The sequence below is a fragment of the Eleutherodactylus coqui genome, chromosome 4 (genome assembly GCF_035609145.1).
Source record: "Eleutherodactylus coqui strain aEleCoq1 chromosome 4, aEleCoq1.hap1, whole genome shotgun sequence".
NCBI lineage: Eukaryota > Metazoa > Chordata > Amphibia > Anura > Eleutherodactylidae > Eleutherodactylus > Eleutherodactylus coqui.
The window spans coordinates 278,855,255-278,981,485 of NC_089840.1; the positions used below are offsets into that span (position 1 = coordinate 278,855,255).

Here is a 126,231-nt window from a genome sequence, read left to right on the forward strand (position 1 = left end):
CATTCATAAAGATGAACAAATGCTGGATTTCCCCAGACTTCTCTTCTCCACGGCAAAAAGCAGCGGAACCTAATGGTTCTTTTTGCTGCAACAGGAGATAAAAGCTTCCTTTATCACCACAATAAAAGGGGGAATTAGCTTTATCAATCACCCTCGGATATTATTATTCCTCCTACTCCTCCTAAAACAGCATATCATCACGCTGAGCTGCCAATTTTTCAGCGGCCCAAAAGGCTCTGTTTAAAAGTTTTTTACAATTTTTGAAAGTTTTTCAAAGTTTCAAAAGCATTGATACTTTAATAGAAACCAATTTTTTTTCACAGGGCTGCCTCCAGGCTCTGTTACAAATTAAGCAACAGCGAGCTGTATCTTTCAAAAATGTTTATGGGTTTCACCTGCCCTCGCGGTTGAGCAATTTTTCAGGGGTGCACTTTTACTCTTTGTACACCAATTTTTCTGGCCCTCGCCTATACGGTTATCTAATTTTTCCAGCCTTCGCCTACACTCTTGGTATACCAATGTTTCAGGGGTTCGCCTACACTCTTGCTACAAAAATGTTACTGGGCTCTGCCTACACCTTTTCTACTGAATGGTTTGAGGAGTCTACCTATACTCTTGGTGCACCAATGTTTCAAGGGTTCGTCTATACTCTTGCTACAGAAATGTTACAGGGGTCTGCCTATACTTTTACTACAGAAATGTTACTTGGGTCCGCCTATACTTTTGCTACAAGATCAAAAAACACAAGCCACGGCACTCGCAGAAAACCCCCCACAGTAAAAATTACTTATAGGGGGCGGAGACAGAAAAGGACCACAACAGGTCCGCAAAAATGCAAAGCCAACTTCGGGGCTATGGACATATGCCCCTTTAAATATATGGAGAAACAATAAGAAAGAAGTGACAGCATAGGATGATGCAAGTGAAAAAACTTCTTTAGTTAAAGGAACATTTTTATTGTTTCATAGTTGTTTGCTACAGAAATGTTACTGGGGTCTGCCTATACTTTTGCTGCTGAAATATTACTGGGGTCCACCTATGCTCTTGGTACACCAATGTTTCAGGGGTCTACCTATACTTTTGCTACAGAAATGTTACAGGGGTCTGCCTATAGTTTTGCTACAGAAATGTTACTGGGGTCTGTTTATACGTTTGCTACAGAAATGTTACTGGGGTCCGCCTATACTCTTGATACACCAATGTTTCAGGGGTTGGCCATAATTTTGCTACTGAAATGTTACTGGGGTCCGCCTATGCAGTTTCTACTGAATAGTTTACGGGGTTCACCTATACTTTTGCTACAGAAATGTTACAGGGGCCCGCCTATACCTTTACTACTGAAATGTTACCGGGGTCCGCCTATACTTCTGCTACAGTAATGTTACTGGGGTCTGCCTACACTTTTGCTACAGAAATGTTACAGGGGTCCGTCTATACATTTGCTACAGAAATGTTAATAGGGTCCGCCTATACTATTGGTACAACAATGTTTCAGGGGTTTTCCTACACTCTTGCTACAGAAATGTTATAGGGGTCTGCCTATACTTTTGCTACAGAAATTTTACTGGGGTCTGCCTATACTTTTGCTGCAGAAATGTTACTGGGGGTCTGCCTATACTTTTGCTACAGAAATGTTACTGGAGTCCGCCTATACTCTTGGTACACCAATGTTTCAGGGGTCTGCCTATACTGTGGGTGCACAAAGACTTCCCATCGCGGTGCTTTACCTATCTGGCAAAAATATACTGACTGACTAGGGCAGAAATGTGGGCCAAGGCCGAGGTCCTTAGCGGGTTGAAACTCTGCCATGTTTGGGCACTCTGATTTCTTCCTGTGTAATACCATCTTTGTGCACTGACAGCATAGGCAAGCCCAAGGAACTCAAAGACTTCCTCTTGCGGTATTGAGCTATCTGACACCTACACACAATGAATAGTGTGTGGACACATGGATTTCCTATTACTATGTAACTCACAGCACCTTGGGTTACACAAGGTGGAGGCTGGGACCGAGCCTGCCCAGGGCCTGCTCACGTGCTTCCCACACAGAGTATTGCTGCATTGTGGAGATGTGTAGAAGTGCTGGCACCTGAGTCCCCTTTATGCCCACGTTTGCGGCTACGGACAATTTTGTGACGGCGGTGGCATGGGATTGGAATGATGATCGTACGTCAATTTATCATCAATTCTTAACAGCATTGTGGACTATCGCCCACATTTTCAAAGAGGGCCGCTGCCTATCGCTTCTAACCCTCTGCAGTGTGTGCCTCCGGTTCTTCCTCATCCTGTACACACCTATATATAGACATGGCTATAAAGCGAGCGTGTGGCATGAGGGCAGCTGAACGCTGCGCAGGGAAACTTTTGTGTGCGCTGTGGATGCAGGGTTGTGCAGGGGGGTTGGACAGCAATGCCAGCATGTAACCCAGGAGAAGAGGCAGTGGTGTCACCCACAGGCAGTGATTGTCCTTGGTTGCAGGTAGTGTGGTGCTTAGCTAAGATGTGCCAGTGCGTGTGCCTTCCTAATGATGGTTTGTCCGAAGTAAATTGTTAGGGGGGTGCCGCCAGACTCTTGCCCCCATTTTGGCTTAATAGTGGGACCTGGGAGCCTCAGATGCAGCCATGCATGCTGCCCCTGCTCTTCCCTATCCTTTTCTGTGTTTTCATGACTTTCTGATGTTTTCCGGTGTTTGACAAGTCATGACCTATGCGGAGCATTGGTCCCATACAAAAATGCTCGAGTCGCCTATTGACTTCAATGGGGTTCATTACTCAAAACGAGTTCTCGAGCATTACGTGTGACTCGAGCAATGAGCGGGCGAGCATTTTGGTGCTCGCTCCTATCTAATTCCAATCATCATGTGTATCATTCCACCAAGTTTCCGTGATGCCTATGAAATCATATTTTTCCTTGTTTTTTCCCATGCTCTGTACATTTGTATAAAAACATTTTAGTTTGTGATCGGTGTCTCTTGCTCCTCCACTTGCCTTCTGAATTTTTTGTCTTTGTTCTTTCTTTCTAAAGATGAGCGAGCATGCGTTTAGAGCAATTACTCGAATGAGCATCGCTTTTTTTGTGTAACTGCCTTCTCGTCCGAAAAGATTTGGGGGGGGAACGAGGGGGAACAGGGGGAAGATTTCTCTCCCCCCCCCCCCCCCCCGGCCCGCCACACCCCAAATCTTTTCGCACGAGTAGTCAGTTACTCGAAAAAAGCGAGTAACTTCTTTATTTCTTTCCACTTCTAATAGGGTCTCAAATGTATTAATTAGATGTATATTTTTACCTGGCTTTTCACTTCAATTCCCATATTGTTCTAGTTTAAAGCTCTCCTAATGAGTGAAGCAAGGCGCCCACCAAAAATGTGCTTACCTGTTTTTGTAAGGTGCAACACGTCTTTAGCAAGCAGTCCATCATATAGGTAATTCAAATCTTTGCTGACGGCACCATCGACGTAGCCAGTTGTTCACCTCTAGAATCCTGTTCCATTTTCTTATTCCATGGCCATCTACTAGGAGGATGGATGAGAAGACCAACTTGCCCAGATGCAGGACTTTGCATTTCTCCTTGTTAAATACCATTCTGTTAGTTGCTGCCCACTCTGCAAGCCTTTCTATATCTTTTTGAATACTCTCCCTCTCTTATGTATGTCTGGGTGTTGCGGATAAATGGAGGGAGCTCATTCCTTCCCTCATGGATGAGGACTGGACCCCAGCTATATCCTCATATATGCTGGTCTCACCAGCAGCCACTAAGATTATCCAGCTATATATCCTACATCAGTGTCATCTTACCCGAGTAGACTTTTCAAAATGAAAAGAGTTCCCACTCTACAATGTGATCAATGTCTCCAAATACTATGGAGTTGCCTTGTGATTCAGTCTTTTTGAGTGGAGGTCACTGACCTCCTTGGTCTTATAATTGGTATGGCACTTCCACACACCCTAGAGGTCTCTTTGTTGGCATTGCTAGATGAATCAGTGGAAACATCATACTCTCATCATTTTTTTAAACTTGTTTTATTGAAAAAGTTTAACATCAAACAAAATTATAGAACTATAGAATATATTGCATGACAAATTGGTGTACAGAAGGAGCAATAAGAAAGTGAAGCCCCCTAAATATGAAAGACCAAAACATCATCATTTTAATTAGAACAGGGATTGTTTAAGAGGTCACAGGTCCCACCCCCGAGAATACACCCATCAATGGGGACGTCTTTGGAGTACGGATATGGACAAGGAGAGACAAGTGTGGAGGATAGGAAGAAAGGGAGTTGGGGGGGGGATTACACCACAGATGTCATACCTTGTTAAACCTATAGCGGCATTTACATTCCTTTTAAATTGTGTAGTTATATGCACAACTGAATAAAATAATTTTCTCCACATAGATAGCGATGTTTTTTTTTAATCCATCCAACATAATGGTATTCCTTTTCTGGCTAAAAATAATGCTTTCCTCAGGAATATTCTGGTGTGAAGTTGCCACATATGAAAGAACTAGCTGATATACCCGACCACACCTGAGTTAATTTCATACAGGTCTTTACGACCTTCACCTTGTGGAATTAATAATGTGACATTAATAATCTTCTAAGGATGGAGGAAAACCAACTTTTAACTATAGTTACTTTTTATTTTTTGATGTCAAAATTAGAAAAAGGTTTTCTTTTAACTTTTTGTAATAGTTGATTCTTTTTTACTTATTATTACTTCATTAACTCACCATAGAAAACTTGAACTTACGATCATTTAGCTTATACAAACGGCGCAGTGTCATGCTTTAAAAAGCAAACCTGTATGACAGACCTGGAGGTCTTTGAAGGGCCCCAGGCTTCCATGACACCCGGACAGCACTTTGCCATCTCATTGTGGGAGAATGCTTGGGACATCTCATTCCCTATCAGGGTAGCGATATTTAAATGGTTAATAGCTAGAGATGAGCGAACGTACTCGGTAAGGGCGATTTCGCAATCGAGCACCGCGATTTTCGAGTACTTCACTACTCGGGTGAAAAGTACTCGGGTGCACCGGGGGGGCGGGGAGAGGCGTGGTGGCGCGGGGGGTAGCAGCGGGGAACAGGGGGGAGCCCTCTCTCTCTCCCTCTCCCCCCCCCCACTCCCCGCTGCAACCCCCCGCGCCGCCGCGGCGACCCCCGAATTTTTTCGCCCGAGTACGGAAGTACTTGAAAATCGCAGTATTCGGGCGAAAAAGGGGCGTGGCCGAGCACGTTCGCTCATCTCTATTAATAGCTGTGATTATCTCGTATTGCTGGCTAGTTTCAAATGATAAGGACAGTAAATACATGTCATGTATGAAGAGGTGCATACATTAGGAAGGGGTTAATACTAGAGATGAGCGATCACCAAAATGCTCGGTTGCTCGTTACTCGAATCGAGCTTTCCACGATGCTCGAGAGTTCGTTTCGAGTAAGGAACCCCATTGAAGTCAATGGGCGACTCGAGCATTTTTGTATATGACCCACGCTCCGCTAAGGTTTTCATTTGTGGAAATCTGGAAAACCTAGGAAAGTGATGGAAACGACACAGGAACGGATAGGGCAGGCGAGGGGCAACATGCTGCTGCTGCCAGCGGCTCTATTAAACGCACCGGTCTGCTGGCACACCTGAATTGTTTTTCAGGGAAGAGCTTTACATATGTAATGAATGACAGGTGAGAGCTGCCTGTGATTGGCTGAGCACGTCAGCCAATCACAATCAGCTCTTTCAGCAGGCGGGGATTTTAAATCCCCGGCTGCTGATAGATCAGCGTCACAGTGCAGGGGACAGCAGTAGAAGACGCGGCTGTGCCCCGGCAGCTGAAGGGAGGGGAGTATCTTTTTTTGTTTTGTTTTTTAAAACCACTTTTACTTGATTTTCAGGGAAGGGCTTATGTTCAAAGTCCTTCCCTGAAATCAATTGCCGGCAGCAGAATCCTCTACTGCAGCTGACATGTGTGACATCTGTGGTAGAGAATAAAGAATTCCTCTGCGGAGGGGGGGGGGGGGGCACAGCAGCGGCAGACAGGTAAGATATTTTTTTTACACTACTTTTAATTGACTTTTCAGGGAAGGGCTTATGAAGCCCATCCTTGAAAAGCCATTGACAGCTGCTGGAGGCCTCAGCGTTGACTTCTGCCGCTGTTTCCGGCTCTGTAGCGCCGCTGAACTATCAGCAGCCGGGGATTTAAAATCCACGCCTGCTGGTAGCTCTGATTGTGATTGGCTGAAGCACTTCAGCTAATCACAATTAGAGCTATAAGCAGCCGGGGATTTTAAATCCCCGGCTGCTGATAGCTGAGAGCTACAGAGGTGGGGACAGCGGCAGAAGTCAACGCTGAGCCTCGGCAGGTGAATATTTTTTTTTTTACTATTTTAAAAGGCTTTTCAGGGAAGGACTTACGAAGCCCTTGCCTGCAAAGCCACTGACAGCTGCCGGGGCTCAGCGGGGACTTCTGCCACTGTCGCCGGCTCTGTAGCGCTGCTGAGCAATCAGCAGCTGGGGATTTAAAATCACCGCCTGCTGGTAGCTCTAATTGTGATTGGCTGAAGCAATTCAGCCAACAACAATCAGAGCTACCAGCGGGCGGGGATTTTAAATCCCCAGCTGCTGATAGCTCAGAACTACAGAGTCGGGGACAGCGCTAGAATTCGGGGCTGAGCCCCGGCAGCTGAAGAGAGGTGAGTATTGTTTTTTTTATTTTTTGCACTATTTTAAATGGCTTTTCAGGGAAGGGCTTACGAAGCCCTTCCCTGAAAAGCCATTGACGGGATGCCGGCAGCAGGATTCTCTACCGCAGCTGTGGCAGATGTGGCAGATGTAGCAGCAAGGAATTCTTTTAACTAGCAGGGGTGAAGGAAACACGTGCAGATGTGTTCTTCATGCCCGCGGGGGTCACAGCAGTGGCTGAGAGGTAAGTTTTTTTGTTGTTGTTGTTTTGCACTAAAATGTTTCTTTTTCAGGGAAGGGCTTATGTGTAAAGCCATTCCCTGAAAAAGAATGCAGGGGGCCGGCAGAGCATTCTTTTCAATGGAGCCGCCGGCAGAAGCCGCGGCTCCATTGACAACGAGCACGCAGCTGTGTTCACGCGTGTTTTTGCTCGTACCTAGGTGCGGACGCACCTAAGTATGCACAAAAACTCGCTTGTGTGAACGTACCCTAAATAAGCAGCAGCCCTCTCCCTGATCTCTCCCAGTGTGTGTCTGTGGCGATCCATGGGCGGCCCCACTTTAAATACTCAGGGGTCACTTGATCTCGCCAGCCACACACTGCAGGGGGGTGGGATAGGGCTAGAACGTCACAGGAGGAAGTTGTAATGCCTTCCCTGCATGTCTATTGGCCAGAAAATGGCGCAAAACATGCAGGGAAGGAAATGGAATTGACTCGAGCACCGCGGGGTGCTCTGCTCGAGGAACGAGCATCTCGAGCACCCTAATACTTGAACGAGCATCAAGCTCGGATGAGTATGCTCGCTCATCTCTAGTTAATACGCCATATAATGTAATGGAAAACTTAGTAAAACAGTAAAACATTTCCAATGTTGTGAAAATGGCTTCTTCCTTTGTGTGAATTCTCTGATGTTTAACGAGATTTGATCTGTGGTAAAAAGATTTCTCACATTCTGAACATGAAAATGGCCTCTCCCCAGTGTGAATTGTCTGATGCGTAACAAGCTGTGATTTACTCTTAAAACCTTCCCACATTCGAAACATAATCATCGTTCCTCCCCTATGTGACGTACCTGATGTCTAATGAGATCTGATTTATCACTATAAACTTTCCCACATTCTGAACATAAAAATGGCTTCTCTCCTGTGTGAGTTCTGTGATGTCTAACAAGATGTGATTTATGATTAAAATATTTTCCACATTCTGAACATGAAAATGGCTTCTCCCCTGTGTGAATTCTCTGATGTATAGCAAGATATGATTTACACTTAAAATACTTTCCACATTCTGAACATGAAAATGGCTTCTCTTCTGTGTGATTTCGATGATGTGCAACAAGATGTGATTTATACTTAAAACATTTCCCACATTCTGAACATGAATAGGGCTTCTCCCCTCTACAATTTCTCTGATGTGTAACAAGGTGTGATTTATGCTTAAAACTTTTCCCACATTCTGAACATAAACCTGGTTCCTCCTGTGTATGAATTCTCTGATGTCCATTGAGAACTGCTTTATGACCAAAAGCTTTCCCATATTCCGAACCTGAAAATGGTTTTTCCCTTGTGTGAATTCTCTGATGTGCAACAAGCTGTGATTTATGCTTAAAACCTTTCCCACATTCTGAACATAAGAATGGTTTCTCTCCTGTGTGAATTCTATGATGTCTAATGAGATCTGATTTATCACTAAAAGCTTTCCCACATTCTGTACATGAAAATGGCTTCTCCCCCGTGTGAATTCTGTGATGTCTAACAAGATGTGATTTAGTGTCAAAATATTTTCCACATTCTGAACATAAAAATGGCTTCTTCCCAATGTGAATTCTGTGATGTCTAACAAGATGTGACTTATGGTCAAAATATTTTCCACATTCTGAACATAAAAATGACTTCTTCCCCGTGTGAATTCTGTGATGTCTAACAAGAATATCTTCTGTATAAATTTTACTCTGTTTAACATTCTGTAATGAATCAGTAGATGGAATCTGTTTAGAAGAATCTGCTGATAGATTTTTTTGAGGACGGGCTGAGGGTATATCTGGGATAAGGGCTGGCTCTTCATATGTATCTGGTATGATACCATCATCTTCCACTTTACAACCTGTTGATATCAGATGTCCCTCTGATCTCCCGGTGTCGTCATCTGCCAATAATTAAACAGATTTTGTTATTTTTGATTAGAACATTATAATTATACTGATATTTTATTACATCTCTATATATAAAATCTGCATATATTTTCAGGTTGCAGCAGAATTAAATTAATAAAATGGGTTTTCGCATTAATATTAGACACAATAATTTATGCACAAACTCGAAAATTCCGGAACCCGAGCTTGTGAAAAAATTCTTCCTGCTTTATTAGTGTACAGAAGGGGTTAATACATCCGGATGACAGAAACTGGAGAACGAGTTCCGATTAGATGGAACCTTGGTCACCTCTTCTCAGCCTCACATCCTGTTTCCTTATAAACATTTACTCATTAAAACACCTGATTTTTAACCCCTTCTTGTTCGGGATTTCAACGGCATATTAACCCTTTTGTTCCCAGTTACTGAGTTTTACTGCCGTTGGTTTCCCTAAAATATTATTGGGTTCTATATATGACCTCATGCCATTAGTGCTTCAGGGTTTCATAATATTTCATCCTCTTGCTTTGCTTCTTTTCTTATTACTCTTTAACCCTTTTTACTTATTTCACCGTCGCATGTATCTTTCACAGCTATTGGGAGGCCCAATGGGCTCCCGATTTTCTCCTACAATAGCGAACCTAACGATGAGCTGGTGGGAGTCCGAGTATATCTACTGTGATGAGAATCCCCTGCACAGCTGCATGGTGTGGTACGGACGCTTTATTGACAACGTGATTGCCATATGCGAAAAAGAAAAAGAAGCAACAAGTATAACAGAAGTGTTAGATCAGTATTCCAGTTACATTAACCCCTTCATGACGTGGTCCCTTTTTTTCTCCATTTTTGTCCCCCCCCTCCCGTTAAAAAAAATCCTAACTCCTTTATTTATGCATCGACGTCGCTGCATGAGGGCTTGTTTTTTGCGAGACGAGTTGTAGTTTTCAATGGTGCTATTTAATGTACTATGCATATAATGTGCTGAAAAACTTTGGAAAAATTCTTAGTGGAGTAAAATGAAAAAAAAACGAAAAAAAAAAAACACATTCCGCCATCTTTTAGTGCGTTTTGTTTCTACAGCGCACAAACTGCAACAAAAACGACATGATAACTTTGTTCTATGGGTCAGTACGATTACTACAATACCAAACTTGTATAGTTATTTTTTTTTTTTACTGTACTACTCTTTTTTTTTCAAAGGCATTTAATTTTTTTCAATTATTTTCTGCCATCATCTTCTGCGCGCAATAACTTTTAAATTTTTCCATCGACGTAGTTGATCGAGGGCTCATTTTTTGCAGGATGTCCTGAAGTTTCTGTTAGTATTAAAATGGAATGCATACGACTTTTTGATCCCTTTTTATTGCGTTTTTTCTAGGAGACAGGGTGACTGAAAAAGTTAATTTCTGTTCTTTTTTTTTTTTTCAGCCGACGTTCACCGTGCGGAGTAAATAATGGGCTACTTTGATAGATCGGACTTTTACGAACGCGGTGATACCAGATATGTATTTTCATCTTATAATTTAGATTTTTTTAATTATAGATATGGCAAAAAGGGGGGGTGTTTTAAACTTTTATTACTTTTTTTTTTTACAACTAAAAAACTTTATTGATCTTTTTTTTTTAACTTTACTTTAAAGTCCCCCTGGGGGACTGCAATATGTGATGCTTTCATCGCTCCTGACGTCATACTGCAATTTCACAGGCAGCCTATCAAGCCACCCCACGGGGATGGCTTCAAGGGCAGTCTCTCAAGGCAGCCTTGGGGCCTTTCAAAAGGCCCCTGGCTGCCATGACACCTGCCTGGCTCCCCCGATCTCACTGCTGGGGGGCTGTGCGGGTCCTCTGAATATCGTTCAGGGGATTTAAATAGCCGCGGTCAGCCGAATGGCCGATCGCGGCTATTGCCCTCGGGTCTCAGCTGTAATAAACAGCTGATGCCCGTGCTGTATAAAGAGAGATCGCCCCACGACTTCTCTTCATACATACCCCGACGCTCCAAGGCGTAAATGTACGTTCTGGAGTGGGAGGGTTAATGAAACTAATATGAACTTAAAAAATATCACCTTAATTACTAACCCTCGATACTAGAAGCCCCAAGGGCATGAACATAAAGACAGATCTTCTCTACATATGATGAGAAGGAGAGAGAGGTTTCTTCTTCGTTTTTTTTTATTGCTAATCTATATATATAAAGCTGAAAGCCCTCACTGACTCACTGACTCACTGACTCACTGACTCACTCACTGACTGACTCACTGACTGACTCACTGACTGACTCGCCAAAAGTTCTCCAACTTCCCGATATCGTAGAAACATGAATTTTGGCACAAGCATAGATTATCTCCAAAATAGGAAAAGTAATTGGGTCCCAACTCGATTATTCAATTCTAGCGCAAAAGAATTGGCGTCGAAATTTTACGTACATAATCTAAATCTGTCACTTCCCAATGTCATAGAAACTTAAAATTTGGCACGAGCATTGAATATGTCATAAATAGGAAAAACTAATGGGTCCCAACTCGATTATTCAATTCTAGCGCAAAAGAATTGGCGTCGAAATTTTACGTGTGGAATGTAATTTTTTCACTTTCCGGTGTCATAAAAACGTGAAATTTGGCACGAGCATTGATTATGTCATAAATAGGAAAAGCTAATGGGTCCCAACTCCATTATTCAATTTTATGCGCAAAAGAATTAGCGTCCAAATTTTACGTGCGGAATGTAATTTTTTCACTTTCCGGTGTCATAGAAACGGGAAATTTGGCAGGAGCATTGATTATGTTATAAATAGGAAAAGCGAATGGGTCCCAACTCGATGATTCAATTCTATGCGCAAAAGAATTAGCGTCCAAATTTTACGTATGTAATCTAATTCTCTCACTTCCTGATGTCATTTTATATAAAGGAAGCGTCGCATGGTTACCTCCACGTGGTGTTTCCTGGGTAACGCAGAGAACTATGCAAAATGGTGAACATATGTTTTTCCTCAGTATCTCTAAAGTAACCACGACTTCATAAGATTTTCCGTGTGAACACCAAATAAACACCAGTACCAAATTAACTCGGGCGAAGCCGGGTATATCAGCTAATAAACTATAAAGCTAATAAACATTGATAATTAATACTGTAATTAGTTAGCAAAGCAAGCACTAGTAGAAGAAAACCAGTGCATAAACTGTAACGACTGTCAGAAAAAAAGAGTTAAAGCGTAATAAGGAAAGAAGCAAAGCAAGATGATGAAATATTATGAAACACTGAAACACCAATGGCATGAGGTTATATATAGAACCCAATCAGAGGCGTAACTTGAAGCTTCAGGGCCCCATGGCAAAATCTGTAACAGGGCCCCCAACTATAATGCTTTATTCATAGTACTAGGCTTCCTATATGGAGAAAAGAGACCTTAGGGGCCCCCTAAGGCTCCTGGGCCCGGGTGCAACCGCATCCCCTGCACCCTCTATAGTTATGCCCATGAACCCAATAATATTTAAGGGAAACCAACGGCAGTAAAACTCAGTAACTGGGAACAAAAGGGTTAATATGCCATTGAAATTTCGAACAACAAGAAGGGGTTAAAAATCAGGTGTTTTAACGAGTAAATGTTTATAAGGAAACAGGATGTGAGGAGAGATGAGGGGAACAAGGTCCCATGTAATCGGAATGTGTTCTCCAGTTTCTGTCATCCGGATGTATTAACCCCTTCTGTACACTAATAAAGCAGGAAGAATTTTTTTCCCAAGCCCGGGTTCCCGAATTTTCGTGTTTGTGCATTAAGCAGCCACCAGGACTGAGTGGCAAACGGCGTGAAGACTTCTCTGCATGGGAGCTAAGTTGAAGAGCGTGCTGATGGGCAGTAAGGGGAGGTCTCCTTATCCTTTTTGTCTTACACAATAATTTACAGACCACCTAATCTGCTGACAATCCAACTAATGGGCCGATTATTTCGCCAAGAAACTTACTTTTTTATATTTTCATCTCTCCATTAACCTTCCACATTATAGGACGTGTTCTGCGCTGATTTCCTCCCGTGCGGGGACGGTAATTTCCTACCTCCAGCGGGCGCTCTCAGCTGATGCTCTTGTCTGCGGCCCATATAGCTTGTAAGGTTACAGCACAGGAGCCGTACGAGCCGTGGATAAGAGCTGCTGACGCCCCCTGCTGTAAACTTCTTCCTTCTATGATGCTACATTGGATCCATGGATTCTGGTTCCAGGTGACTATGCATTTGTTGCTTCATCTAAAGTGCTTTGGAATGTGCTGCTGCTATCGTATCCGTTTCTTCTCTACATATAGTCTCACCTGGGGGGTCATCTGTAGGAATCCCCTCCTTACACGGCTGATCCCCCCTCACATGTGTCTCTGTAGCATCAATAGGGATCGGATCTTCCTCCAGTTTCACCAGCTGTGAAATAAATATTGTAAAAGTCATCACACAGTTGGAGAAGTCGTGTGGAAGGTTTTATATGGCCAGAAAAGGTCATTAATTAGTATGAGGAGCCGGAATGACATGACAGCAGTAGTGATCTGGGCCAAATAGCTGCAGGTCTCCTGTATAACTCCAACCTGTTGCTTCTTTATTCCAACCAGAAGTCTCCAGACCCAGAAAATAGTGATAAGATGCGGAGATCTAATGTCTGCGGTCGGCTGTAATCCTGCCATCTCCAGCTTTCTCATTACACAAGTATCAATCATATAATAAGACTAAACACAAGACCTTCCCAGCCGTCCTACAGACCAGAGGGGAGATTTCATGAGACCTTCTCTCCATCTACCTGATCATCCTGTGGAAGAAGAGGCCGGGGACATCTCTCTGCTGCTGTTCTCTTACTGGATCTACCTGCAGAAAACAGACAGCCACTGAATTCATTCTCTTCATACAAATAATAAAGGCCGTGTGGATTTAGTCCTGTCTATTACCTGGTGATGGGGGGCGCTGGTGGTCCTCCATCATGACGCCCTTGTACAGATCCTTGTGTCCTTCTAAATACTCCCACTCCTCCATGGAGAAATAGACAGTGAAGTCCTGACACCTTATAGGAACCTGACAACACAATGATACCGTCATCACCCAGACACGTTATACCGCCATAGCGTTACTGTATAATGTCCCAGCATTCCCAGCAGCGTCACCTCTCCAGTCAGCAGCTCAATCATCTTGTTGGTGAGTTCTAGGATCTTCTGCTCATTGATCTCCTCCAGTATCAGGGGGTGAGGTGGAGGCCCTGTGATTGGGCTCAGGGGTCTTCCCCATCCATCAGACACCGGGGCCTGACAGCCATCGCTAGAAGTCTTCTTCACTACCGTGTAATCCTGTTTATGGGGAGATACATCCATAAATATCACTGCAGACATTCCCAGAGTCCTTCATGTCTCCAGTTATATCCATCTGTTGTTACGGTTCTGTTCACAATTGTGTTCATCAATTCTGTTATTTTACTCCATCTTAAAGGCAGGACAGCAAAATTATCAGAGTTCTGAATCCCGTTCTATGACAGATAGCAATGAAACCCAAAAAAACACCAATTGCCTTATAATAGGTCTGTTGGGTTACTATAATTTTTCACAACCGGCTGCCATACTTTTCCCGGCATTCATAATGAATCAGCAGTAAATCCTCTGCCGTAGATGTGACCAGAGACTGACATAGATAAGAATGATGGAATGTGGCGTCATCCCCAGAATCTCTCACCTCTCCTGTAAGCTGGAAGAGTATCTCTAGGGTGAGGGTGAATATACTCTCCGCCATCTTGTCCCGGTTCCTCTCCATCCTTGTTGGGTTAATCAGGGTAATTATCTGATATAGAAGATATCAGCCGAGGATCCTGAATGGAGAGAAGACGAGACAATGTAACATCATACACAATCCCATTTAAAAAACAAAAAAGGCTAAAATAATAAAGAATAAATGTTGTTCATTTTATTACTCTGCTCTAGGGATGAGCGAGTATACTCGGTAAGGCACTACTCGCTCGAGTAATGTGCCTTAGCCGAGTATCTCCCTGCTCGTCCTTAAAGATTCGGAGGCCGCCGCAGCTGACAGGTGAGTTGCGGCGGGGAGCAGGGGAGAGCGGGCGGGAAAGAGAGATCTCCCCTCCGTTCCTACCCGCAGCTCCCCGCCCCGCGCCGACCCCCAATCTTTAGGGACGAGCGGGGAGATAATTTTTGGATTTTTGGCTGCAATTTTTCCATTAAGTCCACTTCTGCACAGCCATTTCTGATTAGTAGATGGGTGCACCTGGGCCCCCTGGTTTATGCCAGTTTTGAGCTTATGCGCCTGCTGATGCAATATAACTAGCTTGCGTCTTGTTGCATGTCACGGAATTTCCGTGCAGAAAGTCCTCATGGCAATTCCGCCCACGGCTCCTAATTCTGGGATTAGCCAGCATAGTGGACTGATTTTGCAAAAATCTCGTCCACACGCTGCTGCCAATCCGTTTTGGTCGGGTCGCACGGAAACTGACGTGGCGCGGAATTCAATTCCACAGCACATCAATTCCTTTCTGGTCCCCGCAGTGGCCTCTCTCCTCTTTATGGGGAGAGAAAGACACAGCGGAATGCCGATGGTGATACTTCCGCAAAACCCACGGTGAAATGCTGCAGGTTTTGAAGCAGCATTTCCCTGGCAGAATTCTCGTGGGATTTCCGTGCAGTCATGCGGTGAGAATTCCACTGACATTCCGTCCCTTGTGAATCCAGCCTTATTGTACGTGCTTAATAACCCCATTTTCTCCCTCTTTGTTTCGGTGGTCATGGTAGATAAAAAGATCTCTGGTGCAGACAGAAGAGGTGAGGAGCCTCAGGGGGCAGGAGGACATTGTGTCATTGAAGGTTAGAAAGAAGATACAAGGGTCCGCAGCACAGGAGGGAGAAAAAAGGTGAGGAGGAGGCATTGGGGAGGCACAGTGGTATGAAAATGGGTGAGAAGGTAACAGAAGGGAGCACAGAAGGTATAAAAGTCACCGGGGTGTGTAAGGAGTCAGCCTCCTGTCCTTGTTAAAGGCGAGTTCGGTGGGTAAATCATTACTGTGTAAACTGAACTGATCCCCCAGCAGAAGGACCTCCGATCACTGATCCTGGAGCCATGGGGAGCTGATTCAGCCCTTGGTTATGCAGGGGAAGGACCTGAGGGCGCTGTGATCGGCTGCTATAAGAGGGCAGTGTTTGGCGCCAGGAGGTAAGTCAGCAGCGTGAGGAGCTCAGTGAGGAGCGGGGCTGTTCTCCTCCATGATACAGTCATCTGCTTCAGCTGTGGTAGATAAAGCAGCGTTGGTGCGATGTGCGGGACAACGTACATTACTCGCCTGTTAGACTGCATGTAACTCGCACATGCTGGGATTTCTCCATCTCACAGCACCGCTACAAATGAAAAGTCGCCCATGTAAATACACCCATTGCAAAAATGGGTTCTACTTTCATGCGAGTTTTATTATCGCCCATGTAATATGGCCTCAGTCTAGGCCAGAGGTGTCAAACTCATTTTCACCGAGGGCCACATCGGCCTTATGGTTGCCTTCAAAGGGCCGATTCTAATTGTTAATTGTAAGACAGTAAAAGTGAACCCTGCAGTGGCCCGACTGGTAATAAGGTCCCCCATAGCGGCCAGTGGAGCACACTAATATACACACACATATATATATATATACACACACAGTCATACATACACATACATACACACACACAGACGCACACTATTATACACCTACATGCACACAGACGCACACTATTATACACCTACATGCACACAGACGAACACTATTATACACCTACATGCACACAGACGCACACTATTATACACCTACATGCACACAGACGCACACTATTATACACCTACATGCACACAGACGCACACTATTATACACTTACATGCACACAGACGCACACTATTATACACATATGCGAACAGACACACACTATTATACACATATACGCACAGACGCACACTATTATACACATACGCGCACAGACGCACACTATTATACACAGATGCGCACAGACGCACACTATTATACACACATGCGCACACTATTATACACACATGCGCACACTATTATACACACATGCGCACAGACGCACACTATTATACACACATACGCGCACAGACGCACACTATTATACACACATACGCGCACAGACGCACACTATTATACACATATACGCACAGACGCACACTATTATACACATATACGCACAGACGCACACTATTATACACATATACGCACAGACGCACAGTATTATACACATATACACAGACACACACTATTATACACATACATGCACAGACGCACACTATTATACACATACATGCAGACGCACACTATTATACACATATGCGCACAGACGCACACTATTATACACATACATGCGCACAGACGCACACTATTATACACATACATGCGCACAGACGCACACTATTATAGACATACATGCGCACAGACGCACACTATTATACACATATGCGAACAGACGCACACTATTATACACATATACGCACAGTCGCACACTATTATACACATATGCGCGCAGACGCACACTATTATACACACATGCGCACAGACGCACACTATTATACACACATGCGCACAGACGCACACTATTATACACATATGCGCACAGACTCTCACTATTATACACATACATGCACAGACGTTATACTGACAACCAGCTGTAGCTATTGCTGTTACATGACCCTATAATATAATGCAGGCTGGCCGTACATGACACCTGAACCTCTGGTGCAGTCTGTTTCTTACAGCTGACCCCCCGTCTGCAACAGCTCCGATAAGCCACACCGCTCATCTGAGCTTTTAACCCTTTAAGTGCTGCTGTAAGAATTGACAACGGCATTTAAAAGGTTAACAGCTCCCATGAGCGCCATGGCTTATCAAAAGCTGTTGCGGGCAGGTGTCAGCTGTAAGAAACAGTCTGCACCTGACGTTCTGGTGTTATCTACAGCTTCCCACGATAAGATTGCGGGGTGCCGTGCGGTTGACATGACAGCCAGGGGCCTTCTGAAAGGCCCCAGGGCTGCCTATTCAGAATGCCTATCAACCTGTGCCATAGAATGCCTGTCCAATCGCTGTATATTATGATGTAATACTACGGCATTACATAATACTTACAGACAGGCTTGTTTGTATCTCGAACGTTCGCAAGTAGGGGAATTACTGTATTTGTGTTTTATATCAAGTCTAATAACTTATACATTGTAGCTATATGTGTTTTACTTCTAATCAAGCTGTGATAAGCTGCATTTGTTGAGCTTGCTGTGTCCTTTCAAACAGAGGAGCAAAAGTATGGCGGCATTCCACTTTCACGGGATTGCTTCCAGGTGAGACCCCGATCAGCCGCAAAATGTTGCCAGCCCTACCAGCAGATTGAGCTTCCATTGGTGGATTCTTAACTACAAGCCGCTAGCTGTTCTGTGGGAATTCACCCAATTACAGCTAAGAGCTATTTAAAGGGGTTGTCCCGCGCTGAAACGGGTTTTTTTTTTTCAATAGCCCCCCCGTTCGGCGCGAGACAAACCCGATGCAGGGGTTAAAGAAAAAAAACCGGATAGTACTTACCCGAATCCCCGCGCTCCGGTGACTTCTTACTTACCTTGTGAAGATGGCCGCCGGGATCTTCACCCTCGGTGGACCGCAGGTCTTCTGTGCGGTCCATTGCCGATTCCAGCCTCCTGATTGGCTGGAATCGGCACACGTGACGGGGCGGAGCTATGAGGAGCCGCTCTGCAGCACGAGCGGCCCCATTCAGAAGGGAGAAGACCGGACTGCGCAAGCGCGTCTAATCGGGCGAATAGACGCTGAAGATTAGACGGCACCATGGAGACGAGGACGCCAGCAACGGTACAGGTAAGTGAATAACTTCTGTATGGCTCATAATAAATGCACAATGTACATTACAAAGTGCATTAATATGGCCATACAGAAGTGTATACCCCCACTTGCTTTCGCGGGACAATCCCTTTAAAGCAAACATAAAGCGAATGTGAGATCTCAGTGTAAGAGACTTTACATTCAGGGACTTTAAGAAGGAGTCACATATATTTATTTTCGGCTTATCTCTTAATTTTCACTTGCATATATTAGCTAATTTAGGCCTCCTGCACACGGGCAGATTTGCATTGCGAAATCTGAAGCGGGACTCGCAGCAAATCCTGCCTATAGCAAGCTATGGCAAAACGCGATTTCCTGCCCATGAGCGAAAAATTGACTGCGATTTTCCGCTCACGGGAAAGAAATCGCAGCATGCTGCGATTTGCTGCGAACTACGCACGGCCAGCTTTCGTTGCAGTGAATGGAAGCAGTCTGCGCCGTGGCCATTCCGCAATCATCACTGCGGAATAACCGCAGGAGCAGTGTCATTGCTATGGCGACGGCGCGGCATCCTCTCAACTGCGCACGTGCCAGCCGACGCATTGGCAGCAGAGGGGCTGCATCATCGCAATAGCAATGGTGCAGCATCCTCTGTACTGCGCATGTGCCACCAGGCACATTGGCAGCACAGGAGAAGATCTGCAGGCCTATAGTAACATAGTATGTAAGGCCCAATGAAGACAATGTCCATCTAGTCCAGCCTGTTTATCCTCCTATCTTGTTGATCCAGAGGAAGGCAAAAAAAAACCAAGAGCAGAAGCCAATTAGCCCATTTGGGGGAAGGTTCCTTCCCGACTCCCTAAAAGCAATTAGATTATTCCCTGGATCAACCCCTAATAGTTCCTACCTGTCTATATACCCGGATTAACAATTAACCTAAGATTTATATCCTGCAATATCCTTCCTCTCCAGAAAGAGATCAAGTCCCCTTTTAAACTCCTCTATGGATTTTGCAATCACCACATCCTCAGGCAGAGAGTTCCACAGTCTCACTGCTCTTACAGTAAAAAACCCTGTTCTGTGTTGGCGATGAAACCTGCTTTCTTCTAGATGTAGTGGATGCCCTCTCGTTACCGTCACAGTCCTGGGTATAAACAGATCATAGGAGAGATCCTTGTATTGTCCCCTCATGTACTTATACATAGTTATTTGATCGCCGTCTTTTCTCCAGGGTAAACAATCCCAATTTGGATAGCCTCTCTGGGTATTCCAGTCCTCCCATTCTGTTTATTAGTTTAGTTGCCCTTCTTTGAACCCCCTCCAGCACTGTGACATCTTTCCTGAGCACCGGTGACCAGAACTGTACACAGTATTCCATGTGAGGCCTGACAAGTGCCTTATATAATGGAAGGATAATGTTCTCGTCCCTCGCCCCTATACCTCTTTTAAGGCATCCCAAGACTTTATTTGCATTTGCAGCAGCTGACTGGCATTGGTTACTCCAGTTTAGTCTACAATCCACTAGTACCCCCAGGTCTCTTTCCATCTCCCTTTTCCATAGCAGTACCCCATTTAGTGTATATTGGTGAAATCCGTTTCTCCTGCCCATGTGCAGAACCTTACATTTATCAACATTGAACTTCATTTGCCATTTTTCTGCCCAAGGCCCCGGCTTATCTAGGTCCGCTTGTAGCCGCACATTGTCTTCCATTGCATTAATTATATTGTATAATTTTGTGTAATCTGCAAATATTGATATTTTGCTGTGCAGCCCCTCTATCAGGTCGTTAATATATTGAACAGAATGGTGCCCAATACTGAATCATGTGGCACCCCGCTAGCGACCGTGGCCCAATCAGAGTATGAACCATTTATTACCACCCTCTGCTTTCTATCTCTGGGCCAATTCTTAACCCAATTACACACATTTTCATCCAGTCTGAGCTGCCTCATTTTATATATTAGCCTATTATGTGGCACGGTGTCAAATGCTTTAGAGAAGTCCAGATATACGAGATCAATAGATTCTCCCAGGTCCAGCCTAGAACTTACTTCATCGTAGAAACTGATCAGACTGGTCTTACATGATCGACCCTTCATGAACCCGTGCTGGTGAGAAGTTATTCCGTTGTTCTCCTTGAGGTATTCTAGGATGGCGTCTCTCAGAAACCTCTCGAATATTTTTCCAGTTACTGAAGTGAGACTTACCGGCCTGTAGCTACCAGGCTCACTTCAGGACCCCTTTTTGTAAATTGAAACCACGTTGGCAATGTGCCAATCCAGTGGTACAACCCAGGTCTTCATAGTATCTACAAATATTAGATATAGCGGCCTAGCTATCTCATCACTTAGTTCCCTTAGTACCCTTGGGTGTATTCCATCTGGGCCTGGCGATTTATTAATTTTAGTCTTCTTTAACCGTTTCCGCCCCTCCTCCTGCGTTAGGTATGACATATTTTGTGAGGGGTTCATTTTATTCCCCTGCATCTCCTGTGGCATTTCCTTTTCGTTTGTGAATACGCTTGAAAATAAACTGTTTAATAGATTTGCCTTCCCTCCATCATCTTCAATGATTTCTCCTGCATTATTTGTTAAAGGGCCAGTGCTTGCGGTGCAAATCCTTTTGCTGTTAATATAGTTAAAAAATAGTTTCGGGTTGTCTTTGCTCTCTTTGGCGATCCGTCTTTCAGCCTCCTCCTTAGCAATTTTGATCCTATCTTTGCATATTTTTTTTTAACCTGTATGATTTTAGCGCTTCTTCGCTGCCTTCTTGCTTCAGTAGTTTGAACGCTTTCTTTTTATCGTTAATTGCCCCTCTTACCGTCTTGTCGAACCACAATGGTTTCCTTTTACTTGAAGCACTTTTATTTTTATTTCCAGGTCCGACTCATCTCTGCACGTTCCCCATCCTGCTGCTACCCCGGCCCCTCTCAGTGCCGTCTGCACAGCAATAGTGGCCATATAAAGTAATAGTGCCCTCATTGTGCCCCAATAAGGTAATTAGTGCTACCCTTAGTGCCCCTATAATTTGATAGTACTTCTAATGTAAGGCAATAGTGCCCACTTTATGCCCCAATAATGTTATAGTACCCTTTTATGTCTTATACTGTAAAAGTGTCCTCTTAAGACCCCCTTTGTAGGGTAACAGGACAGCATGCCCTAATCGCGCTAGTACAGTGTTCAACGCACGGAGGAGGATATTGACTATGTAATATAGCTGAATGCTGTAGAAGGGGGGCGACGGCCCCTGTAGTCTTGTCTTTCAGACTTGGGGCTCATTTACATGAGGTGCGCGTAATATACTGTGAATAAACCCATAAGCGCAATTTTCACGTAACGTGCGATCACGTGAAAAAATACGAGACCAGTCCTATCTGTGCGTATTACTCACTGTAAAAGCCCAATGAACTCCATGGGCGTGCGCACGTACTGCGGATTTACACACAAAACCCACGGGATTTTCAGTGGGTTTCTTTAAGCGTATAAATAAGTTGCATATTCATGCGGATAGGACCTGCCGATAGGCTGGGAAATACAGGATGAAGGCGGAGCCCGCCGCGCTTTATAAATTGGCACATATTTTATATCCCCATTAAATAGACTCATATATTACCATTAGTTCCCATCGGGGTCGCCTCCATCAGATCACCATGTGCGGCACACAGAGTCTATAGCTACTGCGTCCTGTGATTATATCCCCGTCGCCTTCAGCAACCAATCACAGCGCAGCTTCTAACACTAACTGCTCCTCATGAGAGCTGCACTGTGATTGGTTGCAATGGGCTTCCATAAATCTGCCCCCCAGTGCTGGTGACCCCCACATACCTCCACCTGCAGCCGGACAGGAGCCGTGGGGTTGTTCTGTGCTTACAGGACCTGTGATGATGTCACCGTCATGTGATCAGTGTGTGGGAGGAGACAAGGGGTCACATGACCAGGTCTCTGCTCAGAGGATGACGGTCTCTGCTGCGTGAGGATGTATTCAGAGAGTGGATGGAGCAGAGCCGAGCACGTGTGTGAGACGGAGAAGCGGAGCCGAATGTGTGTGTGAGACGGAGGAGCCGAGCGTGTGTGAGACGGAGGAGCGGAGCCGAGCGTGTGTGAGACGGAGGAGCGGAGCCGAGCGTGTGTGAGACGGAGGAGCGGAGCCGAGCGTGTGTGAGACGGAGGAGCGGAGCCGAGCGTGTGTGAGACGGAGGAGCGGAGCCGAGTGTGTGTGAGATGGAGGAGCGGAGCAGAGTGCATATGTGAGATGGAGGAGCGGAGCCGAGCGCGTGTGAGACGGAGGAGCGGAGCCGAGCGCGTGTGAGACGGAGGAGCGGAGTCGAGCGCGTGTGAGACGGAGGAGCAACGCCGAGCGCGTGTGAGACGGAGGAGCAACGCCGAGCGTGTGTGAGACGGAGGAGCAACGCCGAGCATGTGTGAGACAGGGGAGCAGAGCCGAGCGCGTGTGTGAGACGGAGGAACAGAGCCGAGCGCGTGTGAGACGGAGGAACAGAGCCGAGCGCGTGTGAGACGGAGGAGCAGAGCCGAGCGCGTGTGAGACGGAGGAGCAGAGCCGAGCGCGTGTGAGACGGAGGAGCAGAGCCGAGCGCGTGTGAGACGGAGGAGCAGAGCCGAGCGCGTGTGAGACGGAGGAGCAGAGCCGAGCGCGTGTGAGACGGAGGAGCAGAGCCGAGCGCGTGTGAGACGGAGGAGCAGAGCCGAGCGCGTGTGAGACGGAGGAGCAGAGCCGAGCGCGTGTGTGAGACGGAGGAGCAACGCCGAGCGCGTGTGTGAGACGGAGGAGCAACGCCGAGCGCGTGTGAGACGGAGGAGCAACGCCGAGCGCGTGTGAGACGGAGGAGCCGAGCGCGTGTGTGAGATGGAGGAGCAGAGCCGAGCGTGTGTGAGACGGAGGAGCAGAGCCGAGCGTGTGTGAGACGGAGGAGCAGAGCCGAGCGTGTGTGAGACGGAGGAGCAGAGCCGAGCGTGTGTGAGACGGAGGAGCAGAGCCGAGCGTGTGTGAGACGGAGGAGCAGAGCCGAGCGTGTGTGAGACGGAGGAGCAGAGCCGAGCGTGTGTGAGGCGGAGGAGCAGAGCCGAGCGTGTGTGAGGCGGAGGAGCAGAGCCGAGCGTGTGTGAGACGGAGGAGCAGAGCCGAGAGTGTGAGACGGAGGAGCAGAGCCGAGAGTGTGAGACGGAGGAGCAGAGCCGAGAGTGTGAGACGGAGGAGCAGAGCCGAGCGTGTGAGAGACGGAGGAGCAGAGCCGAGCGTACGTGAGACGGAGGAGCAGAGCCGAGCGTACGTGAGACGGAGGAGCAGAGCCGAGCGTACGTGAGACGGAGGAGCAGAGCCGAGCGTACGTGAGACGGAGGAGCAGACCCGAGCGTACGTGAGACGGAGGGGCTGAGCGTGTGCGAGACGGAGGAGCGGAGACGAGCGTGTGCGAGACGGAAGAGCGACGCCGAGCGTCTGTGCGACGGAGCCGAGCGCGTGTGCGACGGAGCAGCGGAGCCGAGCGTGTGTGCGACGGAGCCGAGCGTGTGTGCGACGGAGCCAAGCGTGTGTGCGACGGAGCAGCGGAGCCGAGTGTGTGGGGGATGGAGGAGTGGAGCTGAACGTGTGGGGGACGGAGCCGAGCGTGTGTAAGACGGAGGAGCGGAGCAGAGTGTGTGAGAGACAGAGGAGCGGAGCAGAGTGTGTGAGAGACGGAGGAGCGGAGCCGAGCGTGTGAGACGGAGGAGCAGAGCCGAACATGTGAGACGGAGGAGCAGAGCCGAGCGTACGTGAGACGGAGGGGCAGAGCCGAGCATGTGTGAGACGGAGAAGCGGAGCTGAGCATGTGCGAGACGGAGGAGCGAAGCTGAGCGTATGTGCGGTGGAGCAACGGAGCCGAGCGTGTGTGCGACGGAGCGACGGAGCCAAGCGTGTGTGCGACGGAGCAGCGGAGCCGAGCGTGTGGGGGACGGAGGAGCGGAGCCGAGCGTGTGTGAGACGGAGGAGCGGAGCAGAGTGTGTTATGTACATGTAGAGAGCTGTATGTGTGTGTAATGTACATGTAGGGGGCCGTATGTGTGTGTAATGTACATGTAGCGGGCCGTATGTATGTGTGTGTAATGTACATGTAGGGGGCTACATGTATCTGCGTAAGTTTGCTTTTACATCTACATTGGTACATTGGAACCTCTATTTAGATTTTCCGGCACGAAAACTGGAAGAAAAGGTCCTGCATCCAGAATTTTTTTGTCCAGTAAATTGCCGTAAGCTGAGTGTCTTGCACTTTGGACTAAAAAGGCCTTCCACAGCATTTTTATACACCATGGATTACCCTCTGGTGTACGTCTAGTTGGTCAGGTGTTCATATTACAGCAAAACCATGAGCCAAAACAAACTTAATCCTTTTATCAAAACTAAAGAAAATAAGTAGACTTCAAAAAATGGAAAGGCCTGCAGTCTCCAGACTTAAACCCCATTGAGCTTGTTTGGGATAAACTGGCCAGAAGGGTGAAAGCGAAGCAACCTACAAGTGCAGCACATTTATGGGAACTTCTGCAACAATGTTGGGAAGAAATGTCTGAACAATATCTGAATGCAACTGTAGAAAGAATGCCTCGATTGTTTAAAGCTACATCAGCTAGAGGGGGCGACTGTGAAGAGTAAAACATCTAAATTTAATTTGGTGAAACAGAGTTAATCCATTATTTTAATTCATCTTAACTAGTTTATTTGTTGTTTACTTTCATTTCAAAGTATATTTGAGACATTAAACTGTGTATGGGGCCGTATATGTGTGTAATGTACATGTAACTAACTACAGACTTAGGCCTTAGGCCCACGACCGGGTCAGATTCCGCCTGCGAAATCTCTCAGTGGAATCAGACCCGGCGCCCTCCAGAGACTCTATACTCACCTTTCCGGATCTGTGTCGAGAGTTTCTTCCGGTTGCATGCGCAGTGCAGTGCTGGGCGGTGACGCAATTTCCCACAATACATCCGCTGTGCTCACAGCATGGAGTATCGCAGGATGGACAGCTTCCATTGACTGCAATGGAAGCCATCCGTGTGATTTTCCACAATGACTTAAACATGCTGCAGTTCTCCCCCGCGAGCGGAAAATCGTGACCATGGAAGTAACTGTTAACATAGCATGTCTATGAACAGCTATTGCTGTGGGATTTGCGATGGGTATCTGACCGCAATTCCTCAGTGATTATCCGTCTGTGGCCATTCGGCCTAAATCATTTTTATTGAACATCGTATGACCCAAAGAATACTGACAATTGGCTGAATTATCATTTTTAGTTGTGTTTACTCTCTCCTTTTGAGTGCCATCACTTTTTTGTTTCCATTGACATAGCTGTGTAAGAGCTTGTTTTTTCCAGGACGAGTTGTAGTTTGCTTTTTTAATAGTAGCATTTAATCTCTTCCAGCTGCAGCACTTTTTTTTTTTTGTTTTCACTTTTCTACTTTTAAAATAATCACTATTAGAGATGAGCGAACGTACTCGTTTCGAGTAATTACTTCGTTAAGCACCGCTATTTTTGAGTACCTGGCTACTTGGGTGAAAAGATTCGGGGGTCGCCGGGGGGTGACGTGGTGGAGTGGGGGTAGCAGTGGGGAGCTCTCTCTCCCCCTCCCCCCCCACTCCCCTCTACAACCCCCCACTCACCCACAGCACCCCCCGAATCTTTTCACCCGAGTAGTGAAGTACTCAAAAATCGCGGTGCTCGATTGCAAAACCGGCCTTACCGAGTTCGTTCACTCATCTCTAATCACTATCTTGCGATAAAGCTCAATGTGTCAAGATTCAAACCTGCAACCTCCTGCACCCTGAGAAGCAGCCCTTCATGCTAAGCTATTCAGCATGCTGAATAGCTCCCTCTGATTCTTAGTTTTATGTTCCTGGTTCTGTTTCTTCCCTGTGTAGTCCACTCTCTGTTTTGTTCCTTCCCGAATTTGCCCTTTATATAGACCTGGCCCTGCCACTCCCTCCTTGCATAATTATTCTGCTTCACAGCACTATCTGGTCAAGCTTCACATTACGCGCTCCTCCACTATTTATGCTTCCATTTGACTATGCTTTCTGCCTCATCCATTGTACTGCAACTGTGACTACCGAATAATGACTCCTGGCTTCCATCTGACTACGCTTTTCACCTCATTCATTGTACTGCAACTTTGACTATCTGCTGATGACCTCCAGCTTCCTAATGACTACTCTCCAGCCCACACAGCTACTACACCCATAGCGCCTATCAAGCATCGGTAAGTAGTTACAAAATAATCATGCCACAAAATGGAGTCCATAGTGGCCACACTCAGGAAACAGGTGACAGAGTTTCAAGAGTTTTGTGCCTCCAACCAGGAAAGGGTTACTGCTATACAACAAGAGATCGAGGGGTTTTGGAGGCGAGCCTTGGAGATGCGCAATTCAGTGCCAGATGTCCGCATGCTACTGACACGGAAATTTGCAGGATTTATTTTTAGATGCAGCCCACTTTGTTTACCAGTCACAGGAAGAAGGCGTTTTTCATCATTACCTCCTCACTGATGAGGCGCTTGCATGGGTCTTGCTGTACATAGAACCAATAGTAATCTGCTGTTAGCCTCAATGCCTTCACAACTGCTATGGGTCAAATCTTTGATGATCTGAATCTACGACAAGGGTGACAGTCTATTTCAAAGTACCTTGTCGCTAGGCGAATGATACTACGTGGAATCCAGCTGCACAACAGAGACAATTCCAACAGAGATTATGTAAGTGGGTAAAGGATGAACTTGCCAGAATGCAGACTCCTGATAACCTAAAAGACTTCATTCAGCTGTGCATCTGAATTGACTAGAGACTTTCTGTTACGGCACTCTGACCCCCCCCCCCCCCCCCCCGAGCGCCAGGTGGGGTGCCCTGAACATACCGCAACCCACTGTCCCTGCCTACTTGCCTCGACCTGGCTAACCCCAGGTGGACAACTGGACGGCGGTCCCTACCCTGGCTAGGGACCTGGCGACTGCACTAGATGTACCTAACTAACGGAGGACAAAGTACCGACAAGGAAGGCAGATGGAGTGACCAAACAGAAAATACTGAGCACGAGGCAAAGCTGGAAAAGGAAGCTGACGAGCAAACTAGCGTACTGACTGAGAAGAACTGCAGACAGGACTAACTAGGAGATGACAGAACCAATAACTTGCGGTGAGCTCACGTCACCGCCAGTCTTATGACTACAGGGCTCCGCCCAGGGGCGGAGGGGGGAAGAGCCAACTCCCCCACTACTGCACAATAGAGGTGGAGGCGTGCGGCCGACACCCTACGGGCGGACACGCCCACACCGCCGCCCACCGTCCACCTCCCGTCGCCGGGGAGGCCCTGACATCCGAGCTCCAGGACGCTGAGCCAAAGCCGAGGCGGTGCGCACTGACCGGGGGACCCCGCGCCGCCCTGCACGGTAACACCTGACGTCAGAGCTCCAGGACACTGGAGCCGAAGCCAGGGCAGCGCACGCTGAGCGGGGGACCCCGCGCCGCCCTGCACGGTAACACTTTCCTAGTGGCGAAAAAAAGAGAGACTGCAGGGTTTTAACACCAGCACCCCTTATTCCACATTGAGTCCTCCGCCAAGGACTGAAGCCGCACCAGAACCGTTGCAGGTCGATGTCATCCGCAAACACCTTTTCACTGCTGAAAAAGAAGGATGCTGTGCTGATAATCTGTGCCTTTATTTTGAAAACCAGGGACATTATGCTTTAAATTGTCCAAACAAGTTCAAAAGGACACTCGCCCTAGCCAACATCAAGGCCACAACCAATCTAACCGTCACAAAAGGGGAATGCCACTAAACACACTTTTGCACCAGTAATGCAAGATGGTGTGAAAACCCATCTCCCGCTGTACCATTTTGCCCTCCCAATAGAGATATTAACGGGTAATCGGAAAACGCACTGTTCAGCAATGTTGGATTCAGGAGCAGTAGGAAACTTTATGGATTAAAAATCTGCTTGTGACAAAAACATTGCCACCAGACTTCAGCCAATACTGATTAATATGGAAACCATAGATGAGTCATCCTTGTCCTTGGGACCTGTCACCTGACCATCAAGAAACAATCAGCTTCCAGCTCATCTAATCCCCTAAACTTCCGGTGATTTTCGGGATCTCCTGGTTCTCTACCCACAATCCCTCTATGAATTGGGAATCAAGGACCATTGCTTTCACTTCAGAATTCTGTAAAGAGAATTGTCAGATAGCACCATCCGCCCCTAAACCAGCGCAATTAGAAAATAGTCTTTGCGCTTCATGATTGCATTCTCAGACTGCAGTGCCGTACAACCAGCTCTCACTGTGAAATTGCTCTCTAATATTTCCTAGCCTACTGCGAACGACTTCATTTATACTGTTCTGTGTCTGCAGTGCATTAGACAGAGGTCTCACCGCTAAACAGTACTGTAATATTACCTGGGCCACTGCAAAGTATTTCAGCTCTGCCGCTGTGCAGAACATCTCCTAATACCCTTTCCTTGGTGGGGTTGAGATAGCCGCAGTTACCAGCATTATCCACTGGCTTTAGTCTTCTCCCACTCCACACAGCCTCTACTATCTACAAGTCTCTGTGAGCGGTAAATTACCCCTAGATATCAGCGCAAGACAGCAGGTTAATTTTTATAAAGTCACAGCATAGAGCCTCCGCTATCTACAAGTCTCTGTGTGTGGTAAATTAAGCCACAGTTGTCAGTGCTGTACAGTGGGGTAATTTATTTGGGCCCTGCTCTATTCTTAATCTGCCATGATGAGGAGTAGGGGTAAGGGTTGGGAAGCGGACGTCCAAGTGAGGGTGTGGGCACAGGCCAAGTTCCTGGTCATGGTGAATCACAGCCTGCTGCTGCGGGATTAGGAGAGAGGCAAGTTTCTGGGGTCCCCAGCTTCATATCACAATTTACGGGTCCGCGTGGTAGACTTTTATTACAGAGTAGTGTGAGCAGGTGCTGTTGTGGATGGCAGAAAATGCATCCAGCAATGTATCAACAACCCAGTCTTCTACGCAGTCCACTACTCCCGGCCTAGGGACTACAACTCTGAATCCTTTGGTGGCCGCTCCTCCTTCCTTCCTGCCTCCTCATTCCATGAAAATGACATATTCTGATGAGCAGGCAGACTCCCAGGAACTTTTCTCAGGTCTTTGCCATGAGTGGGAAAAAATGGTTCCTCTCTCACCTGAGGAGTTTGTCGTGACCAATGCCTAACCTGTGGAAAGTTCCCGGAGTCCGGGTGTTGAGGCTGGGGACTTCCGGCAACTGTCTTAAGAGCTTTTCGTGGATGAGGATGATGAGACACAGTTGTCTGTCAGTGAGGTAGTAGTAAGGGCAGTAAGTCCGAGGGAGGAGCGCACAGAGGATTCAGAGGAAGAGCAGCTGGATGATGAAGTGACTGACCCCACCTGGTTTGCTAAGCCTACTGAGGACAGGGCTTCAGAGGGGGAGACAAGTGCAGCAGCAGGACAGGTTGGAAGAGGCAGTGGAGTGGCCAGGGGTAGAGGCAGGATCAGAGCAAAGAATCTCCCAACTGTTTCCCAAAGCACCCCCTCATGGCAAGGCTCTGTGCAGAGGGCTAGGTGTTCAAGGGTGTGGATATTTTTTAGTGAGAGCGTGGACGACTGACGAACAGTGGTGTGCAACCTGTGTCGCACCAAGATCAACCGGGGGCGACATCACTACCAGCCTCACCACCACCAGCATGCGCAGGCATATGATGGCCAAGCACCCCACAAGGTGGAACGAAGGCCATTCTCCACCTCCAGGTCACACCACTGCCTCTTCCCCTGTGCCCCAGCCTGCCACACAGATCCAATCCCCCTCCCAGGAGATAGGCACGAGCGCCTCCCGACCTGGCACGTATACCTCTCAATGAAGAAGTGTGAGCACGTCGCCAGCAGTCGGTAGCGTGCAGCGCGGCAGCACAGCGGTGGGCAAGTGTCAGCAAGCTGTACTGAAACTAATCAGCTTAGGTGACAAGAGGCACATGGCCCCCGAGCTGTTGCAGGGTTTGACAGAGCAGACTGACCTCTGGCTTTAGCCGCTAAGCCTCCAACCGGGCATGGTCGTGTGTGACAACTGGCATAACCTGGTGGCAGCTCTGTAGATCGGCAGCCTCACACACGTGCCATGCCTGGCCCACATCTTCAATCTGGTGGTTTCTGAAAAACTACCCCCACTTGTCTGACCTGCTCGGCAAGGTGCGCCATGGCTGCGCACATTTCCCCATGTCCACTACGGATGCTGCCATCCTGAGGAGCATGCAACATCGGTTTCAGCTGCCAGAACACCGACTGCTGTGCGACGTGCCCACACGCTGGAATTCTATGCTGCACATGTTGGCCAGACTGTATAAGCAGCGTAGAGCAATAGTGGAATACCAGCTGCAACATGGGCGGTGGAGTGGTAGTCAGCCTCCACAATTCTTTACTGAGGAGTGGGCATAGATGGCAGATATCTGCCAGGTACTCAGAAACTTTGAGGAGTCTACCCAGATGGTGAGCAGCGATGCGGCAATCATTACCGTTACCATCCCGCTGCTTTGCCTGCTGAGAAGTGGACTGCAAAGCATAAAGACCAACGCTTTGCGGTTGGAACAGGAGACGGGGGGATGACAGTATGTCGCTTGATAGCCGAACCACCCTCATGTCTACATCTCAGCGCATTTTGGAGGAGGAGAGGGAGGGGGAGAAGGAGAAGGGGGAAGAGACAGCTGGGCACACTGCAGAGGGTACCCATGCTGCTTGCCTCTCATCTGCTCAGCGTGTATGGGCTGTACAGGAGGAGGATCCTGGAAGTCATCTTCCTAGTGAGGACAGCAATGTGTTGCATACTGGGACCCTGGCACACATGGCTGACTTCATCTTAGGCTGCCTTTCACGTGACCCTCGCGTTAGACACATTCTGGCCAACACGAAATTATTGGGTGTACACCCTTCTCGACCCATGGTATAAGGAGAACCTTTCCACTCTCATTCCTGAAGAGGAAAGTGGTACGAGAGTGATGCAATACCACAGGGCCCTGGTGGGAAAAGTGATGCTAAAGTTCCCTTCTGACAGTGCTAGTGGCAGAAGACACAGTTCCGAGGGCCCAGTAGCAGGGGAGGAGCGGGGATCAGGCAGCATGTCCAGCGCAGGCAGGGGAACACTCTCCAAGGCCTTTTCCAGCTTTATGGCTCCCCAGCAAGACTGTGTCACCACTCCTCAGTCAAGGCTGAGTCGGAGAGAGCACTGTAAAAAGATGGTGAGGGAGTACGTAGCCGATCAGACCATTGTCCTCCGTGATGCCTCTGCTCCATACAACTATTGGGTGTCAAAGCCGGACACATGACACGAACTTGCGCTGTACGCCCTAGAGGCGCGTATCTTCAGAGGGGGTGTTTAGTGCAGCTGGGGGAATCATCACGGATAAGCGTACCCGCCGCTGTCAACTGCCAGTGCTGACATGCTTACATTCATAAAAATGAACAAATGCTGGATTTCCCCAGACTTCTCTTCTCCACGGCAAAAAAAGCATCCTCTATCACCACAACAAAAGGGGTAATTAGCTTTATCAATCACCCTCGGATATTATTACTCCTCCTACTCCTCCTAAAACAGCATGTCATCACGCTGAACTGCCAATTTTTCTGCGGCCCAAAAGGCTCTGTTTAAAAGTTTTTTAGAATTTTTCAGTTTCAAAAGCATTGATACTTTAACAGAAACCAATTTTTTTTCACAGGGCTGCCTCCAGGCTCTGTTACAAATTAAGCAACACCGAGCTGTATCTTTAAAAAATGTTTATGGGTTTCACCTGCCCTCGCGGTTGAACAATTTTTCAGGGGTGCACTTTTACTCTTTGTACACCAATTTTTCTGGCCCTCGCCTATACTGTTATCTAATTTTTCCAGCCTTCGCCTACACTCTTGGTACACCAATGTTTCAGGGGTTCGCCTACACTCTTGCTACAGAAATGTTACTGGGCTCTACCTACACCTTTTCTACTGAATGGTTTGAGGAGCCCGCCTATACTCTTGGTACACCAATATTTCAGGGGTTCGTCTATACTCTTGCTACAGAAATGTTACAGGGGTCTGCCTATACTTTTACTACAGAAATGTTACTTGGGTCCGTCTATACTTTTGCTACAAGATCAAAAAACACAAGCCACGGCACTCACAGAAAACCCCCCGCAGTAAAAATTACTTATAGGGGGCAGAGACAGAAAAGGACCACTACAGGTCCGCAAAAATGCAAAGCCAACTACGGGGCTATGGACATATGCCCCTTTAAATATATGGAGAAAAGATAACAAAGAAGTGGCAGCATAGGATGATGCAAGTGAAAAAAACTTAGTTAAAAGGAACATTTTTATTGTTTCATAGTTGCTTACTACAGAAATGTTACTGGGGTCTGTCTATACTTTTGCTGCTGAAATATTACTGGGGTCCACCTATGCTCTTGGTACACCAATGTTTCAGGGGTCTGCCTATACTTTTGCTACTGAAATATTACTGGGGTCTGCCTATGCTCTTGGTACACTAATGTTTCAGGGGTTTGCCTATACTCTTGCTACAGAAATGTTACAAGGGTCTACCTATACTGCCACAGAAATGTTACTGGGGTCTGTTTATACGTTTTCTACAGAAATGTTACTGGGCTCCGCCTATACTCTTAATACACCAATGTTTCAGAGGTTGGCCATAATTTTGCTAATGAAATGTTACTGGGGTCCTCCTATGCAGTTTCTACTGAATAGTTTAAGGGGTTCACCTATACTTTTGCTACAGAAATGTTACTGGGGTCCGCCTACACTTTTGCTACAGAAATGTTACAGGGGTCCGTCTATACATTTGCTACAGAAATGTTAATAGGGTCCGCCTATACTATTGGTACAACAATGTTTCAGGGGTTTGCCTACACTCTTGCTACAGAAATGTTATAGGGGTCTGCCTATACTTTTGCTACAGAAATGTTACTGGGGTCTGCCTATACTTTTGCTACAGAAATGTTACTGGGGTCTGCCTATACTTTTGCTGCAGAAATGTTACTGGGGGTCTGCCTATACGTTTGCTACAGAAATGTTACTGAGGGCCGCCTATACTCTTGGTACACCAATGTTTGAGGGGTCTGCCTATACTGTTGGTGCACAAAGACTTCCCATCACGGTGTTTTACCTATCTGGCACAAATATACTGACTGACTAGGGCAGAAATGTGGGCCAAGGCCGAGGTCCTTAGCGGGGTGAAACTCTGCCATGTTTGGGCACTCTGATTTCTTCCTGTGTAATACCATCTTTGTGCACTGACAGCATAGGCAAGCCCAAGGAACTCAAAGACTTCTTCTTGCGGTGTGGAGCTATCTGACACCTACACACAATGAATAGTGTGTGGACACATGCATTTCCTATTGCTATGTAACTCACGGCACCTTGGGTCACACAAGGTGGAGGCTGGGTCCAAGCCTGACCCAGGGCCCGCTCACGTGCTTCCCACAGAGAGTATTGCTGCATTGTGGAGATGTGTAGAAGTGCTGGCACCTGAGTCCCCTTTATGCCCACGTTTGCGGCTCCTGACAATTTTGTGACGGAGGTGGCATGGGATTGGAATGATGATCGTACGTCAATTTATCATCAATTCTTAACAGCATTGTGGACTATCGCCCACACTTTCAAAGAGGGCCGCTGCCTAGCGCTGCCAACCCTCTGCAGTGTGTGCCTCCGGTTCCTCCTCATCCTGTACGCACCTATAAATAGACATGGCAATAAAGCGAGCGTGTGGCATGAGGGCAGCTGAATGCTGCGCAGGGAAACTTTTGTGTGTGCTGTGGATGCAGGGTCGTGCAGGGGGCTTGGACAGCAATGCCAGCATGTAACCCAGAAGAGGCAGTGATGTCACCCACAGGCAGTGAATGTCCTTGGTTGCAGGTAGTGTGGTGCTTAGCTAAGATGTGCCAGCGCGTGTGCCTTCCTAATGGTTTGTCTGAAGTAAATTGTTAGAGCAGTGACGCCAGACTCTTTCCCCGATTTTGGCTTAATACTGGGACCTGAGAGCCTCAGATGCAGCCATGCATGCTGCCCCTGCCCTTCCCTATCCTTTTCTGTGGTGTTTTCATGACTTTCTGATGTTTTCTGGTGTTTGACAAGTCATGACCTATGCAGAGCATTGGTCCCATACAAAAATGCTTGAGTTGCCTATTGACTTCAATGGGGTTTGTTACTCGAATCGAGTTCTCGAGCATTACCTGCGACTCGAGCAATGAGCGGGCGAGCATTTTGGTGCTCGCTGCTATCTAATTCTAATCATGTGTATCATTCCACCAAGTTTCCGTGATGCCTATGACATCATATTTTTCCTTGTTTTTTCCTATGCTCTGTACATTTGTATAAAAACATTTTAGTTTGTGATCGGTGTCTCTTGCTCCTCCACTTGCCTTCTGAATTTTTTGTCTTTGTTCTTTCTTTCTAAAGATGAGCGAGCATGCATTTAGAGCAATTACTTGAATGAGCATCGCTTTTTTCGTGTAACTGCCTTCTCGTCCGAAAAGATTTTGGGGGGGGGGTGGAGCGAGGGGGAACAGGGGGAAGATTTCTCTTCCTCCCCCCCCCCCCCCCCGGCCCGCCACACCCCAAATCTTTTCACACGAGTAGTCAGTTACTCGAAAAAAGCGAGTAACTTATTTATTTATTTCCACTTCTAATAGGGTCTCAAATGTATTACTTAGATGTATATTTTTACCTGGCTTTTCACTTCCCTTCGCATATTGTTCTAGTTTAAAGCTCTCCTAATGAGTGAAGCAAGGCACCCACCAAAAATGTGCTTACCTGTTTTTGTAAGGTGCAACACGTCTTTAGCAAGCAGTCCATCATATAGGTAATTCAAATCTTTGCTGACGGCACCATCGACGTAGCCAGTTGTTCACCTCTAGAATCCTGTTCCATTTTCTTATTCCATGGCCATCTACTAGGAGGATGGATGAGAAGACCAACTTGCCCAGATGCAGGACTTTGCATTTCTCCTTGTTAAATACCATTCTGTTAGTTGCTGCCCACTGTGCAAGCTTTTCTATATCTTTTTGAATACTCTCCCTCTCTTATGTATGTCTGGGTGTTGCGGATAAATGGAGCGAGCTCATTCCTTCCCTCATGGATGAGGACTGGACCCCAGCTATATTCTCATATATGCTGGTCTCACCAGCAGCCACTAAGATTATCCAGCTATATATCCTACATCAGTGTCATCTTACCCGAGTAGACTTTTCAAAATGAAGAGTTCCCACTCTACAATGTGATCAATGTCTCCAAATACTATGGAGTTGCCTTGTGATTCAGTCTTTTTGAGTGGAGGTCACTGACCTCCTTGGTCTTATAATTGGTATGCCACTTCCACACACCCTACAGGTCTCTTTGTTGGCATTGCTAGATGAATCAGTGGCAACATCATACTCTCATCATTTTTTTAAACTTGTTTTATTGAAAAAGTTTAACATCAAACAAAATTATAGAACTATAGCATATATTGCATGACAAATTGGTGTACAGAAGGAGCAATAGGAAAGCGAAGCCTCCTAAATATGAAAGACCAAAACATCATAATTTTAATTAGAACAAGGATCGTTTAAGAGGTCACAGGTCCCACCCCCGAGAATACACCCATCAATGGGGACGTCTTTGGAGTATGGATATGGACAAGGAGAGACAAGTGTGGAGGATAGGAAGAAAGAGGGTTGGGGGGGGGGGGATTACACCACAGATGTCATACCTTGTCAAACCTATAGCGGCATTTACATTCCTTTTAAATTGTGTAGTTATATGCACAACTGAATAAAATAATTTTCTCCACATAGATAGCGATGTTTTTTTTAATCCATCCAACATAATGGTATTCCTTTTCTGGCTAAAAATAATGCTTTCCTCAGGAATATTCTGGTGTGAAGTTGCCACATATGAAAGAACTAGCTGATATACCCGACCACACCTGAGTTAATTCTTTACGTGTTGTTTGCACTGAAAATTTTATGAAGTCAAGGTTACTTTAGAATAACCAAAGAATAAAATATGTATTCACATAGAGGAGCGTTAAATTCTCCTCAGGCTACAGGTACCAATGTCTCTCTGCAAAATGTGCCACCCCTCCCACCCTCCTCATTTAGGACCTAAAGAATGCTCGCGCCAAATTTCACGCTTGTACAACACCAGGAAGTTACATTACATAGTGGTGCACTTACTTTTGCACTTAGCATTGAATAATCAAGTTGTGACCCCTTTACTTTTCCTATTTAGGACCAAAAGAATGGTTGTGCCAAATTTTATGTTTGTATGACACTGGGAAGTTACATTACACAGGGGTGCCAATACTTTTGTAATTAGCATTGAATTTTCAAGTTGTGACCCTTTACTTTTCCTCTTTTAGACCTAAGGAATGATCTTCCCAAATTTCATGTTTGTACGACACCAGGAAGTTAGAGAATTAGATTAGGTACATTACATAGGGGTGCCAATACTTTTGCAATTAGCATTGAATAATCAAGTTGTGACCCCTTCACTTTTCCTATTTGGGACCTAAAGAATGCTCCTGCCAAAATTCATGTATGTACGACATTGGGAAGTTAAAGAATTAGTGGCGAGCCAGTCGGTGAGGGCTTACACACACACACACAGTGTATAAGAATAGGAAGTGTCCTAATAAGGTGTTTACAGACTAGTAAAAGTGATGTGTTATCTTTATTCTCTGAAGCACTTTGATTACGGCAGTGCCAAATTTCTGTGTAATTTTTTTGTGCGGTGCTACAAAAAAGTAAGATTGCCTTTTGTCGCCAACTTTTAACCCCTTTTTTAACCTTTCATTGATGCAGCTGTGTGAGGGCTAGGTGTTTTACAGGATTAGGGCTTTTTCACACGAGCGCAATATTGGCCGCTGTTTTCATGGCTGTCCGGCATACACTACGATCTATGGCATTGGATTCCTGCGGTGTGAAACGCCTAGCCGGACCATTTATAAGGTACATACAACTTTTTTTTTTTTTTTTTTTTAACAGTGAGTTTTTATTGGAATTTCCGATACATACAGCTTATACAGCAAAATTTTCAAGTATGCAGTGTTGGTTTTAAACAATGTATGTTACAATTTTTCATAACTGGAGGAGGATAGGGAGGTTGAAGGAAAGAAGGGAGGGGGGTAAATGGGGAAGTCTGAAGGGTACATACAACTTTTTAACTGCTTTACATTCAGTTTTTTTTCTTGGAGACAGGGAAACCAAAAAAGTAAATTTGCATATTTCTGTCAGATAACCTTCACCTTGTGGCATTAATAATGTGACATTAATAAACTTCTAAGGATGGAGGGAAACCAACTTTTAACTATAGTTCCTTTTTATTTTTTGATGTGAAAATTGGAAAAAGGTTTTCTTTTAACTTTTTGTAATAGTTGATTCTTTTTTACTTATTATTACTTCATTAAGTCACCATAGAAAACTTGAACTTACGATCATTTAGCTTACACAAACGGCGCAGTGTCATGCTTTAAAAAGCAAACCTGTATGACAGACCTGGAGGTCTTTAGAGGGCCCCAGGCTTCCATGACACCCGGACGGCACTTTGCCATCTCATTGTGGGAGAATGCTTGGGATATCTCATTCCCTATCAGGGTAGTGATATTTAAATGGTTAATAGCTGTGATTATCTCGTATTGCTGGCTAGTTTCAAATGATAAGGACAGTAAATACATGTCATGTATGAAGAGGTGCATACATTAGGAAGGGGTTAATACTAGAGATGAGCGATCACCAAAATGCTCGAATGCTCGGTTACTCGAGTCGAGCTTTCCACGATGCTCGAGAGTTCGTTTCGAGTAACGAACCCCATTGAAGTCAATGGGCGACTCGAGCATTTTTGTATATGACTGGTGCTTCGCTAAGGTTTTCATTTGTGGAAATCTGGAAAACCTAGGAAAGTGATGGAAACGACACAGGAACGGATAGGGCAGGCGAGGGGCAACATGCTGCTGCTGCTGCCAGCAGCTCTATTAAACGCACCGGTCTGCTGGCACACCTGAATTGTTTTTCAGGGAAGAGCTTTACATATGTAATGAATGACAGGTGAGAGCTGCCTGTGATTGGCTGAGCACCTCAGCCAATCACATTCAGCTCTTTCAGCAGGCGGGGATTTTAAATCCCCGGCTGCTGATAGGTCAGCATCACAGTGCAGGGGACAGCAGTAGAAGACGCGGCTGTGCCCCGGCAGCTAAAGGGAGGGGATTTTTTTTTTTTTTTTTAAAACCACTTTTACTTGATTTTCAGGGAAGGGCTTATGTTCAAAGTCCTTCCCTGAAATCAATTGCCGGCAGCAGAATCCTCTACTGCAGCTGACATGTGTGATATCTGTGGTAGAGAATAAAGCAGCGGCAGACAGGTAAGATATTTTTTTTACACTACTTTTAATTGGCTTTTCAGGGAAGGGCTTATGAAGCCCATCCTTGAAAAGCTATTGACAGCTGCTGGGGGCCTCAGCGTTGACTTCTGCCGCTGTTCCTGGCTCTGTAGCGCCGCGGAACTATCAGCAGCCGGGGATTTAAAATCCACGCCTGCTGGTAGCTCTGATTGTGATTGGCTGAAGCACTTCAGCTAATCACAATTAGAGCTATCAGCAGCCGGGGAAGCTGAGAGCTACAGAGGTGGGGACAGCAGCAGAAGTCAACGCTGAGCCTCGGCAGGTGAATATTTTTTTTTTTACTATTTTAAAAGGCTTTTCAGGAAAGGACTTGCGAAGCCCTTCCCTGCAAAGCCACTGACAGCTGCCGGGGCTCAGCGGGGACTTCTGCCACTGTCGCCGGCTCTGTAGCGCTGCTGAGCTATCAGCAGCTGGGGATTTAAAATCACCGCCTGCTGGTAGCTCTGATTGTGATTGGCTGAAGCAATTCAGCCAACAACAATCAGAGCTACCAGCAGGCGGGGATTTTAAATCCCCGCTGCCGATAGCTCAGAACTACAGAGCCGGGGACAGCGCTAGAAGTCGGGGCTGAGCCCCGGCAGCTGAAGAGAGGTGAGTATTGTTTCTTTTATTTTTTGCACTATTTTAAATGGCTTTTCAGGGATGGGCTTACGAAGCCCTTCCCTGAAAAGCCATTGACGGGATGTCGGCAGCAGGATTCTCTACCGCAGCTGTCATGTGTGACAGCTGTGGTTAAGAATTGAAGAATTCCTTTTGTTGCATCTGCCACAGATGTGGCAGATGTAGCAGCAGGGAATTCTTTTAACTAGCGGGAGTGAAGGAAACATCTGCAGATGTGTTCTTCATGCCCGCGAGGGTCACAGCAGTGGCTGAAGTGTAAGTTTTTTTTTTGTTGTTGTTTTTTTTGCACTAAAAGGTTTCTTTTTCAGGGAAAAGTAATGTATGTAAAGCCATTCCCTGAAAAAGAATGCAGGGGGCCGGCAGAGCATTCTTTTCAATGGAGCCACTGGCAGCAGCCGCGGCTCCATTGACAACGAGCACGCAGCTGTGTTCACGCGTGTTTTTGCTCGTACATAGGTGCGGACGCACCTAAGTATGCACAAAAACACGCTTGTGTGAACGTACCCTAAATAAGCAGCAGCCCTCTCCCTGATCTCTCCCAGTGTGTGTCTGTGGCGAGCCGCGGGCGGCCCCACTTTAAATACTCAGGGGTCACTTGATCTCGCCAGCCACACACTGCAGGGGGGTGGGATAGGGCTAGAACGTCACAGGAGGAATTTGTAATGCCTTCCTTGCATGTCCATTGGCCAGAAAATGGCGCAAAACATGCAGGGAAGGAAATGGAATTGCCTCGAGTACCGCGTGGTGCTTGGCTCGAGCAACGAGTATCTCGAGCACCCTAATACTTGAACGAGCATCAAGCTCGGATGAGTACGTTCGCTCATCTCTAGTTAATACGCCATATAATGTAATGGAAAACTTAGTAAAACAGTAAAACATTTCCAATGTTGTGAAAATGGCTTCTTCCTTTGTGTGAATTCTCTGATGTTTAACGAGATTTGATCTGTGGTAAAAAGATTTCTCACATTCTGAACATGAATATGGCTTCTCCCCTGTGTGAATTGTCTGATGTGTAACAAGCTGTGATTTACTCTTAAAACCTTTCCCACATTCAAAACGTAATCATCGTTCCTCCCCTATGTGACGTCCCTGATGTCTAATGAGATCTGATTTATCACTAAAAACTTTCCCACATTCTGAACATAAGAATGGCTTCTCCCCTGTGTGACTTCTGTGATGTCTAATGAGATCTGATTTATCACTAAAAACTTTCCCACATTCTGAACATAAAAACGGCTTCTCCCCTGTGTGAATTCTCTGATGTCTAACAAGATGTGATTTATGCTTAAAATATTTTCCACATTCTGAACATGAAAATGGCTTCTCCCCTGTATGAGTTCTCTGATGTATAGTAAGATATGATTTACACTTAAAATACTTTCCACATTCTGAACATGGAAATGGATTCTCCCCTGTGTGAATTCGATGATGTATAGCAAGATATGATTTACACTTAAAATACTTTCCACATTCTGAACATGAAAATGGCTTCTCCCCTGTGTGATTTCGATGATGTGCAACAAGCTGTGACTTATAGTTAAAATACTTTCCACATATTGAACATGAAAATGGCTTCTCTTCTGTGTGATTTCGATGATGTGCAACAAGACGTGATTTATACTTAAAATATTTTCCACATTCTGAACATGAATAGGGCTTCTCCCCTCTACAATTTCTCTGATGTGTAACAAGGTGTGATTTATGCTTAAAACTTTTTCCACATTCTGAACATAAACCTGGTTCCTCCTGTGTATGAATTCGCTGATGTCCATTGAGAACTGCTTTATGACCAAAAGCTTTCCCATATTCCGAACATGAAAATGGTTTTTCCCCTGTGTGAATTCTCTGATGTGCAACAAGCTGTGATTTATGCTTAAAACCTTTCCCACATTCTGTACATAAGAATGGTTTCTCTCCTGTGTGAATTCTATGATGTCTAATGAGATCTGATTTATCACTAAAACCTTTCCCACATTCTGAACATAAGAATGGTTTCTCTCCTGTGTGAATTCTATGATGTCTAATGAGATCTGATTTATCACTAAAAGCTTTCCCACATTCTGAACATGAAAATGGCTTCTCCCCCGTGTGAATTCTGTGATGTCTAATAAGATGTGATTTATTGTCAAAATATTTTCCACATTCTGAACATAAAAATGGCTTCTCCCCTGTGTGAATTCTATGATGTCTAACAAGAATATCTTCTGAATAAATTTTACTCTGTTTAACATTCTGTAATGAATCAGTAGTTGGAATCTGTTTAGAAGAATCTGCTGATAGATTTTTGCTGTGAAGGGCTGAGGGTATATCTGGAATAAGGGCTGGCTCTTCATATGTATCTGGTATGATACCATGATCTTCCACTTTACAACCTGTTGATATCAGATGTCCCTCTGAGCTCCCGATGTCGTCATCTGCCAAGAATAAAACAAATTTTGTTATTTTTGATTAGAACATTATAATTATACTGATATTTTATTACATCTCTATATATAAAATCTGCATATATTTTCAGGTTGCAGCAGAATTCAATTAATAAAATGGGTTTTCGCATTAATATTAGACACAATAATTTATGCACAAACACGAAAATTCCGGAACCCGGGCTTGGGAAAAAATTCTTCCTGCTTTATTAGTGTACAGAAGGGGTTAATACATCCGGATGACAGAAACTGGAGAACGCGATCCGATTACATGGAACCTTGTTCACCTCATCTCTCCTCACATCCTGTTTCCTTATAAACATTTACTCGTTTAAACACCTGATTTTTAACCCCTTCTTGTTCGGGATTTCAACGGCATATTAACCCTTTTGTTCCCAGTTACTGAGTTTTACTGCCGTTGGTTTCCCTGAAATATTATTGGGTTCTATATATGACCTCATGCCATTAGTGCTTCATGGTTTCATAATATTTCATCCTCTTGCTTTGCTTCTTTTCTTATTACTCTTTAACCCTTTTTACTTATTTCACCGTCGCATGTATCTTTCACAGCTATTGGGAGGCCCAATGGGCTCCCGATTTTCTCCTACAATAGCGAACCTAACGATGAGCTGGTGGGAGTCCGAGTATATCTACTGTGATGAGAATCCCCTGCATAGCTGCATGGTGTGGTATGGACGCTTTATTGACAACGTGATTGCCATATGCGAAAAAGAAAAAGAAGCAACAAGTATAACAGAAGTGTTAGATCAGCATTCCAGTTACATTAACCCCTTCATGACGTGGTCCCTCTTTTTTCCCATTTTCTCCTCCCCCCCCCTTAAAAAAAATCCTAACTCCTTTATTTATCCATCGACGTCGCTGCATGAGGGCTTGTTTTTTGCGGGACGAGTTGTAGTTTTCAATGGTGCAATTTAATGTCCCATATAATGTACTGAAAAACTTTAGAAAAATTCTTAGTGGAGTAAAATGAAAAAAAACAACACATTCCGCCATCTTTTAGTGCGTTTTGTTTCTACAACGCACAAACTGCAACAAAAACGACATGATAACTTTGTTCTATGGGTCAGTACAATTACTACAATACCAAACTTGTATAGTTATTTTTTTTTTTTTTACTGTACTACTCATTTTTTTTCAAAGACATTAAATTTTTTTCAATTATTTTCTGCCATCATCTTCTGCGCGCAATAACTTTTTAATTTTTCCATCGACGTAGTTGAGCGAGGGCTCATTTTTTGCGGGATGTCCTGAAGTTTCTGCTAGTATTAAAATGGAATGCATACGACTTTTTGATCCCTTTTTATTGCGTTTTTTCTAGGAGACAGGGTGACTGAAAAAGTGAATTTCTGTTTTTTTTTTTTCAGCCGACGTTCACCGTGCGGGGTAAATAATGGGCTACTTTGATAGATCGGACTTTTACGAACGCGGTGATACCAGATATGTATTTTCATCTTATAATTTAGATTTTTTAATTATAGATATGGCAAAAGGGGGGTGATTTAAACTTTTATTACTTTTTTTTTTACAACTAAAAAACTTTATTGATCTTTTTTTTAACTTTACTTTAAAGTCCCCCTGGGGGACTGCAATATGCGATGCTTTAATCGCTCCTGCAGTATGACGTAATGCTATAGCATTACGTCATACTGCAATTTCACAGGCAGCCTATCAAGCCACCCCACGGGGATGGCTTCAAAGGCAGTCTCTCAAGGCAGCCTTGGGGCCTTTCAAAAGGCCCCCAGCTGCCATGACACCTGCCTGGCTCCCCCGATCTCACTGCTGGGGGGCCGTGCGGGTCCTCTGAATATCGTTCAGAGGATTTAAATGCCGCTGTCAGATTTGACAGCGGCATTTAAAGGGTTAGTAGCCGCAGTCAGCCGAATGGCCGATCGCGGCTATTGCCCTCGGGTCTCAGCTGTAATAAACAGCTGATGCCCGTGCTGTATAAAGAGAGATCGCCCCGCGACTTCTCTTTATACATACCCCGACGCTCCAAGGCGTAAATGTACGTCCTGGAGTGGGAGGGTTAATGAAACTAATATCAATTTAAAAAATATCACCTTAATTACTAACCCTCGATACTAGAAGCCCCAAGGGCATGAACATAAAGACAGATCTTCTCTACATATGATGAGAAGGAGAGAGAGGTTTCTTCTTTGTTTTTTTTATTGCTAATAAACTATAAAGCTAATAAACATTGATAATTAATATTGTAATTAGTAAGCAAAGCAAGCACTAGTAAAAGAAAACCAGTGCATAAACTGTAACAACTGTAAGAAAAAAGAGTTAAAGCGTAATAAGGAAAGAAGCAAAGCAAGATGATGAAATATTATGAAACAATGAAACACCAATGGCATGAGGTTATATATAGAACCCAATCAGAGGCGTAACTTGAAGCTTCAGGGCCCCATGGCAAAATCTGTAACAGGGCCCCCAACTATAATGCTTTATTCATAGTACTAGGCTTCCTATATGGAGAAAAGAGACCTTAGGGGCCCCCTAAGGCTCCTGGGCCCGGGTGCAACCACATCCCCTGCACCCTCTATAGTTACGCCCATGAACCCAATAATATTTAAGGGAAACCAACGGCAGTAAAACTCAGTAACTGGGAACAAAAGGGTTAATATGCCGTTGAAATCCCGAACAAGAAGGGGTTAAAAATCAGGTGTTTAAACGAGTAAATGTTTATAAGGAAACAGGATGTGAGGAGAGATGAGGTGAACAAGGTCCCATGTAATCGGAATGTGTTCTCCAGTTTCTGTCATCCGGATGTATTAACCCCTTCTGTACACTAATAAAGCAGAAAGAATTTTTTTCCCAAGCCCGGGTTCCCGAATTTTCGTGTTTGTGCATTAAGCAGCCACCAGGACTGAGTGGCAAACGGCGTGAAGACTCTCTGCATGGGAGCTAAGTTGAAGAGCGTGCTGATGGTCAGTAAGGGGAGGTCTCCTTATCCTTTTTGTCTTACACAATAATTTACAGACCACCTAATCTGCTGACAACCCACCTAATGGGCTGATTATTTCGCCAAGAAACTTACTTTTTTATATTTTCATCTCTCCATTAACCTTCCACATTGTAGGACGTGTTCTGCGCTGATTTCCTCCTGTGTGGGGACGGTAATTTCCTACCTCCAGCGGGCGCTCTCAGCTGATGCTCTTGTCTGCGGCCCATATAGCTTGTAAGGTTACAGCACAGGAGCCGTACGAGCCGTGGATAAGAGCTGCTGACGCCCCCTGCTGTAAACTTCTTCCTTCTATGATGCTACATTGGATCCATTGATTCTGGTTCCAGGAGACTATGCATTTGTTGCTTTGTGGCTAAAGTGCTTCAGATTGTGCTGCTGACATCATATCGTTTATTCTCTACATGCAGTCTCACCTGGGGGGTCATCTGTAGGGATCTCCTCCTTACACGGCTGATTCCCCCTCACATGTGTCTCTGTAGCATCAATATGGATCGGATCTTCCTCCAGTTTCACCAGCTGTGAAATAAATATTGTAAAAGTCATCACACAGTTGGAGAAGTCGTGTGGGAGGTTTTATATGGCCAGAAAAGGTCATTAATTAGTATGAGGAGCCGGAATGACATGACAGCAGTAGTGATCTGGGCCAAATAGCTGCAGGTCTCCTGTATAACTCCAACCTGTTGCTTCTTTATTCCAACCAGAAGTCTCCAGAACCAGAAAATAGTGATAAGATGTGGAGATCTAATGTCTGCAGTCGGCTGTAATCCTGCCATCTCCAGCTTTCTCATTACACAAGTATCAATCATATAATAAGACTAAACACAAGACCTTCCCAGCCGTCCTACAGACCAGAGGGAAGATTTCATGAGACCTTCTCTCCATCTACCTGATCATCCTGTGGAAGAAGAGGCCGGGGACAACTCTCCGCTGCTGTTCCCTTACTGGATCTACCTGCAGAAAACACAGAGAGCCACTGAATTCATTCTCTACATACAAATAATAAAGGCTGTGTGGATTTAGTCCCGTCTATTACCTGGTGATAGGGGGGGCTGGTGGTCCGCCATCATGACGTCCTTGTACAGATCCTTGTGTCCTTCTAAATACTCCCACTCCTCCCTGGAGAAATAGACAGTGACGTCCTGACACCTTATAGGAACCTGACAACACAATGATACCGTCATCACCCAGACACGTTATACCGCCATATTGTTACTGTATAATGTCCCAGCATTCCCAGCAGCATCACCTTTCCAGTCAGCAGCTCAATCATCTTGTTGGTGAGTTCTAGGATCTTCTGCTCATTGATCTCCTCCAGTATCAGGGGGTGAGGTGGAGGCCCTGTGATTGGGCTCAGGGGTCTTCCCCATCCATCAGACACCGGGGCCTGACAGCCATCACTAGAAGTCTTCTTCACTACCGTGTAATCCTGTTTATGGGGAGACACATCAATAAATATCCCTGCAGACATTCCCAGAGTCCTTCATGTCTCCAGTAATGTCCAACTGTTGTTACGGTTCTGTTCACAATTGTGTTCATCAATTCTGTTATTTTACTCCATCTTAGAGGCAGGACAGCAAAATTATCAGAGTTCTGAATCCCGTTCTATGACAGATAGCAATGAAACCCAAAAAAACACCAATTGCCTTATTATAGGTCTGTTGGGTTACTATAATTTTTCACAACCGGCTGCCATACTTTTCCCGGCATTCATAATGAATCAGCAGTAAATCCTCTGCCGTAGATGTGACCAGAGACTGACATAGATAAGAATGATGGAACGTGACGTCATCCCCAGAATCTCTCACCTCTCCTGTAAGCTGGAAGAGTATCTCTAGGGTGAGGGTGAATATACTCTCCGCCATCTTGTCCCGGTTCCTCTCCATCCTTGTTGGGTCAATCAGGATAATTATCTGATATAGAAGATATTAGCCGAGGATCCTGAATGGAGAGAAGACGAGACAATGTAACATCATACACAATCCCATTTAAAAAACAAAAAAAAGCTAAAATAATAAAGAATAAATGTTGTTCATTTTATTACTCTGCTCTAGGGATGAGCGAGTATACTCGGTAAGGCACTACTCGCTCGAGTAATGTGCCTTAGCCGAGTATCTCCCCGCTCGTCTCTAAAGATTCAGGGGCCGCCGCAGCTGACTGGTGAGTTGCGGCGGAGAGCAGGGGAGAGCGGGCGGAAGAGAGAGATCTCCCCTCCGTTCCTCCCCGCTCTCCCCCGCAGCTCCCCGCCCGCCCCCGAATCTTTAGAGACGAGCGGGGAGATACTCGGCTAAGGCACATTACTCGAGCGAGTAGTGCCTTAGCGAGTATACTCGCTCATCCCTACTCTGCTCCTATAACCAAGTGGACCAGTATGTAAGCGGTAATGACTTGGTCATGCCTCACAACTACTCCAGATTTAGCAGGACAGTCCCGGTTTTAGGGGCTGTGCTGTTGTCCCGAGAGTCAGGGGACAGGTTCTTTACCCCCTTCCCCGTGCACCACCGCTAGGCCCTCACCCAATCCCCTCCACACACCAACTCTGGAACCCTTTTTCTGACCTTAGTTCATTAATACCAAGAGCAGGTAATAGCCATCTTCTGCCATCCTAACTGACAAAACAGCCGCATAGCACCGCACTGTTCATAGCACCCCCACCTGACTGACTCCTCCCCCCAGCTCCAGACACAATGTGCTTAGAGCTGGAGAGTTACTGAAGGGCTGTCACAGTGCAGAGGGATCAGCCCTATTCTCATCTGCACAAGGAAAGACTAGAAGCAATGGGATGAAACTGAAAGGGAGGAGACACAGATTAGATATTAGACAGTGAGGGTGAGCAATGAGTGGAACAGGTTGCCACAGGAGGTGGGGAGTTCTCCTTCAATGGAAGTGTTCAAGCAAAGGCTGGACCAATATCTGTCTGGGATGATTTAGTAAATCCTACAATGAGCAGGGGTTAGACCAGATTAACCTGGAGGTTCCTTCCAACTCTACCATTCTATGATTCTAGTTAAGAAGAGTCAGGTGATGTTGTGAACAGAGTGGGCCTGTGCGGCAGTCCTCTCAATCCAAGCAAACTGTGTTCTGTTACAGCTAAATATTCTACCTTGCGACTCATCAGTTCAGATCACCTGCTGCCATTTTTCTGCACTCCAGTTTCTATGCTTTTGTACGTAGTTGAGGTATTTTGTCTTTTTTCTATGTCGGATTTTTGGCTGCAATTTTTCCATTAAGTCACTTCTGGACAGCCATTTCTTAACAGTAGATGGGTACACCCGGGCCTAACTGGTTTATGCCAGTTCTGAGCTGATGGAAATCCTGATGCAATATAACCAGCTTGCGTCTTGTTGCTGATAAGAGTTAGATTTCTCTTTTGTTTAGTTACTTTGAATCTTGTTAATCTATAGTAATTGAGCTGGAATATGTTTTCCTCCAGCAGGCTTCAGGGTATTCTATAGCTTCCAAATTGTATAGTGTGCACACATCATCGACCAGATCAGACACAAATGTTGGTCTAAGCTGAGTCTGCTCTACAATGAATAGAGCCTCAGGCTTTATTGTAACACATGATACCTGCTCTTTAATGGGCGTGCAACAGATTACATCAGTAACATATAGGATTCTCATTTGTCGGATCATATAGAATCCCCCACCCCTCTCCAAAGTCCAGTGTGTAAGCCAGTCCTTTGTTCTATCAGCATGCGGTCAAAACTGAAAGTATCTCTTTGTTGGGGGCTGGATACTCTTCTTCAGTATTGGAATGTGACTTAACTCTTTAAGAGGCTGCTTGTGGAACTTGGTGCCAAGTCAACATTATACCACACACATCTTTCACCATGCCATTGTCCAGCAATTACTATAATAAAATTATGCAGTCATTAGCCTCTAAGAGTTAAAGTCACTACAGCTGCGTAATACATCTAGTTTAATACAAATCGATAGACGTTTTACACTAACTAATTATCATGTCTATCACAGTAATAAACTATAAACTCTTCTATTTTTGAAACCATTCTTACTTTGCAGCATTTGTTCTACACCTGCCCAAAACATTTAGGCTGAGTTCACACGGGACGGAATTGCCACGGAATTCCCATGCAGAAAGTCCTCATGGCAATTCCGCCCACGGCTCCTAATTCCGGGATTAGCAAGCAAAGTGGACTGGATTTTGCAAAAATCTCGTCCACACGCTGCGGCCAATCCATTTTGGTCGGGCCGCACAGAAACTGACATGCGGCCCGGAATTCAATTCCACAGCACATCAATTCTCTTCTGGTTTCCAGAGCAGCCTCTCTCCTCTCTATGGGGAGAAAGCCACAGTGGAATGCCCATGGCAAAACCGCTCCAAAACCCACGGTGAAATGCCGCATGTTTTAAAGCAGCTTTTCTCTGGCAGAATTCTTGCGGAATTTCCGTACAGTCATTCCGCGAGAATTCCGCTGACATTCAGTCCCTTGTTTACCCTTAATGAGTATGCTCGCTCATCTCTAGTATGGAGGCATGAGGGAGGCACAGGGGTATGACAATGGGTGAGAAGGTAACAGAACTGGGCACAGAAGGTATAAATGTCACTGGGGTGTGTAAGGAGTCAGACTCCTGTTCTTGTTAAAGGCGAGTTCGGGGGGAAATCATCACTGTGTAGACCGAACTCACCCCCAGGAGAAGGACCTCCGATTACTGGTCCTGGAGCCATGGAGAGCTGATTCAGCTCTTGTTATACAGGGCAAGGACCCGAGGGCGCTGTGACCGGCTGCTATAAGAGGGCAGAGTCTCGCAATCGATTAAACGGGTTTTTGTTTGCAATTGCGGAATCAGATTTTTTGGATAACCAGGGTCCTCAAATTTAGTCCACATATCTCTAAGTCGCTCGTCAACCTTGTCTTCATCCACAATGCGTCGCACCTCAGTAATTGACTTCCCGGTAGAGAGTCCCGCATTTGTGGAGGGTGACAAGTCGAGTACAACAACATGCTGTTCCTATCAGTTTCTTTTACATATAGGTCAGTTTTCAGACATCCCTCATCCCTATATACAAGAACATCCAAAAATTGCATCTCCTTAACTGACAAGGAAAGTGTGAATTTCAAGGAAGGCAGAATATTGTTAATCTCCTCGTGAAATAAGCGTAATTCACTTTTTGTACCACTCCATACAATAAAGATATGGTCAATATATCTGGCCCATATGGACCAGTGCTGCGATACATAGAAGTAACGTTCAACGTATGCCATATATAGATTAGCTGACGGTGCCACGTTTGTGCCCAAGGCAGTACCGCAGCACTGTCTGAATAGGGCATGTTTATAGAGGAAGATACTGTTGTACAGCACCATCTCTAGTAGCGTCAGGATAAGGACTATAACAAGGAGGCGCTCTAATGACTATGTATTGATTTATCAGGGGTCAGTACAGAGATCTCTCCCATCATCTATTATATCCAGGACTGTAACAAGGGGACGCTATAATAGATATGTATAGATATATTAGGGGTAAGTATAGAGATATCTCCCATCATCTATTATACCCAGGACTGTAAAAAGGGGGCACTCTAATAACTGTATGTACTGTAGATATATCAAGGGTCAGTACAGAGATCTCTGCCATCATCTATTATACCCAGGACTGTAACAAGGGGGCGCTCTAATAGCTATATATATATATATATATATATATATATATATATATATATATATATATTAGGTGTAAGTATAGAGATATCTCCCATCATCTATTATACCCAAGACTGTAAAAAGGGGCACTCTAACAACGGAATATACTGTAGATACATCAAGGGTCAGCACAGAGATCTCTCCCATCATCTATTATACCAAAGACTGTAACAAGAGGGAAAACCACTTTCCACACCAACATAGAACATATTTTTGCTTATAAAGTAAGTCCCAGCCAATCAGCCGCTGCCAACATTATTCTGGTTCGTGTAATCAAATACTCACGGGCCGGCTGTAAAATTTCAGCTTGCAGTATATATATATATTTTGGCACGAGCATTGATTATGTCATAAATAGGAAAAGCGAATGGGTCCCAACTCCATTATTCAATTCTATGCGCCAAAGAATTAGCGTCCAAATTTTACATACATAATCTAAATCTCTCACTTCCCAATGTCATAGAAACATGAAATTTGCCATAAGCATTAAATATGTCATAAATAGGAAAAGTTAGTGGGTCCCGCCTCGATACGTACGGAATCTAATTCTCCCACTTCTTGGTGTCATAGAAACATGAAATTTGGAACGGGCATTGATTATGTCATAAATAGGAAAAGTTAATGGGTCCCACCTCGATTGTTCAATTCTAAGCACAAAAGAATTAGCGTCCACATTTTATGTATGGAATGTAATTTTCTCACTTCCGATGTCATAGAAACTTGAAATTTGGCAGGAGCATTGATTATGTCATGAATAGGAAAAGCTAATGGGTCCCAACTCGATTATTCAATTCTAAGTGCAAAAGAATTAGTGTCCAAATTGTATGTACGGAATCTAATCTCTCACTTCCTGTCATTTTATATGAAGGAAACGTTGCATGGTTGCCTCCACGTGGTGTTTCCTGGATAACGCAGAGAACTATGCAAAATGGTGAACATATGTTTTTCTTCAGTATCTCTAAAGTAACCACGACTTCATAAGATTTTCCGTGTGAACACCAGATAAACACCAGTACCAAATTAACTCGGGCGAAGCCGGGTATATCAGCTAGTTAACCATAAGAGAACTCTAAGGACACAGTGGAGTTGGCCAGTATGGAGGAAAACGTTACCGCAATCCAGGATATCATCATGGCAGACTGGCGTGTGACAGAACCCTACATTGCTGGGCATCTCTCAGGAACGCGTTGGGCACATGATAAGAGTTGTACTTGCACAAGGTCTCATGTCCATGGGTCCGAAGAAAGTTGACAGCAGAAAACTTGACCCTTTTTGAGGCTGACCCTGTGACATTTCTCAAACGTTTTGTGACAATGATGAAGCATGGGGTCACTATTTTCAACCCAAAACCAAGGTTCAATCAAAACAGTGGAAACACCCCTCCTCACCCACCCCCAAGAAGTTCAAGTCAGTTCCATCGGCTGGCAAGGTGATGCTCTCTGTTTTTCGGGATTTGAGGGGTGTTATTGTGACTGAATACCTCAAACAAGGTGAAGCAGTGAACAGAGCCCGCCGCGCTAGGTAAATCCGCACATAGTTTATACCCCCATTAAATAGACTCATTTATTACATTAGTTCCCATCAACCAATCACAGCGCAGCTTCTAATACTAACTGCTCCTCATGAGAGCTGCACTGTGATTGGTTGCTACGGGCTTCTATAAATCTGCCCCCCAGTGCTGGAGACCCCACATACCTCCACCTGCAGTCGGACAGGAGCCGTGTGGTTGTTCTGCGCTTACAGGACCTGTGATGATGTCACCATCATGTGATCAGTGTGTGGGAGGAGACAAGGGGTCACATGACTAGGTCTCTCCGCTCAGTGGATGCAGGACTCTGCTGTGTGAGGATGTATTCAGAGAGTGTATGGAGCAGAGCAGAGTGTGTGTGAGACGGAGAAGCAGAGCCGAGCATGTGTGAGACGGGGGAGCAGAGCCGAGCGTGTGTGAGACGGGTGAGCGGAGCCGAGCGCGTGTGAGACGGGTGAGCGGAGCAGAGCGCGTGTGAGACGGGAGCAGAGCCGAGCGCGTGTGAGACGGGTGAGCGGAGCCGAGCGCGTGTGAGACGGGTGAGCGGAGCAGAGTGCGTGTGAGACGGGGGAGCGGAGCCGAGTGCGTGTGAGAGACGGAGGAGCGGAGCCGAGCGTGTGTGAGAGGGAGGAGCGGAGCCGAGTGTGAGTGAGAGGGAGGAGCAGAGACGAGTGTGAGTGAGAGGGAGGTGCGGAGCCGAGTGTGTAATGTACATGTAGGGAGCCGTATGTGTGTGTAATGTACATGTAGGGGGCCGTATGTGTGTGTAATGTACATGTAGGGGGCCGTATGTGTGTGTAATGTACATGTAGGGGGCTACATGTATCTGCATAACTTTGCTTTTACATCTACATTGCATCCTCTATTTAGATTTTCCATCACAAAACCTGGAAGAAAAGGTCCTGCATCCAGGATTTTTTCATCCAGTAAGTGGCCGTAAGCTGAGTGGAGCTCAAAGCGACTCTCATTATTATCAATGGGGTCCATTTGGTTCCATCATAAGATGCATCTGTTCCCCCTGAAAATTCCCCTTTTCTGCTCCCACAACGCAGCAGGTGAATGGATCCCCCAGATGTGAGACCTGCCTTATGTACATGTAGAGACCAATAGATGGGTGTAATGTACGTGTAGAGACCAATAGATGGGTGTAATGTACGTGTAGAGACCAATAGATGGGTGTAATGTACATGTAGAGAGATGGTTTTATGTACAGGTAGGCAGCTGTATATTTGTGTACTATACACTACTGGGCAAAAGTTTTAGAACACCTCAATTATTATTTTTTACATTAACACGGTTCAAATTTGATATGCTCCAATAGTCTGAATGTATGACTTTAACCAAAGGGCTTTTTAAGGGAATATATCGAAGACAGCTGCTTTGTAGCACAGAAAACAAATTATTTGAAACTTTTGTCGATTACTTTCAAACCCTTTGATTCTATATGACCAGCATTTCCAAAAAAGGCATGAATGGCAGCAATTTCTTTTTGGACTGTTTATATGACCAGCATTGGGACAGACTACATTACAACTCCCTCTAGGGCAGGGTTTGGACAGTTCTGCTCTTCAGCACAGAGCCCATTGATGTTTTAAGGGCAAGAAAAAGGCAATTAACAAAAGAATACAGACAATAATAGCCCTTACAAGTGTCCTACAGAGAAATTACCAAGAAAACCAAGGTAGCAGTCAGTAGTGACAGCAACTATCAAACATGGAGGAGGAAAGATGGCCTGGGGTTCTTTTGCTGGAGTTGAAAACTTGCACAGAGTGTCTTGCACTTTGGACTAAAAAGGCCTTCCACAGCATTTTGATACATCATGGATTACCCTCTGGTGTACGTCTAGTTGGTCAGGTGGTTATATTACAGCAAAACCGTGATCTAAAACAAACTTAATCCCTTTATCAAAACTAAAGAAAATAAGTAGACTTCAAAAAATGGAAAGGCCTGCAGTCTCCAGACTTAAACCCCATTGAGCTTGTTTGGGATGAACTGGACAGAAGGGTGAAAGCGAAGCAACCTACAAGTGCAGCACATTTATGGGAACTTCTGCAACAACGTTGGGAAGAAATTTCTGAACAATATCTGAATGCAATTGTAGAAAGAATGCCTCGATTGTTTAAAGCTACATCAGCTAGAGGGGGCGACTGTGAAGAGTCAAACATCTAAATTTAATTTGGTGAAACTACCGTGAGAGGAACGATACCAGACCTCCGTGTGTGGTGTTTTTCTTTACCGCCGGCCACGGGGCATTGGGGTGGGCCTGATTGGTGTTGTACGCAGTATTACTCTGATAACCTAACCTCTCTAAAACTGACCTACTCGTCTTTCCGCCTTCCAACCGACTTCCCCTAAACATCTCCATTCCATTGTCTAGCACCATCATAACCCCCAGACAGCATGCCCTCTGCCTTGGGGTCACACTGGACTTTGACCTCTCTTTTACCCCCACATCCAATCTCTGGCCCAAACGTGCCACCTGCACCTCAGAAATATTGCTAAAATATGGTCGTTCCTAACCACGGACACGCTAAAGACACTAGTGGTGGCCCTCATCCATTCCCGACTTGACTACTGCAACTCGCTACTTATTGGCCTCCCGCGCACCAGACTCGCTCCACTCCAATCCATACTAAGTGCGGCAGCTGGTCTCATTTTTGTATCCAGCCTTCACTTAGACGCCTCTGCACTATGCCAGTCACTGCCTTGGCTGCCCATCCACTGCAGAACGAAATTTTAACTTCTGAACCTCACTCACAAAGCTCTGCATGGCGCCACGACACCATACATCACCTCCCTCCTATCACTACACCACCCAGCCCGCTCACTCTGATCGGCTAACACAGTCAGACTTTACACCCCTGTAATATGAACCTCACATGCTCGCCTTCAGGACTTCACCAGAGCAGCACCCATCCTCTGGAACGCTCTACTCCAAGGCATCTGGACAATTCACGATGCAGAAAATTTCAGACATGCCTTAAAAACGCACCTCTTCAGGGAAGCATACCAAATCCCCTGACCTAGTCCCCCGTCCCTCCCCACACCTTCCACCCTGCCTATTGCGTACTACCTCTACTCCTGCACTTCCTTAGCGCCCCACCTCGTTTGCCTTCTAATAACTGATTTCCATATGAAATCCCCTATTGCCTGTCTTCCCCTTGCCTCGCTCCTCCCCACCGCCCTTGCACCTCCTGTACCACTCCCACCCCATTTGTGTCAAACTGAATGTAGCTCACATTGTAATTGTATTGTTTTGCATTTATCCCATGCTTGAAAGTGCTGCGGAATAAGTTGGCGCTATACAAATAAAGATGATTATTATTAATATTACATCCTAGATGATCACCAACAGTCCTTATAGTTCATATATCTTTTACAAGCTATTAAGAGGACATCCATACTCCCATCTGGTTAATGGCACGATTACCTGTAATCTTATGGCTATACTGTATGTGTAGCTTAGACCATATAAGCTACTTCTGTATCACCCGTGTTCTTCCTTAGCCATGAGTTACATTGTTGATATGGCTAATTCAGCTGTATGTTCTGCGGCTGCCTGTGGATGTTTCCATATGTATCGTATTGGGATTGTTACGAGCAGACCATGTAGTTTAAGCGAAATGTTTAGATTGTTTTCTGCAGCTAAGCTAATACAATACTGTTAGAGATGAGTGAACGTACTCGTTTCGAGTAATTACTCAATCGAGCATCGCTATTTTTGAGTACCTGGCTACTCGGGTGAAAAAATTCGGGGGGCGGCGTGGTGGAGCAGGGGGTAGCAGTGAGGAACAGGGGGGAGCTCTCTCTCTCCCCCCCCCCCCCACTCCCCTCTGCAACCCCCCGCTCACCCACGGCGCCCCCCGAATCTTTTCACCCGAGTAGTCAGGTACTCGAAAATAGCGGCGCTCGATTGCGAAATCGGCCTTAACGAGTACATTCACTCATCTCTAATTACTGTACATCTTGCTTCTGTCTTTTACATTGTGATACTGGGAGTTTGCAATGGCACTTATCTAGGGAGCTCACTGCCATCCTGAATCGTTTCTATACTTACATAATGTAATGGATGGCTTGAATAGCCTTTCTGTCTTGGACCGTCAGGGGTATGAGTTCTGCTAGGAAAGTTTCCATGATTTTCTCCCTATTACGTTCATGAAAACCACATGTTATATGTCTACAAGAGACTCGGCTTACCTCTGAAACCACCGAGTATTTGTTAGAACCAAGGGTGCAAGGTACATGTCATGCTTGCCATACATCATATTCTCGTGGGTATCCCTATTGATTCAAGGGTCTTTTTGATGGGATTCAAAACAGACCTGGGTGGACCCAGAAGATAGATGTATTTTTGCTAACGCCAAAATAAATCTTTCACACATGTTCCTCTGCTATTATGATCCACCCCCTGCATCCCTTGCTATTATTGCAGAGGGCATTTCCTTTGCTCCTATTTTTCTTGATGCAACAGTGTTATATATGGGTGACATGAACTTCATTATGGATCCCAGTATGGATAGGTTTGGAGGGTATGTGCGTGTTGTTGGTGGTGACAATACGACTCATCTGGCCTCTATCATTTCTGAGGTGGGCCGGCTGGATTTGCAGCATGTTTTCCATCCGACCTTGAGTGATTTCTCATATCATGCTGCCCATAGCCATACTATAAGTCATATTAACTATATATTTGGTGTCCCATTATTGTTTCCTGCAGTTAAGGCCATTGCATATTTACAAAGAGGTTTGTCTGACCATTCCCTTGCTTGAATGGAACTATCTTCCCCAGATTCTCGTCCCTTGCATAGATGGAGGGTACACCCCTTTTGGCTGACTCTACTCGGGGTCATGGATTGTATTCTGGACCTGCTCCAATTATTTTTAGAAGCGCATGACCCATACCCAGACACCATTGTGCTGAGGGGCACCCTCAAATCCTATTTACGGAGCTGCCTTAAATCATCTTTCTGATTTGTAAAGAAGGCCAGATTAAGTGGAAGAGCTAGACATATGATGTGCTGACCTGGAATGACCTTATGTCTCTGACCCCAACGGATGATAATAAAACCTGCACTGGTAATGACCGTCAGAGAACGCCTGTAAGTGTTGAAGGAGAAGATGCAACACCGCATCTTCTTCTGTAAACAGTAATGCTTTGAGTTAGTAAATTAATGGCACATATGGCATGTCAACATTCATCCCCCTCCATATAGTGAGGATATTATCGTCAGACAAACTTCATACTCACTGAACCCAATTATATACTTAATAGATTTTGACAATTCTATAGCAATTTTAAGGAGTCCCAGGTAACATATACTATGGTGGAGCTGTGAGCTTACCTGGATACAATCAGATTCCCACAACTGGAAAATCTGGCTCTGGTAATATTAGAAGAGTTCAGGCGATTACATGAATTGATTGGTAGTGGCCGAGTGATTGGACATTTTTCACACCACTAAGGTCTTCAACTCTGTTTCAGGTTTGGTGATTTCTTCATTAGATGGGTTTCCATCATGAATGGAATGCCAGTTGCTACAATCTCAGTGAATGGCTTTCTCTACGCCTTTCCTCTTTTTCCTCCTGAGCACAGGTACACAATAGAGCTGCTCTGTTCTACCACATTTGTTTAGGATTGATATATAGCATATTGCTTTATTGTTCAGCAGGACTCTTCTTATTCGGGTATTGGCATTCGAATAAGGCAGCACCGCAGACAACAATACTTTTTTTTTTTTTAAATCTACCCCCAGGAAGTCTCTCCCATACACCATTTCACTAATTGATAGTTTTAGTCATTTCTCTGGCCTTCATTAAACTGTCAGAAATCCACGCTTAGGGATCTTTCACACAGGCATTGGCGTCTTTACGTTTGCCGGCCGGTGACATTAAAACGCAAATCTAACGTTCGCGTGCCCGCTCAGACGCATTCTGTCAGGCAGGGGGGAGACAGGTTAGCTCTGTTAACTTGTTTCCCCCTCTTCACCCACTCGCTGGCTCTCTGCAAGGAAGTGGGGATGGGGGCCAGTGTGCTCAGCTCTCGCCCCCTCTCAGCAGCCAGCAATGGGAGGGGGTAAGGCAGGAGCTTAGCAACTAGCTCCGCCCCTCCCATTGCAAACCGCCGACAAGGGGCAGGGAGGAGGAGAGAAGGGGGAGGGAGTTTAGCAGCCTAGGGCAGCAGCCATATTTCAGAACTATCTTTCCTGGTCAGCGTAAAAGCGCCCGGCCAAAATTGACTATATTGGGTGGCTGGGCACTTTTATGCTGCAAGAATAGGCCTGTGTGATCTGATGCATTGGAATCCAATACATCAGATGGTAATGTATATCGTCCGGCCGTGAAAACAGCGGCTGATATACACTCGTGTGAATCCAGCCTTATGCCGCTACAGGTATGAGAATGGTCCATGGGTGAAGAAATCCGACACACCAAGATAGTGTCTACTTTTAAATACCAATAATCTCCAGGGATCCTATGTATAACCATGACATGAATATTGCCCCATTACTTCCTTATCTCTAAACTAAATTTAAACTCTGGGGTGCCCTTGCTCTATTGGTAGGGGGAGAATTATTTTAGTTAAAATGATACTTCCCAAATTCCTGTATAGTCTAGAACACATAGACACTATGGTACCATAAAAAATCTGCAACACAGTGAACTCCTTACTATCCCCTTTGTGTGAGGGAAATCTTGCGCCAAATTGCGTTTAGAAAACCTGGAGCATCCCAAAGATATAGCTGGTACTGTCCTTCCTGATTTAAAACTTTATTATGTAGCTACCATATAGGTATTCTGCCCACACGGGGGCCTAAGGGTCTGATTTCTACTTTCTATACCCATCTTATTCGATCTAAACTAGCGTATGTATGTCACAGATGAGAACTGGACCCCAGCTATATCCTCATATATGTTTGTCCCACCAGCAGCGTATAGTAAAATTATCCAACTATATATCCTACATCAGTGTTATCTTACCCGAGTAGACTTTTCAAAATGAAAAGAGTTCTCACTCCACAATGTCATCGATGTCTCCATCTACTATGGAGTTGCCCTGCGATTCAGTCTTTTTGAGTGGAGTCGCTGTTCTCCTTGGTCTTATAATTGGTATGCCACTTCCACACACCCCAGAGGGCTCTTTGTTGGGATTGCTAGATGAATCAGTGGCAACATCATACTCGCAATTTTTTTAAAACTAGTTTTATTGAAGGTTTAACATCAAACAAAATTATAGAACTATGGCATATACTGCATGACAAACTGGTGTACAGAAGGAGCAATAGGAAAGTGAAGCCCCCTAAATATGAAAGACCAAAACATAATTTTAATTAGAACAAGGATCATTTAAGAGGTCACAGGTCCCACCGCTGAGAATACACCCATCAATGGGGACCTCTTTGGAGTACGGATATGGACAAGGAGAGGCAAGTGTGGGGCAAAGGAAGTAAGGCGGGAAGTACACCACAGACGCCATACCTTGTCAAACTTATATAGGAATAGGGACTCCAAGGATCTCAGAAGGGAGACCCATGACCTCTCCCCAAGGGTCCTGAATAATTGGACATTCCCAAATCATATGCCAGAAATCAGCATAAACACATGAACATCTGATACAATGTTCTACCCATTTACTGTAAGGTAACATTGGTAGACAATATAAAGTTGTATCATTTTATTATTTGCATCATACTCACATTTTCCCTATTGAGGTTCTCTTTATGGCTCGTAAAGCTATTACAATCAGATGGATGGATAGACGACCTCCTACACTCTCCCAGTGGCAGAACATGATCAATACAATACTTCCATATGAAAGAATGGTGTATAAGAATAGGAAGTGTCCTGATAAGGTGTTTACAGGGTTGTAAAAGTGATATGTTATCTTTATTCTGTGGAGCAGTTGGGTTACGACGATGCCAAATTTATGTGTGGTTTTTTTATGTTGTGCTACATAAAAGAAAAGAGAGAAAGAGAGACCCTATGCCGAGCATGGAGCACCTTGAAAAATGCTTGAGTCTCCCATTGACTTCAATGGGGTTCGTTACTCGAACCGAGCTCTCAAGCATTACAAAATGCTCGGCTCGAGTAACGAGCTCCCGATCATTTTGGTGCTCGCTCATCTCTAATCCCTAATGATACATAAATCTTTGTCAAAAGGGGCTTTTTTAAAAACTTTTTTGTAGTAGTGAAATCTTTTTTATTTATTACTTCATAATGTCACCATAGGAGACTTGAACTTGCAGTCATTTGATAGTTTATACAATCGTCCCACAATCATGCCTTAAAAAGGAAACTTGTATGACAGACCTGGAGGTCTTTAGAGGGCTCCAGGCTTCCATGACACCCAGACAGCACTTTGCCATCTCATTGTGGGAGAATGCTTGGGACATCTCATTCCCTATCAGGGTAGTGATATTTAAATGGTTGACAGCTACGATCATCTAATATCACTGGCTAGTGTCAAATGATAAGGACAGTAAATACCTGTCATGTATGAAGACGTGCGTACATTGGAAAGGGATTAATACACCATATAATGTAATGGAAAACTTGTAAAAACAGTAAAACATTTCCCATGTTATGAAAATGGCTTCTTCCTTATGGGAATTCTCTGATGTTTAACCCCTTAGTGACGACCTCATCGGGATTCTACATCCTCAGTAAGTGGGCTTTAAGCCTAGAGGACATGGAAACATGCGTCCTCTTAGGATTAATGCCCACTTGGCTGAGGACGTGAGAGCTCCATGCTGTCGGTGCCCGCAGGTAGCCGACAGCATGGAGTTGTCATCCTGAGCTGCGGGCAGTCCCCCCGGGCATTGCGATAGGCGCTATCCAATGGATAGCGCCGATCGCAATAAAGTAAATAAAACTGTGAAAAAAGTTGAAGATTCAGCTGCTCTGATGGATCGGATCCATCAGGGCAGCTGAAAATACTTACCCGGCTTGTCCGCGATGTCCCGTGGTGAATGCCTCCTCCGGGACCTGGCGCCGCTCTTCTGCGCATGCGCGCCAGATGTATGACGTCACGTGCATGCACAGAAGGCCGGGAGCCCCGGCAAATTCCAAATCTCCTGGCTCCCAGCTCCTGAAGGTAGCCGGGAACCAGTAGATGTTACCGGGGACCGCGATCGCCGCTATCCATCGCAAAAAAGTTTTAAAAAGTTCAAAAAAAGTGCAAGTTTCACCTCCCCTCATGGATCTGACCCATGAGGGGAGGTGAAAATACTCACCTCAGGCCTGCCGATGTCCCCGGTGCTCCGGGACCCGAAGTCCCCGTCTGCGCATGCGCGCCCGATGATTGACACAGAGGGGCTCGAGCCCTGGGAAATTTAAAATCCCTCTGCTCCTGGCTGCCATGTGTAGCCAGGAGCAGAGAGATTTCACCGGTGATATGATCACTGTTATCCAATGGACAACAGTAATCATTTCGAGTTAAAAGAAAAACTGTAAAAAGTAAAAAAAAAAGTTTAAAAAAGCTTACGTTTCATCTCCCCCCCTTGGATCATATCCGTGAGGGGGGATAAAATGACGTACCTAAGGCCCGCGGATTTATCCGCAGACCTTACCCCAGCTTCTGCGCATGCGCCCGTCACCAAAATGGCAGGCGCATGCGCTAAAACCGTGGATTGCCAGGGTAATTTAAAATCTCCCTGCTCCTGGCTACAAAACTTAGCCGAGAGCCTGGAGATTTCACGGGGGGCTAACGGTGGATAACGGTGATCACGTAAAAGTAAAAAAAAGGTGAGGCCTCCGTATTTGCACCCCGACGCGATCTTCCTCCGTGAACTTTCCTGTATTCTGCACATCTGTACACCGGCAAAACACCAGACAGATGCGCAGGAGGCGGGGAGCCTAGGAAATTTAAAACCTCCTTGCTCCCAGCGACCAACGGTCGCCGAGAGCAAGGAGCAGTGGCCTTGTTGAGCGGTCGCCAGTCACGCGATAAAAAGGTAGCGATCTACCTTTGGCTGGTCTAACGTGACCGGATAGGAATTACGGATTCCACATGCATCTGATCCACGGTAATACGCAAATCAATCGCATTGGATTACACAATTCCGCTCACATTAGCGGGTCAGAATTGCGTAATCCACTTGCAGAAAAGAGAACGCAGCAGGCTTTATTTTACCGTGGATATCCGCAACGTAGAGCCCATTGTGCTCCATGGTCGCGGATATACCCGCAGCCAATACGCAACTACATTGTGTACGGGCTGCGGGTACCCGTGTCCTCGCTAAGCGACGGCGCGGGAAATACAAACAAAAAAAAAAGTACTGCGCATGACCGTCTGTGTGAGTAGGAAGTTTTGCGCAGTACATTACGTGGCCGTACGCAGGGTCACAGTTGGGCTCACAGATGAGATCCGCTGTGGGCCTCCGCAAGCGGATTCCACATACGGCCGTGTGAGCCTGGCGTTATTCAGACCGCTACCTGTAATACGTAATTTACAAGAAGCCCCGGGAACGCTCGCCTTTATGCAGTTCCAGGAGCAGCTTGTTGAGCGCCTTCTGTGTGAGACCGCCGCACCTCATCAAGCTTACGGAGACTCACAGAGCGCCACTTTTTACACCCCATACCCGCTACTGAGGTCATGAAATACCCCCCAAAAAGCATGAGAGGAGGGAGGATACATGGTTTTATTGCCCCATGTACCCATCCCAACCAGCCTCCGTAATTACCCGTCTTTGGAAATACTACACAGTTCACATTATTACTTTTATATAAGATTTGGCGAATGCCAAAAAGGGCGCGGAGGGGGGGGGGGGATTGTTTTATGGTGTAAATTTTTATTCCGTACAAGTGGGCAATGGGGCCTGGAATGTATTCAGTTGTGCCCTGCAATCCAACGGGTGTTCCCCCCATTACAGGCCTTGCCATGTGTCCTTTAAGTAGATTAGGGCCACAAGGGGTATGTTTTTGAACACGGGACAAACGGGGGGATCCATTTTGGGGGTGAACGTCTTCATTCCTATGTACACTGTACAAAAAAAACAGTTTTTAAATTGACAATATTGCCAAAAAAATGAAAATCGTAATTTTTTCCTTCTGCTTTGCTTAGATTCATTCAAATACTGTGGGGTAAAAGTACGCAATACACCCCTAGATGAATTCGTTAAGGGGTCTAGTTTTTAAAATGGGGTCATTCGTGGGCGTTCTTTCTCGTTTTGGACACTCAATGGCTCTACAAGTGGGCAATGGGGCCTGGAATTAATTGTGCTGTACCCTGAAATCCAACGGGTGCTCCTTCCGTTATAGGCCTAGCCATGTGTCCTTGAAGTAAATTAGAGCCACAAGGGGTATGGTTCTGAACACGGGACAAACAGGGGATCCATTTTGGGTTGAAAGTCTTCATTCATTTCTGTGCTGTACAAAAAACAGTTTTTAAATTGATACAACTGCCAAAAAAATGAAAATTGTAATTTTTTCCTACTGCTTTGCTTAGATTTATTCAAAAATTGTATGGTAAAATAAACAGTACAAATAAATTCGTTAAGGGGTCTAGTTTTCAAAATGGGGTCATTTGTGGGGGGTTTCTGTTGCTTTAGCCGCTCATGGGCTCTACAAGTGGGCAATGGGGCCTAAATCACCTTCATGCTAAATTTCTGTTCTGAAAGCTAACGACTACTGCTTTCATTTTGGGCCCCGTTGTGCATCCAGACAAAATATTAGGGCCACAATGGGTATGTCTCTGAACAGGGGACAAACAGCGGTATGCATTTTGGGGTGCAGGTCTTTATTCCTATGTGTGCTGTACAAAAAAAGCTGTTTTTAAAATGACAGAATTGCCAAAAAACGAAAATCACATTTTTTTCCTTTTGCTTTGCTTGAATTCATTCAAAAACTGTGGCATCAAAATGGGCAGTCCACCCCTAGATAAATTTATTAAGGGGTCTAGTTTTCAAAATGGGGTCATTTGTGGGGGTTCTCTTTGGTTTTGGCCGCTCAAGAGCTCAACAAAAGTGCTATGGGGCCTAAAACGCCTTCAAGGAAAATTTATGTTCTGAAAACCACCGACTACTCCTTTCATTTTGGGCCCCGTTGTGCATCCAGACATAAGATTAGGGTCACAATGGGTATGTCTCTGAACACGAGAGAAACAGGGGTATCCATTTTGGGGTGCAAGGCTTCATTCATGTGTGTGCTGTACAAAAAAAGCTGTGTTTAAAATGACAGAATTGTCAAAAAAACGAAAATCACAATTTTTTTTGTTTTGCTTTGCTTGAATTCATTCAAAAACTGTGGGGTCAAAATGGGCAGTACACCCCTAGATAAATTCGTTAAGGGGTCTAGTTTTCAAAATGGGGTCATTTGTGGGGGTTCTCTTTGGGTTTGGCCGCTCAAGAGCTCTACAAAAGTGCTATGGGGCCTAAAACGCCTTCAAGCAAAATTTATGTTCTGAAAGACACTGACTACTCCTTTCGTTTTAGGCCCCATTGTGCATCAAGACATAAGATTAGGGCCACAATGGGTATACTTCTGTGCACGGGAGAAACAGAAACATTTTCGGGTGTCAATACTCATTTTCATGGGCACTATAGGAAAAAAATATGTCTTTAAAATGACATATTTGCAAAAATATGACATTTTATTTTTTCTCCTCTAAATTGAATTAATTCCTGAAAAAAACTGTGGGGTCAAAATACTCATGACACCCCTCAGTGGATACATTAACGGGTGTACTTTTTTAAATGGGGTCATTTGGGGGGTATCTATTATTCTGACACTCATGAGCCTTTGCAAACTTGGCTTGGTGCAGGAAAACAAAGTGTTCCTCAAAATGCTGAAAAGTAGTGTTAAATTTGTACGTCATCTAAATGGTTAAAAAAAAAAAAAAAAAGTTTTTCAAATGGGCATTCATAATAAAGTAAACAGATGGGAATATATATCCTATCAAAAATTGTACGGTATGTTTGGACATATTTGAGATATTAGTTGAAAATGTGAAAAAACTGACAATTTTTTCAAACTTTTTCCAATATTGGCGCTTTTAATAAAATATACACAAATTATATCGGTCTATTTTTACAACCAAAATGAAGTACAACATGTGGCGAAAAAACAATGTCAGAATCACTTGGATATGCAAAACCTTTACGGAGTTATGCTATGTTGAATGACGCATGTCAGATTTCCAAAATTTGGCTCCGTCACTAAGGCGCAAACAGGCTTCATCACTAAGGGGTTAACAAGATTTGATCTTTGATTAAATAGCACAGATCTGCTAAAAAGCTGTTTGATTATTTTCAACTCATTTCCATGTATTTTGGTGTGCTGAAAACGAAAAAAAAAAAAATGTAAAAAAATCGTAGACGTCAGGCATTACCACGAAATGCAAAATTCTCTTCAAATTTAGCAAAATTTTTTGTATTTTTTTATCTTAGGATTTTTAACTAAATTTACAGTCAAAATGACTATTTATTAATTCACATCAGTGCATTTCAGATATACAATGCCAAAAAAAAAAACTTTCAAAGAAAAGAACTTCCAGAGTGAGCTAATGGAAACCAGCATCAACATGTTGCAAGCTGACCGCGCAGGCTCTGACATGCACAGACTTGATTTAATTTTTTTTCTTGGTTCTCACCTGTAGTACTATTGTATCTTGACACCACCGGAAGTATGGGTGGAGACAAGATACAGGGTGCTTGACAGGGAGGTGATGCCCCCAGGAGCCGATTGGCTGCCATGAGCAATGTCCTAGCATGCCTCAGCAATCACTCTCCCCAGAGCAGCCACCCCCTTCCTTCCCCCCATGACGAACCGCTAGGCGGCACCTTCGCTGACACTGTGATACTGCAGCTGCTCTAGGAATCCCCCTGCTGTGAGGCTGTGCCCCTCTATCTGCCCTGGCAAAGCCCTTGCACTGTGACTTACGAAGCCGCAGAGCATCTCCCCTGGCTATCTGCTCCCTTACAGCTCCCTCCGCAGACATGTCTGTGCCACTGTGACGCCTCTCAGCTCTGTCCCAGATGTCGGCTCTCTGCTGCTGTGGCCGTTGACAGCTCGCTCCCCTGCTCAGTGTCTGCCACCGCTGCCAGAGATTCAGACAAATGGAAAGAGAAAGTATTCCCCACAATCTCTTCGTGTTAGCTCGTCATTATTAAATCGTGTTTCCCCAAGTTAGCGTTATGGCTCCGCGGAAGTGTATTAATTCGTCTGAGAGTTTCTGTTTCATTCGTGGTGAATGTACAGTGTTGAAGCAACAGCTGAATATTACAGACTTTGTGAAAAAAGTATACTTCGCATACTTTGGACTAAAACTTGGAGATCAAGATAAGGTTTGGGCGCCTCAGAAAGTGTGCAAACGGTGAGTTGAGGACCTCCAAAATTGGTTCAAGGGTAACAAAAAATCTTTTTGTTATGGGTTTCCTATGGTATGGCGAGAGCAAAGAACCATAGTCATGACCGTTACTTTTGTTCATGCGATGTGAAAGGGTATAATTCCAAATGGAAGTATTCCATTTTATACCCCAATCTTCACTCAGCAATTCATCCCATCCCCCATGGCACAGATATACCAATACCCAAGCCCCCTGCTACCTTGGAAGAGATATCTAGCTGTGACTAAGGTGAAGTCATACCTGAACCAGATGACGAATCAAGTGCTGACTTTGAAGATGATACAAGACCAAAATTTTTTCCCCAGGAGGAGATGAATGATTTAGTAAGAGACTTGACTCTTCCCAAAGATGCCACTGAGTTACTCGGTTCAAGGCTCAAAAGCAGGAATTTATCGTTGCCAGGAGTGTCTTTTTCATGGTTCAGACATCGTGAAAAAAGAGTTTATTCCTTACTTTGCCCAGGAAGAAAAGTTGGTTTATTGCATTGATGTAAAAGGTTTGGTGGGGCAATTAAAAATCCAATATGATTCAACGCAATGGCGTCTTTTCATAGACTCTCTAAAAAGAAGTCTCAAAGCAGTTTTGCTCCACAACCGGGTTTTGTATGCTTCCATCCCTGTATGTTATTCTGTACACTTGAAGGAAGCCTACGAGAACTTGAAGTTGGTTCTTCGGAAACTTAAATATGAAGACCATGGTTGGAAAGTGTGGGGATTTCAAGGTCTTGTGTATGCAGCTCGGGCAACTAGCTGGATATACCAAATCCCCTTGTTTTCTGTGTCTATGGGATAGTCGAGACCAACAAAATCACTGGACCAAGAAGGGTTGGCAGCTGAGGGTGCTCACAGTCGGTCAAAAATAGGTCCTCTGAGAAACTTTGGTACCTCCATATAAAGTTCTTCTATCACCTCTTCATATAAAATTGGGATTGATGAAGCAATTCGTGAAATCGTTTCCAAGAGATGGAGAATGATTCAAATATTTGGTCACCAAGTTTCCAGGCCTCTCGGAGGCAAAATTGAAGGAAGGTGTGTTCGTCAGACCAGACATTAGAAGGCTTATAGCTGATTAAGAGTTTGTCAATACCATGACAGTTTCTCAAAAAGAAGGGTGGATTGCATTTAAAGAGGTTGTAGAGAAATTTTTAGGCAACAAGAAAGATCCTGACTACAAAAAGATCGTCGGGCGAATGCTGAAAGCATTTTAAGCTTTAGGTTGCCTGATGAGTTTGAAAGTGCATTTCCAGGGCGGAGCTAGCCTATGGCAGAGGAAGCTGTGCTCTGAGTGAGCCCCCGCGGCAATGGCCCGAAAAAGCACCTTACCGGCACCAAAAGCAGACACTAACAGGCAGGATGGGACGCAGAAGAGCCCAGAGCAACCCGGGGCACCCGCTGGGATGAGACAGAGGAGGGCTGGAGCATTTCCTACGGCCGCAAAGAGACTTGGATTCGGCGCCGGCGGGAGGGGAGAGCGCGCGAAACGGCCGCGCGCCGGCTGCAGAAGGAAGGGCTCAAGCAGGGGCTCAGGAGGAGAGGAACCCCGAGATGGATTGAGGCACAGCCACAGGAGCAGCTGCTCACAGGTCAGAACGTAATCACTCACCCCGCAGCCCACAGTCACCCAGCACAGATCCCAGCGAGGAGGGGGGGGTGGGCAGGAGACAGCAGACCCTGACCCTGGGAGATACCCACCACCAGCAATACCCCATGACAAGAGACTGTCACAAGAACAAACACAAGCAGGGCAGTCCAGGCCCATATACCCCGCAGCCCACAGTTATGCAGAGCAAGAGGGCAGCCGGAGAGGGGACAGGAGTGAGTCCAGCAGCCCTTCAGATTCTCCCTACAAAAATTCACATACATCCAGACAAAGAAACAGTCCCCAGCCCAGCCCTGCAGACAATAGCAACACAGGAGAAGAATGGGACTGGAGGGCCCATTTAAGATCCCTGCCCACTAAAGGCGACTTAGATGGTGCCCTACACAAGTTGGAGGCGTCCCACAAGAGAGACATTGCAGCATTACAAAAAGACATAGTCCACGTGGGCCAACACCTGACTGAGGTGGAAGATCTCCAAGACAAAATCCTAGAAACCACCGAATCTCACAGAAAAGTTATCCAGACGCAGGCAGCGCAGATTGAGGAGTTGTTTGTGCATCTGGATGATTTAGAGAACCGGCACAGGAGGAACAACCTGCGTATCAGAGGCCTAAGCGAAAAGGTGGAAAATGATCAGCTAGAGGCCTGGGCCCAAAAATTTTTCAATGGCATCCTGCAGAGACCGGCGGACAAATTTATTGAAATAGATAGGATCCACCACACGCTGGGCCCGAGAGCTTTAGACCCGGCGAGACCACATGACGTGCTGTGCAGGATCCACTTTTTCCAGGAAAAGGAAATGATAATGCGCAAAGCCAGAGAGGCCGGGGAGTTGATTTTTCAGGGTACCCCCATCCTTCTCCTGCAGGACTTATCACGCCGTACACTGCAGCTGAGAAAAGCGCTGAAACCACTGCTATTAGTCCTGAGAGAGAAAGAAATCCAATATCAGTGGGGGTATCCGTTTCAGCTGATGGCACGAAAAGGAAACAAAAGGGTCTCCTTCAGAGCCCTGGGGGACTTGCCAGGCTTTTTGGGCTCCCTGGAACTCCCGATGATAGCCCTCCCGGACTGGCCACGCCAAGAGGGGACATTAGCTCCCGCCCTTCACTCTTCCTGGCAGAAAGTGGGAGCCAAAGATAAACGCTGACACTAAAAGTCTAAGTTCAACGTGATGTAATGTCTGCCTGTTTGTCGGGTTCTTATTTGCTTTTTGTTCCAGGTTACAGTACGGCAAGAACTCCTCGTTAAACGTCATTGTACCACGCCGGTAATATGCTAATCTCTCATTGCATAATGTATGACATTTGGCCGAAGCCGCTAGGGAAAGTGGCTCTGTTGTTGGTTACCCCCCCCCCATAGGGGTTATAGCCCATGTGCTATATTGAAATGGTATTTCATACTACTCTGTTGTTTAGTTTCAGAGGCCCTAAGCCTCATGCTTTACTGTTTTTTTCTTTCTCTCTCCCCCTCCTCCCCCCCAACACCCCAAAGGGACGTGGATACAGGGACTCTATAAGCACCTAATCGCCACTCCCCCTGATGGCTAATGTATCAATGTGTACTTTCAATGTCAAAGGGCTCAATACCCCAGAGAAAAGAAATCAGATTCTTTATCATCTGCATAGAAAGAGGATCATGTTCGCCATGTTGCAGGAGACCCATTTTAAGGCGGATAGCATCCCACACTTCTCCTCTAGATGCTACCCAAAATGGTTCCATGGCCCCCACCCTACGAAAAAGGCGGGCGGTATCTCAATAGCGCTACATAAATCCCTGCAGCACACTGTGGTAGACCACAAGATAGACCCGAAGGGACGCTACGTATTTGTCAAACTGGAAGTTACGGGGGTAATAACATTTGCCAACATTTACTTCCCCAACCAGGGTCAAGTTCCGTTCGGGATAGCCACCCTGAGAAAGTTGGACGCATTCGCAGCCGGATCCAAGGTGATACTGGGAGGGGACTTTAACCTGGTAATGGACCCGGACCTAGATACATCGGTGGGTAAGTCCCCCATCTCACACACAGCATGAAGGGCACTGAAACGGGAGTTAGAGAGAATGCACTTAACAGACATGTGGAGGATCTTGCACCCGGGTGTCAGGAACTACAGCTTCCACTCGGCAGCCCATAACAGTTATAGCCGCATTGACCACATTCTAATCTCCCATGACCTCCTAGATCAGAGGCCGACGTGTTCAATAGGTCCCTTCCTCTGGTCGGACCACGCCCCAATATATGGGGAAGTGTCAGACCTAGGTAGAAGGCCACGCTCGAACCTATGGAGACTCAATGAGAACCTCCTTAATGACCCACTTTGTGTCGAAGACATCAAAAAAATAATAGCGGACTTTGAGGCTACCCACAGTAATGACACTACAGACCCCCCGGTTAAATGGGAAGCGCTTAAGTGCGTAATAAGGGGAGTATTCATTTCGCATGGGGCCCGTCTTAAGAAAATTAGATCAGCCAAGCTTCAGAGGTTAATGGGAGAGTTGAACACAAAGGAATCCCTTAATAAAGGCCACCCCTCGGACGTAACAAAGGCAGAAATCTCAGTGATTCGCCATCAAATCCTACAAATACTAGATCAGAGGTCCCTAGGAGCCAGAGAAAGACTACGCAGATGCGCCTTTGAATACAGGGATAAAAGCGGAAGGTGGCTATCGAGAACACTACACCTGAGAGCCCCCATAAACCACATCCCCAAAATTCAGAAACCAGGGGGCGTAGCTCACGCGACCTCCGAGATACTGGAGGTGTTCCGCACTTACTATAACAACCTATATAACCTCAAACAAGAAACAGAGGGACCCAATGAGGAGGAGGAGGAGGCCACTCGGGAATATCTAAATAGCTTTGCCCCAAAATTAGCAAACACAGACGAGCTCGGGGACTTGGAGGAGGACTTCTCGACCCCTGAACTAACTGGTTTAATAAAAGAACTTAAAGCGGGTAAGAGCCCGGGCCCGGATGGGTTCTCCTCCAAGTTCTACAAAATATTCAGAAACGAAGTCACTCCATGGTTGCTAGGAGCGTTCAATGCGGTGAATGGGGGTTGCGCCTTTCCGGCTCAAGCTATGCAAGCTCACATAGTGGTTCTGCCGAAACCGGGAAAAGACCCCACAGTCTGTAGCAACTACAGGCCTATATCACTTTTAAATATAGACATTAAGCTCTACGCCAAGTTAATCGCGACCCGCCTGCAACCCTTCATCCCGAAACTGATCCATAGGGATCAGACGGGGTTTGTCCCGGGAAGGGAGGGTAGAGATAATGTCATTAAATCCATATCCTTGATCTCGAGAGCGCGGGAGGCGGGGACCCCACTCTGTCTCATGGCTGTCGATGCCAAAAAGGCATTTGACAGGGTGAGATGGAGCTTTTTAGAGGCATCCCTGCGGAGCATGGGATTGGGACCCCGTATGAGAGAAAGAATCAAGGCCTTGTACACGAAACCCACAGCTAGGGTGAGGGTTAATGGGGTATTGTCGGACTCCTTCCCTATCCATAACGGAACTAGACAGGGATGCCCACTGTCACCCACCCTCTATATTTTAACGATGGAACCGTTAGCCAATGCGATTAGAGGAAATGAATCCATCAGAGGCGTCAGAGCAGGACACGCGGAGCATAAATTATCCTTATTCGCCGACGACCTCCTGATCTACCTATCATGCCCAAGTGTCGGCATCCCAGTCTTGTTACAAGAATTCAACAGATTCAGTAAAATTAGCAATTTTAAAATGAATCTCCAGAAGACAGAGATTCTGAACGTCATGGTCCCTCGGGCGGAAGAACAAAGGCTGAAAGGACAATTCCCATTTAGGTGGCAAAATAGCGCCATAAAATACTTAGGCATCCAGCTCCCCGCCGACCCCTCCCACATATTTAACCTAAATTACAAAACATTTCTAGAGAGACTAGACAGAGACCTAAAAAACTGGAACCCCTTTTCCTGTCTTGGAGTGGCAGAATTAACACGGTTAAGATGGTCTCGCTGCCAAGGTTCCTGTATCTCTGTCAGGCCTTTCCCATACGCCTAAACAGACAATTTTTGATGCATATACGTTCCTTAATCACCAAATTCCTTTGGCGAGGGCGCAGGCCCAGATTAAAGCACAGCACGTTAGTCAGATCTAAAGATAGGGGAGGATTAGGCCTCCTGGACTTCGCCCTGTATTATAAGGCCAATATAACTAGGTGCGTACTTGATCTCCTTAAGCTCAGCAAGTCCAAAATCTGGGTGGAGATAGAGTTAGATCTGGAGCCGAGCCTGACCCAAGGGATGTCCTGGATCCCAGGAGGTCTACTTAGAGACTCGCCCAGAGTATCCCCGTTGCTGAGACTACTGTTTGAGGCATGGTCGGGCTTCGCCAAACGAGACGGGCTGATCTCGATTCCGGGACCCCTCACCCCACTCCTGGCGAACCCACAATTCACAGCTTTCGAACACAACAGAACCTTGTTACTAACCCCCATGATCCAGGTACCCCGAATAAGGGACGTATTAGGTCACTCAGGGATCAAAACCTTAACAGAATTTTAAAAGGAGACTAGGGCCCCACCGGGAGCCTGGATGGTCTACTTACAGCTTAGGGGTTCACTGGACGCCCTGGCACCTGGGTCGGGTCTACACAAGGTCCTCACTCCCTTCGAGGAGTTATGCACGTCTCCCGAGGCCCCGGGACACCTAATCTCCCGGCTATACAAGCTAATGCTGGAACGTGAGACGGGGGATGAACTCCCGAGGTACACGAGAGCATGGGAGGATGAGCTGGGGAAGGACTTCTCTGCCGACCTATGGCAAAAGTCTTTCACTTTAACACACAAGGTCACAGTACACTCAAAACTACATGACCTCAACTACAAGGTCCTATCCCAGTGGTATACAACCCCGGAAAGAATGCATAAAATGTTTCCTCAATCCCCCAACCAGTGCTGGAGATGCGCAAGTAGTAGGGGAAATATGGTACACATTTGGTAGGAATGCCCTCCGGTGGCGACATTATGGAGAGATGTAGAGGCTCTATACAACAGGCTGTGTGGTACAGTCGTTGAGTTCACACCCGAAATGGCACTATCTATCTATATTTCGGGAACCCACGAGCCACGTTAAAAAAGGGCTCCTAAGATACTTCATACTGTCCGTACGGCAGATCATCCCAAGATTCTGGCGAGCCACTTCGGGGCCCACAAGGAACCACTGGGTAGAAACTATTAACACCTTGGCCAGATTTGAGGAAATGAGGGCAGAGGAGGAGGTAACAGTGGAGAGGTTTTATGCAACATGGCGACCGTGGCTGGACTTCAGACTGTCGTCTGGATTGGGGGATTGGATCTCCCGGTAGGCAAATTTGAAGCAGCCTCGTGGCCACCCGATAACGCCGCATATGGAGGCTAGGGAACACAGGTCCTCTGCAGGGGCTGAGGTTGGCGGAACAGCAGGTGTTTAAGCTCGCCCACCCTGGCGAGATACAAGTCTTAGCTCGCTGAACAAATAACCGGACCTACAAAAGGATGCTCATTACTCCTCCCTGAGGTATCCACCTCCTCCCCCCACCCATCCCCCTCCCCATACCCCCCCCCCAGCTCGTCTGAGTTATTCTATTGGTTAACCTCTCTTTCACCCTCTCTTTTTTTTTTTTCTATCTCTCTTATCCACGCCTCCTGGACCCCTACCCGGAGGCGGGGAAAGTCTTTGTCGGTTAAAGAAAAGTTTAAAAATTGTCTGGAATGAAGACAGATATGACGCAGTCTCCACGGATTCATATGAGTGGAGCAGTCAGTGGGTGCAACTTAAATATGCTCATGTTACAAAGGTTTTATTGTCTGATGTACACCTAATGACGGTACAATTTATTGTATGCTTTCATATTCCAATAAAAACTTATTGAACACGAAAGTGCATTTCCTCCAATCCCACCTTGACTACTTTCCTGAAAATTTGGGAGCGATCAGTGAAGAACAAGGTGAACGATTCTACCAAGACATTAAAGAGATGGAAAGAGGATACCAGGGAAAATGGAGCATTACAAGGATGGCAGACTACTGTTGGATACTTCAGAGAGACATTTCAGATGCTACTCACAAGCGTAACTGTACCAAGAAGAGCCTCACAGGGAAGAAGAAACGATTTAGTGTGTTTTAGTGCCTCATTTCAGTTCAAAAATGATTTTAATGTAAAATTCATAATTAAACATTAATTTTATGAGTCTAGTTTCATTTATTTTGAGGTATTGCCTTATTTAACATAGATAACTGAATTGTCAGGAAACGTGATGTCCTAGGATAAAACAGAGGTCCTTTTTGGGATTCAGCATACCGAAAAATATAAAGATTACGTAGAATAACCAAAACAGCTCTTAAAAAGTTGTTTTCTGCAGACCTGTGTAATTTATCACATTGGGAACATAAAAATGACTTCTCCCCTGTGTGAATTGTCTGATGTGTAACAAGCTGTGATTTATTCTCAAAACCTTTCCCACATTCTGAACATAATCATCGTTCTTCCCTTCTGTGAATTTTCTGATGTCTAATGAGATCCGATTTACCACTATAAGCTTTCCCACATTCTGAACATAAAAATGGCTTCTCCCCTGTGTGAGTTCTATGATGTCTAATGAGTTCTGATTTACCACTACAAGCTTTCCCACATTCTGAACATGAAAATGGATTTTCCCATGTGTGAGTTCTCTGATGTCTAATGAGTTCTGATTTACCACAATAAGCTTTCCCACATTCTGAACATGAAAATGGCTTCTCCCCTGTGTGAGTTCTCTGATGTCTAATGAGTTCTGATTTACCAATATAAGCTTTCCCACATTCTGAACATGAAAATGGCTTCTCCCCTGTGTGAGTTCTCTGATGTCTAACAAGATGTGATTTATCATTAAAATATTTCCCACATTTTGAACATGAAAATGGCTTCTCCCCTGTGTGAATTCTCTGATGTCTAATGAGTTCTGATTTACTACTATAAGCTTTCCCACATTCTGAACATGAAAATGCCTTCTCCCCTGTGTGAGTTCTCTGATGTCTAACAAGATGCGATTTATAATTAAAATACTTTCCACAATCTGAACATGAAAATGGCCTCACCCACGTGCAATTTCTCTGGTGCTTAACAAGCTGCGATTTATGCTTAAAACTTTTGCCACATTCTGAACATAAACATGGTTCCTCCCCTGTGTGAATTCTTTGATGGCCATTGAGAACTGCTTTATGACCAAAAGCTTTCTCACATTCTGAACATGAAAATGGTCTTTCCCCTCTGTGAATTCTCTGATGTCTAATGAGGAGATCCGATTTATCACTGTAAGCTTTTCCACATTCTGAACATGAAAATGGCTTCACCCATGTGTAAATTCTCTGAGGTGTAACAACAACATCTCCTGTATGGATTTCATTTTGTTTAACATTCTGTAATGAATCAGAAGATGGAACCTGTTTAGAAGAACTAGAGGATAGATCTTTGCTGTGAAGGACTGAGGGTGTATCAGGGATAAGAGCAGGCTCTTCATATGTATCTTGTATGATACCATCATCTTCCACCTTACAATCTGTTGATATCACATGTCGTTCTGATCTCCCGGTGTCTTCATCTGCCAACAATAAAACAGATTTTGTTATTTTTTAATAGAACATTACAATTATACTGATAGTTTATTACATCTCTATGTATTTGTTGCCTCACTGCCAAAGTGCTTTGGATTGTGCTGCTGACATCGTATCTGTTTCTTCTCTACATATAGTCTCACCTGGGGGGTCATCTGTAAGAATCCCCTCCTTACAAATCTGATCCCCCCTCACATGTGTCTCTGTAGCATCAATATGGATTGGATCTTCCTCCAGTTTCACAAGCTGTGAAATAAATATTGTAAAAGTCATCACACAGTTGGAGAAGTCATGTGGAAAGTTTTATATGACCAGAAAAGGTCATTAATTAGTATGAGCCGGAATGACATGACAGCAGTAGTGATCTGGGCCAAATAGCTGCAGGTCTCCTGTATAACTCCAATCTGTTGCTTCTTTATTCCAACCAGAAGTCTCCAGAACCAGAAAATAGTGATAAGATGCGGAGATCTAATGTCTGCGGTCGGCTGTAATCCCACCATCTCCAGCTTTCTCATTACACAAGTATCACTCATATAATAAGCCTGAACACAAGACCTTCCCAGCCGTCCTACAGACCAGAGGGGAGATTTCATGAGACCTTCTCTCCATCTACCTGATCATCCTGTGGAAGAAGAGGACGGTGACATCTCTCCGCCGCTGTTTTCTTACTGGATCCACCTGCAGAAAACAGACAGCCACTGAGTTCATTCTCTACATACAAATAATAAAGGCCGCGTGGATTTAGTCCTGTCTATTACCTGGTGATGGGGGGGGCTGGTGGTCCTCCATCATGACGTCCTTGTACAGATCCTTGTGTCCTTCTAAATACTCCCACTCCTCCATGGAGAAATAGACAGTGAAGTCCTGACACCTTATAGGAACCTGACAACACAATGATATAGTCATCACCCAGACACGTTATACCGCCATAGCGTTACTGTATAATGTCCCAGCATTCCCAGCAGCGTCACCTCTCCAGTCAGCAGCTCAATCATCTTGTTGGCGAGTTCTAGGATCTTCTGCTCATTGATCTCCTCCAGTATCAGGGGGTGAGGTGGAGGCCCTGTGATTGGGCTCAGGGGTCTTTTCCATCCATCAGACACCCGGGCCTGACAGCCATCACTAGAAGTCTTCTTCACTACCATGTAATCCTGTTTATGGGGAGATACATCCATAAATATCCCTGCAGACATTCCCAGAGTCCTTCATGTCTCCAGTTATGGCCAACAATTATTAAGAGTTTCTTCACATCTGTGTTCATCATCTCCGTTGTTCTACTCAGTCACAGGAGCAGAAAAACAAAATGATCAGAGTTTTGGTTCTGTTAGATGACAGACAATAATGACCCCCAACAACCTCCAATTGCCTTATAGTAGATCTGTTGGGTTTCTGTTTTACTCTTCCAGAACAACCGGCTCTATTATTTTTCCAGCACTTATGATAAATCAGCAGTAAATCCTCTTCCATAGATGTGACCAGAGACTGACATAGTTAAGAATGGTGGAACGTGACGTCATCCCCAGAATCTCTCACCTCTCCTGTAAGCTGGAAGAGTATCTCTAGGGTGAGGTTGAATATACTCTCCGCCATCTTGTCCTGCTACCTCTCCATCCTTGTCGGGTCAATCAGGATAATTATCTGATATAGAAGATATCAGTCAAGGATCCTGAATGGAGAGAAGACGAGACAATGTAACATCATACAGAACCCCATAGAAAAAATAAATCTCTTCAACATAATAATGGATAAATGCAGTTCATTTTATTGCCCCTATAACCCAGTGGACTGGAATGGAAGTGGTAATAATGTGGTCATGCCTCACAACTGTCCTTGACTTTTGGCGTGTCCTGTTGTCCCCGTAGTCAGGAGACATGTACTACCCACCTTTGCAGTGCACCACTGCTGAGCCCCACCCATCCCCCTCCACACCCCACTGTTCGGCCCCCATTGTTGACCCTCAGTTCATTATTGGCCATCTTGTGTCTTCCTGACTGACAGCACTACCGCCCAGTGCCGCGCTGTTTTTAGCGCCATCACCTGATAAACTCATCACCCAGGCTCCAGGCACGCTGTGCTTAGAGCTGGAGAGGGGGCGGAGTCAGGTGATGTTATGAATGGCGCGGCGCTGTTTGGCAGTCCCATCAGTCAGGGAGAAAGAAGATATTTATTGCTACTCAAGAACTGAGGTTTGGAAAGGCATCCAGCAGAGGGTGTCACAGAGGGGCTGTTCTCAGCACCCTCACCTGACTGCTCCCCAGCTCCAGACACACTGGTGGAAATGTACTAAACACGGCATTTCTCTTGTGCTGAATACATGGAGGGGAGTACTTTCTCAGAAATATAAACCAGGTTCCTACCTGTTTCTGGTGTAAATTATACAGAAATCTTTCTGTAGTCCTCTCCTGACAAACTGCACCCACTTTTCCCAAAAAGGGGCGGGGCCAGCGCATAAATGGGAAAAATGGCGCCAATTCTTGTGCAAATACGATGTCTGCATAAAATTTGTGACTTTTTTACTACAATAACCGGCGTAAAACCATTTGTAAATGTGCTGAGAGCTCGAAAAGTTTGAAGAGTCAGATGATGCTGTGAAGAGTGGCGCTGTGCATCAGTCCCGTCAGTCCGAGCAATCTTACTTCTGTTCCAGCCAAATATTTCACATTGCGACTGCAATTTTTTTGCACCCCAGTTTCTATCTTTTCATGCATAGTTGAGTTGCTTGGCCTTATTTATACGTTGGCCAGACTTCTCTGAACAATAGGTCGGTGTACCTTGGTCCCACTGGTTTATGCCAGTTGTGAGCCGATGGACATCTTCCAATTTCAAAGGGAAGTAAACATGATGTGTCTTCCACCTGCTGTACTTTCTCCTTGGCTGACAGCTGCATCTGTGGTCCTCAATGTTGCCTGTATCTTTGTGCTTCTTCAAAAGAGCTTGAACAGCACATCTTAAAACCCTCAGTCTGTTTTGAAATCTTTGCCTGAAATAGACCTTGCTGATGCCATATAATTACCTCGTGTCTTGTTGCTGTGCTCAGTCCTGCTATGGTGTATGACCTGTGACATAAAATTGTCTTCCACAACCTCACCTTTGTAACAGACTTTGCATGTTCCTCACCGTGTTTTAAGTCTCCTACACAGCTGTTTCAGTTAATGACTGTATTTCAACCCACGTATGAAAATGCTGATAATTATTACCTGTGTGGTATAATTGGTTTACCACTTAAGAACCACGGTGTTTTGGTCCTGAAGAACCAGACAATTTTTAGGGATTTTACCCATATGGTGGTTTTACTGCCCTATTTTTTTTCTTCAGCTACAAAAATTATTTTTGCTGCATTTTCTTTTTCTGTGACATAAAGGGCTATTTTTTGAATATCTTTTTTTTCACTGACTCTTCTTCTGGCGTAAAAAGTAAAAATTATGATTTTTTAAAACATTTATAGTTGTTTATTATTGAAATTAGTGTATTTATGTTAAACTAAAGTACGGGAATGAGTCGCTCATTTTGTTTTGGACATTTTGATATATAATTTGTATAGTTTTGTATTACAGTGCACATACGGCGATGGTTTCGGTTGGCGTCGGTTTAAGGTCATTTTCTTTTTTATACATTTCTATTTTATTGTGTATTTTTTTTTACCATCTATGTCCCCCATGACATTATATAAGACCTTTGGGGGTCATTGACACATTTTTTATTTCACATTTTTCCACTGTAAGTGGGGCATCCATAGGAGCCCCAGTTAGTGGGGAAAGCATCCCCCTATAGTGACAGTAGTCACTAACAGAGCTGATCAGGGTCTGCTAGGACCCTGCAGCTCTGCTGTAACAGGGAGTACCCGGCAGACATGTTATCGCCGGGTCAAATAATGGAAGTAATACTTCTACTCTTTATTACACAGCACTCGTTGAGCACTTTGTAGCATGTAAAGGAAAAGGCAGAAGCAGTTAAAAACTGCTTCACCCTTCTCCTCTGGCCCCTCAGCTGTGTCTGACAGCCCAGGACCCGACCTGCTCCTGCTTAATTGCAGGAGCAGATGCTTAAGCCTCCTTTACATGGGCGACACAATCTGAGCGCAAGAAAATGGCAGCAATATTGCATCGGTGGTCCGTTTTTCGCAGCAACACCGTAATTCTGTGGCTCCACAAAGTCGCAAGTGATGCTACAAAGTCACGCAACTTTGTTTCACCACTTGCAAGGATTTTCAGAGGGGGGGGGAGCTTGAAATATAAGCCCTAGCTGCAGAAAAGAAAGGAAAAAGAATACATCACCTAAGAAGTGCTGTCTGGCTCTGCTGCATCTTCTCTTCGGTCCCCGGCACTGGTCTTCAGTATTTCTTCTCGCCGGAGATTGGAAAATCCCCGCCTCCAGGAAGCACTGCCTCTGATTGGCTGAGTACTGTGTCGCTCAGCCAATCAGAGCTAGCACTAGCGCTAGATGAACCAATTACAGCCATTCATTGGCTGTGATTGATGCATTTAGCACTGGCTCTTAGTGGCTGAGCCACGGCCTTCAGCCAATCACCAGCCAGAAGAGATGCTGAAGACCAGTGCCGGGGACTAGGGAGAAGACTCGCCGAAGCTGGACAGGGCTTCTTAAGTGATATGTTTTCTTTGATCATTTTTTTCTGCAGCTATGGCTTAGTTTAGGGCTTTGACAGTAAGATATATAATAGCCCGATGCATGCCTCGCACCTGTATACGGGCCTGATGTATGATAGCTCGATGCATGCCTCGCACCTGTATATTGGCCTGATGTATGATAGTCTGGTGCATGCCTGGTACCTGTATACAGGCCTGATGTATGATAGTCCGATGCATGCCTGACAACTGTATACGGGCCTGATGTATGATAGCCCGATGCATGCCTGGTACCTGTATACGGGCCTGATGTATGATAGCCCGATGCATGCCTCGCACCTGTATACTGGCCTGATGTATGATAGTCTGGTGCATGCCTGGCTCCTGTATACATGAGTGACCGGCCTGAACTAAATAAATCACCTCAGTGAAATTCAAGTTTACATTCAGTCTAATTGGTAGAAGGAAGATAAAAGCAAGCAGAGTTATTTCCCTGAATATTTTACCTCAGAAAAACCTGCAACGTTTCTCGAGTCATTCTTTATCATCTCAGGAGGGAACAGCGCCTCCCTAGAACCCAGATCAGATCACTACTGGCCGCCATCTTGGGATCAGTTATTACACTCCGTGTCAGCGGCCATTGTGCGGTTCTGTGTTTGTACAGTGAAATCTCTCAGGGATTCTTCTCTATGTCTAATCAGTCATTTTAGCAGTATTTCAGCATTTCTATTTAGTCAAGTTTAGTCCATTGTAGCCGCACATAGCACAGCTACTTAACTCCTTCTCCCCTGTATTGCTAAATACTACCAGAACAAGTCTCATTGCCATGTCTTATACTCCTCTGAAATTGCTATGAAGAAAATCCACCTCACGAACCGACACAAGAAGCATAGTAAATTGCCCCGATTCTCCGCGGTCAGCCTATCTATTAGATAGTGCTGACCGGCGGAGATTCGGCGGCGGCTCCTGCTCCCAGGCTGCGGATCTCCGTGGACAGGGGGCCTTACTGTATTTGTGTTTTATATCAAGTCTGATAACTTATACATTGTAGCTATATCTGTTTTACTTCTAATCAAGGTGTGATAAGCTGCATTTGTTGAGCTTGCGGTGTCCTTTCAAACAGAGGAGCAAAAGTATGGCGGCGTTCCACTTTCACGGGATTGCTTCCAGGTGAGACCCCGATCAGCCGCAAAATGTTGCCAGCCCTACCAGCAGATTGAGCTTCCATTGGTGGATTCTTAACTACAAGCCGCTAGCTGTTCTGTGGGAATTCACCCAATTACAGCTAAGAGCTATTTAAAGCAAACATAAAGCGAGTGCGGGAGCGTGCGAGTGTGTGCTGCGTGATTTCAGTGTAAGAGACTTTACATTCAGGGACTTTAAGAAGGAGTCACATATATTTATTTTCGGCTTATCTCTTTCAATTTTCACTTGCATATATTAGCTAATTTAGGCCTCCTGCACACGGGCGGATTTGCATTGCGAAATCCGGAGCAGGATTCCGCCTCCGGATTTCGCAGCAAATCCAGCCTATAGTGATTGCGATTTTCTGCTTGTGGTAAAGAATTTGCAGCATGCTGCGATCTGCTGCGGGCTACGCACGGCCGGCTTCCATGGAAGTCAAAGGAAGCTATCCATACCGTGGCCATTCCACAATCATCATTAAGGAATGGCCACAGGAACCGCGTCATCGCTATAGCAATCCTCTCAACTGCACACGCGCTGGCTGACACATTAGCAACAGAGGAGGCCGCGTCATCACCATAGCGACGGTGTGGCATTCCCTGTACCACCAGGCACATTGCCAGCACAGGAGAAGACGAAGAAGACGCCGAACAGGTAAGCAGGCCTGGCACCGGGTTGAACTCCGCTGCGGGAATCCCACATGCGGGGTCCGACCCACCCGTGTGCAGGAGGCCTTGCCTGTACTATCCCTATTTAGAACATGTTCTATTGATAATGCTGTCCAGTGTACATTTTGGGCTTTGCATGCAGTCCTTGAACAGCTCTATTCTTTTTAATATGTTCAATGAGGAAAATGTGGAGGGATTTACATTAAAATAGCAATATTTTAATTAACATAATGGAAGTCCAAAAACTGTTGCAAATGCATCTGGATAAGTTGGGGGCAGAAAAGTGTCAGATGAGGTTTAACACTGATAAATGTAAGGTTCTGCACCCGGGCAGGAAATACATGTCACCAATATACACAAAAGGGGGAACCACTGGGGAACACTGACATGGAGAAGGACTTGGGGGTTTTAGTTACCTGTAAGTTTAACTGGAGTAACCAGTGTCAGGCAGCTGCTGCCAAGGCAAATAGGATCATGGGATGCATCACAGAAGGGAAAATATAAAAAAATTAAAAACAATCTCAGACAATGGCCGTTACTTACTGAGTGAGGAGTGCATATAGATGCATCCTCTCACCATGTAGGTAGCTAACTACCAAATGGAGGAGCAAATAACACCTGTGCAGGACACTGATGAGACAGCCACTCACACTGCCTCTTGATACAGAGGGGGGTGGCTGCTTGGTGTGTACTCCCACACATAGTGGATACAAAGTGCCAGACCATTCTGATATATGTAGTTCACCATGCAGACCAGCAACCTATTAATGACGCCATAATAATTCGGCGGGTTGCCCTGCACTTCCATCAGTGAACCACATTGGTACTGCCACCCTGGGCTCCCCCTGGAGTCTCAATGCCACACTGCATGTGAATGATAGATAATAAATGCAAGGCATTGGTTGGATTTTGGCCAAGATACGAGCCCACTAACCACTTCACGGTTCCTTGCGTTGTAGTGGGTCCCTACACTAATATAAATACATCACAGAAGGGGAAATATAAAAAAATTAAAAACAATCACAGAAAACGGCCATTACTTACTGACTGAGGAGTGCATATAGATGCATCCTCTCACCATGCAGGTAGGTGACTACCAAAGGAAGCATCTATATGCACTGCTCACTCAGTAACTAATGGCTTTTTTCTGTGATTGTTTTTAGGATCATGGGATGCATCAAAAGAAGTCTAGGGGCGCATGGTGAGAACATTGTTCTTCCTCTTTACAAATCACTGGTCAGACCACACATAAAATATTGTCGACAGTTTTTGGCACCAGTAGTCAAGAAGGACATATCAGAGATTGAGCAGGTACAAAGGTGGGTAAGTAAAGTAATGAAAAGAAAAATTCCCATTTTCCCTCCAACATCATACACTTGGAGGAATACCAAATAACTGTCATGGGCTTTTTTAGGGAGGAATTACTGCTTGTAGCACCTTTCTCCCAAAGGTTGCATCCTGACTAGATTTAATGTCCAGCCTGTAAAGTTTAATAAAGGTATGACTAGAAGTCCACTTGGCTGCATTACAGATCTGTTCGATTGAGGCGTGCGCTCTTTCTGCCCAGGAAGATGCCACTGCTCGCGTAGAGTGGGCCTTCAATCCTTCTGGGGATGGGATGCCCCTGGCCTTGTAAGCCTCCTGGACGGCTCTCCTGAGCTACCGGGCGATCGCATCTCTAGAAGCGGCCCTTCCTTTGGCCTGCCCCTGAAATTGAAGGAAAAGTTTATCAGTCTTTCTGAAACTTTCCGTCGCCTCAAGGTACGCTAGGACCGCTCTTTTAACGTCAAGATTATAGAGCCTCTGCTCCTTTTCGTTTTTAAAATTTTGGCAGAAGGCTGGAATGACTATTGGCTGGCCTATGTGGAAATCTGACAAGACTTTAGGTTGGAAGGAAGGGTCTAAAGAGAATACAATCCTGTCGGGATGAATAGTCAGCTATGGGGGTCTTTGTGAAAGAGCCTGGATTTCACCAACGCGCCTAGCCGACGTGACTGCCACAAGGAGGGCTACCTTATATGTCAGCAAGGTGATGGATAGGTCTGTAATTGGTTCAAACGGGGGATGACAGATGGCCTGAAGGACTATGGTCAGATCCCAGGGGGGGCGCCGTAGGCCTTGTAAATGGATGCAATCTAATCGCCCCTCTAAGAAATCTTTTGATCCACCTATGCTCGGCAAGCGTGAGAGAGTGTTCGTGCCTAAGGCTTGTCTCTCCGAGCCTTGGGAAAAGAAAAGACGGCACTTGGCATTTGTGCTTGACACAAACAGGTCTATTCCGGGTACCCCCCATTTTGTCACGAGAAGGCTGAACACCTCAGGATGGAGTTCCCACTCTCCTGGGTCCACTTTCTTCCTGCTTAGAAAGTCCACGGCTGGGTTCTCGTCTCCTTTTATGTGGAAGGCCGACAGTGACCTCGTTGTGAGTTTCGCCCACTGAAGGATCATTCCCGTCAGGTGCTGAAGAAGAGGATTCCTGGTGGTACCTTGGTGGCGAATGAGTGACACTGCCGTCATGTTATCAGAAAAGATCCTCACATGCTTCATCCCTAAAACAGTTTGCAGGCTACGTAGGGATTTCCACACCGCATTAAGTTTTCTAAAGTTAGATGAACTGGATCTCTCATGAGGCTCCCATGTACTCTGTATATGGCCCCCTTCAAAGTGGGCCCTCACCCTTTGGTTCTGGCGTCCGTTGTTATTATTATTGCGGTGTCCAAGTTCCATTCAGATGCCCGGAAAAAGTTGTCTGAGGACATCAACCAGCGGAGTGAAGATCTGGCCCTAGCAGAAATAGGGATTGTCTGGTCTAGTGAGGACTGTAACTTATCCCAATTTTGAAGGATAAGTGCCTGGAGATCACGGCTGTGGAATTGGGCCCAGGGAACCACACCAATGCATGAAGTCATTAGCCCCAGAATTCGCATAGCCTCTCTTATTGATATTCTAGATTTTTATATAGAGTGGAACATTCCTCTAAAATAAGCTGTTTCCTTATAGGAGGAAGGGACGGACTTTGGTGGCGAGAATTCAAAATGACTCCCAGGAATTTTTCTGGATTTCTGGTTCCATGTTGGATTTCAGGTCATTAATGATCCAACCCAGGTCCTTAAAAAGCTGAAGCATGGAACCCAAGTGTGATCTCAGAATAGTCGAGGAATCCGCCACCAGCAGGAAATCATCCAGATAAAGGATGATAATGATCCTGATAGCGCAAAAAAGCTACCATTTCGATCACCACTTCGAAAAGATCCGAGGGGCTGAGGAGATTCCAAATAGGAGGCAGATAAACTGGAAGTGACGGATTTCCTCTTCCACTCTCAGCGTAAATCTGAGGAACGTTTGCGAGTTGACGTAAATGGGGATGTGAAAATAACCATCCTTTAAGTCAATCGTAGCCAGTACATTATCCCTAGCAATCAGGGGGATTGCAGTTCTGCTAGTCACCATTTTAAATTTTCTATACTCAATAAATTTGTTCAATTCCTTGAGATTAATTATTGTGTGGTGGGAGCCATCTGGTTTGGAACCAGAAAAAGAGGGGAATAAAAGCCTTTCCCCCATTCCCTTTTGGGGACGGGGATAAAACCGCGACAAGATCTATCAGGTTTTGTATGCCCTTCAGTAGAGCCTGCTCCCGGGCTGGAGACTGTACCGAGGTTAACATAAATATATCGGGGGGGGGGGGGGGGGAGATTCTAGTTCAATCTTGTACCCCTCCACCACCATGTTTCGCCAACTAGCAGAAAAATGAGCTAATCTTCTGCCTACCGCGCATGAAGATGCGGGTTGAGGGACAATCGTAAGAATCATACCCCTTCCTACCTTCGGATAAGACCACCTTCCAGTCTTTCCTTTCCCAACGTAGGTTGTAGACGAGGGACGTGGAGTGAAGGGTCTTTTGGGCGGTCTAATGGCTGGCAGTCCCTGGTTTTTGTCTGGTGCCTTCTCTAGCAGGCAATCCAGGTCTGGTCCAAAGATGCATGAGCCACGAAAGGGTAGGGTACACAACTTGTTATAAGAGGTTATGTCTCCCGACCACTCCTTTACCCAAACTGCCCTTCTCGCAGTACTGGATAGGGCTGCCATGCGGGCTCCAAAGCGGACTGTCTCCATAGAGGCATCCATCAAAAAACCCGTTGCCATCTGAAGCAGAGGGATGCCGCCCGCAATCTCCTCTTCTCTGGAAGCTTTCTGGTCGATCAAGGACACAAGGTGATCCAGCCAGACTGCCATGGAGCAAGCCACCGAAGTGGCCGCGATGTTAGACTTTATGATAAGACTGGACGTGGACCAAGCCTTAAGCATGGTCATGTCCACTTTGTTGTCCATAGAGTCCTTTAAGTGGGACGTATCCTCAAATGGTAGTCCAGATTTCTTAGACACCATGGAGATAGCTGTGTCAACCTTTGGCGTCTCCTCAAACATGGCTACTTCATCATCCGCAAATAAAAGACGCTCCTTAACCTCCTTACAGATTAGCGGAGCTTGATCCACACAACTCCACTCATTCAGGATCAATTATTTTAGTGTGGCGTTTACAGGAAATGTAGATTTCTGTTGTGGAAGCAAACCTGCAAACATGTCATCCTGTGCTGTGCGGGGTTGCTGAACTTCTTCCTCCACTTGCATGGTTCTGCGAACTGCTTTTAGTAGTTGATCCATATTAGTGGCGGATAAAAGATATTTTTTCTCCCCCTGCGACACTTCCCCAAGATCTTCAAACTCAAATTCTTCCGCCATGTCAGAATCGAACTCTGACACTGTCGAAGCAGATCTTCTTGTAACCCCCGAGGGTCCTGATTAGAGGTCCGAGAGGGAGGACTGCACTTCCTCCCGGATGACTGACCGAATTTCGGACATAAGGGAAGATTTTTCTTCCTGCAGGATTTTCGCTGAACAGGAAGCGCAAAATGTTTTGGCGTAGGAGTCGTCAAGTTTTGCTAAGCATACTGGACACTTTCTAGTTCTCCTTCTATCCTCCCTAGGTTTTTGAGTATCCTTGTGTCTGTAGGTTGGCCCACAGGACCACTTACAGTTGGAAGATTCTCTGGGTCCTCTTTGGCCAACATCCTGTGCTTGTGGGATCAATTCCTGTCCTTAGGATCAATCTCCAGTGTGTAGAAAGGCACCAGTGTCTTCTGGTGCAGGGAGCTTTCACTTTTTAAATCTGGTGCCAAACCGCACCAGACCACGACCCTCTGTGCACGCCGTCCAAGGCAACGCCCCATGGCGGAGCGTCTGACGTCACTACACAGTCGGGAGACCTAGAGACAGTGGCCGCCGCCTGGAAGACGGCCACAGTGGAACCGGGAAGTCTGTCCTTGGACCCTGGCCCACGCAGTCCCTGGTTAGCACCCAGATGAGGTCCTTCCCACTGGGGTAACCGGGGCTGCCAGAAAAAGATGCCGCCGCCGCACCTGGTAAGTCCCGAAACCTCCAGCAAGGGACAGCATCGCTGGAGCTCTGCCCTGCTGTCCTGAAGGGACAGGAAAAGCACCGATGTTGGTGGAAGAGAGGTGCTTTTTATGCTCTGCCTTTTCCTGTCCCTTCAGGTCAGCAGGGGATCAACCTCCAAGCGTACGCTGTCATGATGTTGGAGGGAAATTGGGGTTATAGTAAAAAGATGGCTGAGCTAATAACTATGTATAGATATATCAGGGGTCAGTACAGAGATGTCTCCCATCATCTATTTATACCCAGGACTGTAAGAGGGGGGGTGCTCTAATAACTATGTATAGATATATCAGGGGTCAGTACAGAGATCTCTCTCATAATCTATTTATACCTGGGACTGTAACAAGGGGGCGCTCTAATAACTATGTATAGATATATCAGGGGTCAGTACAGAGATCTCTCTCATAATCTATTTATACCCAGGACTGTAAGAGGGGGGGTGCTCTAATAACTATGTATAGATATATCAGGGGTCAGTACAGAGATCTCTCCTATCATCTATTTATACCAAGGACTGTAAGAGGGGGGGTGCTCTAATAACTATGTATAGATATATCAGGGGTCAGTACAGAGATCTCTCCCATCATCTATTATACCCAGGACTGTAACAAGGGGGCGCTCTAATAACTATGTATAGATATATCAGGGGACAGTACAGAGATCTCTCCCATCATCTATTTATACCCAGGACTGTAACTAGGTGGCGCTCTAATAACTATGTATAGATATATCAGGGGTCAGTACAGAGATCTCTCCCATCATCTATTATACCCAGGACTGTAACAAGGGGGCGCTCTACTAACTATGTATAGATATATCAGGGGACAGTACAGAGATCTCTCTCATCTAGTTAATCAGAACATTATCTTTACTGGAGGCGGGGAATTCAGGCCCGTTTCCATAAAGAAATGCTCGGCTGGTACGGGGGACATCGCAACAGCCTGCAGAAATGACAGGGACCCGCAAGCGCACCGGAACGCCGGCGGTAGGCAAGTATTGATGTTTGTTTTTTTAGGTGTAGCGTAGTTAGGGGTTATTTTTGTGTAAATTGTTTCCAGAATTTTGGGTGGGAAGTAGGGGGTGCGTCTTATGGTATATGGGGTGGGGGGAACTATTACTACTGAGGGGGTTACTACTATTGCTTAGGGGCAGTTAAAATTGCGGGGGGTTAATATTATTCCTGATGTGGGGGTTACTACTATTGTGGCATTAATATTATAACTGGAGGGGGGGGGTAAATAATAATACTGAGTGGGGGATAACATTATTGTGGGGTTAATATTACTGAGGGGATTGCCATTTCAACTGGGGCCACCGTATAAAGTGATGCAGCAGCCAGCGAGGCCGCCATCACTAGAGGCCACCATCACTAGAGGCCGCCATGCCGTAATAAGCCACACCCCTTTTTAAAACCATGGCCGATATTTTTTCGGGACAAAGGTGACAACCCCTGGTATAAGTACATGTAACACGTCGTGAATAAAACCCACTGATTTCAAAGGATAATTTCCCCTCATTAAATAGACTAGTTTCCATCGGCGTCGCCTCCATCAGCACACCATCTGCGGCTGAAGCACACAGAGCTCTATAGATACAGTGTCCTGTGGTTATATCCCTGTTGCCCTCAGCAACCAATCACAGCGCAGCTTCTAATACTAACTGCTCTTTATGAGAGCTGCGCTGTGATTGGTTGCTATGGGCTTCCATAAATCTGCCCCCCAGTGCTGGTGACCCCACATACCTCCACCTGCAGCCGGACAGGAGCCATGAGGTCGTTCTGTGCTTACAGGACCTGTGATGATGTCACCGTCATGTGATCAGTGTGTGGGAGGAGACAAGGGGTCACATGACCAGGTCTCTTCGCTCAGTGGATGCAGGACTCTGCTGTGTGAGGATGTATTCAGAGTGGATGGAGCAGAGCTGAGTGCGAGAGGGAGGAGCGGACCGAGCGTGTGTGAGACGGAGGAGCGGAGCCGAGCGTGTGCGAGACGGAGGAGCGGAGCCGAGCGTGTGCGAGACGGAGGAGCGGAGCCGAGCGTGTGCGAGACGGAGGGGCGGGGCCGAGCGTGTGCGAGACGGAGGGGCGGGGCCGAGCGTGTGCGAGACGGAGGGGCGGGGCCGAGCGTGTGCGAGACGGAGGGGCGGGGCCGAGCGTGTGCGAGACGGAGGGGCGGGGATGAGCGTGTGTGAGAAGGAGGAGCGGAGACGAGCGCGTGCGAGACGGAGGAGCCGAGTGTGTGAGACGGGGCGGCGGAGCCGAGGGCCGTATGTGTGTAATGTCCATGGAGGCGGCCGTGTATGTAATGTATATGTAACTAATTACAGACTATATAATTGTTCCTACGCCCGGTATGGCGCACAGAGTCCTGACATCGGACGGCCGATCAGCTTCTATGGGGATATTTCTGACCTCCGCCAAGTTTAGGTCATCAGTTGTAAAAGTCTGGAATTCTCCTTTAAGCATCATTTATAGCAGATGTGTGCTTAACAGGTGTTAATAAAGTTTATTGTAAAGCATCCAGCCAGCTGTCTCTGGGTGTCACGTTAATAAAGTTAACCCCTTAACGACCAGCCCATAGTGTTTTTACGTCCTCCCGAAGTGGGCTCTATTCTCTGAGGACGTAAAAACATGCTTCCTGCAGAGAATAGTGCCTCTCGGGCTGTGGACGTGACAGCTCCATGCTGTCGGTGTCCGCAGGTAGCTGACAGCATGGAGCTGTCATCCCGGGCTGTTCGGAGCCCCCCCCGGCATTGCGATCGGCGCTATGCAATGTATAGCGCCGATCGCAAAAAAAGTAAATAAAAGTACATAAAAGTTAAAGATTCAGCTGCTCTGATGGATCGGATCCATCGGAGCAGCTGAAATTACTCACCCAGGTCCTGCACGCTGCTCCCCGCTCTCCTGCCGCTCCGGGGCCCGAAGCCGGTCTTCTGCGCATGCGCGCCAGGCGGCATTACGTCAGCCGCATGCGCAGAAGGCCCGGCGGCGCGGGAGATTTAAAATCTCCTGGCTCCCGGCTCCTGTAGGTAGCCGGGAGGCAGGAGATGTCAGCGGGGACTGCGGTGAGCGGTCCCCGGTACCGCGATCGCCGTTATCCAATGGTTAGCGGCGATCGCGAAAAAGTTAAAAAAAAGTTTTAAAAAAGTCAGTTTCACCTCCCCTCATGGATCGGATCCATGAGGGGAGGTGAAAATACTCACCCCCAGTCCTCAGCGGTGTCCCGATGTCCCGGGACCCGAATCCCCGTCTGCGCATGCGCGCCCGATGATTGACATCGGGCGCGTGCACAGACGGGCTCGAGCCCCGGGGAATTTAAAATCCCTCTGCTTCTGGCTGCCATGTGTAGCTAGGAGCAGAGAGATTATACCGGGGACATGATCACTGTCATCCAATGGATGACAGTGATCATGTAAAGTGAAAAAAAAGTGTAAAAAAGTAAAAAAAAAAAAAGTAAAAAAAAGTTTTTAAACGTTTAAAAAGCGTACGTTTCATCTCCCCTCATGGATCATATCCGTGAGGGAGGATGAAAGTACGTACCTAAGGCCCCCAGATTTATCCGCGGACCTTACCACAGCTTCTGCACACGCGCCCGTCGCCAAAATGGCGGGCGCATGCGCAAAAGCTGTGGATTGCCAGGATAATTTAAATTCTCCCTGCTCCTGGCTACAAAACGTAGCCAAGAGCATGGAGATTTAATGGGGGTCCGCGGTGAGCGGTTCCTGGTCACGTGTTCGCCATTATCCAATAATGGCGATCACGTAAAAGTAAAAAAAAAAATTTGAAGTTTCATCTCCCCTCACTGATGCGATCGGTGAGAGGAGATGAATCTTTTTACCGGAGGCCTGCGTATTTGAATCCCGACGCGATCCTCCTCCGTGGACCTTCCAGGATTCTGCACATGCGATTGCCGGCAAAAAGCCGGACACATGCGCAGGAGTCGGGGAGCCCAGGAAACTTAAAATCTCCTTGCTCCCAGCGACCAACGGTCGCCGAGAGCCTGGAGCAGTGACGGGTGGCCTCGTTGAGCGGTCCCCGGTCACGTGATAAAAAGGTAGCGATCTACCATAGGCCGGTCTCACATGACCGGATAGGAATGACGGATTCCGCATGCTTCTGATCCGCGGTAATACGCAGATCAATCGCATTGGATTACACAATTCCGCTCACATTAGCGGGTCAGAATTGCGTAATCCACTCGCAGAAAAGAGAACGCAGCAGGTTCTATTTTACTGCGGAATCGGCAACATAGAGCCCATTGTGCTCCATGGTCGCGGATATACCCGCTGCCCATACGCAACTACCTTGTATACGGGCTGCGGGTACCCGTGTCATCGCTAAGCGACGGTGCGGGAAATACAAACAAAGGTGTACTGTGCATGACCGCCTGTGTGAGTAGGCAGTTATGCGCAGTACATTACGCAGCCGTACGCAGGGTCACAGCCGGGCTCACAGATGGGATCCGCCGGGCCCTCCGCAAGCGGATTCCGCCTGCACCCGCGTGAGCCCGGCGTTATTCAGACAGCTACCTGTGATACGTATTTTACAAGAAGCCCCGGGAACGCTCGCTTTCCTGCAGTTCCAGGAGCACCTTGTTGAGCGCCTTCTGTGTGAGACCGCCGCACCTCATCAAGCTTACGGAGACTCACGGAACGCCACTTTTTACACCCCATACCCGCCACTGAGGTCATGAAATACCCCCAAAAAGCATGAGAGGGGGGGGGGGATACCCGGTTTTATTGCCCCATGGGCCCATTCCAACCAGCCTCCGTAATTACCCCTGTCTTCGGAAATACTACACAGTTCACATTTTTACTTTTATCTAAGATTTGCGAACGCCAAAAAGGGCGTGGAGGGGGAGGGGGGGAATTTTTAGGGAGTCAATCTTTATTCTGTACAAATAAGCAATGGGGCCTGGAATGTATTCAGTTGTGCCCTAAAATCCAACGGGTGTTCCGTCCTTTATAGGCCTTGCCATGCGTCCTGTAAGTAGATTAGGGCCACAATGGGTATGTTTCTGAACTCGGGACAAACGGGGGTATCCATTTTGGGGTGAACGTCTTCATTCCTATGTACACTGTACAAAAAAACTGTTTTTAAATTGAAAAAATTGCCAAAAAAATTGAAAATCGTAACTTTTTCCTTCTGCTTTGCTTAGATTCATTCAAATACTGTGGGGTCAAAATACGCAGTACACCCCTAGATGAATTCGTTAAGGGGTCTAGTTTTCAAAATGGGGTCATTTGAGGGGGTTCTTTATAGTTTTGGCCGCTCAATGGCTCGATAAGTGGGCAATGGGGCCTGGAATTTATTCAGTGGTACCCTGAAATCCAACGGGTATTCCTTTCATTGTAGGCCTAGCCATGGGTCCTGTAAGTCTATTAGGGCCACAATGGGTATGTTTCTGAACACGGGACAAACAGGGGTATCCATTTTGGGGTGAAAGCCTTCATTTATATGTGTGCTGTACAAAAAAAACTGTTTTTAAATTGACACAATAGCCCAAAAAATGAAAATCCTATTTTTTTCCTTTTGCTTTGCTTGAATTTATTCAAAAACTGTGGGGTCAAAATATGCAGTACATCCCTAGATAAATTCGTTAAGGGGTCTAGTTTTCAAAATGGGGTCATTTGTGGGGGTTCTATATGGTTTTGGGCGCTCAAGAACTCTACAAGTGGGCAATGGGGCCTAAAAGGACTTCAAGCAAAATCTATGTTCTGAAAGCCACCGATTACTCCTTTTATTTTGGGCCCCGTTGTGCATGCGGACATAAGATTAGGGCCACAATGGGTATATTTCTGAAAACGGCACAAACAGGGGTATCCATTTTGGGGTGTAAGTCTTCCTTCATATGTGTGCTGTACAAAAAAAGCTGTTTTTAAAATGACAAAATTGCCAAAAAAACAAAAATCCAAATTTTTTCCTTTTGCTTTGCTTGAATTTATTCAAAAACTGTGGGGTCAAAATGCGCAGTACACCCCTAGATAAATTCGTTAAGGAGTCTAGTTTTCAAAATGGGGTCATTTGTGGGGGTTCTCTATGGTTTTGGGCGCTCAAGAACTCTACAAGTGGGCAATGGGGCCTAAAAGGACTTCAAGCAAAATTTGTGTTCCGAAAGCCACCGGTCGCTCCTTTCATTTTGGGCTCCGTTGTGTATCCAGACATAAGATTAGGGCCACAATGGGTATGTCTCTGAACACGGGACAAACAGGGGTATCCATTTTTTGGTGCAAGTCTTCCTTCATATGTGTGCTGTACAAAAAAAGCTGTTTTTAAAATGATAGAATTGCCGAAAAAACGAAAATCACAATTTTTTCCTTTTGCTTGATTTGAATTCATTCAAAAACTGTGGGGTCAAAATATGCAGTACACCCCTAGATAAATTCCTTAAGGGGTCTAGTTTTCAAAATGGGGTCATTTGTGGGGGTTTTCTATGGTTTTGGGCGCTCAAGAACTCTACATGTGTGCTATGGGGCCTAAAAGGACTTCAAGCAAAATTTCTGTTTTGAAAGACACTGACTACTCCTTTCATTTTGGGCCCCGTTGTGGACTCAGATATAACAATAGGGCCACAATGGGTATATTTCTGAACACGGGAGAAATAGGGGTATCCATTTTGGGGTGTAAATCCTGATTTTCATGTAAACTATAGGAAAAAAATATGTCTTTAAAATGACAGATTTGCAAAAATATGAAATTTTACTTTTTCTCCTCTAAATTGAATTAATTCCTGAAAAAAAACTGTGGGGTCAAAATACTCATGACACCCCTCAGTGAATACATTAAGGGGTGTAGTTTTTAAAATGAGGTCATTTGGGGGGGTATCTATTATTCTGACACTCATGAGCCTTTCCAATCTCGGCTTGGTATAGGAAAACAAAGTGTTCCTCAAAATGCTAAAAAGTAATGTTAAATTTGTACGTCTCCTAAATAGTTAAAAAAAAACGAAAGTTTTTCCAATGTGCGCCCAAAATAAAGTAAACGGGTGGAAATATAAATCTTAGCAAAAATTTCTATATTATGTTTGCACATATTTAAGATATTGCAGTTGGAAATGTGAAAAAATGACGATTTTTTCAAAATTTTCCCAATTTTGGCGCTTTTAATAAATAAACACAATTTCTATCGGTCTATTTTTTCCGCCTAAATGAAGCACAACATGTGGCGAAAAAACAATGTCAGAATCGCTTGGATATGCAAAACCTTTCTGGTGTTTTTCCATGTTAAAGTGACACATGTCAGATTTGCAAAATTTGGCCTGGTCATTAAGGCGCAAACAGGCTTGGTCACTAAGGGGTTAAAGGGGATCAGTTATTGTAGCACTTCTCTGCAATGTAATCTGTGGAGTATAGACGGAGATCAGTTATGATATCACTTAAAGGGGTTGTCCCGCGGCAGCAAGTGGGTCTATACACTTCTGTATGACCATATTAATGCACTTTGTAATGTACATTGTGCATTAATTATGAGCCATACAGAAGTTATTCACTTACCTGCTCCGTTGCTGGCGTCCTCGTCTCCATGGTTGCCGTCTAATTTTCGCCGTCTAATGGCCAAATTAGACGCGCTTGCGCAGTCCGGGTCTTCTGCTGTTCTCTATGGGGCTCCGTGTAGCTCCGCCCCGTCACGTGCCGATTCCAGCCAATCAGGAGGCTGGAATCGGCAATGGACCGCACAGAAGAGCTGCGGTCCACGGAGGGAGCAGACCCCGGCGGCCATCTTCAACCGGTAAGTATAGAAGTCACCGGAGCGCGGGGATTCAGGTAAGCGCTGTGCTGTTTTTTTTTTAAGTCCCTGCATCGGGGTTGTCTCGCGGGACACCCCCTTTAACAGAAAAAAAGCAGCACAGTGAATAATATAAGAGCCGCTCCCCGCAGACACCGACAGTCATGTGACCTGCAGGCTCCTCAATAATTTATTATTTACCTATCAGTGTCAGATGAACAGCAGGGGGTCACATGACCAACATCCATTACTATGGAGACACCATCCCAGCACTATACTCTTCTACTTTGCCAGCAGGGGGCAGTGCACTATTATTAGAGGGTATAGGAGCTACATTTTTATACATGTGTATAAGGCTAACTCCACACTAGTGAACCCCGCCCCCATATCACGCTCCCCAACATGTGAAATCCCCATAGATGCCAGGCGTTTTCACGGCATAGCTGCCTCTCATCCCTTCGGGGGTGCAGGGAACCTCCGGCGCAGCTGTCACAGCCGCGGCAGGGGATCGCAGAGTCTCTCCCATTCCTTTCCATGGGGCCAGGGCTTCTGCCGCCAGCCCTGTTGAAAACCATAGGTGCAACAATGTGAGCCCGCAGCAAGATAGAACACTCTGCCACTTGTTTCCTGAATAGCACCGCATCGTTGTGCCAATGCGGGAAAACATGGCTCCTCTGTATGACCTCATTTGGGGTCACATTGTGCCTCACGCTGCGCACAAATCTCACATGAAGCCGGTCTTAGTAAATTGTCTGATTTCCTATTCTGTAACTAGCAAACAAAAAAAAGTGAAAATAATAGAAAGTGAACATCCCCTTTAACCCCGGGGTGCCGTACATACGAAAATGGTTTAACCCTTTAACTGCCTGACATTTTTGGTGTTTTCATTTGTTTACCGTCTTCTTTCAAGGGCCAGTACTTTTTTGTTTTTATCAAAATAGCCGTATAAAGGCCCATTTAGACACAATGATGATCGCTCGTTAGAGATTGCTTTTTAACCCCTTAATGACATGGCCTATTTTGGGCTTAAGGACGCAATGATTTTTGGCGGATTTTCTTCTCCATTTATCAAAAGTCATAACTTTTTTATTTTTCCGTCGACGCGGCCGTATGAGGGCTTGTTTTTTGCGTGGCGAGCTGTAGTTTTTATCGGTGCCACTTTTGGGTACATAGACTATATTGTAAAATGTAAATTTCTTTTTTTATGATAGCAGGGAGAGAAAACGCATCAATTCTGCCATAGATTTTTTTTTTTTTTTTTTACAGCGTTAATCATGCAGCATAAATGACACAATACATTTTTTCAGTGTGTCGGTACGATTACAACGATATCAAAATTCTTACATTTTTTTTAGGTTTTTCCACTTTTCTGCAAAAAAACCCCTTTTTTGGAAACATTTTTTTTCTAAATCGCTGCATTCAAAGTCCTGTAACTTTTCTATTTTTCTATGTACGGAGCTCTCTGAGGGCTTATTATTTGCGAGACAAGCTGTATTTTTTATTGGTACCATGTTGGGGTATATACAGCTTTTTTGATCACTTTTATTGCATTTTTAAGGAGCCAAAATGCTAAAAATTTGCATTCTGCCTCAGTTTTTTATCGTTTTTTTTTAACGCTTTTTTCGGTGCACAGTCAAAAGCATGTGCAGCTTATTGTACGCGTTGTTACGGACGAGACAATACCAAATATGTGGGGTTTTAGTTTTTTTTTTACCCTTTTTTATGCTAATATGAGAAATGGCATAAAAAAGGGTTTTTTTAATTCATTTTTTAAATCTTTTTTGTCACACAACTTGTGTCCCCCTGGGGGAGTTTCACCACAGTACTGCTGAGATAAGGCATGGCAGGGCTACTGCCGTGCCATGCCTTATCGCTTATACAGCGATCATAGGCGTTGGCACTACAGGACGCCAGTTATCGCGAGAGCTGTCCGAAGACACAGAGGGAGCGCGCTCCATCTGTGAACTCTTTCCCTGCTGCAATCTACTTAGATCGCGGCAGGGAAGGGGTTAACAGCGGGGGGGGGGGGGGCGCATCTCCGATGCCCCCCCGCTGTTGCAGCGGGAGGCCGGTTGTAACTGACAGCGGCTCCTGCTGCGGGATAGCGCGCGATCATATGTGATCTCGCGCTATCCCCAGGACGTAAGTTCACGCCCGATTGCGGGAAGTACCCCGCTGCCAAGACATAAACTTACGCCCTGCAGCGGGAATGGGTTAAAGGACGAGTTGTATTTTTTTAATGGTACCACTTAATCTCTTCCTGCTGCAGCACTTTCCTCTTCACTTTCAAAATAATCATAACTTTATCTTTCCAGTGACATAACTTAATGAGGGCCTGCTTTTGCAGAACGAGGTGGTTTTTTTAATGGCCCCATCTCACATAACGCATCATGTGATGGAAAACTTTACAAAATGTGTCACCACTTTTAGGGGAGTTTAGCTTTTAGTCTATGGAGCGGTGTGATTGCAGCAATCCCAGATTCATGTGCCCTCCTTATGTAATGTGTTACATACAGAAGCTTGCCTTTGTTTACTAATTTTGACCCCCCTATCTTCTCTAGATACAAATTCCTGCCACAATATATATTTTATTTCCTCACACCCCGCCTCAGCCTCTGTGTTTTCTGACACACACTACTTGTGCCCAATTTTACTCCCACTATATTCTTTAAATATATTTTTAGGTGAACCGGATTCCTTTTAGCCCTTCGGAACCCTCCGACTGGTAAGTCTATTACACTTACCTATTTAATAAAACTTATTTCCCCCCTGTCCCTTCCTATTGGTCAGCACTCCATATATAGCATTATTTTAAATGTATCTTTGATGGTATGGATTTGTTATTTCACTTAATGCTATCAACTGTTAGGGATATTCCAGGGACCCCAAATGATATGTTGCCAAATTCCAAATTATTATTGTATATATCGGGAGGGAAGGAATCAATGAGACACAGCCAGTTCTCTGTATACCAAACAATTCTACGTTTATTACTACAGACAAGTGTTTTATCAAGAAAAAGAGAAAAAAGGAAAGGAAGGAGTATACATGGCTTTATGCCAAAGCTTCACTTAAAGGGGTTGTCCCGCGAAAGAAAGTGGGGTTATACACTTCTGTATGACCATATTAATGCACTTTGTAATGTACATTGTGCATTAATTATGAGCCATACAGAAGTTATTCACTTACCTGCTCTGTTGCTAGCGTCCCCGTCTCCATGGTGCCGTCTAATTTCAGCATCTAATCGCCTGCTTAGACGCGCTTGCGCAGTCCAGTCTTCTCCCTGGTGAATGGGGCCACTCGTGCCGCAGAGCTGGTCCTCGTAGCTCCGCCCCGTCACGTGTGCCGATTCCAGCCAATCAGGAGGCTGGAATCGGCAATGGACCGCACAGAGCCCACGGTGCACCATGGGAGAAGACCCGCGGTGCATCGTGGGTGAAGATCCCGGCGGCCATCTTCGCAAGGTAAGTAAGAAGTCACCGGAGCGCGGGGATTCGGGTAAGTACTATCCTTTTTTTTTTTTTTAAACCCCTGCATCGGGTTTGTCTCGCGCCGAACGGGGGGGCTATTGAAAAAACATGTGAAAACAACACACAGTACATATCTACAAGAACTTGTAACATTTCTAGTGTGGAATGCTGATAACTGAAAACGCTATTTCAAGAGAGATTCTAAAAGAGCAAACGAATGGCTGAACACTCAGATAAATCCTCATCTAGGGTGAGAAACAGTATGAAAAGTGAGAGAACGTATGACAATTTTCATCAGCTATGTTTTACACATATTTATGTATCACATACAAGGATACATTGGGTGAAGAGTACCTCAACTTACAAGCTTTTTGACTTGCTAGCAGGCTCTCTCCTGAATTTTTGCTCTGATTTAAGAGCAAAAACTTGGGTTTACGAGCCTTGCTCTCAATGGGGCCGCCACTGCTGCCGGTGGCCCCATTGAAGGCAATGGCCTGCCGGCAACCCCTGTCGTGATTTGAATAGAAGTCCTTCCCTGAAAATCATCCCTAGCTGTAGTAATAAATATATACTCACCTGTCGGCCGCTGCCGGGGCTCAGGCTTGTCTAGCCGCCGCTTGTACTCCCTCCATTTTTAATCCCTGTCTGCTGAAAAGCTTCAGAGCAGTGCAGGGAGAACAAGCGGCAACTAACACTGCAATGTCTGTCTGCCCCCGCTGATCTTCTTTTCTATCCTGATGACACAATCTGCATGCTGCAGATTGTAGAAACGCGTCGATTTGATTTTATTAAGAATAGTGAGCTGGGATAATCTTGTGAGTGAGCCTAGTGCAGCGTTAGCCGGCCGCCCGATACCACACATCCGGTGGCTACACCGGTGCCCTAGTCAGCTAGCTAACTATTATGGCAAGCAGCGCCGGAGCAGACAGTTAGAACCTCCACTTAGCAAATGTGTTATCCATGATACACTTCCATCTTTCATGGGCTAACTATGGGGAAGGGAGTACCCGCTTCCTAGTGTGCCGACGCCTATGATATCATGTTAACCCTCTTTATGCTGGATCTGCAAATTGGCATTGTTCGTAACACAATGCCTTGTTAGTTTTGATACTGAATGCAGAGCCATTATTGGACTAGATCTGTGTCTGCCAAAACGCTTTAGTCTCAAATTAACCCTTTCCTCCGCAGCCCTTGTATTCGGAAAACAAGGGTGGATTTAGGGTTGTTCAGGACAACATCAGATAGCACCCCCCCCCCCTTCCTTTTCCTGGATTATATTGACGGTCCAGCATAATTTGTAGCCCTCTCCTCCCCACTGCTTCAGTGAGTCTTTATCTAAAGTGACTAGAGAATAACGGAATGTATTCTACACATCAGTAATATATTTACACTCCGTGTTTTTCTCTTCCTCATGGTCACGTTGACTATACTGAGACCCCTAGCTCAAATTGCGGATTTGGAGGGGTCAGAGGAAACATCCACTATCCCTATTACTGATTATAAGCGAGGGATAATTAAAGGATGCATGGGCCATTAATACAGTGTATCTGATTTGAGAAAAACAGCATCCAAAGATACAAAAGGAAAAAACGCTGCCTATTGCCTTGTCTCACGATTTAATAAGTATCAGTCTGTATAGCAAACCTAGGTGCTTTCAGACCAAATTAAAAAGGTTTTTTTCCTTCCCTGACTGAGGGATTGTGCTGTTAGATCCTTATCCAAGGGCTAATTTACAGACTGCACTTATACCTAAATTGGTTGTGTGCATGTGCTATACCCCTTGTGTTAGTATAATCACCGGAATTGGGTTTTCGGGGTGTGAGGACTTCTGGTACTCATCCATATACCCAGATCCCCACCTTATTTTAGCATATGTTTTGAGTCTGTTCCATTAGCATGAATTAATAAAGTTAGTAATTTTTACTTTTTTTTTTTTGGTGATTTATTTTGAAAGAGCAAAGAAACCTACCGTCTCTGTGATTTTCAAAACCAAATTTCAAGTGTAAATACTTTTTATTTTTTGATGTGAGAATTGGAAAAAGGGGCTTTTTATATACATTCTTTATTTTCCAATTTTATTAGGATGGGGGAATGGGTTACAACAAAAATAGAAGTAAAACAATGGTAAATCACATTACAAATCAATCAATCCTGTATAAAACAAAAAACAAAGACCGCTCTGTTGAAAACACACTACAAACATCAGAAAGGAAAAAAAGACACAATGTATAGGACATTTATGTATTGCGATCATATAATAAAACACAGAAACAATCCAATGGTTAGGGGGTATCAATGGTTTATGGCAGTGGATCAATGACTCCGTGTAGAAAAGTGAACCAGGGGTTCCAGAGATTTGTGAATTTCTCCAAGCCCCCTTCACGTCTGGCTTTGACCTTCTCAAAGGAGCATATAATGTTTACCTCATTATACCATTCTAGCATGGAGGGCATTGTGCTGTCTCTCCAATACCTGGAGATTAAAATTTTAGGTGCATTTGTGAGAAATGGAACAATAGATTTGTATTTAACTAAGAGGCCTGGGACACCCAAGTTCAAGAGGACAATCTCGGGTGTAAGGGTGTTATTAGTTTTGCAGATAAGGCCAAGTGATCTTTGGATCTCCTTCCAGAATAGTTGTAGGAGCAGGCATGAGAACCAAATATGGGTGAAGGTGCCAACACTATCTGAGCATCTCCAGCATAGGGGTGAGTAATCCGGATCTATTTTGTTGAGTAGGGCTGGGGTTTTATACCATCTCGAGATAATTTTATAGTTTGATTCTTGAAACCTAGTGGAGGAGGACGACGAATGTGGTTGCTCAGAATATCTTTTACTTCATCAGCAGTAAAATTGGTGTTTAGTTCGGTCTCCCATCGGGGTATAAAGGAGGGTTGCTGCTCATTCTGTATCAGTGTCTTATAGAATTTGCAGATTGTGTTTTTAACGGGTACGGGGTTCCAGAATAGTTTGTGAAATAACAGATTGTGATCTGTGTCAACAATATCTGGAGAATAGATCATGATTGTATCCCTAATGATACATAAATCTTTGTCAAAAAGGGCTTTCTTATCTTTTTTGTAGTAGTGAAATCTTTTTTATTTATTACTTCATTAAGTCACCATTGGAGACTTGAATTTGCAATCATTTGATAGTTTATACAATCGGCCCACAGTCATGCCTTAAAAAGCAAACCTGTATGACAGACCTGGAGGTCTTTAGAAGGCCCCAGGCTTCCATGACACCCGGACAGCACTTTGCCATCTCATTGTGGGAGAATGCTTGGGACATCTCATTCCCTATCAGGGTAGCGATATTTAAATGGTTGACAGCTGCGATCATCTAATATCACTGGCTAGTGTCAAATGATAAGGACAGTAAATACCTGTCATGTATGAAGAGGTGCGTATATTGGAAAGGGATTAATACACCATATAATGTAATGGAAAACTTGTAAAACCGGTAAAACATTTCCCATGTTATGAAAAAGGCTTCTTCCTTATGGAAATTCTCCGATGTTTAACAAGATTTGATCCGTGGTTAAAGGATTTACCACATTCGGAACATGAAAATGGCTTCTCCCCTGTGTGAATTGTCTGATGTGTAACAAGTTGTGATTTATTCTTAAAACCTTTCCCACATTCTGAAAATAGTCATCGTTCCTCCCCTATGTGACGTCTCTGATGTCTAATGAGATCTGATTTACCACTATAAGCTTTCCCACATTCTGAACATGAAAATGGCTTCTCCCCTGTGTGAATTCTCTGATGTCTAATGAGATCTGATTTACCACTATAAGCTTTCCCACATTCTGAACATGAAAATGGCTTCTCCCCTGTGTGAGTTCTCTGATGTCTAATAAGATGTGATTTACGGTTAAAATATCTTCCACATTCTGAACATGAAAATGGCTTCTCCCCTGTGTGAATTATTTGATGTGCAACAAGATGCGATTTATAATTAAAATACTTTCCACATTCAGAGCATGAAAAAGGCTTCACCCATGTGTGATTTCTCTGATCTGTAACAAGCTGCGATTTATGTTTAAAACTATTCCCACATTCTGAACATAAACCTGGTTCCTCCCCTGTTTGAATTGCCTGATGGCCATTGGGAACTGCTTTATGACCAAAAGCTTTCCCACATTCTGAACATGAAAACGGTCTTTCCTCTGTGTGAATTCTCTGATGTCTAATGAGATCCGATTTATCACTATAAGCTTTCCCACATTCTGAACATGAAAATGGTCGTTCCCCAGTGTGACTTCTGTGATGTCTAATAAGATGTGATTTATGCTTAAAATATTTTCCACATTCTGAACATGAAAATGGCTTTTCTCCTGTGTGAATTCTCTGATGTCTATCAAGATGTGATTTATGCTTAAAATATTTTCCACATTCTGAACATGAATAGGGCTTCTCCCCTGTGTGATTTCTCTGATGTGTAACAAGGTGCAATTTATGATTAAAACTTTCCCCACATTCTGAACCTAAACATGGTTCCTCCCTTGTGTGAATTATCTGATGTCTAATGAGATCTGATTTACCACTAAAAGCTTTCCCACATTCTGAACATGAAAATGGTCTTTCCCCTGTGTGAATTCTCTGATGTCTAACAAGAAGTGATTTACGATTAAAATATTTTCCACATTCTGAACATGAAAATGGCTTCTCCCCTGTGTGAATTATCTGATGTGCAACAAGATGTGATTTATAATTAAAATACTTTCCACATTCTGAACATGAAAATGGCTTCACCCATGTGTGAATTCTCTGAGGTGTAACAAGAACATCTGTATAAATTTTATTTTGTTTAACATTCTGTAATGAATCAGAAGATGGAACCTGTTTAGAAGGATCAGAGGATAGATCTTTGTTGTAAAGATCTGAGGATGTATCAGGGATAAGGGCAGACTCTTCATATGTATCTTGTATGATACCATGATCTTCCACCTTACAATCTGTTGATATCAGATGTCCCGCTGATCTCCCGGTGTCGTTATCTGCCAACAATAAAACAGATTTTGTTATTTTTGAACATTACAATTATACTGATAGTTTATTACATTTCTATATAAATGTCTGCACATATTTATCACCATAGGTATGCAGCAGAATTCAATTAATAAAAGGGGTTTTCCCATTAATAGTAGACACAATAATTTACAGACCTCCTAATCTACTGACAACCCACCTAATGGGCTGATTATTTAGCCAACAAACTTACTTTTTTATATTTTCCTCTCTCCATTAACCTTCCACATTGTAGGACGTGTTCTGCGCTGATATCCTCCTGTGTGGTGACGGTAATTTCCTACCTCCAGCGGACGCTCTCAGCTGCTGCTCTTATCCCCGGCTCATACAGCTTGTAAGGTTACAGAGAGCAGGAGCTAAAGGAGCCGTGGATAAGAGCTGCTGACGCCCCCTGCTGTAAACTTCTTCCTTCTATGATGCTACATTGGATCCATGGATTCTGGTTCCAGGTGACTATGCATTTGTTGCTTCATCTAAAGTGCTTTGGATTGTGCTGCTGACATCGTATCGTTTCTTCTCTACATGTAGTCTCACCTGGTGGGTCATCTGTAGGAATCTCCTCCTTACACGGCTGATCCCACCTCACATGTGTCTCTGTAGCATCAATAGGGATCGGATCTTCATCCGGATTCACCAGCTGTGAAATAAATATTGTAAAAGTCATCACACAGTTGGAGAAGTCGTGTGGAAGGTTTTATATGGCCAGAAAAGGTCATTAATTAGTATGAGGAGCCGGAATGACATGACAGCAGTAGTGATCTGGGCCAAATAGCTGCAGGTCTCCTGTATAACTCCAACCTGTTGCTTCTTTATTCCAATCAGAAGTCTCCAGAACCAGAAAATAGTGATAAGATGCGGAGATCTAATGTCTGCGGTCGGCTGTAATCCTGCCATCTCCAGCTTTCTCATTACACAAGTATCACTCATATAATAAGACTGAACACAAGACCTTCCCAGCCGTCCTACAGACCAGAGGGGAGATTTCACAAGACCTTCTCTCCATCTACCTGATCATCCTGTGGAAGAAGAGGCCGGGGACATCTCTCCGCTGCTGTTCTCTTACTGGATCTACCTGCAGAAGACACAGACAGCCACTGAATTCATTCTCCACATACAAATAATAAAGGCCATGTGGATTTAGTCCTGTCTATTACCTGGTGATGGGGGGGACTGGTGGTCCTCCATCATGATGTCCTTGTACAGATCCTTGTGTCCTTCTAAATACTCCCACTCCTCCATGGAGAAATAGACAGTGACGTCCTGACACCTTATAGGAACCTGACAACACAATGATACTGTCATCCCCCAGACACGTTATACCGCCATAGCGTTACTGTATAATGTCCCAGCACTCCCAGCAGCGTCACCTCTCCAGTCAGCAGCTCAATCATCTTGTTGGCGAGTTCTAGGATCTTCTGCTCATTGATCTCCTCCAGTATCAGGGGGTGAGGTGGAGGCCCTGTGATTGGGCTCAGGGGTCTTCCCCATCTATCAGACACAGGGGCCTGACAGCCATCACTAGAAGTCTTCTTCACCACCGTGTAATCCTGTTTATGGGGGGATACATCCATAAATTTCCCTACAGACATTCCCAGAGTCCTTCATGTCTCCAGTTATGGCCAACAATTAGTAAGATTCTCTTCACATCTGTGTTCATCATCTCCGTTGTTCTACTCAGTCACAGGAGCAGAAGAACAAAATGATCAGAGTTTTGGTTCTGTCAGATGAGAGACAATAATGACCCCCAACAACCTCCAATTGCCTTATAGTAGATCTGTTGGGTTTCCATCATTCTACCAGAACAACCGGCTCTATTATTTTCCCGGCATTTATGATGAATTGGCAGGTAATCCTCTGCAGTAGATGTGACCAGAGACTGACAGAGATAAGAATGATGGAACCCGACGTCATCCCCAGAATCTCTCACCTCTCCGGTAAGCCGGAAGAGTATCTCTAGGGTGAGGGTGAATATACTCTCCGCCATCTTGTCCCGGTTCCTCTCCATCCTTGTCGGGTCAATCAGGAATATTATCTGATCTAGAAGATATCAGTCGAGGATCCTGAATTGGAGGAAGACAAACAATCTAACATCATACAAAACCCCATTAAAAAATAAAGCTCTCTAACATGATAATGGATAAATGCAGTTCATTTTATTGCCACTATAACCCAGTAAACCAAAATGGAAGTGGTAATAATGTGGTCATGCCTCACAACTGTCCCTAATTTTTGGCCTGTCCTGTTGTCCCAGGAGTCAGGAGATATGTACTATCCACCTTCCCAGTGCATAACCACTAAGCCCCCACCCAACCCCCTCCACACCCCACTGCTCAGCCCCCACTGCTGACCCTCAGTTAATTACTACCATTAATAGCCATTTTGTTTTTTCCTGACTGACAGGACTACTGCCCATCACCGCGCTGTTCATAGCACCATCACTTGACTGACTCCCCCCCCCCCCCTGGCTCCAGACACGCTGTGCTTAGAGCTGGAGAGGAGGCGGAGTCAGGTGATGCTGTGAATGGCGCTGCGCTGTTTGGCAGTCCCATCAGTCAGGGAGAAATAAGATATTTGTTGCTACTCAATAACTGAGGTTTGGAAAGGCATCCAGCAGGGGGTGTCACAGAGGGGCTGTTCTCAGCATCCTCACCTGACTGCTCCCCAGCTCCAGACACAGTGGTGGAAATGTACTAAGCACGGCATTTCTCTTGTGCTGAATATATGGAGGGGAGTACTTTCTCAGAAATATACATCAGGTCCAACCTGTTTCTGGTGTAAATTATACAGAAATCTTTCGGTAGTCTTCTCCTGACAAACTCCACCCACTTTTCCCAAAAGGGGGCGGGGCCAGCCCATAAATGGGAAAAGTCACAAATTCTTGCACAAATATAACGTCTGTATAAAATTTGGGACTTTTTTTACTATAAAAACTGGCGTAAAACTATTTGTAAATGTGCTGAGAGCTCAAAAAGTTTGAAGAGTCAGATGATGCTGTGAAGAGTGGCGCTGTGCATCAGTCCCGTCAGTCCGAGCAATCTTACTTCTGTTCCAGCCAAATACTTCACATTGCGACTGCCATTTTTTTGCGCCCCAGTTTCTATGTTTTCATGTATAGTTGAGTCGCTTGGCCTTATTTATACGTTGGCCAGACTTTTCTGAACAGTAGGTGGTTGTATCTTGGTCCCACTGGTTTATGCCAGTAGTGAGCTGATGGGCATCTTCCAATTTCAAAGGGAAGTAAACATGATGTGTCTTCCATCTGCTGCACTATTTCCCTGGCTGACAGCTGCATCTGCGGTCCTCAATGTTGCCCATTTCTTTGTGCTTCTTCAAAAAATCTTGAACAGCACATCTTAAAACCCTCAGTCTGTTTTGAGATTTTTGCCAGGAATGGACCTTGCTGATGCCATATAATTACCTCGTGTCTTGTTGCTGTGCTCATTCCTGCTATGGTGTATGACCTGGGACATGAATTTGTCTTCCATAACCTCACCTTTGTAGCAGACTTTGCATGTTCCTCACCATGTTTTAAGTGTCCTACACAGCTGTTTCAGTTAATGACTGTATTTCAACCCACGTATGAAAATGCTGATAATTATTACCTGTGTGGTAGAATTGGTTTACTATTTAAGAACCAGGGTGTTTTGGTCCTGAAGGACCAGACACTTTTTAGGGATTTTACCCATGTGGTGGTTTTACTGCCCTATATTTTTCTTCAGCTACAAAAATTATTTTTGCTGCATTTTCTTTTTCTGTGTCATAAAGGGCTATTTTTTATATCTTTTTTTTCACTGACTCTTCTTCTAGCATAAAAAGCAAAAATTATGAGGGAAGGGGGGGAGGGCTTAAAATATAAGCCCTAGCTGCAGAAAAAAGATGAAAAAGACTACATCAACTAAGAAGTGCTATCCAGCTCTGCTGCATTTTCTCCTTAGTCCCTGGCACTGGTCTTCAGTATCTCTTCTGGCCGCAGATTGGAAAATCCCCGCCTCCAGGAAGCACTGCCTCTGATTGGCTGCGAGCTGTGATGCTCAGCCAATCACAGCCAGTGCTCAATTAACCAATTACAGCCATTCATTGGCTGCTATTGATGCATTTAGCGCTGGCTGTTATTGGCTGAGCCACGGCCTTCAGCCAATCAGCGATAGTGCTTCCTGGAGGGGGGGGGGGGATTTTCCAATCCCCAGCCAGAAGAGATGCTGAAGACCAGTGTCAGGGACTAGGGAGAATACAGGCCGAAGCCGAACAGTGCTTCTTAAGTGATGTGTTTACTTTTTTAATTTTTTTTTCTGCAGCTAGGGCTTATTTTAGGGCTTTGACAGTAGGATTTCTTACTGTCAAAGTCACATCGCACCACAGGAAAACCACGTTTTTGCGTGATGCAACAGAGAGCAAGGCTCCATAGCGAAACATGGGCTCACAAGTCGCGTGCATATCACAAAACCCGCGAGGTTTTGGACTCGTAATGTTGCATGCTACAAAACATCGCAAATGTAAAGGAACCCATAGGAAAGCATGGGCTTCACATATATGTGATTGGTCGCAAGGCGAGAAAATCGCACGAAGAGCCTCGGGGGGCAGGAGGACATTGTGTCATTGAAGGCACAAAGCAGACACAGAGGTCCGCAAGGCCTCATGTCCACGAACACGCACATGCCCGTAGCCATGAGGCCAAAAAAAATGGATTATACCTACCCGATAATCGGGTTTCCAGTAGTCTCCACAACAGCACCATTAAGGTACGGGTGCTGTCGTGGAGACGACTGGGGAAATTACATTTACTCACCTGTCCGGATGGGGCATAGGTCTCCTCTGTCGCGGATGAATCGTCTTTCTTCTGCATGGCGGATGCGCCTTGCAGAAGATGCATAGAGGTTTCTGTGTGGTTGAGCAGGCTAGAGGTAGGAGCTAGCGGGTGGTCTGGTGACACAGGCAGTTAGATTAGCCGTGGACCAGAAGTGCGCAGGGGGTTAGTGAGAAGAAGCAGTCCTGACTGGATGCCGGTGGTTGTGCTCTGGTGCGGGTACGATCAGAAGCGACAGGGTGCCTCATAGAGTGAAGCGGGCCTGATGTATGATAGTCTGGTAGATGTCTGGCACCTGTATACTGGCCTGATGTATGATAGTCCGATGCCTGCCTGGCACCTGTATACGGGCCTGATGTATGACAGTCCGGTGCATGCCTGGCACCTGTATACGGGCCTGATGTGTGATAGTCTGGTGCATGCCTGGCTCCTGTATATAGGCCTGATGTATGATAGTCTGGTGCATGCCTGGCACCTGTATATGGGCCTGATGTATGATAGTCCGGTGCATGCCTGACACCTGTATACTGGCCTGATGTATGATAGTCCGGTGCATGCCTACCACCTGTATACTGGCCTGATGTATGATAGTCTGGTGCATGCCTGACACCTGTATACTGGCCTGATGTATGATAGTCCGGTGCATGCCTACCACCTGTATACTGGCCTGATGTATGATAGTCTGGTGCATGCCTGGCACCTGTATACGTGAGTGACCGGCCTGAACGAAATAAATCACCTCAGTGAAATTCAGGTTTCAATTCAGTCTAATTGGAAGGAAGATAAAAGCAAGCAGAGTTATTTCCCTGAATATTTTACCTCAGAAAAGCATCTAACGTTTCTCGATTCATTCTTAATCATCTCAGAAGGGAACAGCGCCTCACTAGAACCCAGATCAGATCACTACTGGCCGCCATTTTGGGATCAGTTATTACACTCAGTGTCAGCGGCCATTGTGCGGTTCTATGTTTGTACAGTGAAATCTCTCAGGGATTCTTCTCTATGTCTAATCAGTCATTTTAGCAGTATTTCAGCATTTCTATTTAGTCAGTTTGGTCCGTTGTAGCCGCACATAGCATAGCTATTTTAACCCCTTCTCCCCTGTATTGCTGAATACTACATATATACCAGTACAAGTCTCATTGCCATGTCTTATACTCCTCTTTAACTGCTGTGAAGAAAATCTATCTCACAAACCGACACAAGAAGCATAGTAAATTTTTGTACCTTTGAATTTGCTATCACGTCTTTATTTCATTCACACTAACAAAGGTGCTGGCGTCACGAGTGACTTTATTTTATATTACCAACCCCACTCCTCAGTGGGATCCTTTGAGCCCTGCTTGTGCGGACCTACTGGCCCAGGTGTGTTACTGCCCCGTGACAAGGTTAGTGACTACCTGCACCACTCCAGACACCTGCCCAGTTTGCACGCTGCACTTCAGTTTGTATGGACATTGCTGAGCGCATCTGCCTATTTGTGTTTAATTACAGAAAGTTCCAGGTGCCTGTTTATAAGTGCATTTGTATGTCCAACAAATGCTTGTATGGGAGAAGGATTGTGGGTGGATCCCGCTCCATATAACCACGGGTGCAGGCTGTTTCTTACAGCCAACATCTGCGCACAACAGCTCCGATAAGCCGCGCTGCTCATTGGAGCTGTTAACCCTTTAAATGTTGCTGTCAGAATTGACCACGGCATTTAAAGGGTTACCAGCTGTGATGAGCGGTGCAGCTTATCGGAGCTGTTGTGGGCGGGTGTTGGCTGTAAGAAACTGCCTGCACCTGCAATTCAGGTGTCACGTGCGATTGCTTCCAGGTGAGACTCCGATCAGCCGCTGCTTCCTTATCAGGAAGATTGAGCTTCCATTGGTGGATTCTTAACTACAAGCCGCTAGCTGTTCTGTGGGAATTCATCCAATTACAGCTAAGAGCTATTTAAAGCTAACCTAAAGGGAGTGCGGGAGCGTGCGAGTGTGTGCTGCGTGATCTCAGTGTAACAGACTTTAGATTCTGGGACTTTAAAAAGTAGTCAAGTAAATTTATTTTCTGTTTATCTCTTTCAATTTTCCCTTGCATATACTATTTTTAGCTAATTTAGGCCTCCTGCACACGGGCAGATTTGCATAGCGAAATTCGGAGCGGGATTCCGCCTCCGAATTTCGCAGCAAATCCAGATCATAGAGATTGTGATTTTCCACTCACGGAAAAGAAATTGCAGCATGCTGCGATTTACTGCGTCCGTGGCCATTCTGCAATCATTATTTTAGAATGGCCGCAGAAGCCGCGTCATCGCTATAGTGATGGCACGGCATCCTCTCAACTGCGCACACGCTGGCTGACACATTCACAACAGAGGAGGCCGTGTCATCGCCATAGCGCAGTGTGGCATCCCCTGTACTGCGCATGTGCCGCTCTAATAGCTATGTATAATATATCAGGGGTGAGTACAGAGATCTCTCTCATCATCTATTTATACCCAGGACTGTAACAAGGGGGCGCTCTAATAACTATGTATGGATATATCAGGGAACAATACAGAGAGCTCTCTTATCTATTTATACCTGGGACTGTAACAAGGGGTGCTCTAATAACTATGTATAGATATATCAGGGGTCAGTACAGAGATCTCTCCATCATCTATTATACCCAGGACTGTAACAAGGGGGCGCTCTAATAACTATGTATGGATATATCAGGGGTCAGTACAGAGATCTCTCTTATCTAGTTATACCCAGGGCTGTAACAAGGTGTGCTCTAATAACTATGTATAGATATATCAGGGGTCAGTACAGAGATCTCTCCATCATCTATTATACCCAGGACTGTAACAAGGGGGCGCTCTAATAACTATGTATAGATATATCAGGGGTCAGTACAGAGATCTCTCTCATCATCTATGTATACCCAGGACTGTAAAAGGGGGTCACTCTAATAACTATGTATGGATATATCAGGGGTCAGTACAGAGATCTCTCTTATCTAGTTATACCCTGGGCTGTAACAAGGGGTGCTCTAATAACTATGTATAGATATATCAGGGGTCAGTACAGAGATCTCTCTCATCATCTATTTATACCCAGGACTGTAAAAGGGGGTCGCTCTAATAACTATGTATGGATATATCAGGGGTCAGTACAGAGATCTCTTCCATCATCTATTTACACCCATGAGTGTAAAAGGGGGCGCTCTAATAACTATGTGTGGATACATCAGGGGTCAGTACAGAGATCTCTTCCATCATCTATTTATACCCAGGACTGTGACTGTAACAAGAGGGAAAAACTGCTTTCTACACCAACTCTGAGACACTGAAGGGTTTGATAATGGCCGGTCAGAATATTCCCCCTCGATTCAGATATTACACCCAGTGGGTATGAAGGGAGTCCGTGTCTCACTGCGTGGGACACGGGGAAAAGCAGGGATGTGCTGTGATCTCCAGCAAATAGTTGCTGGAGATTCTTTTTATAAAATGTCTTGGGCCTAGTTTTTCTGGAATGGATGGCAGGCTTGGTAGTGGGGCTGTCCATTCCACCCCCTCCATTCTAGGTCTTATTAGAGGGAGGCAAGCTCCCCAGGTGTAGAGGCTGGGTAATTAACCCAGCCCATAAAGTCTGCAAAGATGCAGACACAGGGAGGCCGGGTGCAGCTATGTATGCTGGTCTCACGGGACGCTCTATCACTGACCCAGGAGAAACTGGACTTTTGTACGAGTGTGTGGTTTTCACGGGGCTGCAGCAAGCCGTCTGTATAGTCAGGGACGGACTCTGTATAGTAAGTGCTGAATAAGCAGGATTTGGTTTAGGCCTGAAGTTAAGGCTGTATTCTGTTTATTTTTGCGCCTTCTAATAAACCCAGGCCAAGCCTGTATGGAGTTGATCCGCTGTTGTGGTCTCTGACTGCCGCTCACACTGCAACCCCACGCTCTACCTGAGCTGACTCTCCCACACAACATAGAACATATTTTTGCTTATAAAGTAAGTCCCGGCCAATCAGCCGCTGCCAACATTATTCTGGTTCGTGTAATCAAATACTGTAAAATTTCAGCTTGCAGACTATGTAAACCATAAGACAACTCTAAGAACACAGTGGATACAGCGGCTAAACTCTAGTACACAACTAAATAATACCGTCACCAGGTAATAGTCAGTCACCAGTTCTAGTATAAAGTATAGTGATTACAGTGCAGTTACCTCCACTGACTCTACCTAACTCTAACTTTACCATCCTCTAATTGGAGTTGGCTTTTGGTTTTCTTGTCTATCTGGGCCCACAACTGTCTGATGACTTTTTCCAGGTCCGATTCATCTCTGCACGTTCCCCATCCTGCTGCTACCCCGACCCCTCTCAGTGTCATCTGCACAGCAGCGGTGCTGCTAAAATGCAATAGTGGCCATATAAAGTAATAGTGCCCTCTTTGTGCCCCCTTAAAGCAATTAGTGCTCCCCTTAGTGCCCCTATAATTTAATAGTGCTCCTAATGTAAGGCAATAGTGCCCACTTTATGCCCCAATACTCTTATAGTACCCCTTTTATGCCCTAAAATGTAAAAGTGTCCTCTTTATACCCCCTTTGTACAGTAACAGGCACGCATGCCCTAATCACAATACTACAGTATTCAGCAGTATTAGTGGGACTTTTCAAAAGCGTATGTGCAAAAATGCTCGCCGCAGCATAACGTATTTGCACATAAGGGTACATTTGCGCAAATCTTTGCGTATATTGAACTCTTGTGCACGCAGCGCCAGTTCACCCGCACGCGTGCAACACCCTTCCTGTAGATTAAAAGGCTAATTAGCCTAATGAGGTCCAGATGTGTTTTTTCTCCTGCGTTTTCACGCTCCCCCTTGCATATTTGCGCACCTCCCATAGACTCCATACGGCTCCTGCACACTGGCAAGAGCGATATGGGGCCGTGATTTATTGTCCGATATCGCCCTCGCAATCCCTCCGAAAACCCTGGTATGCGGGCGCTTTCACAAGGAAACAGACTCACACCACAGCAGGCTAAAGGAATCCCCCACCACAGCCGTCACAGCCACGACAGGAGATCGCTGCCGCCGGCCCAATTAAAGACAGTGGCCGATATCAAGAAAAGAATAGACTTGCTGCGACGTGCTTACTGCATCGAATCGCAATGCGGTGACATGCAGGGAAACACCGCTAATGTGAATGAACCCACTCAAAATAATGGGGTTCACTTCTGTGTTTCCCGCCAGTCTGCAGGAGCCCTTATATGGGGCCCATGGTGCTCAAATACGCAGAAAGATTGAGCAGGTTCTATTTTTTTTGCGTCTTCAAAACACACTTCTATGAACGATCGCAGTGAAATCAGCGGGTTCTATTCTCTGTGATTTGTGCGCTAACAGTCGCGTGAAGAAGCCCTCGGGCTACATTCACATCTGCGCAGGGATTCCATTATGGGGCAGGAAAACGGAATCCCCCATCTGTCACTTGTTGTCTCTCTCTGCACTGCGGATGGTCCGGACGGCTCGCCATTGGACATGTGAGGTACAGCCTTTTTTTTTTTAAATCCCTGCTTTTCCCACGCTGTAGCTAGGCGATGACGCAGGATCCGTGACCTTTCTGCAATGTCAATTGCGTAAGGGCCGCGATTGGACAGCTTCCATTGTTTTCAATGGAAGCCGTCCACATGGAATCCACACAAAAATACAACATGCTGCGGTTTTTCCTCCGTGAACGAAAATCGCAGTTGATTTCCACTTGTGCAGGAGGAAGCGCTTTTCCATAGCATGTTACGAACAGTATTTGCTGCAGATTCGCAGGGCGGATGCGGACCGTGGATTCCACAATGCAAATTCATTCGTGTGCAAGTGGCCTTACTTGTTCAATATCCTGGCGACTTCCCCTGTTATTTCGGGCAGCCTCATCCGTACAGAGATGGCTCATCCTCCTCCCGGCTCTGTCTCATCTGTGGGATGTTTGTTCTGTACATCTAGGGAGGAGGATGAGTCCTGTACATGCAGATATAAGAGAAGCCGCACAACGCACGGAGGAGGATATGACTAAGTAATGATGCAGACTGCTGTAGTAGGGGGGCGATGGTCCCTGTAGTCTGGTCCTTCAGACTTAGGACTCATTTACATCACTGTATAAGTTAGGGCAATTCACATCCCAGGCCGATGCCAGTATTTTTTTTCTTTACCGGCCATATTACAGGCCGCATTTTAAATCCTTTCTGGAAGTGGGGCTGAATTCCCCGCCTCCAGCGAAGATAATGCTCTGATTGGCTAGCCAGCACCAGCAAATTAGAAGCCGGTGCTGGGTTAACCAATCACAGCCATTCAATGACGTCATTGAATGGCTGTGAATGGTTAATCCAGCGCTGGCTTCTAATTGGCTGACGCCAGCGCTGGCTAGCCAATCAGAGCATTATTTTTGCTGGAGGCGGGGAATTCAGCCACGCTTCCATAAAGAAATGCTCTGCCGGTACGGGAGACATCATGTCTGCCTGCAGAAGCGACAGGGACCCGCAAGCGCATCGGCGGTAGGTGAGTATTGATGTTTGTTTTTTTAGGTGTAGCGTAGTTAGGGGTTATTTTTGTGTACATTTTTTTCCAGAATTTCGGGTGGGAAGTAGGGGGTGCGTCTTACGGTATATGGGTTGGGGGGAACTATTACTACTGAGGGGGTTACTACTATTGCTGTAGGGGGGGGGGGGGTACTATTATTGTGGGGTTAATATTATTACTGAGGGGATTGCCATTTCACCTGGGGCCACCGTATAAAGTGATGCAGCAGCCAGTGAGGCCGCCATCACTAGAGGCCACCATGCCGTAATAAGCCACGCCCCTTTTAAAAACCATGGCCGGTATTTTTTCGTGACAAAGGTGGTAACCCTGGTATAAGTACATATAACATGTTGTGAATAAAAACCCCTGATTTTAATGGATAAGTTCCCCCATTAAATTCCATCGGCTTCGCCTCCATTAGCACACCATCTGCGGCTGAAGCACACAGAGCTCTATAGATACAGAATCCTGTGTTATATCCCTGTCACCCTCAGCAACCAATCACAGCGCAGCTTCTAATACTAACTGCTCTTTATGAGAGCTGCGCTGTGATTGGTTGCTATGGGCTTCCATAAATCTGCCCCCCAGTGCTGGTGACCCCACATACCTCCACCTGCAGCCGGACAGGAGCCGTGGGGTTGTTCTGTGCTTACAGGACCTGTGATGATGTCACCGTCATGTGATCAGTGTGTGGGAGGAGACAAGGGGTCACATGACCAAGTCTCTCCCCTCACTGTATGAAGAACTCTGCTATGTGAGGATGTATTCAGAGAGTGGATGGAGCAGAGCCAAGTGTGTGCGAGAGGGAGGAGCGGAGCCAAGTGTGTGCGAGAGGGAGGAGCGGAGCCAAGTGTGTGCGAGACGGAGGAGCGGAGCCGAGTGTGTGTGAGAGAGGGAGGAGCGGACCGAGTGTGTGTGAGACGGAGGAGCGGAGCCGAGCGTGCGTGAGGCGGAGGAGCGGAGCCGAGAGTGCGTGAGGCGGAGGAGCGGAGCCGAACGCGCGTGAGGCGGGGGAGCGGAGCCGAGCGCGCGTGAGACGGGGGAGCGGAGCCGAGCGCGCGTGAGACGGGGGAGCGGAGCCGAGCGCGCGTGAGACGGGGGAGCGGAGCCGAGCGCGCGTGAGACGGGGGAGCGGAGCCGAGCGCGCGTGAGACGGGGGAGCGGAGCCGAGCGCGCGTGAGACGGGGGAGCGGAGCCGAGCGCGCGTGAGACGGGGGAGCGGAGCCGAGCGCGCGTGAGACGGGGGAGCGGAGCCGAGCGCGCGTGAGACGGGGGAGCGGAGCCGAGCGCGCGTGAGACGGAGGAGCGGAGCCGAGCGCGCGTGAGACGGAGGAGCGGAGCCGAGCGCGCGTGAGACGGAGGAGCGGAGCCGAGCGCGCGTGAGACGGAGGAGCGGAGCCGAGCGTGCGTGAGACGGAGGAGCGGAGCCGAGCGTGTGTGAGACGGAGGAGCGGAGCCGAGCGTGTGTGAGACGGAGGAGCGGAGCCGAGCGTGTGTGAGACGGAGGAGCGGAGCCGAGTGTGTGTGGGACGCTCACCTCTATGGGAGCGCTAAGTGCCTCGGGTTTTGAAGCAGCGCTTTTCCTGACAGAAATCATGCAGCTTTTCGCTGAAGCCAAACCGCGATATTTCCGCTGAGAATCCGACATGTGAGAACCCAGCCTAAATGTTGGAGATGACCTAAATAAGGCCGTCTCCTGTCCAGTTTGACTGTCTAAACTCCAGCATGTTTCTGCAGCGATAATGGACCCGCTGGCTCATCAGGATGGGATTCAGACATTCAGAACAGCCTTAATCCAGGTCTTAAATCATCTGTTATTAATGGACATTTGCCACAGGTTTGCAGAAATCCTGACCCAACGACCCACATTAGGGTGTCCGGACTTATATTAGGGAGCATAAAATGAGATCCACCAGATGGTCCTGTTTCTCTAATGATTATCTAGATATCTGTGTGTTTAGGCAGGAGTCCCCTGATATTATATAAAGAATTCAATAAAAGTTATATTTTAGTGCTTCCGACCAGTGAAATAACTTTATCGTTCCGGTGACATAACTTAATGAGGGCCTGCTTATGCGGAACGAGGTGTTTTTTTTAATGGCCCCATCTCACATAACGCATCATGTGATGGAAAACTTTAAAAATGTGTAACTTGAACAAAATTAAAAATAGATCCAATTTGACCACTTTTAGGGGGGTTCAGCTTTTAGTCTATAGAGCAATGTGATTACAGCTATACAGAAGTTTGTCTTTGTTTACCAAATTTTGACCCCCATATCTTCTCTAGATACAAATTCCTGCTATGATTAGAGATGAGCGAGCGTACTCGGTTCGGGTGTTTTTGCACTCGAGCACCGCTTTTTCCGAGTAACTGACTACTGGGACGAAAAGATTCGGGGGGCGGCGTGGTGGAGCGGTGGGTGGCAGTGGGGAACGGGGGGGGGGGAGCTCTCCCCTCCCCCACTCCCCTCTCCAACCCCCCGCTCACCCCCGGTGCCCCCCGAATCTTTTCGTCCGAGTAGTCAGTTACTCGGAAAAAGCGGTGCTCGAGTGCAAAAACACCCGAACCGAGTACGCGCGCTCATCTCTAGCTACGATATATATTTCCTCACACCCCGCCTCAGCCTCTGTGTTTTCTGACACACACTACTTGTGCCCAATTTTACTCCCACTATATCCTTTAAATATATTTTTAGGTGAACCAGATTCCTTTTAACCCTTCGGAACCCTCCGATTCGTAAGTCCATTACACTTACCTATTCGATAAAACATATATTCCCCCCTGTCCCTTCCTATTGGTCTGCGCTCCATATATAGCATTATTTTAAATGTATCTTTGATGGTATGGATGTTACTTCACTTAAGACAGATCGCAAGAAGCCTTGAACATGAATAACACAAAAATTTATTCATTGAGATGTCGATGAAACTACATTTTAGTGATTTCCTGCAATGAGTTGTTCCTAGACATTCGTGTCTGATATTTCCCCAGTAGTCCGCCATCATATGTACCCCATCGTCCACAGTCCTGTTCTTCCATGGTCCTTATTTCCTGGTCAAATCATTCACCCTGTTCATCACTTGCATCACCAAGACAATCTAGAATTCGATCCACAATGACTGCAGGTCGTGCAATTTGATGTTAATATTACAACCAAGTGTTCAAAAACAGAAGTGAGCCCACTCTCCACAAGGTCACCATAGTCAGCGGCCTTATAGTTCCCAAGGGAATGCTTTACAACCCTACAAACTAACAACCACACATGTACCTCAAAGGTGTCCACTAAATCTTGGAAACGACGGTGTCTCTTGAGTTCCCGGATTTGTGGTCCATGGAATGTATCTGCTTTTAGCTTCTCCATGCTCATCGCAGGAAATTTTCTACATTTGTAACCCAAACACATTTCATTTCTCTTTACAAATTGTTTCATCAAACAAAGTTTGATGTGCAGCGGTGGCGATAGGCATCACATGTACTAAAAAGAAGCAAATGCTGGCAGGAAAATAAAGTAAATATAACAAAAATGGATAATGACTAGAGATGAGCGAGCGTACTCGGAAAAGCACTACTCGCTCGAGTAATTTGCTTTATCGGAGTATCGCTGTGCTCGGGTCTAAAGATTCGGGTGCTGCTGCGGCTGACAGGTGAGTCGCAGCGGGGAGCAGGGCAGAGCGGGCGGGAGAGAGGGAGAGAAAGATCTCCCCTCCGTTCCTCCCCGCTCTCCCCTGCAGCTCCCCGCTCCGTGCCAGCACCCGAATCTTCAGACCCGAGCACAGCGATACTCGGATAAAGCAAATTACTCGAGCGAGTAGTGCTTTTCCGAGTACGCTCGCTCATCTCTAATAATGACATAATGAATATCTCATAATTAGAGCTCCTAGTGGCACAAAAATACATAGAATAAGATCTAAAATTCCAGGCACCATGAACAAAATGTTTTTTGTTCCCCCAGTGTAATATATGGGCCAACTAGATGGATCAAGTGGGCTTTTTCTGCTGGCAGTCTTCTATGGTTCTCTCTGTGAGTAAAATGATATGATAACCTCCAGGATCCCTGATCTGGATCTTTTCAGGGAGTTAGTTATAGGAGAATGTCTAGGTGTCAGGACTCAAACCTGGGAGCTTCTGTGCTCCAGATGTCGCCTGTGACATTTAAACCCTCAGTCCTCTGGATAGCTCCAATGCAAAACCTTGCCCTTGTTCCTTCCTTCGAGTTCCTTGATCCTGTGTTTTCCTGACTGGCTCCATCCTATGTTTTACCTAATTAGTTTCCATAGATAAACCTGGCCTTTCTTGTATGCTTATTGTGCTTCCAGCCTCTAATCAAGCCCCTCAACTTGCCTGCAACTCTTACAAAAAATTGCTCCCATGTACCGACCTCTGGCTTACCTGACTGCTTCACTTGCCTGCTCCTCTGTGCTTCATATCTGCTCCCGTTACTGACCTCTGGCTTACCTGACAACTCAACTTGCCTGCTCCTCTGTCCTTCATATCTGCTCCCATGTACCGACCTCTGGCTTGCCTGACTATGCTACCCATCCTTATCGGTTACGACTAGGGATTCTGAACCAGAACCTGATCTCTATACTAGGATTCACTGTCAGCAGCCTCATTGGAAACTGAAACCCTTCTCTGTGTATGTTTACACCACCATCACATGATCTGCTACTTGTCCTCCTATTTTCACAGTGGAGAACCAGGCAGGTATTTGTTGTCTATTATTTATACTATGCCCAAGATGATAAGTGCTTCATTGCCACTTTCTACACACTGGAACCTGAGATAACCTGAAGTAATATAAAATTTGCCTTTCTTGTCTACTAACAGAATAAGAAGCAAAGACTGTTCTTATACTTGCACCCTCAATTTACTTATTATACATAAACTTCTACTCTGCTGGCCTTCTATCCTGCCTAATCCTAGCTAGCATGAGTACCAGGGCCAAACGTTCATCTGCAACTATAAAATTGTGGGAAGTTGCCCACAGGGATGCTTCTGATCTTATGCCATGGTGTACGCGAGCAGCCCAGACACAGAATAAAGAGGATGATGCAGAATCTGATCGGGAATCTGAACCTACTCTCAGTCAAATGTCCTTACAACTGTTGGATGCCATCTATACCTGCAAAACGTCCCTCACAGGAAAAACTGAAGACATTAAAATTGATGTCAGGATCTGCAGAACATGCGAGGCCAGATACAGAAAATAGAAGGTCATCTCTCCTGTGTTGAAGAGGAACAACACCCTCTCCCCATCATCATACAAAAGACAGTTAAAAAAAATTGACCTTTGTCAATCTAAACAGTTGAGACTTAACAGTTGAGAACCCGGCCTGCTGCTTGATTGCAGGAGCTGAGACTTTAATCCGGCACCCTCTTGTTCTATCAGCCAGGATTAAAACCCAGGACCAAGCACCGTATATTTACTGCCCGTTGTCCTTAAGGGGTTAAAGAACCATGGTCGTGCCACTCCTTTCATACTTCCTATTCTAGAGGGATCTCACTTCTCATCCACAGACCAATACGATTGAACCCCATTAATGTCAGCAGGGACCCGGATAGCAGATTCATATTCTTTAATGCAGAAGTGGATACTAAACCCTATGTAATCTTATGTATCTACATCCCACTACATAATACTTATGCCCTGCAGGCAACTATTACATTTGTGCACCAATACCCTCTGGCAGAAGTTATATGCATGGGAGACTTTAACCAGGTGAAGGACCCTCACATATACAAATTTCACGCAAATCCACATCCTATTGGAACCTGTATCTCCCTGTTACGACAATTGATCAATGGTGTGGGCTAGATAGATCAATGTTGTTTCCGCCACCTAGATATCTGTGAATATACCTGATATTCTTCTGGTCAGTGTTCCCTATCACACATAGACTACATATTCAGCTCCCCAATGCTGGCCATTCATGTATCGTCTATTACTCACTGCCTTAGGGTGCGGGCAGACGAGCGTAGGCGTATTTACGTTCGCACGAGCGCAACGTATAATCGCCCGAGCGATCGTTTTTCACCGATCACGACCAAAGCTAGAAAGCGTTTTTTCGTTTGTTCCTACTTTGCAAACGGTCTTTTCGGCGATCGAATATGCGTTGGCGCGTATTTCGGTCGCATATGTTCCGTTTTTTTTCGAATTGCCGTTTTTACGCGCCATAAAATCGCCCATGTGAACGAATACATTCGAAACCATTGCCTCAGATGGTCACGTATATACGTTTGGTCGCAAAAACGCGCCGTTTATGCGCTCGTCTGCCCGCACCCTTAGAGGCATATCTGATCATACCCCAATACTTCTGTATCTACAATGTCCCCGGGAGAATGATGACCACCACTTGGAAACCACCCCTTTTGGTTTAAATAATAGGCCCTTCAGATCCACAATGATGGTACCCAATATGCACTAAAGTGGGATTCCCTTAAGGTCTATCTTAGAGGATGTTTCAGATCCACTATCTCCTTCATTAAAAAAATCAACCTCCCAAACAGATATCCTAAAAGAATCTCAAGTAACTGCAGCAAAAAAATTACACATATCCAACCCTATGGATACTAACAAAATAAACTGGCTAGGTCTCATCCGCCTCTACAAACTTTAAATACACATCAAAACTAAACGTTGGCTATTTTTCACAAAGCAGTACTACTTTGAATTGGGTAACCACTCCACCAGCCTACCAGCCAATTTACTTAAACAAGACAGTCAAATTAATTTAATCAAACAAGACGGTCAATCTAATTCTGTCTTCCACATTAAAGACTCCCATGGTTTAGTACTTACAGAAGCACAGCATGAATCCTTACCTGACACGCTCACACATTTGGAAGATCTAACATTCCCAACCCTCTCCACTGGACAGGTTGCTCTCCTGGACACACCTAATAAGCTAGAAGAGATACAACAAGCCATTGCAGACATGGCATTAAATAAAACCCCTGGGTCAAACAGACTTCCTATAGAAGTCTATCAGAAATACAACTTCCTATATAAGTCTATCAGAAATACAACTCCCCCTTATTATTGCAAAACACTCTACAAAAGCCCATTTGGAGGACTCCCTTCCATCGTATTTTTATGACGCTGCTATAATTGTAATATTAAAACCTGGTAAAGACCCCACCAGTTGTGACTCCTATCGACCAATTTCACTTGTTAATGTTGACTATAAGATCCTAACTAAAGTCGGTTCCAGACAATTGTCCAACTTGGCAGGTTACATAATATGCCCAGGGCCCTAGCATCCCTGCACACTATGAAGGCCTTTGACTTACTCGAATGAACCTTTCTAGAAGCGTGTCTTATCCGCTTTGGAATTGGATCTCAATTCTTAAAATGGGTCAAAATTATATATAGATTCCCAAAAGCAAATGTCATAATTAACGGCAATCCATCGAGTAGTTTCTCCCTCATCAGGGCTGCCCTTTATCTCCTGCCTTATTCACCATAGCCATAGAAGATCTGGCCACCTGATTACTCTGCACTCCAACCATTACGGATATTTGTTGGGGAGGACAAGAAAGCATAGTTGGGATCCATGCAGATGCTATGATCCTTTTCATCCAAAACCCTGAGCCCTCATTTCCCCAAGCTATACAACACAAACTCCTTTTCCTAATTTTCTGGATTATATATTTCAATTGGCAAAAATCCACTATGTACAACACATAACCTGATTATTGACCCATTTATCTCCAGATGTGGCCTATTGGTAGTCTCTAAATTTAAATATCTTGGAATAACTATGGTATGTGACTATGAAAATGCTTTTGGTGGAAGGTCGTATAAAATTAAAATGCTACTACAATAGAGATGAGCGAGCACCACAATGCTCGGGTCCTCGTTATTCGAGTTGAGCAAATTCGAGAGCTCTATTTCAGTAACAAACCCCATTGACTTTAATGGGAGACTCGAGCATTTTTGTATGTGACCCGCCGTTTGCCGAGCATTTTTTTCCCTCTTTCTCTCTACAAACTAGCGTTGACGTGCGCAGCTGGGAGAGGTCAAATCTGACACGTCTGGGGCGGGGTCGAACACTTCGTGATGCTCACTCAAGTAGCGAGCACCATTCAGTATGCTAATAATCGAACAAGCATCAAGCTCGGCAGAGTATGTTCGCTCAACTCTATACTACAACCCAAATGCTTATATACTCTGTAGAATATGCCAATAAAAGTCCTAACTCAATTCTTCCAGTTCTTAAATTCCCTTCTTACTACGTTTATTTGGGGCCCATTTCACTCAAAACAGAAGCTTTCACCTTACAAAGACCCAAAAATCAAGCTGGGAGGACTTTGTCAGGCTTTCAACTCTATTACCTAGCAGGCCAGCTTAGAAATTTACAACCTTGGTTCCTCCTGGGGGGATTGCCTATTGCAGATTATTACTTGGCAAGGATGGTAGCTGGCAATAACCTCTTAAGCTTCCTAGAATGCCTGAATAATACTAAATCCTCTAACATCCTGTCACTACATGAACTAGCTCTGTCTATTTGGTGCATTGGTAAAACCACCCAGCATTTTACAGATACTATGGCAGATCTCCCATTGTGGAATAATCCCACTTTAACTTCTTTGCAGTCAATATCAGATTATCAATACTGGACTATGTTAGAAGTCTCTGAGTTAAATGATATTTATAAGGACAACATGCGTGTCTTGTATACCCAATTGGGTGAGGACTTACAAGCACCTCAACTTCAATTGTTTTGATACTTTTAATTACACCATGCTCTAAATGCCAAAATTACCCCCCTGCCCCACTTCAACCCAAATTTCGAAATACCCATAATAGGTATATTAAAATCTCAAGAGCCTTAAGGTTTAGTGTCAACACTCTATGCGCACTTACTTTCAGCCAAGATTAATCATAAATTACTCTATTCAATCCCTTATTCCCTCATTAACATCTGAAGAGTGCTCAGATGTAGTAGAATTCCATATGTCTGTATTAATAAATGAATACAGCTCCATATTATCCACCAATCGTATCTCACTCCTAGTCATCTTTAGAAATTGGGCAAAACTCCAACATCGGCTTGTCATAGATGCCAATGAATACAAGCTGTTTTTTTTATAATCCCTTAAGAAAAAGTTGTATACCAACATAGAGGCTGCTCTAACAAATTTATAAATATTATAGGGCTAGACTCGCAATCCACATTTCATACTGATTTATTGATTTTCCCTTCCATTTGCTCTAAACTTCCTGTCATTACCCTCTTTTCCTCTCCTTCCCATGGAAAAGAATAAATAGTAGTGTCTGCGCTCCAAGGAGAAAGAACTTAGAGATGATATATTATAAAAGGTACAGATGCAGACTTACCTGGTGTGGTGCCTGTCGGATGACAGGTCCCCATTAGAGATGAGCGAACGTACTCATCCGAGCTTGATGCTCGTTCGAGTATTAGGGTACTCGAGATGCTCGTTACTCGAGACGAGCACCACGCGGTGTTCGAGTCACTTCCATTTTCCAATTTTGCGCCGTTTTCTGGCCAATAGAAACACAGGGAAGGCATTACAACTTCCTCCTGTGAAGTTCCAGCCCTATCCCACCCCCCTGCAGTGAGTGGCTGGGGAGATCAGGTGACACCCGAGTATGTAAACTGGGGCCGGCCGCGGCTCGCCACAGATGCACGCTGAGAGACATTAGGGAAAGTGCCGTCCTGCTGTAGCTGCTATAGGGAGAGTGTTAGGCTGTTATCTTCGTCTTCAAGAACCCCAACGGTCCTTCTTAGGGCCACATCTGACCGTGTGCAGTACTGTTGCGACTGCTTTTAGCAGTTTTGCACAATGTTTTTTTTTTTGTATATCGGGCGTGCAGACCATAGCGTCCTCAGTCTGCAGTCATTTTACTGAGTATAGGGGCAGTACTGGTGAGGCATGGACAGTGGTACAGGGAAAGAGATATACTGGCTATATAGGCAGTGGGCTTTTTCAAAAAAATTGGGAAAAAAAATCTTTGGGCTGCCTGTGACCGTGTTCAGTTTACTGCGTGTCTGCTGGGGGTAGTAGTCGCTCACTATTACCCAGCTAGGTGTTACTGCAGCCTTGCATATAATTTCTTTTGGCTGCACTGTGCTTTCAATAACCACAGTCATCCTCCAACAGGGAAATCCATATACAGGCTATATAGGCAGTGGGCTTTTTCCCAAAAATTGGAAAAAAAATACTATATTTGGGCTGCCTGTGACCGTCTTCAGTTTACTGCGTGTCTGCTGGGGGTAGTAGTCGCTCATTATTACCCAGCTAAGCATTACAGCAGGCTTGCGCATAATTGTTTCCTGGCTCCGCTGTGTCCGTTACATGATCGCCGTCATCCCGCCAGAGGGAAAGAGTATACATATATACGCTGAATACGGTGTCTGTCTGGTTTTTCACCTCACCATTTTAAAAAATTGAAGCAAAATACTTAAGGCCTACCACTGGCCTTTGGCCACTTGACTGGTTCTGCCCTGTGAATTCCAGTAGCTCAGTCATACGCACCTAGGTCTGACTACAGGCTTGAGCATAATAGTTTCCTGGCTCTGCTGTGTCCGTTACATGATCGCCGTCATCTAAGACAGTGCTCCCCCTATACTGCTGCTAGTGATATGTTACTGGGGCCTGTCTTGACTGCTACTATTACTGAAATGGGCGGTTGGGCAGCATGTTACCCAGGAGAAGTGGCAGCGGAGTGTCATGCAGGCAGTGATTGTGCTTTGTTGGAGGTAGTGTGGTGCTTAGCTAAGGTATGCATTGCTAATGAGGGCTTTTCAGAAGTAAAAGTTGTTGGGAGGGGACGGGGGGCCACTCTTGCCGCTATTGTGGCTTAATAGTGGGACCTGGGAACTTGAGATGCAGCCCAACATGTAGCCCCTCGCCTGCCCTATCCGTTTCTGTGTCGTTCCCATCACTTTCTTGAATTTCCCAGATTTTCACAAATG

At 45.6% G+C, this 126,231-nt stretch overlaps 3 protein-coding genes and 1 pseudogene across 3 annotated transcripts; all 4 read right to left on the reverse strand.

Annotated features, from left to right (window-relative positions):
- Nucleotides 1-6,809: 6,809 nt before the first annotated feature.
- LOC136624528 (zinc finger protein 585A-like) lies at nucleotides 6,810-106,218 on the reverse strand. The gene is made up of 7 exons (XM_066598511.1): nucleotides 105,882-106,218; nucleotides 46,333-46,512; nucleotides 46,120-46,243; nucleotides 45,973-46,037; nucleotides 45,500-45,602; nucleotides 40,769-42,088; nucleotides 6,810-8,584 (listed from the first exon to the last, which is right to left on the reverse strand). The coding sequence occupies exons 1-7, from the start codon at nucleotides 105,957-105,959 to the stop codon at nucleotides 7,713-7,715; spliced, it is 2,742 nt and encodes a 913-aa protein (XP_066454608.1). The 5' UTR covers nucleotides 105,960-106,218; the 3' UTR covers nucleotides 6,810-7,712.
- On the reverse strand, nucleotides 13,866-22,324 carry LOC136624492 (oocyte zinc finger protein XlCOF29-like). The gene is made up of 3 exons (XM_066598477.1): nucleotides 22,234-22,324; nucleotides 14,492-14,624; nucleotides 13,866-14,112 (listed from the first exon to the last, which is right to left on the reverse strand). The coding sequence occupies exons 2-3, from the start codon at nucleotides 14,567-14,569 to the stop codon at nucleotides 13,867-13,869; spliced, it is 324 nt and encodes a 107-aa protein (XP_066454574.1). The 5' UTR covers nucleotides 14,570-14,624; nucleotides 22,234-22,324; the 3' UTR covers nucleotide 13,866.
- LOC136624411 (zinc finger protein 84-like) lies at nucleotides 74,326-76,720 on the reverse strand. The gene is made up of 4 exons (XM_066598387.1): nucleotides 76,595-76,720; nucleotides 76,450-76,514; nucleotides 75,980-76,082; nucleotides 74,326-75,823 (listed from the first exon to the last, which is right to left on the reverse strand). Exons 1-4 carry the CDS (start codon nucleotides 76,677-76,679, stop codon nucleotides 74,721-74,723), a joined length of 1,356 nt encoding a protein of 451 aa, XP_066454484.1. The 5' UTR covers nucleotides 76,680-76,720; the 3' UTR covers nucleotides 74,326-74,720.
- LOC136624996 (zinc finger protein 84-like) lies at nucleotides 101,001-105,543 on the reverse strand (annotated as a pseudogene).
- Nucleotides 106,219-126,231: the final 20,013 nt, after the last annotated feature.

Coding starts and splice junctions, on each gene's coding strand:
- LOC136624492 (XM_066598477.1), bottom strand. CDS start 14,569: ATGGAGAGGAACCGGGACAAGATGGCGGAGAGTATATTCACCCTCACC. Junction 14,113..14,491: donor TCTTCCAGCTTACAGGAGAG/GTGAGAGATTCT, acceptor CCCCATAAACAG/GATTACACGGTAGTGAAGAA.
- LOC136624411 (XM_066598387.1), bottom strand. CDS start 76,679: ATGGAGGAGTGGGAGTATTTAGAAGGACACAAGGATCTGTACAAGGAC. Junction 76,083..76,449: donor TTCTTCCACAGGATGATCAG/GTAGATGGAGAG, acceptor TTTATTTCACAG/CTTGTGAAACTGGAGGAAGA. Junction 75,824..75,979: donor TCTTACAGATGACCCCCCAG/GTGAGACTATAT, acceptor TATTGTTGGCAG/ATGAAGACACCGGGAGATCA.
- LOC136624528 (XM_066598511.1), bottom strand. CDS start 105,959: ATGGAGAGGAACCGGGACAAGATGGCGGAGAGTATATTCACCCTCACC. Junction 46,513..105,881: donor TCTTCCGGCTTACCGGAGAG/GTGAGAGATTCT, acceptor CCCCATAAACAG/GATTACACGGTAGTGAAGAA. Junction 46,244..46,332: donor TTGAGCTGCTGACTGGAAAG/GTGATGCTGCTG, acceptor TTGTGTTGTCAG/GTTCCTATAAGGTGTCAGGA.